This window comes from Eucyclogobius newberryi, unplaced genomic scaffold (assembly GCF_026437365.1).
Source record: "Eucyclogobius newberryi isolate DKJ021-1_F unplaced genomic scaffold, fEucNew1.0.hap1 SCAF_3, whole genome shotgun sequence".
Classification (NCBI taxonomy): domain Eukaryota; kingdom Metazoa; phylum Chordata; class Actinopteri; order Gobiiformes; family Gobiidae; genus Eucyclogobius; species Eucyclogobius newberryi.
In genome coordinates, this window is record NW_027315945.1 from 26,472,157 (window position 1) to 26,613,366 (window position 141,210).

At 43.3% G+C, this 141,210-nt stretch overlaps 5 protein-coding genes and 1 long non-coding RNA gene across 8 annotated transcripts in view; 3 read left to right on the forward strand and 3 right to left on the reverse strand.

Annotated features, from left to right (window-relative positions):
* The window catches only part of LOC140373908 (uncharacterized), a 10,653-nt gene extending 10,115 nt beyond the window's left edge, over window positions 1-538 (reverse strand). Inside the window, exon 1 of the long non-coding RNA XR_011929051.1 lies at window positions 426-538. This is a non-coding gene — a long non-coding RNA (uncharacterized lncRNA). The remainder of the gene's footprint in view (window positions 1-425) is intronic.
* Window positions 539-10,565: 10,027 nt separating this feature from the next.
* LOC140374541 (IgGFc-binding protein-like) lies at window positions 10,566-24,116 on the forward strand. The gene is made up of 7 exons (XM_072461479.1): window positions 10,566-10,671; window positions 11,453-11,548; window positions 12,001-12,135; window positions 21,633-21,656; window positions 22,058-22,656; window positions 22,722-23,289; window positions 24,007-24,116. The coding sequence occupies exons 1-7, from the start codon at window positions 10,566-10,568 to the stop codon at window positions 24,114-24,116; spliced, it is 1,638 nt and encodes a 545-aa protein (XP_072317580.1).
* Window positions 24,117-24,198: 82 nt separating this feature from the next.
* On the forward strand, window positions 24,199-29,630 carry LOC140374542 (IgGFc-binding protein-like). Its single transcript, XM_072461481.1, has 10 exons — window positions 24,199-24,462; window positions 24,597-24,929; window positions 25,123-25,696; window positions 25,766-25,965; window positions 26,037-26,178; window positions 26,250-26,578; window positions 26,654-27,239; window positions 27,501-28,102; window positions 28,393-28,948; window positions 29,026-29,630. Exons 1-10 carry the CDS (start codon window positions 24,199-24,201, stop codon window positions 29,628-29,630), a joined length of 4,191 nt encoding a protein of 1,396 aa, XP_072317582.1.
* A 67-nt stretch (window positions 29,631-29,697) lies between these two features.
* Window positions 29,698-31,877, forward strand: LOC140373883 (alpha-tectorin-like). Its single transcript, XM_072460585.1, has 4 exons — window positions 29,698-30,259; window positions 30,334-30,533; window positions 30,934-31,308; window positions 31,562-31,877. Exons 1-4 carry the CDS (start codon window positions 29,857-29,859, stop codon window positions 31,850-31,852), a joined length of 1,269 nt encoding a protein of 422 aa, XP_072316686.1. The 5' UTR covers window positions 29,698-29,856; the 3' UTR covers window positions 31,853-31,877.
* Window positions 31,878-44,508: 12,631 nt separating this feature from the next.
* On the reverse strand, window positions 44,509-51,482 carry LOC140374442 (FXYD domain-containing ion transport regulator 6-like). Of its 3 annotated transcripts, none has more exons than XM_072461336.1 (10): window positions 51,276-51,478; window positions 49,576-49,629; window positions 49,473-49,499; window positions 47,540-47,563; window positions 47,330-47,347; window positions 46,295-46,369; window positions 44,950-44,983; window positions 44,837-44,874; window positions 44,732-44,767; window positions 44,509-44,653 (listed from the first exon to the last, which is right to left on the reverse strand). In XM_072461336.1, exons 2-9 carry the CDS (start codon window positions 49,622-49,624, stop codon window positions 44,763-44,765), a joined length of 270 nt encoding a protein of 89 aa, XP_072317437.1. In that variant the 5' UTR covers window positions 49,625-49,629; window positions 51,276-51,478; the 3' UTR covers window positions 44,509-44,653; window positions 44,732-44,762. The 3 variants fall into 3 exon arrangements, with proteins under 3 accessions (XP_072317437.1, XP_072317436.1, XP_072317438.1); XM_072461335.1 differs by having other exon boundaries at window positions 44,742-44,767; window positions 51,276-51,477; XM_072461337.1 differs by lacking the exon at window positions 49,473-49,499 and having other exon boundaries at window positions 44,742-44,767; window positions 51,276-51,482.
* Window positions 51,483-69,429: 17,947 nt separating this feature from the next.
* Window positions 69,430-120,502, reverse strand: LOC140374543 (IgGFc-binding protein-like). Its single transcript, XM_072461482.1, has 39 exons — window positions 120,458-120,502; window positions 118,523-119,761; window positions 117,616-117,968; window positions 116,922-117,501; window positions 116,246-116,844; window positions 115,615-116,179; window positions 114,191-114,456; window positions 113,687-114,019; window positions 112,920-113,493; window positions 112,651-112,850; window positions 112,438-112,579; window positions 112,038-112,366; window positions 111,377-111,962; window positions 110,569-111,170; window positions 109,711-110,278; window positions 109,033-109,628; window positions 108,393-108,960; window positions 108,119-108,318; window positions 107,346-107,723; window positions 106,797-107,083; window positions 101,775-101,845; window positions 86,432-86,793; window positions 85,765-86,344; window positions 85,076-85,674; window positions 84,443-85,010; window positions 81,325-81,590; window positions 80,859-81,191; window positions 80,091-80,664; window positions 79,822-80,021; window positions 79,609-79,750; window positions 79,209-79,537; window positions 78,548-79,133; window positions 73,041-73,642; window positions 72,183-72,750; window positions 71,505-72,100; window positions 70,866-71,433; window positions 70,592-70,791; window positions 69,908-70,285; window positions 69,430-69,735 (listed from the first exon to the last, which is right to left on the reverse strand). Exons 2-39 carry the CDS (start codon window positions 119,712-119,714, stop codon window positions 69,445-69,447), a joined length of 16,731 nt encoding a protein of 5,576 aa, XP_072317583.1. The 5' UTR covers window positions 119,715-119,761; window positions 120,458-120,502; the 3' UTR covers window positions 69,430-69,444.
* Window positions 120,503-141,210: the final 20,708 nt, after the last annotated feature.

Below are 141,210 nucleotides of genomic sequence, written 5' to 3' on the forward strand. Positions count from 1 at the left end.
GCAATGGGGGCACAGATAGGTCACTGGCAAGAGGTTTAAGTATGCAGCGCATTAGTCCAAATGTTGTCCATTCAAACTCAGTGCTTTATTTGCTCTGGCTGACAGCACATTTATTATCCTGCTTTGCTTGGCCCTCTCAAGTCTCAACACTTTTAGGGAGGGGCAAAGCTTTAGTTAGACAAGAGCTTCTAATCTACACACAGTTGTAGATGGTTGCGGTTAATAATTGCTCGAGAAGTTTACAGTCTTCTCTTCACCAACAGAACAAAATGTAAAAAATATAGGCATTTATTACATTGGACTATATTTTTCCTTGGCGTCTTACTTTTTTTGGTAGATTAATTTAGGTCTACATTTGTATTGTATTGCCCTGATGCACAGATCTACATAGAAAATGAAAGTGTTTGATAAAAACGGCCACTTACTTGAGATAACGTGTTGTGTTGGAGAGTGGCTGTCAGTGCTGGTATGTCGCTCCACGCCAGATCCTTGTTGTCATGAGTCTGTCAGTCTGTGCAGGTTAACACAGGTGTACTCAGGAGGAACCAGGAACTATAGTGGCTGCCTCTTGGTTGCAGTTTGTAACGTGACACCGCTTATGTTGGTGTTTCAAGCGTGCGCACTGTGCGCTCTTGGAAACATCATACCTGCTCATAATAGACAGGTAAATAGTACACGTTTTATGTAAACCACTTTAGCTGCTCTTGTATCCCATTTGTCAGGCTATTACATATGTGGCATGTCAGGGGTGTTTTAACTTTGGGAGTGTCTACAGAGCCGCGGCACGCGGCCGAAACTGCTAGGCTATTTGACCGCTCCGGGTTAGGGTCAGGGTTAGGGTTAGGGTTAGGGTTACGGTTACGGTTAAAGTTAGCCATGAGGCTATATGGCTCCTGAAACTTCTGGGCTATTTGACCGCGCCGCAGCTCTTTAGCCACGGCCACTTTAACTTTAGCTGTTACTGTTTAAAACCCAATCAGAGGACCAACAACGCCACTTGGGCATTAATGGGCCCAGGACCATATTGAAAACATTAAAAGAAAGGCGCACAGACTCGTTGTTGACAAGAGGCACTTACACATTTTTAATACAGAATATGATTTATTTATGAATACGTTTTTTCTATGATCAATAAGGTTCTTAATAAAAACATTGGTCTCAGTGAAATTACAGTTATCCAGTAGGAGGCTCAATTCTACTGTATTTGCTTAGTCAAATCCAAGTGGCAACTTTTTTTGAACATGCAGTGTATTAAGTATCTGATCCGACCCTCACTGCCCTCACAAAGTCACACATCCAAATGAATCCTTAATCGGTTAATGTAGGGTAAAAAAATCTTGACTAAGAGACCAAAGGGTTACAGCCCTTTAGAGAATTCCTATGACTTAGAAGAAATTTAACCCACTGTTACCACCTCTATGCTGTGGGTTTGTTTCACAGCCTCAACCGTTTGCTCAGTGAATCTACCTTCCCTCTCCATTTTTCACACCACAACTGTTCTGTCAAGGCCAGAGAATCTTTTTTTTAAACGGAGAAGTAGTGTGTTTTCCTCTAAATCTATGGATGGTTATACGCTTGGACCTATCGCTTCACATTCTCCTTATGCAGTGGCCTTGATGAGCTCAGTGTAGAAGTTCAAAATGCATTAATAGTATGCAAACAGTATGTTCTTTTTGAATGTATAAAAATGGTTGTGCATGGAACGATGGTTCTGTAATTGAACTAACAGACTTATGGTATTTTTTTTAACTGCAGTACATAAATATTCAAGCCAATTTAATTAAAGTGAGGAAGGCAGCAGGACCTGACGGCATCAGCCCCAGGCTCCTTAAGTCCTGCGCAGATGAACTGTGTGGAGTTATGGAACATGTCTTCAACATGAGCCTGAAGCTGAGGGTGGTACCACAGGTCTGGAAGACCTCCTGTCTGGTACCTGTGCCTAAGACACCGCGCCCCAAAGACCTCAACAGCTTCAGGCCAGTGGCTCTCACGTCCCACCTGATGAAGACACTGGAGCGGCTGGTCCTGGACCACCTCCGCTCCACCGTGAGCTCAGCCATGGACCCGCTGCAGTTTGCATATCGGTCTGGCATCGGAGTGGAGGACGCCGTCATCTTCCTGATGCACCGCTCTCTCTCTCACCTAGAAAAGCCTGGCAGCTCTGTGAGGATTCTGTTCTTCGATCTCTCCAGTGCCTTCAACACCATCCAGCCGCTGCTCCTGAGGGACAAGCTGGAGACGGCTGGTGTGGAGTATGACCTGGCAGAGTGGATCCTGGACTACCTCACAGACCGACCCCAGTTTGTGAGAGCCCGGAACTGTGTGTCTGACACTCGGACCTGCAGTGTGGGGGCGCCCCAGGGCACTGTCCTCGCGCCCTTTCTCTTCACCCTTTACACTGCAGACTTCAGACATGACACGGACAGCTGTGTCCTGCAGAAGTTCTCTGATGACTCTCCCATCATCTGACTCATCATGGACGACGATGACGCGGAGTATAGAGGACTGGCGCAGGACTTTGTGGACTGGTGTCAGCGGAACCACCTCCTCATCAACGCGGGGAAGACCAAGGAGATGGTGGTGGATTTCCGCAGACGCCACCCCACTGCCCCCTCACCAGTGAACATCCAGGGACGGGACATTGAGAGAGTGGACTCATACAAGTACCTGGGTGTTCATCTGAACCACAAACTGGACTGGACTCATAACACAGACGCACTGTACAGGAAGAGCCAGAGTCGGCTCTACCTCCTGAGGAGACTCAGGTCTTTTGGAGTGACAGGGCCACTCCTGAAGACCTTCTACGACTCTGTGGTGGCATCAGCTCCTGTAGGTGTGGCCTGCTGGAGCAGCAGCATCACAGAGAGGGAGAGGAAGAGGCTGGACAGAGTCATCAAGAAGTCCAGCTCCGTCCTGGGCTGTGCTCTGGACTCGGTGCAGGAGGTGGGGGACAGGAGGGTCCTGGCTAGATTCACATCTATGCTGGACCATGAGTGTCACCCCCTGCAGGACACTCTCTCCGCTCTGGAGAGCAGCTTCAGTGAGAGACTGATCCACCCTCGCTGTGTGAAGGAAAGGTTCCGTAGGTCTTTCCTTCCTGCTGCTGTCAGACTTTATAACAAACACTGTTAGTACTGAACACTCGCAATACTGACCTAACCATGTGCAATTCTGTCATATGTGCAATTGCTGTTGGAATTCATGTGCAATTCATGTGCAATTACTGTGAAATTCATGTGCAATCTATGTGCTGTCGTGACACATATTCATGTGCAATTACTGTCGTGATCACATGCAATGGTATTTATGTATTTATTTATTTATTTGTCTATGGGAGTTTTTTTATTTATTTATAGGAGATCTTCTACTGAAAGTGTTTTTCAGACTTCCTATAAGTGATCTGTTCTTCTGTATCTACCTCTGTATCTACCTGCGTTGCACCAATGAAATTTCCCCATGTGGGACAATAAAGGAATATCTTATCTTATCTTATCTTAATTTATAATGTCAATACAACTGTGCTTGTTTTAGGCAAATGGTCTCCTGCTGCAGCTTTGCTCTGCTCTGAGGAGAGGCAAAGAAAAAATGACATGAGAGGAATGTCTAAGTGTATTAAGATGGACTTCCTTTGGCCGCAGAGTGATATATACTTCTAGATGTGCTGCTGACTGTGTGGAACTGTAATGAGGATGATGACCTCATTGTGCAGTCAGAATCAGATTTCCCTCTGGCAGACGCAGAGACTCTGATGATCCGCCCAGAGCAAACAAACACCTAAGGATAGTCTTCAAGATAACTCTTTATGAGGAAAGGATTTTTAAGCTCATTTCTAGGTAAAGATGGAGCAACCCAAAGCGTCCTTAGATGAAGGAGGAAGATACAAGGGTCTGCGGGCCAAATGAGGCCCTCACACTGGCCCAAATGTTCAAGATAAATTGTGATAAATCCTCTACTATCATAATTGCAACGACAAACATTGTTGTCTGACACAACAGCATTAAGTGTCCTGAACTAAGGTGTGGTGGCAAAGTCAATTGTAGACATTAAAAGTTTTGTTCTGTCTTACAAAAATGCTGAAATCATTATCTAGTAAAACCATTGAAGGAAAGAAAAGGTAAGATAGTACTGAAATATTTCAAGAATTAAATATGGTATATATTTCAATATTGTATTCTCTTGTTTTTGTTTGTGGCATGTTAAAACCTCTCCCTGGTTAGATTGTAATACAATTCACAATAAAAAATTTTCAATTTTATAATTTTTTCAAAATGTAAACACATACAACACGAAAACAAAGAACACAACACAGAGCACAAGTAAACAACATCAAGTAAACAGTAACAAAACATAAAACGGAAGTTATGGCACAACAAATGAGTCCATTTTAATCCAGAGGCTGTTCAAAAGATCATAAATTATGTCCGAATGTATTTTGTTCCGTTCTTCGAATGTCAGCCACAATCTGGGTTTAGTCTGTGATTGTTGGTACTGTTTGAGTCATCAGTTTTTTGTACTGGCCTTCCTTCCTGCTGCCAGGATTATGCTTCAAAGGTATCCATCCACTGTGTCCAGGGCAGGGGTTTTTAGGTCTAAATACATAGTGGGATGGTGGTGTCAAAGACTGTAGCACTTTACCAATCTCAGTCCAATTTCTTTGAACATCAGGATAGTCCCAAAAAACATGGTAATGGTTTGCCTCCTGCATTTGGAATTCCCTTGTGGAATTCCTAGGGACAAGTTTAAAGGTGCCACAACATGCTTTTTTCACGTTTCGTAGTCTATCCTAAGTATATAATTGATAATAATAAGGGTTGTGCAACACCCTTAACATAATAGTTAAGAAATATCACCCAGACCTTGGACCCCCTCACCAACCCGGAAATGCAAACGGCTTGGTTTGATATTCGCCCCCACCCTTGCGAAGATCGATCTGGCTCCCCCGCCCAACCCGTGACGTAGTCTCAGAGCGATCGGATAGAACTTCTCTCCGTTTATTTTTATTTCCCGGTTGCTGCATCAACTGCCACATCAACCTTCACCATTGTGATAATAGTAAAGAGTGCGATATCATTAATGAAGTTTTGGGCCTCTTTGAGCCGTGTTTCGTCGTAAATCGAAGCAGAAAAACTCCAGGCTTGTAGGGAGACACGAGCAGCGCGGAGCCGGGGGGAAGGGGGCGGGAGGCGGCAGGCGGGAGGGGGAGGCGGGTGGAGAGGGGGGAGGGTGAAGGTGAGGGGGGATGATGACGCGTGCCTGTGGTTATGACGTGGTCTTGTAGACACCCCCGTCAGTTTGGAGATTCGAGGAAAGGAGATAGTCTGTAATATAGCTAAACACTGCGGAATCAATCAAGATTGACGGTGTAACACGCTGTAGTATGGACTAGACCCGATTGATTGACACCTGATAAACCTTGACCATCTTTTTTCAGCTTTGTCAGGTAAATTAAATGTAATGGCTGTAATGATCCGCTCCTACTGGTTTACTACTACATTGTCTGAATCTGGGATGCCATTTGTTGTGAATAGATTTAGATTCATTTAGAAAGCATTTTCAGCTTTAAAACTGTGCTTTTTGATATGTTATGCAACGTGTAATACATTCAATTTGAAACAATAGTGTTATGCCACATTATGTTATGACACATTACATTAAAAGTGTAGTTGTCATAAGAAACAATGGGTTATTTTGAATATAGAACAAATGTTCAAACAAAAATAAAAAAGGAAATGGTCAGTGAGAATTCCAAAGAATTAGAATTTGCACTGACCATATAATTTTGCATAACACACAAGTAGTCCAGTCATATGCTGTGAGCATCACCATAGCATCAGATAAACACATGCTCAGCTGCTGCGAGTCTAGAATTGAGGGACAAGTTTCCACTTAGAGCGAAATATGCCTATGCAAACACATCAGATTCAAAAGAATTTGAGAATCTGATGAAAGGCCATCTTGTGGAATCACTGATCTAGTTGTATATTCAGTATTTTTGTTTTCTAAATCTCTCCTAAAGTTAACTTACATTCGGCTATAGCTGAATATTAGTTAGTGAATTAGCTGTGAATTTATTTTTGTTTCTTTGTTGCATATTTGTAACTCGCAATAGAAACATAATATTTTTTGCTATTGTTTTCCTGACAAATTGCTTAATCTTTCTTTTCTTAGCACTGTGATTTAAAACGGCCATTACCACATGCACTGCTGGCTGCTGCTTGTCTGAATTTCTGCTTTTTCAACTATTGCTTTAATGATTTTGTCACAGCTACTATGATAAGGTGATACTAAATTACTTTAAAGTACAATCTGCTTGTTTTGATAGAGTCAATAAAACTGCAGCTTTTGAGCTTAACTAAACCAAATAAAGACAGATATGCATGTGCACCATTATGTTTTGAAGACGCTGCCATGTAAAACCTAATAATACATACCTTATTTATTCTACCACAATAATGACTCATTAATGACTTGGCCAAACTTGCAGAGGTTTCAACGGTGCAGGTGGCATGAGTAATCGCAGGCTCACAGATTTATTGTTCACTTGTTCACCGTAGAGAGCATTGAGCTTATCCCTAACTATTATGATTCATTATTGTGTGTAGATTTGTGAGAAGTCATGGGATAAGGGATGTACTGAGCTGTGTAACTGTCATCACAGCCGTCTTGTGAGTCTCATGCCCAGAGGGAGAGCGCTGCGCCCTAAGGAGAGGTACACAGAGCTGGTTCGGCTGGGTTGGGACGCTTACTCACTAGTTGTTTATTTCCACTGTGCATTCATCATGTGACTTCATCTGAGTGGTTCCTTATAGATCTGGACACAACTAAAAGCATTTTATTCCAGTAAAGTATTATTGTGTTTCTGTCAATACCAGATTTTCTGATGTGCGATACCAGATTTTCACTTTCAGTCAGATTGATCGATACTGGTTCTGATCACACAATTTACTGTCAAAACCATTGCTTTACATGCCCATTTAATAATAGGTCAATTTGGTTAATAAATTATAAATAAGGTATGTCATACCACTGGAGTGGTGCACACTTAGCGAAGCGGTGCTCATATATATGAATCAGTATAAGGAAAAGTTGTATTGAAAATATTACAGAATACCTTTTGAAAGTAATAAGATATTGATTCAGGTTGGTATTGTTGCTGGAAATTAATCCTCTGGTATTAAAACTATAGACACTTTGGTTGCAGTTCTCAGTTCTATAGCTGAGACCAAAGTTCAGCTCGGCAAATTATCATTTTATACATTTAAGGGACAAATGTTTGAAAACCTACTCTTTCACTCCGGTCCAAGCATAAACCAAAAGTCTCTCTATGACATTGTCTGTTTGGAACAATCTCCTTTACCTGTGGTAATGTCAGTCCACTGTAACGTGCTTTGTCTGGAACATATTTGACAAAATCAGAATCACGGATTTATTCCTCCTCAACTTTTTATCAGAATATACAAAGTACAATTCCTCCTGTTTGATTGTCAGTTCGACAAGTTAGAATTAGGCTGTTTAATATTTATTTTAATACATTTGAATAAATACAACTGGAACAACTAACTGTCCTTTTATCTTGAACCTTTTAGTTTGCATAATGGCTGCTGTTTCTCTTTTTGGCACTGCTCTGCCAGCCAAAGAAGCCATTATGAGTAGTGTGGTGCTTCCTGCCCCTGCTCAGTGCGCCGCGCTCAGCTAAAACCCCTGTGCCCTTCCCGTGTGGAGAGCTGTCAGTGTGATACAGGGTTTGTCCTGGACACTGACATTTGTGTACCTCTCTCCCAGTAAGGCCACAAAGGCAATGGTTACCACAGCAACCAGACCTTTTGGGCAGATGAAAGATGCACCAAAAACATTTTTTTTGACCCCTGCCCACAAAAAATACAGTAGCTTTCAGCTATGAATGACCCAGACAAACCAGTATTGTTAGAGTAGTGGCTGTACCAAATGGCCAATGCCTGATCTTGTCAGATCTCAGAAGCAAAGCGGGGATGGTTCTGGTTTGTGCTTGGATGGGAGACCGCAGGAAAGCCAGGTGACACAGGAAGTGGTACTGCACACTGTTATTGTGTCCTTGGGCAAGACACTTCTCCCACTTTGCCTCTATTGTCCAAGTTTTTTGGTCTATGAAAGAGTGTGTTTGTGAGAATGAATGCACGACAATGGATGCAAATTAGCGCATGGCTACAATCCGGCATGTTCATTAACATGCACTGTCCTGACTAAATAATAAGAAGATGCTTTTTGTCACAGACAAAGCCAACACGTGTGTTCACTGTGGTTCCATTGAGGTATCCCTAATATGTAGGCGTTTGGGGCGACAATAGACAGAGTACACATGTCTGATTCACATTATATCCAGTTGAAATTGTTTCTTTATTTTTTGTCTTTTTAACTGAACGTATACACATTTACAATCTACAACACTAATGCAGAGTACATAAAACAGGGTTAGAGAAAAGGAGCACAAACTTTTCTGGTGAATGGTTTGCCACTTGCTTGTGTCCTTGGAGATATTACTGCTTTGCTTTGAAAGTTCCATTGTATGGTATTCAACTTAAATATCCCTGCACCCACAAGCAAATGATGCCACCAGGCCAAGTTACAGGTCAAATCTGAGGGGAATGCATATTTTAGCTATAAGGCCGTAGTTATTTTATTACTTGGTTTACGGATCCGCCGCACTTAGATTATTGATGTATACAATATAAATAAAATTAATTTTTCAATCTTTTTTTATAAAGTACCGCCGACAACACAAAATAGCATTAAATGAAATATAAAAAGCGGCATTTAGTCAAAAGATAAGAGCGCATGAAGCGTGACGGAGCAGCTCCATCCCTGCACCGTCCCGGCGAGAGCGCGCGCGCCCGTTTCCTTGTAATTGAATACTTGTAAACTAGCTAGGTTTAATACATAACAGTTCAATCAATTAATCAATCAATCACATTTTATTTGTAGGGCGCAATTCTTACAAAAATGAAATTGAAAGTGCTTTACAACATAAAAACACATTAAAATAGTAAAAAAACAGATAAAAGTGTTTCAGTCATGTGTACAGCCAAACAAAACATTTAAACACCGCTGGTGAAGGAAGGCTGTTCCAGACCTTTGCCACATAAAACTGGAACACAGATTCCCCGTGTCTGGTCTTGACTCTAGGCACCAGCAGGAGGCCAGTCCTTGAGGTCCTCAGAGTTCAAAGTGGTTCATATGGCAATGTGTCAGGGATGTACTTTGGTCCTAGGCCATGGGGAGCCTTGTACACAAGTAAAGCTGCTTTAAAGTCTATTCTCTGAGCCACAGGGGCCAGTGCAGAGACCTGAGAACAGGACTAATGTGATGGTACTTCCTGGTTCTGGTCAGGACCGAGCAGCAGCGTTCTGGATGTACTGCAGCTGTTTTACAGCTGGTTTGGAGAGGCCAGTGAGCAGCCGTTACAGTAGTCTAATCTACTGGAGACAAACGCATGGCCTGTCAGGTTTGGACACTTTTTTTTAATTTTGGCAATGTTTTTCAGATGGAAAAAGCTATGTTATTGAATTGATGTAGCTGATGAAATCAGGTCTGAGTTCGTTATTACTCTTACATTTTTACTTTATTTACAAATTTTAGAGAGAGAGGCTCGAGGTGATTGCTAACATTTGTTCTATGTTTCTGTGGGCCAAATACAATGATTTCAGAGTTCAGTTGGAGAAAGTTGTTTTGCATCCACTCACTGATCTGTTGAATGCAGTAACAGAGTGAATCGGCTCGTCCATATTCACCTGTCATCAGTGAGACATAGATCTGACGGCAGCATGTACAGATTGAACAGAAGGGGTCCAAGGATTGACCCTTGGGGCACCACACAGGTCAACACCGTATTCAGAGACTAAGTATTTCCTGTGTTAAGGTAGGACTTCAACCAATTTAAGGCCTTACCCCACTAAGTCTTCTAATCTCTGTAGAAGGATGCTGTGATCGACAGTGTCGAATGCAGCACTGAGATCCAGCAAGACTAAAACAGAGACCTTACCAGCATCATTGTTTAGACGTGTCACCTTAATGAGAGCCGTCTCAGTGCTGTGATGCGATCTAGAACCAGACTGGAAGACATAAAAGGAGTCACTTATTGAAGGAACTGAATAAGCTACAAACCTATAAACTATAAGCTATAAACAACTTTTTCAAGGACTTTTCCCAGGAACGGCAAATCTAAAATGGGTCAATAGTTGTTTAGTATCGTGGCATCAAGGCTAATCTTCTTTAGCTGTGGCTTAATAACCGCAGTTTTCAAGGCCATTCGGAATATTCTAGTTTTAAGTGACATCTTGACTATTTTAGTAAGTGGAGCTGACAAATTATTTAGTACAGACAGTTAAAAGTCGAGTGGGCAACATGTCAAGGCAGCAAGTAGAAGAACTCGGAATGACGACTGTCTCTTGGACAGTAAGCCACAGGTGCAAACTGAGTCAGCGGTGTGTTTAACTGGTTGTTGAATTGTTATTTGCACCATGGGATTTATGGTATTCTTAATGTTCTGGACCTTGTCATTAAAGAAAATGGCAAACTCATTGCACTTAGACATGGAAAGGAGTTCCAACAGCACTTTAGCTGGAGGGTTTGTAAATCTGTTTACTATTCGCCTCAGAGGAGACAGGAAGATGGTGCGCTCCACCAGAAATGTGGCAAGTACATCATAATGCACCTTTAAGAAAAAGTGCTGTTGTGGTAATGATGTGAATGTGAATTTTGATTTGCTCTTCAGCTTTTTCCTAGGATCAGAAAATTACATTCACACAGATATAGGAATTTATTTCACAAGTGCTATAGGAGTACTGAGTGTTATTCTCACCACAGACTATGAGCACTTAAATTCTGACACAGGGGATATTGTATTCTACAGAGCATCTTTCTGCAGATTTTGGGGGGAAAATGGACTTGAGGACAAAAGCATTCATGTGTGGAATGATATCTTGGACAACGTTGTCTGAGATGTTTTATTGAGGATCCGTCTTGATGCTTTCACCCAGATGCATGTGGAAGGAAGATAATGGTCCATCTCGACATTGTCATGGCAAAGCAGACCATCCAGCATTTACCAGCAGAGACCTGTGTTCTCAGGGAGGTCTTCAGTCTGTGCTGTGCCGTGCTCGCAGAGGCACATGTCATGCCTGAAAGAGCCTGGAGTCCACACTGTTTAAATATGTCAGACTTGGAAAAAAGTAAATAAAAATGTTATACAATCAAAACAGTAAATTAAACAAATAGGCCTACTACTGTACTTACCTTAAATTGTTTTACACAAAGACACAATGTGGTTATTTTTATAGTACCATATGTTCCCTGTTTTAATTGTCCTGGGGTGACTGACAACCACTAGATGGTGGTAATGCATCACTGGTCAAGCCTAACTTGTGCCCTGTTTAAATGCTCTATGCCTTGACTGACAGATATATTTGTATCTCCACAGACCAGCCCTGTCCTTCAACCACCGCTTATATTCTAAGTTCTGCCCCAGTTCACCTGTGCCTCAGCGTGGATAATAGCACCATTGAGTTTCCTCAAGGTTTTAAAACAACACTGCCTCTGTGAGGCTGGACTGGTTCGCAGCAGCCTGCTTTGCACCAGTCCAATAAAGTGTGGCTGTTTTCACCAAAATGAGTACAGAGCATGAAGTGTATGTGTGTATGTCTATTGAAGTTTTCCAGTTTAATTTTTTTGTTTGAGTAACTTTTGAATTGTATCTTTCGTGCAACAATTGGCTTGTTCGGAAACACATTTTTGTTCAGTCTAAACAAATCAGAAAACTCACTTTTATTTTTTGGAGAAAAAGTGTGTCACAAAAAGCCTAAAGTCACTAAGATATCACTTTTGAAATGTCTCTGAACAAAATTATAGAAGACTCAGGTAAATCATTCTCCATAACACATCTACATAACACTTGTCTAGAATCTACACCTAAACTGACTGTTTGTAGATGAATAGTGTTGAGTGGGGAGTGCCCTTTGCTGATGACAGTCGATTTGAAGTGTTCAGAGCCGGAGCGGGAGACAGTCAGCAGGGCATCAGGAGTGAAAATTGAGCTGTCCTTCATGCCGTACCTCGGGTTAACTGTGTCTTGGCACTGTGCCGCAACAATCAACAACTTGAATGGTGAGAAATCTGATGAGGGATACGAGATGGTCATCTGTCTAATAAAACTGCCTCAATCCTGGACAGATGCTTTGCCCCTGGACACCACTGCAATAAGAGTTGAAAAGATTGGTGTTTCACATCCCCACATGTGCAAAATACTTGTGACAACCTAAACGTAGGAATTCAACGAAATGCTCAAACATAACTGTAGACTAAACTGCAATGAGTGTAACCATCAAATCTTATTGAGCTGATGCAATGTATAGCCCCTCGAGGCAAAGGCTGTTGTGGTTTTGGGCGTTACAGAAATGAATGGAATTGAATTGAATAATCTCACAATACAGCAGACTTCACTTTAAAATAAGATTATTCAAGTGGAAGCTAAAAGTAGTGACCTAAATAATTATGTAAAAAGTATGACTACTATGTGAGGACTGAGAAACAAAACAAAACATTAAACATTGCCAAGATTCTGGAATTTCCAAAGATGCAAAACAAATATTTTTGTTTTAGGCTGCCCCAAATAAATTGTCTGTTTGCTGTAACCCGACCCACCATTTTTCAAGTGGGTAGGTAGGAAGTTAAATTCTTTATGCATTAAAGAATTAAAAAAATTGCATTAAAAAAATCTAATTTGAATATAGAATTTAATGATAATTTGCCTATGAAATCAAGTTAATATTATCATTTATCAAAAGAGATGATACCGTAAATGTACAAAACAAAAAAATGAATAAGTCCAGCCAATAAACGATTTTTGTACAGGACAAATTATTTTATTTTTTGGCTATTTTCATGTCGTAGAATCGTCGACGTCTTGGTCATCATATATAACAAATTCTGCATATTTCAGCCACTGTCAAATCCCGTTTTTTTCTATTCTGCCAGTGACACGCAGTGACCGCCAGGGGTCAGGCTTCAACAGACAATGACTTGAACGTTCTCCGGTCGTGTTAAGTTTCATTTTCATTTCTTTTTCGGCTTCGTAATATTTTTAGCGAGTTCCAGTGATACAAAATTATTCAACACAGCGCTTTTTTGAAAAAACGGTCGGTGAGTCTGCGAAATATAAGAAAAATAAAAGAATTTGGCATAATTTTGACAAAATGCTGATATTTTTTTCTTCAGTCGGCTATAATTTTGACGGCTCGGTCGGGTTACGGCAAACAGACATATTATTTTGCTCTGCCTTATTATGATTTTTTCTGGCCAAAGGCAAATTACCAGGACAGCTATAGAGTATAATGCATGACTCCGTAAAATCCATAATCTTAATAAAACTGAATCGTTTTTATGCTCTATTGTGTACAATTCAGAATCAGAGTCCGAAATTCCCATTGTCAGTGAACAGAATTCACAAACTAGGAACTTGCTTTGGCAATAAGGAGCAACATACAACAATAAATAATAAAAGTAGCAAAATATATCAAAAATGCAAAAAATGAGCAGTGCAATCTATGATTGTTGGTTTGAGTCGAGTATGAAATGTGGTTGCAAGTGTGAAAATAACAAATATTATCACATATAAGTCGCTCCGTAGTATAAGTACTGTATATCAGTATAAATAAGTATAAGTATAAGTTGCACCCAGGCAAAAACTATGAAAAAAGGGTGCGACTTCTAGTCCGGAAAATACGGCATTCTCAGACGATGAATGGGCTGCTGATGTCCCTCCTGCACTTGCCGACAGGTGAGTCTCCAATTTACAGAGAGCCAGACCATAAGTAGAAGGTGGTCGTGGTCCAGAGATGAACTCCTTTACTTTGTGCTGTGGTTGGAACCCCAACTTCTTATCAGGGCTATAGTCTCTGCTTCACCAGTCTGGTGAGTCTATACAAATACACTCAATTATGACTGACTTGAAATTCCATATGCCTTAACTTTATTGGATGATTGCTATAATGTGTTTGATGTTTTATTAAAAATGCCATGGACAAATTTTCACAAGTTCGGAACACACCTAATTTAAATCCACAATTCAGTATATTGACTTGCAAATGCTTTGCCCAAAGGTTTCTGCCCAATAGGCACACTAAATGTTATTTTTCTAATCATAGAACACCAAAGCTATGAGAATCCAAGAGAATCATATTTTTAATGTGACTGCATGGCTCAATCACATGACCTGCAGGACTGGAATTTCCCCATTGTGGGACAAATAAAGGCTTATCGTATCTGAACAAAAAATGAATGTAACTAAATTCTTTCGCTAGGCACCAAGATTGTGGGGAGACCTCAGAAACCCCCCCACCTGCACAGAGAGAGTAGAACCTCTCTGGTGATGGGCAGAGCTATACCAAATATCGATTAATTGATACTGACAGAGGTATTGAAAAGTATTCATATTCATGATCATCGATGCTTGAAATCTCTTTTTTTTATATTTTTGTAGTTCATTGTTCATATTTTATGTTTTCTACACATTTATTTCCTATTATTAAGATGCAGCCACTTGAGGAAGGTGAGGAGCAAAAAGCCTGTTGAGTGTCTGTGGCACAGTGGCAGAGTGGCTAACTAGCACTCTTGCCTCACAGCAAAGTGAGGCAAGTTTTCCGGTTTCTCACTGTCTGTTTGGGTTTCCACCATCAACCCAAAGCAGGAACAATAGATAAAATCCTCCAGCTATGGTCGTTCTGACCAAGTCAGGCACAAAATCTGGAGATTTATTTCTGTACCCAGCTGGCATGACCATAAGCTTTTTTAAAGAGGATTGTTTTAGTATTTTGTTAGGGTAGCTAGGTCTTAAATGAAGAGATTGTGTGGACCTCTTTAACATAGACAGGGAGCTGATTCCATAACACAGCTTGGTAGCTACTCTACGAGACTCTAGGGCCATATGTATGTGTGTGTGTATATATATATATATATATATATATATATATATATATATATATATATATATATATATATATATATATATATATATATATATAGTGTTTTGAAGTTCATTAGTTACGATTCTGGCACATAGTGCTCCGGAGCATTTGGCTCCTCATGATCACACCTCTTATTTAGAATTCCAAGCCCTGCGCTGTCAGCAATTGTGCTGACACCATATGTCAGGAAATTAGATCCTCTACGCCCAAATTAGTGCTTAAACCGGGGGCAAAATACAACCCTAAGTGTGAAGACACCCTAAAACTCCTCATCAGAATCTCCCTCAATCATCCTGTAGTGAAATCCTGCTTGTCAGCTACAAGAACAAGCGCCAGTATGTTAAACTGAACATTTATGAATCAGTTGTTATTGTAAGACACAATCATCACAATTATTAAAACAATTACTTAAAGGGTTTAAATAAAAATAAATAAATCAAGCTACAGTTCAAATTTGTATAATGATTTACCATTCCTTGTTTTATGAAATGTAAAACTTGTTTGAAAATGGATTTGCTCAACAGAGTACATTAGGATTTGAGAATCTTTCTCTAATCAGTTAAAACTGAAAGATTAAACTGATTAACTCAAGGTCCATTATGAAGGAGACAAATGTATGTTGAGTGAGATGCTGATGCTGATTTTGCTGGTAATGCGTGCTGGTCTTGCTCTGCTGGTCTATGCTGTTTTTTTCAGCAGGAACGGAGGAACTGGTTTTTCCAATCGCTCATATTGTGATTTGTCTGAACTTTTGAACTGACAGCTGGATTGTGTTATCGCTTATGGTTGCATCAGTTTACCACTATATGTAGCCCAAAGCACCAAAACGTGATGGCACTGGCAGTAGCTCGCAGCTGCCTCAGGTGAATACTGCCGTTGTGTCTTTGGGCAAGACACTTAACCTAACTCGCCCCCAGTGACTGGTGCCTTGATGGTAGAAAAACGCCATAAAATGTGACCATTTACCATTTATTTGTAAGAAAAATAAGGCACTACACTGCTCTAAAGTTAGAGAGTTAGCTAAAATAATTTCAATAGATAGATATTTTGATATTATACTTATTATGTAGAGAAGTCTATTGTTGAATATCAATGTCTGCCCCACATATTGGCCTCAAAATATCGGTAGCGCTTATTGCCTTCGACTGCTCTGGATTCTAAAATATTGGTATTGGCATCAGCCATAGAAACAGACTATAACAGCCATTCCTTAAAACGGCTTTTATTGTTTTAAAAACAAAACTGAAACAATCGAGACAAAGGGCACGTTCTCTATCACAAAATTGGGGTATAAATGCATCTTTACAATGTTCTGGTACAAAACACAGTGTACTGCAGCAAAAATGTTGTCCCAGCTGCACATGGGCTTGGCTCACTTCGGTTAGAGAACCAGCTCCACTGCTTTTTTTAAAACAAAACTTTCTAATATTCGATGGATTTCTATTGGCAGTTAATCAGTGTAGAATCTTTTTCCAATAATGAATAACCTATTCAAATTTAGTCTGTGGTTACATCATAATAAATTAAAAAAAAAGAAAATTACCTGTATCTCCGAGTTCTCATCCATCTCATCATTCAGGGTGCATTCACTACCAATATTTTGACTGGATCAGGACTAATCAAGGATTAGAAAAATGCCACATCAGCATTAATAAATCAGAATTAAAAAATGTATTTATAAAAAACAGATAAATAAATCTGTTCACCTAGTTAGAGTATCCAAAAAAAATATTACAGCAATCAGTTTACCAAATCTTCCATCCATCCATCTTCTGCCGCTTTATCCGGGGCCGGGTCGCGGGGGCAGCAGTCTGAGCAGGGACTCCCAGACTTCCTTCTCCCCAGACACTTCCTCTAACTCCTCCGGGGGGATCCCGAGGCGTTCCCAGGCCAGCCGAGAGACATAGTCTCTCCAGCGTGTCCTGGGTCTTCCCCGGGGCCTCTTCCCGGTGGGACATGCCTGAAACACCTCCCGAGGGAGGCGCCCAGGAGGCATCCGGAACAGATGCCCGAGCCACCTCAGCTGGCTCCTCTCGACGTGGAGGAGCAGCGGCTCTACTCCGAGCTCCCCCCGTGTGGCCGAGCTCCTCACCTTATCTCTAAGGGAGCGCCCAGCCACCCGGCGGAGGAAACTCATTTCGACCGCTTGTATCCGCGATCTTGTTCTTTCGGTCACTACCCAAAGCTCATGACCATAGGTGAGGGTAGGAACGTAGACCGACCGGTAAATAGAGAGCTTTGCCTTTCGGCTCAGCTCCCTCTTTACCACAACGGTCCGATGCAGCGACTGCATCACTGCAGCCGCTGCACCGATCCGCCTGTCGATCTCACGCTCCATCCTTCCCTCACTCGTGAACAAGACCCCGAGATACTTGAACTCCTCCACTTGGGGCAAGGACACCCCACCCACCTGGAGAGGGCAAGCCACCTTTTTCCGGTCGAGAACCATGGCCTCGGATTTGGAGGTGCTGATTCTCATCCCAGCCGCTTCACACTCGGCTGCAAACCGTCCCAGTGCATGTTGCAGGTCCGGGTTTGATGGAGCCATCAGGACAACATCGTCTGCAAACAGCAGAGATGAGATCCTGTGGTCCCCAAACCGGACACCCTCCGACCCCTGACTGCGCCTAGAAATTCTGTCCATAAAAATTATGAACAGAACCGGTGACACAGGGCAGCCCTGGCGGAGTCCAACATGCACTGGGAACAGGTCTGACTTACTGCCGGCAATGCGAACACAGCTCCTGCTCCGGTCATACAGGGACCGGACAGCCCTGAGCAAAGGGCCCCGGACCCCGTACTCCCGGAGCACCCCCCAAAGGACACCCCGAGGGACACGGTCAAAAGCCTTCTCCAGATCCACAAAGCACATGTGGACTGGTTGGGCAAACTCCCATGAACCCTCGAGCACCCGATGGAGGGTATAGAGCTGGTCCAGTGTTCCACGACCGGGACGAAAACCACTCTGCTCCTCCTGAATCCGAGGTTCGACTATCGGTCGGATTCTCCTCTCCAGTACCTTGGAATAGACCTTACCCGGGAGGCTGAGGAGTGTGATCCCTCTGTAGTTGGAACACACCCTCCGGTCCCCCTTCTTGAACAGAGGGACCACCACCCCGGTCTGCCAGTCCAGAGGCACGGTCCCCGAACGCCACGCGATGTTGCAGAGACGTGTCAACCAAGACAGTCCTACAACATCCAGATACTTTAGGTACTCAGGGCGGATCTCATCCACCCCCGGAGCCCTGCCACCGAGGAGTTTGCGGACAACCTCAGTGACTTCAGCTTGGGTGATGGATGAGCCAGCCTCCGAGTCCCCGGTCTCTACTTCCTCTTCAGAAGACGTGACTGAGGGATTAAGGAGATCCTCAAAGTATTCCTTCCACCGTCCGACGACATCCCCAGTTGAGGTCAGCAGGCCTCCACCCGCACCGTAAACGGTGTTTGTGAGACACTGCTTCCCCTTTCTGAGGCGCCGGACGGTTTGCCAGAATTTCTTTGGTGCCGACCGATAGTCCTCCTCCATGGCCTCCCCGAACTCCTCCCAGGCCCGGGTTTTTGCCTCTGCGACAGCGCGAGCCGCGGCTCGCTTGGCCTGCCGATACCCGTCGATGACCTCCGGAGACCTACAAGCCAGAGTGGCCTGATAGGCCTCCTTCTTTAGTCTGACGGCATCCCTTACTTCCGGTGTCCACCACCGGGTTCGGGGGTTGCCGCCACGACAGGCACCGGAGACCTTGCGACCACAGCTCCGAGCAGCCGCATCAACAATGGAGGCGGAGAACATGGTCCACTCGGACTCAATGTCCCCAACCTCCCCCGGGACATGGGAGAAGCTCTCCCGGAGGTGCGAGTTGAATACCCTACTGACAGAGGGCTCCACTAGACGTTCCCAACAGACCCTCACAATGCGCTTGGGTCTGCCAAGTCTGTCCGGCTTCCTCCTCCGCCAGCGGATCCAACTCACCACCAGGTGGTGATCGGTTGACAACTCTGCCCCTCTCTTCACCCGAGTGTCCAAGACACGCGGCCGGAGGTCTGATGACACGACAACTAAGTCGATCATTGACCTCCGGCCTAGGGTGTCCTGGTGCCACGTGCACTGATGGACACCCTTGTGCTTGAACATGGTGTTCGTTATGGACAATCCGTGGCTAGCACAGAAGTCCAATAACTGAACACCGCTCGGGTTCAGATCGGGGAAGCCGTTCTTCCCGATCACCCCTCTCCAGGTGTCACTGTCATTGCCCACGTGGGCGTTGAAGTCCCCCAGTAGAACAACGGAGTCCCCGGTCGGTGCACTGTCCAGTACCCCTCCCAAGGACTCCAAGAAGGCCGGGTACTCTGCACTGCTGTTCGGCCCGTAGGCCGCCACAACAGTGAGAGACCTGTCCCCCACCCGAAGGCGGAGGGACGCGACCCTCTCGTTCACCGGGGTAAACTCCAACACGTGGCGGCTGAGCTGAGGGGCTATCAGCAAGCCCACACCAGCCCGCCGCCTCTCCCCGCGGGCAACACCAGAGAAGTGGAGCGTCCAGCCCCTCTCGAGGAGATGGGTTCCAGAGCCCAAACTGTGCGTGGAGGTGAGGCCGACTATATCTAGTCGGTATCGCTCAACCTCCCGCACAAGCTCAGGCTCTTTCCCCCCCAGCGAGGTGACATTCCATGTCCCCAGAGTTAGTCTCTGTGTCTGGAGATCTGGTCGCCGAGGCCCCTGCCGTCGACTGCCGCCCAGATCTCTCTGCACCGGCCCCTTATGGATCCTCCTGCGGGTGGTGGGCCCACGGGAGGGCGGCCCCACGTCGCTCTTTCGGGCTGTGCCCGGCCGGGCCCCGTGGGGTAAGACCCGGCCACCAGGCGCTCGCCATGGAGCACCCATCCCAGGCCTGGCTCCAGGATGGGGCCCCGGTGACGCCGATCCGGGCGACGTGAACTGCCTTGATTGTGTCGTCGTCATAAGAGGCTTCTGAACCGATCTTTGTCTGACCCGTCACCTAGGACCTGTTTGCCTTGGGAGACCCTACCAGGGGCATGAAGCCCCCGACAACATAGCTCCCGGGATCATTCGGGCACTCAAACCCCTCCACCACGTTAAGGTGTCGGTTCAAGGAGGAGTTTACCAAATCTTCAAATATTATAAAAGATACTTCGGAAATCATCCAGTTACTACAAAGGAAAAAGGCTGCAACAAAGTTCCCTTATACATTTGTAGATGGCAGCTCTAACTCGTCTGTTCCTTATCAGATTGCTTGTTATTTCAATAACTTTTGGTGTCAAGGTGTCAATTTTGCCAATAGGATTGGTCTAACAACTTGACTACATCAAAAGTTCCTTTCCATCTCTGGATTGCTTTGACCCTCCTGACACTAAAGAAGTATGTGAGATTATTTTACAATTAAAAAAATCATCTCCCAGACATGATGGCATCAGTGCTACAAAGTAGTTCTAGAACTAAAACGCAAAAGCAATGGCAGGATTTACAAGAAAAACATCTAGAAAAAGAACCTTGATAAAAATTGTACAAGAAGGTGGGTAAGGCTGGGATGCTGTTGGTCTTGCTGGTCTTGCTATGCTGGTCTATGCGGATTTTTTCAGCAGGAACGAAGGAACAGGTTTGTCCAACCCGTCTCATAATGTGATTGGCTGCATCTTTTAGTGGCCTTAGCCTATATAAATTGATGCCGATTAAATGTGTCCATTTAGTGTTCATCTGTGCAGGTAAGGTGTCCTCTTTAGTCTGTACTCTACAATTGTTATTAGAGAATTCAAGATTATCAATGTAAACTATTCTCTTCTTTCAGGCATGGGTTCCATGTTGCTGCTTTGTGCTGCACTTCTTTTCTTCAGCTGTAAGTCAGTTTTTATTTCAATCATTTAACATACTGTTAGTAAAATAATTTACTTTTCTTAAGTCTAATGGAAAATCCTACCAAAGTAGGAGTTATCTATTTAAAGAATATTGACTATTGAATAGCAGCTCTTTATTTCTGGCCCTGTGTGTGGCCAAGTCATGGTTTAATGTCAAATCAAATCAAATCAAATCAATTTATTTTTGTAAGGCCCAAAATCACAACAACAGTTGCCTCTGAGGGCCACTTAATGTGTCGTGAAGTATCCGTGTCGTCACCTCCATCAGCTGAGTCCATTGTTGGTGCAGAAGCTGGTGCCTCTGTGAAAGAAACCTAATGTTAAACAGGTGAAGAATTCAAGGGAGCAGCACAAAGAATGGCCATCTAAATAGAAAATAGCTTTTGTTGGGAATAGCATTTACCTTCTGCTGCTATTGAGAGTGATCTATTATAGCGAGTGGGTCACACAGAAGTGTCATCTAAATCCCTCAGGCTCTGGCAGGGCCCTGAATGTTCTTTTCACAGCAAAGGCACATATTGATAATATTTCTGTTATACAATTATATTGTTTGTGCAAATAACTAATGGAGTGCTGCAGTGGAGCAGAGTGAGCAGTACAAATCTATGTAAGTGGTTATCACAAAAGGCAATCCATCCATAATAGACTAGATAGTCTGCATCTGTTCACTGTGGAAGGACATTAGTCATTCACTGTTTAGTACTGTAACCCCAAAGTTATGATTTGATACTTATTATATCATCTTTACATATTTTCTTGTGTTTCTTTCAGGCCCATGTCAGGCTTTGAGGCCAGGTAAGAGATGCGAAGAAAATTTTGATAAAAGGTGGCTATTTTGACTCACACGTTCAGTCCCACAATTCTCTCTTGCCATTTGAATTTTAGGCATAACTCACTCTCATTTTAAATAATGTACATTTACTTTACAATATTTCAAAACAAAAAGTTGTCAATGTTTAATACATTTCAAGTCCAGATATAAAAACAAATTTACAGGTAACTTTCAAGTGAATATGGATGTGTAACAAATGTATGCAAAAATTTGATTGTGGCTAATATCCCTAATAATGTTATTTTTAGTTTATGTCATTATTTGTACATTTTGAGATAGGAAATTAAGTAACAGTACAGTAGATGTTCCCCCAAATAATATGTTGTTTGATTATATACATGAATGTGTATTTTTCCTTGTTTAGCACCTAGATGTCCAGCCAACAGTCAGTATGAGCTCTGTGGCAGCGCTTGCCCTGCCACCTGCTCTGATCCCGACGCCACCTTGAAATGCAAACGCCCCTGTATTGAGACCTGCTCATGCAAGAAGGGTTTTTTGTGGAGTGGAAATAGATGTGTTCCTGCTAAAAAATGTGGCTGCACCTACAACGGGCGTTATGTTCCTGCCGGAGAGTCGTTTTGGGCAGACCAGAACTGTCAGAAGTGGTGCAGATGTGATCCCAAAAGCCAAAAGGTGGATTGCAAAGACAAAGGCTGTAGGAATGGAGAGCAGTGTCAAGTTGTAGATGGCATCAGGAAGTGTGCAGCCATCTCTGTCAAAACATGTCAGGCCACAGGTGACCCCCATTATAAGACCTTTGATGGGAAGAAGTTTGATTTCCAAGGCACGTGTGTTTATCAGCTTACTGCTCTGTGCTCCGAGGATCCTGAGTTAGTGCCATTTGAAGTTTATGTGCAGAATAACAACAGAGGCAATAAAGCTGTTTCCTTAACTAAGTTAGTGGAAGTCAAGGTCTTCTCCATCAGCATTGTGATTACACAAACACATAAAGGACATATCCTGGTGAGTTTACAGCTAGAGATGTAGTAATAGTTTTTCTGAAATACTCACATTGATTTCTTTTTCAGGTAAATAATGAGTTAGTAAACCTCCCAATCAGTCTTCAAGATGGAGATGTGAATGTGTACAAAAGTGGGATGTACGCCGTCGTTCACACAAACTTTGGACTAAAGGTTATCTTCAACTGGCAAAGTGCTGTTTTTGTAACTCTGCCCAGTGTGTACATGGGAGCAGTGTGTGGCCTATGTGGCAACTACAATGATAAACCAGCGGATGATCTCATTCCTAAAAACGGCAACAATCCTGCCAATCCAGCAGACTTTGGTGCAAGCTGGAGAGTGGCAGAGATACCGGGATGTGTTGACCAATGTAAAGGAAATTGTCCGGATTGTGACAAAACTGAGATGGTTCAATATGAGAAAGAAGATTTTTGTGGCATTATCAGAGATCCTACTGGTCCTTTCCGTGACTGCCATGCCAAAGTAGACCCTGCAGGCTATTTTGAAGACTGTGTGTATGACGTCTGCCTGTTTAGAGGAAGAAAAGATGTGCTGTGTCAGTCTATCACAAGCTACACTTCTGCTTGTCAAGCAGTAGGAGCCAAAGTCTACAGCTGGCGCACCGGTCAGTTCTGTGGTAAGTTTGTTTTCTTAATCATGAAATCTAGACTTTTGAACCCCAGAGGGCATATTTTTCGTGCACTTTTCTATCATCATATCCATGCAGAGGCGTAGCTTCCCAACAGGTAATAAAGGCAATAGCTTGGGGCCCCTTGATCACCAAGGGTTAGGCTACAACAGGCTCATTAGTATTTACATTTAATTGACAGGTCTCTCTATTGACTGTAGTTTTATACTAGCCACAATAGGTGGGATGACATCAGTGAGCCAGAGGAACTATACTGATGTTTTTTTAAAGCTCAAAGTTAAAGAGAAGAAGGGGAGGATTCTGACTGGTAAGCCCGTTCAAATGTTTCGCTTGGGGCCCCTAGACTCCTTTGCAAAGTCACTGTATCCATGTCTCTCCATTTATGCTATTGAGGGATCGAGCTATATCACAGGTAGCTCAATTATCCATCTGGAATCTCGCCAAAAGCAGTCAGGAAAAGGTGGAATATCATGAGGAATATTTGAATCTGATCAAGCTGAGAAGTCAAACTGTTGTTAAATTCAGTGAGAGAAAAGGACAGACTTCTTCTCCGTCGTCAAATACACAAAGTGTTTCTGTGCATCCCAAAAATATATATATCGATACATTTGCTAAATACACCAACTTACATCTATCGGCATATTATGTTTGTTTAGTTTTGGTATTTTTGACTTCCATGATCTGTGATTGGTCCGCCACTCAGAGGCCAGCTCAAATCTAACAAGGGCAAGCCCAACCAGATGGATTCTGTAGAGTTTGTAACACTTTTCGAGAGAATTCATCTATCTGGCCAGGTTTGCAGGACCATAGAGTAGAGGAGTAACTTGAAGGAGTAACTTATTCACTCAATCAAACCTGCACTCATAAATAAATTCAAAATGTTGTTTGTTCACAGCTATGAAGTGTCCAGTCCATAGTCACTATGAGGTTTGTGCAGATGCTTGTCCTGCTACCTGTCAGAGCCTGAGCCCTCCAGAGAACTGTAAGGAATTGTGTAAAGAGGACTGCGCCTGTGATGATGGATACATCCTCAGCGGAGACAAATGTGTGGAATCCACAGAGTGCGGTTGTGTCTATGAAGAACGCTACTACACCTTTGGCCAAGTGTTTTACCCCAATGGACAATGTGAGGAAGAATGCAAATGTGGACAAGATGGAGAGGTACATCATTTTTATATGATATTGAAATATTAACATTTAAATACAGTAAAGCCAAGAGAAAAAAATCAATAGAGTACATACCAACCCTGTTTGAAATTTCTATACATGTTTATTTGTTTTTTTCTTTTCCTTAGGTTGAATGTAAGAAGTTCTCTTGTGGTCCGAATGAAAAGTGTGCAATAGAGAATGGCGTCCAGAAGTGTCACCCAGTTGGGAAGGGCGTGTGTCAAGCCTCCGGTGATCCCCACTATACCTCTTTTGACGGGAGGAAATTTGACTTCCAAGGAACCTGCACCTATATCCTGTCCCAGAGCTGCGGTCTGGAGGGAACACACCTCACGTCCTTCTCAGTTCAAGTGTTGAACGAGGAGTGGCCCAGGAACAGGAGGGCATCAGTCACAAAGCTTGTTGCTGTGAAAGTCTATGACACAACATTCATTATGAGAAAGAACATGTTTGGAGTTCTGGTAAGTTCATACATTTCACACAGCAACAAGTTTACAAATATTGAACTTACATTGTTTTCTGTGAATAAATGAATTGTTTTTTATGTGTAATTGCTGTGACTAACAGAAATTCTTACACTGACCTAAAGAATACTACAATGTTCAGACTATTGTATTCTGCTCTTTGTAATTTATTGTTTTTATTGTTTTTTAGGTGAATGGAATTTTAAACAATCTCCCTTTAAATATTATGGACGGTGCAGTCCTGGTCTACCAGGAGGGGACTAATTATGTGATTGAGACCGATTTCGGGCTTCGAGTCAGCTATAACCTCATATACCTTGTTACTGTGACAGTGCCTGGCAATTATCGCGATAAGGTCTGTGGCCTGTGCGGTAACTTCAACGGCAAACCCAAAGATGACTTTAAAATGCCTAATGAAAAACTCACTGACAATGTCAACACCTTTGGAAAATCATGGAAAGTCAACATTCCAAATGTTGTGTGTTCCAATGGCTGTGAAGGAAATGAATGTCCCAACTGTGACGAAGCACGAAAGGCTGTGTTCTCCAGGTCCACCTACTGTGGAATAATAACAGCTCCACAAGGTCCTTTCTCAGAGTGCCACAGTAAACTGGACCCACAGCTGTACTTTGATGACTGTGTCTTTGATGTCTGTGCGTCTAATGGAGAAGGAAAGGTGCTCTGTGACAGTGTAGCGGCCTATGCCTTGAACTGTCAAATCGCAGGAGTGGATGTGAAAAGCTGGAGGTCTCCCTCCTTCTGCCGTAAGTGCTGTCTATTTTCAAAGTGCTGTTAAATAGTTTGTAATAAAACAATGTCTTCATATTTTTCAGCAATGAAGTGCCCAGCCAACAGCCACTATGAAGTGTGCGCAGATTCCTGCTCTGCTGCCTGTCCTGGCCTCACAGAAATAGTGCAGTGTCCCACCGGCTGCACAGAGGGATGTGAATGTGACGCAGGGTTCATGTTCAATGGACAAACATGTGTCAAAGAGGACGAGTGTGGCTGCTATGACCAGGGAACAACGTACAAGGTACTTTCAATAATGAAGTCATTTGAAAACAAGTGTCAATATTGATGCCCGATAATGCTCTTTGCACTTAGCCTGGTGAAGTGGTTTACAATGAAGACTGCACTACAAAGTGTATGTGTAATTCAACTACAGGCCTGGTTTGTGAAAATCACTCATGTCCTCGAGGCACCAAATGCACAGTGAAGAAAGGCATTCAGGGATGCTACAACACAGGCAAGGCCCACTCTGACACAACCGGAGGAACAGATGATACGTGGACTTACAAGTACCTCTCTTTGTCGTAGATCCCTGCAAAGATGCAAACTGTCGTGTTAAAGAAAAGTGTCGTGTTGAAAAGGGTGAAGCTGTGTGCGTCCCAGAGTACACTGGTGTCTGCTGGGCCTGGGGCGACCCACACTATCACACCTTTGATAAGTATAACTTTGACTTCCAAGGCACATGCAGATACGTCATCTCTAAAACATGTGGAGACTTGGACGGTCTAGTGCCCTTCTCAATCACAGAGAGAAATGACAATAGAGGGAACAGAGCTGTTTCCTACGTCCGAGAGGTGGAGGTATCTGTGTATGGATATAGTATCATTGTGCGCAAGAACCAAGTCGGCAAAGTCACTGTAAGATTTCCCTATTAGGCATTATTCAGCAAGCTTCAAATGCATCTTTGAAAACATGAATGTGTGTTTTTACAGGTGGACGGAGATCTTTTAAACCTGCCAGTGCTTTTGGATGAGGAAGACACTGTTGTGTCTCTAGTTCAACAGGGGAATAAAATCAAAATCAAGACAGACTTCGGTCTCACTGTCACTTACGACTGGAACCAGGCACTTGTGATCAGGCTCCCGAGCTCTTACTACAACCATGTCTGTGGCCTGTGCGGCAACTTCAATGGCAACCGCCGCGATGAGCTTCAAAATCCAGCCGGCAAATCTGTGTCCTCTATCGTCGAATGGGCCAAAAGCTGGCAAACCCCTGAGCAAGATAAGGACAGTCCGTGCTGGGACACGTGCGAAGGAAACTGTCCAACTTGTGATGACGACCAACGTAAGCTATATGAGACTGAAGCCTTCTGCGGAGCCCTCACCACCAAAGTCGAAAATGTGTTCCAGAAGTGTCATGATAAAGTGGACCCTGATGCGTTCATGAAAAACTGTGTGTTTGACATGTGTTTGAATAATGGAGACAAGAAGATGCTCTGTCAGGCTCTGGCCTCCTACATCGAGGAATGTCGCGACGAGGGAATCATTATCCAAGGCTGGAGGAAGAAATTTGGCTGTCGTGAGTATTTTTGACTAACATGCTGTTAATTTGATCGATACTGTTGTTAATTTACTACATATTTTAAAATGTTAAAACAAATACAAAATAACACAAAAACACAATAATGTCAATATTATCAAACCAAATGGTAATATTTAACAAACAGCACTCACCCTTGAAATAAATACATCTATCTTTAAAATGTTAGTAATATATTATCATTAATAATTATGATAATAACAATAAAGTTATAATTGTCTTTGTATAACTTTTTTGCAGCAATGAACTGTCAGCGCCACAGCCACTTTGAAGAATGTGCCAGCCCATGCCAGCCGTCCTGCCCCTTCCCAGAACAAAAGGAGATATGCACAGCTGTTTGCGTAGAGACATGCGTGTGCGATGAGGGTTATGTCCTCAGTGCTGGGGTCTGTGTGCCGGAAAAAACCTGTGGCTGCTCATATCAGGGCCGCTACTACAAACCAGGCCAACAGTTTTGGGAGGACCAGGCTTGTAGGCGCCTCTGTGATTGTGACACAACTCTGGGTATGGTGATATGCAAAGACGCGTCCTGCTCTGCCAATGAGCAGTGCACAGTGGTGGATGGGGTCCGTGGCTGCACCCCCACCAGCTATGCTATCTGTAGAGCCTCGGGTGACCCCCATTACCGCTCTTTTGATGGTCGCAAATTTGACTTCCAAGGCACATGTGTGTATCAACTGGTAGCTCTGTGCTCCAGACGACCTGGTCTGGTGCCATTTACAGTGAATGTGCAGAATGAGCACAGAGGCAACAACAAGGCCGTGTCCATCACCAAATCTGTCACCTTCAGAATCTATGGAGCCACTATCACTATCAGCAGAGACATCCCCAACAAAATCTTGGTGAGTGCAGACGTGTCAAATTGGCCTTTAGACTGGAACCAGGCAGAAGCATTTTGAAGAGGACAAAACGGGACACTGTATTAGTTTAAGGGATAAAGAACCAGGACACATACTCTGACATGTGGGAATAAAGGCAGAATTTCATATTATACATTTGCACACAAGTTAGTTAAATTTCAAAATCATTTTTCAATTAAACTGAGACCTAGCTGCATATCAATATAGATTAGGCTGTATAATTATTCAATCTATAAACTCCTTAACATATCCGCTCTTTGTGTTCTCCTCAGCTTAATGGACAGCTCGAGTCTCTGCCTCTGGTGTACAGTGATGATCTGAAGGTGTATCGCTCCGGCAAAAAAGCCGTGGTGGAAACAACTGCTGGCATCACTCTGACCTTTGACTGGCGCTCCACTGTCACTGTGACTCTGCCCAGCAACTACCAGGGCGCCGTGTGCGGTCTGTGTGGCAACTACAATGGAAGACCCCAGGACGATCTGACCATGCGCAATGGCCAGACTGCTGCAAATGGAGAAGAGCTGGGCGAGAGCTGGCTGTTGGCCCTTGTTCCAGGCTGCCAGGGGCCATGGTGCCATGCTTGTACAGACTCCCAGAAAGAAATGTATAGAGCACAGAAATACTGCGGCATTATCGCAGACAAAGACGGGCCTTTTAAAGAGTGCCACAGTGTGGTCGATCCTGCCCCATATCTGGAGGACTGTGTGTTTGATGCCTGTCAGTATAATGGGCACTCTAGCTCAGTATGTGAGGCCATTAGTGCGTATGCCTCTGCCTGTCAGAGCTCTGGAATAACAGTCCTCTCCTGGAGAACAGAAGATTTCTGCCGTAAGTTTATTTCAACTTTCAGCTTTAACAATTCAGTGTTTTATGTTGCTCAAACCTTCTTTGTTCTTGTCCCGTAGCGATGGTGTGCCCCGCTAATAGCCATTACACCCTCTGTGCCACGGGCTGCCCAGAAACCTGTGCCAGCTTAACCTCTGTGACCTGCAAAAGACCCTGTACAGAAGCTTGTGAATGCGATGAGGGCTTCCTGCTGAGTGGGGATGTGTGCGTGCCTGTTAAAGACTGTGGCTGCTCCTATGATGGACACTATTACAAAATAGGAGACATCTTCTATCCAGAGGACAAATGTGTGGAGAAGTGCACATGTGGAGAGAACGGAGCAGTTTCATGTGAAAATGCCAAGTGCCGTCCTGGTGAGACGTGTAGGCTCGTGAACGGTGTGAAAGGCTGCCACCCCGAGGGCCAGGCCAAGTGTGTGGCTTCTGGTGACCCACATTATATTTCCTTTGATGGGCGCAGGTTTGATTTCCAGGGTACCTGCGTTTATGTTCTGGCTAAGGTTTGTGATGATGACAAAGGCCAGCTAACACCATTCACTGTAACCCAGGGGAATGAGAAGTATGGAAATGGAAAAGTTGCTGTGACGAAGTCTGTTACAGTGGCTGTCTATGGTTTTGTCATCTATATTCAACAAAGAATCTCCTGGAATGTCATTGTAAGTTAAACTGTTTCTATTTAATACAGATAAAAAACCAAAAACCATAATGTTTGATTATTTTGTTTAGGTGAATGATGAACTTGTCAAGCTTCCCCTGTTCCTTCATGATGGGCGCATACAAATCACTCAAGAAGGCCGCAACATTATTGTTAGAACTGACTTTGGTTTGACAGTGCTGTATGACACTGTCTATTATGTTGAAGTCATTGTGCCATCCAGTTATGTGGAAAGGATGTGTGGCCTTTGTGGCAACTACAACAAGAACCCCAAAGATGACTTCATGCTCCCAAATGGCAAACCGATCAATAATGTTGATGAGTTTGGAAAGGCCTGGGTCGTGGATCTTCCTGGATTCTTGTGCGGAGGATGTGGTGGTCAGTGCCCAGTCTGTGATGAGGCCAAAGCAGCTTCATTTGGAAAGCCTGAGTCCTGTGGTATCATAAGTGCACCAAATGGGCCTTTTAAAGATTGTCACAGCAAAATTGATCCAGCGACTTACTTTTCTCACTGTGTCTTTGATGTCTGTGCGATGGATGGCAATAAGGATACTCTGTGCAACAGTGTCCTGGCATACGCCCTGGCCTGCCAGAGTGCTGGAGTTCAGATCCAGTCGTGGAGGACAGACTCCTTCTGCCGTAAGAAACACAAACATAAGTACGTAAAAAGGTGCTTTTCTATCCAGTGTTTTAACTACAGACATTTTTTGCAGCTGGTTTGTGCCCAAAGAACAGCCACTATGAGCTGTGTGCTGACACCTGTGGAGTCACCTGTGCTAATCTAATGTACCCAGTCACCTGTTCTAAGGCCTGCTTTGAAGGATGTCAGTGTGACCAGGGCTTGGTTTTTGACGGGGTTCATTGTGTTTCTATGGGCAACTGTGGATGTGAACACAACGGCAGATACCTAACGGTAACATTTATGCTTACTAACATTTATGCTTTCTTCTACTGAAAGTGTTTTTCAGACTTCCTATAAGTGATCTGTTCTTCTGTATCTACCTTTGTATCTACCTGCGTTGCACCAATGAATTTTCCCCATGTGGGACAATAAAGGAATATCTTATCTTATCTTATACATTAGATGAGAGGTGAAACAATGATGCACTCACACTTGTTTACAAAACACATTTTATTTTTTAAATCTTTCCGAATGACAATAGAAATAAATACTAAAGATTCAAAATTCACATTATCCCAGATTTGGAAGATTACACTTTTCAACTCCTTCAAACATCCAAAATGCCTCTTTTGATTTATTATCTAGAAGATCTCTTATTGTTCACCTCTAACTTAAACATATTTGTTTACAGGTTGGTGAAACTGTCGTGGATCCAGAATGTAAGTCCAAATGTGTGTGCAAGGCGTCTGGGACAGTGAAATGTCAAAGATTGTCCTGCGGCAGCGGATTTTGTGAAGTCCGAAATGGTGTCAGAGACTGTCACGTGACACAAGGCCAATGTATCATCAACCAGGATGGCCTTCTCTCCTCCTTTGACGGCATGACTGGACCCATGGGTGCTCTGGGGGCTTTTGAGGTGGCCTCTTTGTGTAATGTCACTGCAGATCTTTGGTTCAGGGTCGTGGTAGATGTACGGAGCTGCAGGAAAAGGACCTTTTCTGTGGAGACAATTTATGTCTTCACCAAAAACACAACCATCGCAGTGAACAGTCTGCATGAAGTTTGGGTGAGAGAACAATATTGTAATTATAACAATGTCTATGGTTAGTATCCCCATTGAACAGTGTGTAAAACTGTAAGGTTAAAATACATTGCATTGTTCAAGCAGCAGCATGTTAAAAAACTAGAGAGGACTACTACAACACCACACATTATTCAAAAATGTTTACCACCCTATGTCAAAATACATTATTTAGATTCAGAAATATTATTATGAATATTTTTTAATGAATTATAATATTTTTCTTTCTTATGTTCAGGTAAATGGCAGAAAAGTGTCTCTTCCTTGGAAAATGGGATTTGAAATATACGTGCACATCTCAGACAGGAGCGTTGTCATCGAGAGGCCGTCAGCTGTTAAGGTCACATACTCCATCTCGCTGGAGGTCACTGTGATTGTGGACGCCAGCTTCTCCTATAGAATGTGTGGGGCCTGTGGTAACTACAATCACAACTCCAAAGATGACATGATGACGTCAGATGGAAAAAGCGCTAAGGATGTGTCTGCGGTCGTGCGTTCTTGGAGTGCGGGCGACTTTTCAAGCTGGTAAGTTTTCAGAAAAAGTACATCAAGTCTAATTATGATCTTACATTTTTGCATCAAATATTACCAAGCTTGCAATCTATTAGGTGCTTATCATTCAAGGACGCCTAAGACTTTTCTGGGTGCTATTTCTATTTGAGCCCTTGTCTGTAGTTCTGTGCGTATGTTTAGCCCCCCTGAGGCCTGAGCTGGGCCTTTGAAGACATGGTCATTTCCCCCATGTCTGCAAATGCAGTAAAAGTGGACAACAAATAGCTTGTTTGTATCTAATGTGTTGCATGTAATTGCCTGCAATGGAATGCAATGTGCGAACTATGATATACATTAGGAACAGAAAGTCTCTGAGGCCTGGCCCTGCACCAATCATGATTCAGAGCTAGTGCAGCCTCTGCAGCTCAGTGAAGGAATTCTGGAGGTGCTGAGCTGAACACGGGGCATGGTTTGCTCATGATAATCTTGGCAACCAAAGTTCAGTTGTTGTGATAGTAGTTATTTCTAATATTAGTTATTTCTCAGTAAGAGAGCAGGTTTCAAACAAAATATTTTGGAAACGAGTTAACTGTTTATGTCTGGAGTTTTGTTATGGCTGAGAGAACATGAATTTAACTCCTTTTTCTTTTCTTTTCTTTTCTTTTCTTTTTCTTTTTTTACAGTGGCCTCTATTGAAGCAAATTATTTGGTTCAAAGGTAAAAAAAAATATGTACCGTGTATTTTAGTGTGTGTGATTATGTCCTGATTCAACCTTGTGACACGTCTTTCTTTAAAGCTGGTTAAAGAGCCATGTTTGAAAAGCATTTACAAGTTGTATATCTTCAAAGCCTGCAATCTTCTTTTATCACCTGAGTTATGGGAATATTATGGACGGGATCTTTTTCTTCTTATTTTGGACGAACAGCTCTATCTTGTGGTGAAAAGCTGTATCACCCACCTCCAACTAATTATATCTGTAGTTGCTAAATCATTTGTATTTTTCTTTTACTGACCAATAAATACATTCATTACATTCCTGTATGTTGTTGTCATTGCTTTACAAAAATGTGAAGATTTTTTTACATGCTTGATGGCCAAGTTTGAAATGTGTCACTTAAATATGGTGAGACCTTAAGAAGTGTTTTAATGAGGCTCAGAGAAATGAGGCTGTGTTTAAGGTACCAGCATTACGTTTTGATTGATAAGGAAAGGCATTTTATATTAAACATCAAACTGACTGGACTCTGGTCTGGAGCAAACTTAGGACGTTGTTGACCGCACTTGAATTACTGCAGTATGAATGAAGAGACCTTCTGTGAACCCAGAAAGCTGCCTCTGCTGGCTGATCTGATACTAAAACCACAATAATACATAAATCATTTAAAGATAGTCAAGTAGTAAAAGTTAGACATTTGAAAGTATGGTGCTCACCCCTTGAAACAGTAAGTTTGACTAAATTGTTGTACCGTGTGGAATTTGCATGTTCGCCCTGTGCTGCCACATAAAACCTAAAACATGCAGTTAATCCTCCAGCTTCATACTCATGACCATAATCCTCACTCAAGATCTGGAAATGGGTCCACTGTGGTTCCCCACTACTTGTGACAGGTTGTTTAAGTCTAGAGACATAAAGCATGAGTCAAATGCAGATGTGAAATTATCTAATAGAGACAACAGTGTATTCTTTAATTTGTAGTAAATCCATTTGGTCTTTGGTCTTTTCTTTGCTACAATTTAATTGGTAAGGTGCAATCACACACAATAATAGTGGGATCATCATAAAGAGGTAGTCTTTGGGATGGTGGCTGATGCTGCCTGGGAGCTACGAGTGAATGAAAATATACAAGCAGCAGACTGTGTGAGTAAGTGACCAGTGTGCTGTGTCAGCAGGAGCAGTTGTGCACTATGACAGAGAGCTCCGGTGCACTGCAAAGGACCAGCTAAAAACAACAGACAGCAAATAACTCAGTCCTCTAGCAATCAAACCGCTACATAATACATTTTATTGGCTCACTATTTAGCTACTATTGTTCATATGAAAACATCAACATACAAACATAAGCAGTATAATGTATAATAATTCACATTTATGGAAAGTGACATTTTCAGCTTCATTGTTCAATTGTTATGGTAATCTAAAAGGCAAACAAAGATTATATAAAATTAACTGTAGATGTTTATGTGATACAGTTATGTAGATATTAGATACATACAAAAACTCACCTCTACTTCATTGTACTGCATTTAGGATGGAAAACAATGTTGAGGATTTACTTGGCTTTATGAAAATTGTATGTTAGTTATAAAAATAAAAAATACCTCTTGGAACACCTGATTCAGCATCAGCCCCTCTTGGTCTTCACATGAAGAATCCAAATTTTAACAGCATTCATAACTAAAACAACATAACTTTCCACAGGCATGTGATTTGTTATTGCCTTTCTCTGTTCTATGGCATAAAGAAACAGAGTCAGTAGAATACAGTGACCATGTCTGTGCAGCAACTAACATGGTGCAGTACAGTCTGTGAAAAGAGAGAAGAGAGAGAACAAATGAGCAGCAGAGCATAATTTGACACTCTTTATAGCCGGCTAACACCACAGTCATTCATTTAGGTATTTGTGCCAGCGCCAAGTTAAAATGAGAACGCAGCTTATCTTAATTGTACTTTTCGATATTTCAATTCTAATAATACATACATACATATGTCAGAGGGTGAGTCCAGTGACGGGAGTGATAAAAATATAATAAAACCAAAGTGATGGACAGCGTTGTACATAAGAAAACATCAGCTGTAAATGTGAGTTTATTTCTCACAGCAGGATACAAGTCCCCTGACCTGACTGTTAAGTATATGGGATACATATGCTTTTCTCGTCTCTGTATGTGCGGTATAATAAACAGTATCTTATGTGTAGGGGCAATGTACAGAGACATTAAGTTAGTAAAAACAGAGATGTTCTGCGCCTACACTTATAATCCCTTGCGAGGGAAATTCATTATTTGTATTTGACCCAACTTTCAATACCACATGGGGCAACCTATTTCTTTCTATTCATCATTATTATTGCAATGTATTTATACAGCGCTTTTCCACCTTCAATTAACTCAAAGCTTTTTCTAGGCAATGTGGTGAAGTGTCTTGGCTAAGGACGCAACAACAGTTCCTTAAAAGTCCCATAACATGCAAAATCGACTTTTCAGAGCTTTTAACCTCCTTACATTGCTATTTGTGCTTCATTTATGTACCCAGAGTGTTTTTTTGATTGATTCCCGCAGTGTTTAGCTATATTACAGACTATCTCCTTTCCTCGAATCTCCAAACTGACGGGGGGTGTCTACAAGACCACGTCATACCCACAGGCACGCGTCATCATCCCCCCTCACCCTCCCCCTCCCCCCTCTCCACCAGCCTCCCCCTCCCGCCTTGCATTTCCGGGTTGGTGAGGGGGTCCAAGGTATGGGTGATTTTTCTAAACTATTATGTTAAGGGTGTTGCACAACCCTTATTATTATCAATCATACACTTAGGATAGACTACGAAATGTGAAAAAAAGCATGTTATGGCACCTTTAAGCACCTCACTGTGGCACCTGGTATTCCAGCGGTCTCGGATTAGCCCTAACCACAGTTAGGGTATTTTATTTTAATTTTTTTTTTCAGATTTGGTCGGCAGGTACGGAGTTTACCCTCATATTTTGGACGAATTATAGCCAAAACGCTGGCACCCTAAGCTTCCAACGGCATATTAATGCTGTTGACAAAGACACTATAGTTACTGTTGACATGCTATGTTTCTGGATTTAATGCACCTAAAGGTTGAAAAGGGGTCACTATCTCCCTGCCCAATGAAGTAGAGGTGCACGGCACTGGGAAGTCCTCTAACACAGTCCTCATTGGAGCTTCTCAAAAAAATCACTTTACCCTCCATCAACCACAAGCTCTATACTACTGAAACCTCTTTAATTTTGCTTTATACTGAATGGGGCACTGAATATTTAATCTTAACTCCTGGTGGATCTCATAGTGGCACCTATGATGAGTTTGCAGTGACAAACAGGAAGGAGCCCAACAAAGTAGAAATCAGTCTGACAGGTGCTCTTGTATTACAGAGTGTTGTGTACCCAGAATTGCAACAAAATACGGCTAGTCCTTCATGTAGCATTCGGGTGGTACACAGTGATAAAAGTTAAATTAACCAACAACGCCACCTGGGCATTAATGGGCCCAGGACCATGTAGAAAAGATTAAAAGGCGCACAGGTAAGGTCATTGATTAGGCAGTGCTAAATAAGTTACATTGTTTATTTAGTTAGCATTTTAACAATATTGTATACGTGTTTAAATTGTAAAAGTAAACAGACAGGAAAGTAATCGGAAAACAGAACACAGAAAACGATGACCAACAGGGCGATTAAAATACTAGTAAATACAAAAGGTATAAGGGCAAGTAAAAGGCCAGTAAAGGAAAAACAAAAAGGGCCAGTGCCGTTGGATATTCATAGTCCCAGACGCACCACGTAAGGCCCCCCACGACGAGCCATTAGATTCCTGCCTGACCCGCCCGGTACCAGCTACACCGAGGGCCCCAGCTGGGGACATGACGACCTCGCAGTCGGCTACACGGAGGACCCCGGTACCGCCAGCCGGACCACACTTTGAATGGGGCGCCATGGAGGGTGGCGACATGCGGCGTGCAGCGTCCAGCATCCAACGGCACTAAAATACATAAATCGCTAGTCTTAAAAACTACATACACAGATTTAGCGGGACATGGAGAGAGATTTACCTGCCCTTCTGAGGCAAACCCTCGCGACCCACCGGAATGCGGAAGTGGCGGACATGGGACGCAAGAGTTGCAGAGTTTTTATAGCGCAGATGTGCGCCATCTGCCGGCGTGACGGGCACACTGCTACATTCAGCCTTTTGAAAGTGCAGTTTCAGAGCACGGCCAACCTCTCTGGTACATAAATTACCTCTATAAAACCAGTTGCCGTTTTCTCAGGTCAATCTTGTACCTTGTGCTTCACCAGATGTAACCACGTCTATGAGCAGCTGCTGCCAGTTAGCAAATCTGGTGCAAACTTCGTCATACCCCCACTGAGCTTCCAGACTGAATTTGACAGTGTCTATATCCAGGCATCACAGAATACTTGCGTCACTACAGATAGATGTTTTTAGTATGAATGAAAGAGATTCAAAGGAAATCACCTACAAATACCCCACACCACTGGTCATTGAAGCTGACCATGCCATCCAAGTCCTCCTGCTCTTCAATGGTGTTACTACAAGCAATAACAATAAGTCCCGACCAGAGAGCAGAAAACGCTGGATTACTGTTGCACAACAGTCAGCAACGCATTTCTGCTGCTTTGGGATTTTCAGGCCACTTCATGGTTCACCTGATCCCCACGTACAGACAGAGGCTGAAACTCTCCAAACCTGTGGTGAGGTTTTCTAAGAAGTGGACCAGTGAGGCAGTGGAGGAGCTACGTGCATGTTTGGACATTACAGACTGGGAGGTTTTCAGAGCTGCCACAGATAGTTTGGATGAGTACATGGACACTTTGACATCATACATTCGATTCTGTGAGGACAGCATTATACCAACACACACCAAAGTCACTTTCAATAATGACAGACCTGGTTCATACCAAAACTAATATAAGGCAGTAAAGGCCGCAGACAGAGAACGCTATAAAGATGCAGGGAGGTATCGAGAGCTAGATCACAGTACAATACGCGTCTGAAGCAGCAGTTCTCCAACCTTAACTCCGCCTTTGTGTAGAGTGGGCTCCGGCTTCTCACCAATTATAAGTCCAGAGCCCCCCATGCTGCAGATAAACGGAAACTGGCTGAGCAACTCAACACCTTCTACTCTAGGTTTGATGTGACCATCTTTCCTCTCCCACAGTGGCCACCTCTGCCAACCCAACCCCGGTACCCCCCACCTCCCCACTACTCCCTCAGTTCACGAACAGAATGAAAACAGACTATTTCGGAAATCCAATCCTGCTTCAAGTCATTCATCATTGTCCCTGTCCATAAGAAGCCCCAGATCACTGGCCTTATTGACTATCGTCTGTATTAATGAACTAATTTGAACGCCTGGTCTTGCCCCACCTCAAGACCTTCACCTCCCCCCTGCTGGACCCCCTGCAGTTCGCCTACAGAGCCAACAGATCTGTGGACGACGGCATCAACCTGGCACTCCACTTCATCTTGTCACATCTGGACTCCCCAGTAACCTATGCCACGATCCTGTTTGTGGACTTCAGCTCTGCATTCAACACCATCCTTCCTGCTCTGCACCAGGACAGCCTTTCCCAGCTCAACGTGCCTGACTCCACCTGCAGGTTGATCACTGACTTCCTGATGGATCGGAGGCAGTGGGTGCGGCTGGGAAAGAATGTCTCAGACACTCGGACTATCAGCACAGGAAATCCACAGGGCTGTGTACTTTCTCCTCTGCTCTTCTCCCTGTACACAAACTGCTGCACCTCCAGCCACGACTCCGTAAAACTGATCAAGTTTGCGGACGACACCACCCTCATCGGGCTCATCCAGGACGGGGATGAGTCTGTCTGCAGGAGGGAGGGGGACCGGCTGGTGTCCTGGTGCAGCGGTAACAACCTGGAGCTCAATGCCCAGAAGACAGTGGAGATGATTGTGGACTTCAGGAAAGTCACAGCCCTCCCTCACTATTAAGACTCCCCCATCACCACCGTAGACTCCCTCCGCTTCCTCGACACCACCATCAGCTCCCTCATCAAGAAAGCCCAGCAGAGGATGCACTTCCTGCGGCAGCTGAGGAAAGCCAATCTGACAGTGGAGATGATGGTGCAGTTCTACACGGCCATCATTGACTCCATCCTCACCTCCTCCATCACCGTGTGGTACGCTGGAGCCACAGCCGGGGAAAAACAGAGACTCCAGCGCATAGTGCGCTCTGCTGAGAAGGTGATCGGCCGCAGACTTCCATCTCTGCAGGACCTGTACGTCTGCAGGACTCTGGGACGGGGGACCAAACAGCTGCATGTTTTTGTTCGGACAATTTTCTCTTTCTCTAAAAGTGAGCTGTGACATATGTGCACAACTCTGTGACTTGCTTGTTGTTTTTAGCCTCTGTTAGCACTTTGAGATTCCATTGGAATGTAAAGTGCATTACAAATAAAATGTATTATTATTATTATCTCAGACAGAAGCGTAGTCATCGAGAGGGCATTGGCTGTTCAGGTCACATACTGCGTCTTAAGGGAGGTCACTGTGATTGTGGACGCCAGCTTCTCCTATAAAATGTGTGGGGCCTGTGGTAACTACAATCACAACTCCAAAGATGACATGACAATGGCAGATGGAAAAATCACTTTGGATGTGTCTGCGGTCGTGGGTTATTGGCGTGCCGGTGATTATTCAAGCTGGTAAGTTTTCAAGAAAAGTACATCGTGTCTTTTGATCTTAAATTTTAAACATTAACTTTTTGGCCCTGGCAAGACTTAATGTGACCCCTGAAATAATTAAGATTAGATAGCCCAGTGATTGGACCATTCAACCTAGTATTCTTATAAAAGCAGGAACCAAACGGAATGAGATTGTGGCTTTTAATTGCATTTAGTCCAATTTAATTAAGAAATGGCAAAGAATCCCCCGTGGTAATTACTGATTAAAAAGCAGGTGAGGCTGACAAGCATGGCCATCAAACTCTACCAAGCTTGCAATCCAATCACTGCTTGTCATCCAAGGACACTTAAGACTCTTCTGGGTGCTATATTAATTTGAGCCCTTGTCTTTAGTTCTGTGCGTACGTTTAGCCCCCCCGAGGCCTGAGCTTGGCCTTTAAAGATTGCCTGCAATGGAATGCAATGTGCAACATATAATATACATTAGGAACAGAAAGTTTTGATTCTAGATTTCTGAAATATGAGTCTGAATCCCCCGATAAAGATAATTTCTTAGTTGCAAAAACTACAACATAGGTTCTGAGCTGAACACGGGGCATGGTTTGCTCATGAGAATCTTGGCAACCAAAGTTCAGTTGTTGTGATAGTAATACTTTATTTAAAACAGTAACGTTGGTACGTCATAAGGCGCTGGTACAGCTGGCAGTCCGGTGTAAACACTCTCTCTTCTTTCTCACACTTATTGTGCTTTATCTCCTATATTTTGTAAATATAGTTAGTATATTTTTTCTATTTTACTGCACGATAGGGACACGCGCTGGAAGAGTTTTTTTAATTCAACTGTTTTTGACTTTTTTCGGCTGGATTTGAGCGTTTTTCGTTGTGTTCGTTGTGTTGTTGTGACGTGAGCTAGCTCCGAGCGAGCCCACCAGGCCCCCCCCCCCCCCCCCCGCGCCCTCCGGCCGCGCTAAAGTACGGCGTGTCGTCGGTACACGTTTATATACACGTTTATATGAAAGAGGAACTTTACGAACGATCGGGACACGCACTGGAATCGCTTTAAATTAACTTGTTTTGACTTTATTCGGCTGGATTGAGTGTTTTCGTCGTGTCGTTGCTATGTGTCTTGGCTCTGAGTCCCCCGGCTCCGGCCCCGCCTCCCGGCCGGCGCCGTACCGCGTTTACACAAAGGAGGAACTCATGAAACTGCGGAGAACAGTCGTCTTACCCGGAGATCGTCACGTTATCCCGGCGGACATCCTAAGGAAAACGCAACGAAGCAGACGGGCTGGACGTAAACTCCGAGAGAAGAGAGGAGAAAACAGGAAGTCGGTTCCCGCCGTAGTCATGGGTAACGTGAGGTCCCTTCAAAATAAAATGACGGAAATAGCGAGCCTCATGCGGTCCCAGAGGATTTATAGGGACAGCAGCGTCTTGATTTTCACAGAGACCTGGTTAACAGCAGAAATGCCAGACTCTATTGTAGGTTTGGACAATTTTCATCTGCTGCGGGCGGACAGAACGAGAGAATGTGGGAAGAAAAGAGGTGGAGGTCTGGCGGTGTATGTGAACACGAGCTGGTCCAAACCTGAACACTGCACAGTGAAGGAGCAGCTATGTAACAAGGATATTGAACTATTGGCTATTGGCATGAGGCCATATTATCTGCCCCGGGAGTTCTCACATGTGATTTTGATCGCAGTCTATGTGGCCCCGTCTGCCAATGCTGAATATGCTTGTGAAGCACTGCTCTCCTGCACTTGTAGGCTGCAAACACAGCATCCACAGGCTCTCTTCCTCATATCTGGTGACTTTAACCACGCTTCTCCCTCTTCTGTTCTACCAACATACACCCAGTATGTTACCTGCCCCACCAGAGAGAATAGAACATTGGACTTGTTTTTTGCCAACACCAAGGAGGCTTATTCCTCTTCCCCCCTCCCTCCCCTGGGCAGCTCGGACCACAACCTTGTACATCTGAGGCCTGTGTATGAACCCATCGTGCGCAGGCAGCCTGTGGTGTCCCGTGAGGTGAGGATGTGGTCTGCTGAGAGCGAGGAGGCTCTGAGGGACCGCTTCAGCACCACTGTCTGGACTGAGCTTTATGACCCACATGGGGAGGACATCAACACCATCACAGAGTGCATCACGGACTACATCAACTTCTGTTTTGAGAACATTGTTCCCTCCCGGACGGTGCGGTGTTTTACAAACAACAAGCCATGGATTAACCGTGAACTGAAGGCTCTGCTGAAGGAGAAGAAGAGAGCCTTCAGGTCAGGGAACAAGGAGGAGCTGAAGACTGTGCAGAAAGAGCTGAGGAGGAAGATCAGGCAGGCTGGGGCCGGCTACAAGAGGAGGATGGAGGAGCAGCTGCAGCAAAAGAACATTCAGGGAGTGTGGAGGAGCCTGAAAACCATCTCGGGCTTCAAAATCCCCCCTGCCCAGACAGAGGGGGATCTACAGTGGGTGAATGATTTAAATGCTCACTTCTTGAGGTTTGATCGGTCACCCGCCCCTCCCCCTGCACAGCTGCATGCTCCCTCTTCCACAGCTGGACAATGCCCTGCATCTGTTCCTCTTCGCTTATCTGCCCTGGACCATCAGCTCCCCACTTCGCCTGGACTCACCCATCCCCCCAGCACACGGTCCCCCTGCCAACCACTGACTGTCACAGCAGCACAGGTGAGGAGTGAGCTGAAGAGGATTAAAGTGAGGAAGGCAGCAGGACCTGACGGCATCAGCCCCAGGCTCCTTAAGTCCTGCGCAGATGAACTGTGTGGAGTTATGGAGCATGTCTTCAACATGAGCCTGAAGCTGAGGGTGGTACCACAGGTCTGGAAGACCTCCTGTCTGGTACCTGTGCCTAAGACACCGCGCCCCAAAGACCTCAACAGCTTCAGGCCAGTGGCTCTCACGCCCCACCTGATGAAGACACTGGAGCGGCTGGTCCTGGACCACCTCCGCTCCACCGTGAGCTCAGCCATGGACCGGCTGCAGTTTGCATATCGGTCTGGCATCGGAGTGGAGGACGCCGTCATCTCCCTGCTGCACCGCTCTCTCTCTCACCTAGAAAAGCCTGGCAGCTCTGTGAGGATTCTGTTCTTCGATCTTTCCAGCGCCTTCAACACCATCCAGCCGCTGCTCCTGAGGGACAAGCTGGAGACGGCTGGTGTGGAGTATGACCTGGCAGAGTGGATCCTGGACTACCTCACGGACCGACCCTAGTTTGTGAGAGCCCGGAACTATGTGTCTGACACTCGGACCTGCAGTGTGGGGGCGCCCCAGGGCGCCCCCACATCTATGCTGGACCATGAGTGTCACCCCCTGCAGGACACTTTGTCTGCTCTGGAGAGCAGCTTCAGTGAGAGACTGATCCACCCTCGCTGTGTGAAGGAAAGGTTCCGTAGGTCTTTCCTTCCTGCTGCTGTCCGACTTTATAACAAAAACTGTTAGTACTGAACACTCGCAATACCGACCTAACCTAATACTGATGTGCAATTCTGTCATATGTGCAATTGCTGTTGGAATTCATGTGCAATTCATGTGCAATTACTGTGAAATTCATGTGCAATCTATGTGCTGTCGTGACACATATTCATGTGCAATTACTGTCGTGATCACATGCAATGGTATTTATGTATTTATGTATTTATTTATTTATTTATTTGTCTATGGGAGTTTTTATTTATTTATAGGAGATCTTCTACTGAAAGTGTTTTTCAGACTTCCTATAAGTGATCTGTTCTTCTGGATCTACCTCTGTATCTACCTGCGTTGCACCAATGAAATTTCCCCATGTGGGACAATAAAGGAATAAAAAGGAAAAAGAAATGAAAAAGTAAGAGAGCAGGTTTCAAACAGTTCCTTTAACAAAATATTTTGGAAACGACAGTTAACCGTTTGTGTCTGGAGTTTTGTTATGGCTGAAAGAACATGGATTTAACTCCTTTTTCTTTTCTTTACAGTGGCCTCTAGTGAAGCTAATTATTTGGTTCGTGTCAAAAATATGCACCATATATTTTTGTGTGTGTGATTATGTCCTGATTCAACCTTGTGACACGTGTTTCTTTAAAGCTGGTTAAAGAGCCATGTTTGAAAAGCATTTACAAGTTTTATGTCTGCAAAGCCTACAATCTTTTATCACCTTAGTTATGGGAATATTATGGACTGGCTCTGTTTCTTCTTATTTTAGACCAACAGCTCTATCTTGTGGTGAAAAGCTGTATCACCCACCTCCAGCTGAACAAAGATGAACTTATTATATTCGCGAAATCATTTTTATTTTTCGGACGAATAAAGGATGTTTTATATTCCTGTTTGTACATTGCTTAACAAATGTTATTTCAAATCCACAAAACCATGTCCTTGGATTTTTTCACATGCTTGATTGCAAAGTTTTGAATTTGTCACTTAAATGTGGTGTTTTAACGAGGCTCAGAGAAATGAGGCTGTGTTTATGTTACCAGCATCTCAATTTCCTACTGCTTGTTCCCGTTCAGGGTTGCGGATGACTGGAACCTATCCCAGTGACTTTGGGCAAAGTGACTTTGGGCTCTGATACTAAAACTACAAATTAAACCAGTGATCTTTGCATTTGTTTCCAATATTATGAGAAAATATTTTACTCTATGATATGGATTTAAATGTATTAGACTGGCCTGAAATCAATTTCATAAATCATTTATTGATAGTCATAGTCAAGTAGTAAAAGTTAGACATTTGAAAGTATGGCGCTCACCCCTTGAAACAGTAAGTTTGACTAAATTGTTGTACCGTGTGGAATTTGCATGTTCGCCCTGTGCTGCCACATAAAACCTAAAACATGCAGTTAATCCTCCAGCTTCATACTCATGACCATAATCCTCACTCAAGATCTGGAAATGGGTCCACTGTGGTTCCCCACTACTTGTGACAGGTTGTTTAAGTCTAGAGACATAAAGCATGAGTCAAATGCAGATGTGAAATTATCTAATAGAGACAACAGTGTATTCTTTAATTTGTAGTAAATCCATTTGGTCTTTGGTCTTATCTTTGCTACAATTTAATTGGTAAGGTGCAATCACACACAATAATAGTGGGATCATCATAAAGAGGTAGTCTTTGGGATGGTGGCTGATGCTGCCTGGGAGCTACGAGTGAATGAAAATATACAAGCAGCAGACTGTGTGAGTAAGTGACCAGTGTGCTGTGTCAGCAGGAGCAGTTGTGCACTATGACAGAGAGCTCCGGTGCACTGCAAAGGACCAGCTAAAAACAACAGACAGCAAATAACTCAGTCCTCTAGCAATCAAACCGCTACATAATACATTTTATTGGCTCACTATTTAGCTACTATTGTTCATATGAAAACATCAACATACAAACATAAGCAGTATAATAATTCACATTTATGGAAAGTGACATTTTCAGCTTCATTGTTCAATTGTTATGGTAATCTAAAAGGCAAACAAAGATTATATCAAATGAACTGTAGATTTTTATGTGATACAGTTATGTAGATATTAGATACATACAAAAACTCACCTCTACTTCATTGTACTGCATTTAAGCTGGAAAACAATGTTGAGGATTTAATTGGCTTTATGAAAATCGTGTGTCAGTTATAAAAGTGAAAATACCTCTTGGAACACCTGATTCAGCATCAGCCCCTCTTGGTCTTCACATGAACAATACAAAATGTTATCAGCATTCATAACTAAAACATCATTTTCAACAATTTCACAAAAGTTACCTGGACTGGTCACCTGTGCAGGTGCATTTCCGGCCTGTTGTAAACACAAGGAAAGGCGTGTGATTTGTTATTGCCTTTACAGCAATTACAATTTACAACAAACTGTATTCCACTCTCAAATGAGAAGTAACTAAGTGCTATGCTGAGGAAAAAATCTGAACATCCTGAACGTCCAGGAAGTCACGAGAAACTTTTAATCCTCTGCTTTCCTGGATTACGCTCAAAATATGATACCACTTTTATTATGAAAAGTAGAGAAAAATCAACCTCAGAGTAATATTGCGGAACATTAACATCCTTCCATGCTTACTAGACATATATCACTAGAGGGCACCAAACAACATCTATTGCAAAAAATAATAATAATAAATAGGTAAACAATGAAACTAAGGCACTCTTCATGTTGTAAAAGTTTTAAAGGCGTTTATTTTTTCTGGGCTAGGACGTCCATTGCAACATCTATTCCAGATCCATCTAATATTGTTTAAAGTTTGCAGGAAACAGAAAAACTAATAACCTTTTCCATTACATTCATAGTTATTTATGTGTCATGACTTATTTTATGGCTGTTGCTGTATAAGACACATAAACCTAAAGTGCATATGATAATTATATTTGAGATTCTAGGTTCCCTTAGTTTCTCAATTTTAGTGAGGCTTATAATTTTACTTCCTGGTTGGACACGAGCAACAGAGGTAATCGTTACCTCGTGACCATGCACTGCTGCCCGGTGATCGAGTGTTTAAGGCGCAGCGCACATATGCCAGTGCAGCAGTGACTCTGACTCCTCCCTTCTCTATTATCCCCAATTCACTCTGAACCTCGCTACTCTATAGAAGCCTTGTACATTGATTATTCACATTTAGAATTCAGCACTATACTTCCTGTGACTGTTTTATTTTTTTACTTTTCTTCACAACTGCCACTTGACTGACGTAAAACTATGATTATCACCCACCAAACAAAGTAATTATTAGAAAAATACTGCACTTTCATGTATTTGGATCTATCATATTTTGTCTTATATTTATTGGTTGTATTTAATCAACTGATGGGATATGCCTCAGGCTTCAAACCATAATATGTATGTGTTGTCAGGTGCAAGGATGAAAAGGCAGAAGGGCAGAAGTTATAAAAGTCAAATTTCTGTGATAAACAGAGCATGATGGTGTTGAGAACTGAGCCACAGCAAGAAGCATCATTTTTCTTTCCCTCAAGACGTCCCAGGAACACAGGGCCGCTTGTTGTGCACCTCTATATGAAACCAGGGCACCATAAAGTCGCTCAATCACAAGGATGTGTGTATAGTAACACCTAAACACGTGCGCATGGAGAAAATACTTACTGACAATAAGAGCAATGCCCAAGACAAAGAGGACCACCGCAAAAAACAGGCCTCCAATCCTCAACGATTCATAGTCTGAAAGGGGAAAAGAAGCAAAAAGAAAGATTAAGTGGTGCTCCTTGAATGGAGCTCGACAGTTCTGCTCAGCTCTCGGGTTTCAGAGGTGAAATTCCATTGACATTTCACCATGGACTAATAATAAATACATTAAATAATTAAATGAGCATTAAAAGACCTTTTGTAGTGCGTGTATTAATTGATGGAGTGAGGTGGATTAACTGACGGATTCTATTGCAATAGATCAGCTCACTTATTTGTACTTTGTTGATGGTTTAATGTGGTTAATGTTTCTTAGACATGTGCAGTATGTGTCTTTAGCATCAGGACTGTAGATGCCTCTGACTGGAAACTATGGCATTGGCCTTTGTCAAGTTTGCATGGTAACTGCTTCCACTGGGTTGACGTATGTACTTTGAATTGGTATTGTGAATGTGTAGTGGTTGGAATGTCATGTCTTGTTTTGGTGAGTCTTTGTGACAATTGTTTGTCCAACAGGAATTTAACTATAAGACAATAAAGGCAGATCTAATCTAATCAAATCTAAAATGCTAAATTGTATTTATTCTTAAACTGTTTAGCCAACATTTAGCCATATTTTATGTTTTTTGGATTAAAAGATATTTGGGCAATGGGCAGAAGTTACTGCCTAGCTATTGGAAAGCCTATGGCTAAAATTGAACAAGACGAAATGTCTTGTTCAATTTTAGTTCAATTTCTTGAACCCAAGACTTCAAGGTGCAGGACTGTTGAACTGTTGAGGGTCATCTGATTGTGATCTATACTCGAAAAAGTATGTTACTTTTAGTGATTAAAATGAGATATATATTGAGCAAGCCAATGCACCCAGCAATACTAATTAGAATGTAAACTATAGTGACGTGAGAGCTCAAAATTAACTTTAATTGGAAAGTTTTACCACAATGAAGTACATTGAACCACACACTTATAAAGAGATCATGTCTGTGCAGTACTTACCATAATTAAATGCACTGTCTGTCAAAAGAGAGAAGAGAAAGAACAAATGAGCAGCAGAGCATTGCCACACTTCACAGCTGGCTGAGGCCAGAGTCATTCATCTAGTCATTAAGCGGTTTAGAGCCGGAGCCTATTTATATGGTAGTTAAAATGTGAACGCAGCTTATCTTAATTACACTTTTCTACATTTCCATTATAATAAAAACGTACCATTGTCCCCGTCAGCAGCAGAAACTGTGGGACAAAAAGAAAAATATTAGTCAGTGCAAAGTCACCAGGTATGGAAGCAAGTGAGCAATTTAGGGCAAATTAGTTTTACGCCACATTCAAAAGCCTTTACATTAGAACAACTCTCTTTAAAAGCTGCACTTTGTAACTTTTCTGGTGGAAAAACTGTCACTTCTCCACAAAGATGTTATTACTTTGTCTGGAATGTCCCACAGTTGAAAGAGTGAAACAGGTGAAAGTTACACAGTGCCCTTTTAAATTCTGTAAGAGTTCCTGTCTTAGTTTAAATGGCAGGAGTGGTGCAATGTAATGAGCAAGTCTATGGCAACAGCAGGTAGAGCACAAATAATAGAGAGTTGTTGCTTGGTGTCAGTAATCACGAATAACCACACAATTGTAATGTTTTTTTTTTCTCATAATAATTGCAATACTAAAATTTGCAAACCGAATTACGATAATAAAAATGTATTATTACTTTGTAAAGCCCAGATGCCTCAGATCATTCGTGTAATTCTGTCTTCACTCATGACCTCAGACAGATTTAAATGTTGACCTCTGAACCCACGGTCACTTTCATCCTGATATTATGCACCAACAGACTATGTGCCAATTTGACACCTTGATCAAATGTTTTTGGTTCACCCATTTCTTAAGGCTCTTTAAAGCTGCACTATGTAACTTTTTACTTAGAGGGTCCGCCACCTGCTTGTCTTCGCGATACTATTGCTTTGACAGTAATGTTCCACAGTATGTCATTAAAAGGCCCACTGTGAACCACAATAACAGTGTCCAAAGGTGGAGTACCATTGGACACTGTTACCTTTGTTACCATTGGACACTGTGACTCATTTCCACCATGAGGGGTCACTGTTCTCCTTTCCTTTGAAGTGTGTGTCCAGGCCCCTCCCTCCACCACATATGGCCCTTCTGAAGCCTCCTCCCTGTGAACTATGACCGGAGCTTGTACTGGTGGTGGTTTGTGCAACATCTAGTGGCAAATATATGATTATAGTCCACTACAAAATAAATAATATATGTAATCATGAGCACAATTATTATGAGGCGTATTAATGTGCTAAATAAAAACTGCAAAAAGTGTATTTAATTCACCCCAATAAAATAAAATAAAATTACACATCCAAGCTGTTCCTCAATTTTATGTGGTACCCCTTTAAACGTATACATCTCCACGGTGACAAGCTGTTGACACTAGGCCAAAGTACTGGATCCTTAGGAGATCCTGGAGACGTGTTTGGTCATAGTAAGAATGCATGGTTATTAAATAAATAAATGCAAGATAGAAAAGTATAATGCCATACAGTGGAACATTCCGGGCAACAACAAGCATTACCCTAACCCTAACCCAATCACCCCCAAAAGTTACACTGTGTACAAGACAGCAACCTTTACTCTATTAGGTTGAATAAATAAAACAACATGTTAACTTGTAACAAAAGAAAAGTCTGCTATTGGACTTGTAAGAGTTCATTCCTAACAGTTGGATGAAGTGATGCCGTTTACAGAAGTCCCCTTTGAGCCGACTGTCAAATGTACAAATGTTCATCTCTTTTCTGAAAGGCCAAACGTGACATGTTTGGCAAATACTGGAAAATGATTCTTCCTTCTCTGATAAAAAAAAAAAAATGCCTGCTTTGAGAATCTGCTTAACATCACTGATGACCCGGCAAGAGCATAAAGATTAACAATTGAACTAAACATATGAATAGTTTTGACAGAGTGAAAATGTCTATACGTCTATATCATATTTTGACACTGTTGGCATGTTCTGCTGGGTGCTGGGGATAAGGAGAGCTGGCAGGCAGCCATTTAGCAGCACACAGGAAATGAAGGATTTTAAACAGGATGTTAAAATAGTCACCACATGGCCATGCAAAGCCGAATGCAGGAGACTTACCAAACACCTCCCTGCCAAACCCCGAGCCTGTTATACAAATAGACTAGTACAACGCTATGCCTAGATTTTGACTTTTCACTAATTAAAAGAAATTGATACCTACCAAAAGCAGGAGCTGCCCAGACGCTTATCATCAACAACACAAGCTCCATTGTACCTGGGAAAAGAGGATTTTTTGTTAAACGGGGGACACAAAGTTAGTGAAGGTTACTGGATTACATTACTTGTCCTTTAAACCTCGAGCTCCAAGATTGTTTTATTCTTAGATCATTTCCAATATCATATTTCTAGTCTTTGTACATTCATACTGCCAACTTATTATGGAAATTCATGTTTTGTTTTGTTTTTGCTGTTGTGATTGGCACAGTTCATTGTAAAGTTGTCTCCAGTCTTCAGTAAATGGAATATGTACATCAAGGTTGGTTTGAATAGTCTACGCATCGCTTCAACTTTTTGTCCCGAGTACCTGTATTAGACAAATACATGTGTTTGCTATAGTAGTACAGTCAATCATTGCTATTACATTTTCTGCCTATTGATGTCCCAAATCCTCCAAAACATTCTTTAAGAGTTCAAATTTACTAAAAAAGTTTTGTTTTTTTTCTTTTATTTAATAAAATACATCAAAAAAAATAATCTTTATTCACGGAAAAATTCAAAGGTTTTCTGAGGATATTTTGGTCTTTCCTTGCCCTTCAAGAAATGCCTGGCGGGAACAAACTGCTTCATTGAACAAGTTGTATATCAAAAGGTATAATCTGTTCTGGCCAGACTGTGTGCAAGATGGGGACATCTATTTCCAGCGCTGCAAAATAGGGGTTGGCAGTAGGGTTCATGTTGAAGAAGATGGTGTTAAGTTACAATGACTGGTCAGTGGGTCTGGATGTTATCTGCCCTCTCATTTGGTCTGCATAAGGAACACAGCTGGTGCAAAGAACTAAACTTTACCAAATGGAGCAGGTTGATGAGGCACAAGGCATAACCAAAAGAGGCTTGTCCCAATAATGTCTGTCAATTCCCTTAATCTCCCGTTTACATCAAAGACAATCGCTCTGTGCCAATACAAACGATCCAAGCTGCTTCAATGTGTTGCATGGGGTACACTGAAGTAGATTTTTGGAAAGTCAAAGCATTCCGTTTGTGCATGGGAAGAAGTGTGTGTGCGTGCGTGTCAAATCTTCACAGAGCAGCTTTAGGATTAGGATACAGGAACAGGACATGATCTAATAATAATAATAATGTTTGTTAGGAGTTTGCAGAAGAGCAGGCATTAACGACCCAGACCTGGACTGAAGCCAATAAAGGCAGATGAGCCTGAGGCAAGGGCAGGGATCTCGGATAAATTATGCCAGAGCTGCATGAAGTTTAATATTACCGTACTCGTGCTAAAATCTGCGCAAACAGATTAGAAAGTGAAGAAATGATGGAAGAAGGTGCAAAGGCTACAATGTTGGCATTGTGGCAACATTTAGCTCAAGTTTGGATGTCGTTTTGTTGACTTTTCCCTGCCGTGGCCGTGGGCATACAGACTGTGCACACTGTGAAGCAATAACACGCAAATGCAAACTCGGTACAACCCATTTGTTTCAACAACTGAACAGAAAAAAAAAGTTTGGCTAAGCTGCGGCCATGCGTAAAAGCGCAGCACAACAACGCGCGTCTATTTTCTACAGACTGTGTGTAAATCGGTTCACAGAGAGTTCATTGTTAGTTTGCACCCTTTTATTTTAAATTATCAGCCGTTTTTTTAAAAGATGTTTGACGAAAGCATGAAGTATGTGTTAGGGGTTGTAAACAACTTACCGTGTGTGCTTCTTCAGATAACAAACCTTTTGCAAAAGTTTCTTTCACTTTGGCAAGATGGTGAAAGTTGCCTCCCCAATAACTAATAAATAACGGTTTTACTGTCCAAAGCACTCTGGGATTCCTCGGGACTGTGCAATAAAGGGAAGTCAGCTGCTTCTTCTTGTAACTTCTTGGTGGACTCTCTTAGGAATGAGGACGGGGGGTGGGGTTGTTCTGAGGTTACTCCAGAAAAATACCATGGTTAGACGTAAACAACCCAGTTATTTTATATTTATATCACTTGATATCAGTGGTGGAAGATGTACTCAATTTTATTAGTCAAAATACAAATACAGGAGCAAAAAAGTAAAAGTGGAGCATCCAAAAAGTAAACCTTTAAAAAATAATATAGATTAAAGATTTTTAAAACTATTAAAGCATCAAATGTCGTGATTTTGATGATGGGGTGAGGTGGAGTAACTAATGGATTCTATTGCAATAGATCAGCTCACCTATTTGTACTTTTTGGATGATTTGATGTGGTTACGTTTCTTAGACATATACAGTACGTATCTTTAGCATCTGGAATCGTACTGGATTTTGTCTAGTTTGCATGGTAACTGCTACCACCGGGTCGACGTTGTATGTACTTTGTATTGGTATTGTGAATGTGTGGTAGGAATGTCAGGTCTTGTTTTGTTTTGGTGCGGATGGTGATTTATTTCTCAAGATTCCCCTTTAAATTAAAACTCAATTGAAATGACCAACAACGCCACCCTTTGATGTAGGGAACTTTGACAGAAGGCAGAGGTTCGTTTTACATTGAAGAGGCAGTAGATTTATCCATTACATTAATTTATTAAATAGGTTATTTTACTTTAACTTATTTGTTACTTCAAAAGACAAGTGCAGTTAAAGGCATTACATTTACAATAAAACAATTTCCACAGTCACTCTTCACACATTGCAGTAAAACAGAAACAAGCAAGACTAGGCAAGACTGCAGTCCAGGGTTCCTGCTCCAGAAGAACTAGAAGAATAAAAGCTGTGAGCGTCCAAATGACCGCACCGCAGAGCAAGAAGAAGATCCCTCAAACCTACACCTGCTAGACATCAGCTCAGGTCAGTAGGCCCAAGGTGCAGCGATGACATTCCCCAGTCATCTTCTAAACTGCCTGACAGGGCTGCTGGCCACCTCATGGCCATTGCGCACAGTAGAGCGCTAAGGGAGGCAAAGGACAAAGCTCTCAGCCATGGAAGAAAATCCTTTTAATACTGAGTAATTGGAAAATGTTTAAATAAAACTCATAATGATACTACCTGGCATATAGAGCAGGGACATCACAAGCAAACACAGCAGGTGGAGTGTGTGGGTCAGAGGAAGTACAACAAGTGACCTCTGGGTTTTATAGGTTTTAGCTTTGGCGCCACCTGCTGGTTAGTCAATTAAAGCCCACCCTGCCAAACAGTGTTCAACAGGAATTTATCATGGAATTTCACTATAGAGCTCATTCACCGACGTCACAAAACCACGTGATCGCATACGTTGCCGCCCCCTTGTCATACGTTGCCGCCCCCTTGTCATACGTTGCCGCCCCCTTTTCCGTCCCTTGTTGCCTTCCTTTGCACTGATGGAGTGCGGAAAGTGATCTCAAACGTAAATTATGGAGCCCCCAGTGCTTTCAGAGTCCACAAACTCCTTGGATGAGAGAGGTCGATATTTAGAAAAGCTGCGATCAATCAACTCAGATCCATATTTTATGCCTATGTAGCAGTGTGCCCATCACGCCGGCAGATGGCGCACATCTGCACTATAAAAACCTATCCAGATAATATAATACATCCATGATAAAAACTCCCTAGCTCTTGCGTCCATAGATCTATTATATTATCTGGATAGGGTACGCCCCCTCTGCCTCTGGCTCCAAATTGAGTAGTGGCCACTCCGCAGAATGCAGCCTTTTGGTCGGACCATTTCAGGAGTTCGGCCTCTAAAATTACCAAACATGCTAAATTGTTTTTAGTCTAAAAATAAAATAGAAGGAATTTCACTCTTCAACTGTTTCTAAAATACATTTTTAACCTCCCGGAGAACGGTGTAACCCTCGTGAACGAGCCTCGGGAGAACATGTGACGGAAACCAAACACAAGCAGAAGAAAGTGACACGACTAGACCAACGATACACGTAAGTTGTGTTTGTATGTCATTCCTCACGTTTCACACATCGTTCCATGTGAAGTGTAAAACAACGATTACACAGTTAACACAAGTTAACACAAACTAACGTTTAGCTACACAAAGATGCATTGGAGCTTGCTGTGATGGCTCATGACTTCTGCAAATAAATAACTTATTATTATTATAGACAAACGGTTAAGCACAGATCAAGGAAAACTAGAGAAAGAAGGGGAAATTTCCAATTCAAAAACTACCAATAATTCAAATATAACCTGCTGAAATGGGTAATATCTTACATATATAAATGTAAACGTATTTAAAAGTGACAGTCATGTCTCACAGGGCTGATAAGACGACATTTGAGGTTTTATTACCAATTTCATAATGAAGTGTGCTGTGTTTAAACAGCAAAGCACACGCTTGTTTTCCATGAATGTCATGGATTTACTTCCATGGAATTTGTGCTGAGATTTAGTAAACATGTCAGTTATGTTCTAACTTCTAAGGTTTAAACTTATGCATAAGTAAATGACTTTTGGTTCTAGCTTTAAACATTAATGTGAAAAGAGGAACTTTTGTGTTACAGAGCGAAATGTAAATCTGTCAATAACATATTCCAGCTTTTCTCTGTTAAATCTACATAATATATCAATGTTCTAATGAGTATCATTCTCATCTTCTCCAGAGTGAAGCAGCCGTCCAGAGCAGAGCTGACCGTCCTGACCAGTGAGTTTGCTCTCTGTCTGTGCTGACCAGAGCTCTACAGGTCACTACAGGTCACTACAGACACAGAGTCATCTCAAGTAAACTCCTGATGACTCCTAAGGTATTATAATATAATATATATATAATATAATGATGTATAATATATTCATATTTTGTATACTCTTTTTAAGTAGTTTCCTGGTTTATTTGTTATGCATCATTCAATTTCATTGTTCAAAGATAATAATAATATATATATATATAATAATATATATAATAATAACTTGCGCCTCGACTAAAAGTAAACAGTGAGTAGAATCAGTTCTTTGAATTTATAAAATATATGTTAGTTTTGTTATGAGCAAAAAAACTAAATGATAATTGTTCTTCAAAAGAGACACTGCTGTGTCACATGTGTCTGTAAAGCAGCTTCAGGACAAACATATGAAGTGTGTGTTATATGACTTTTATAAATCTAAAGCTGTGACATGTTCTGTTTCTCTCTCAGTCAATCGATGGAGCTGAACGGAGGAGTTTACAGAAGTTGTCCTTTTCACCAGAAGACTGCGTAGCCATGGAAACAAACTCTTGTTAAATACTGAGATATTCAGTATTTAACGCAATAATATTTTACCATTATTATTAGTAATATTTTGTCTTATGCTGTTTTTATTTTATCTTTATTTTCCCCTCCATTCCTTATTAAGGTATGAGAGGTTATGTCTATAGGAGTTTTGTTTATAAGAGTTCTTCTATTAAGAGTGTTTTTTAAACTTCCTATAAGTTATCTGTCCTTTTCCTCTGTATCTACTGCGTTGCAACAACAAAATTTCCCCATGTGTGGACAATAAAGGAATATCTTATCTTATACAGTATGTTCTTTTTGACTTATACAGGTTGTTTTATCTTTGTTCATTGTTTTATGTTGCGCTGAATCACCAAAGCAAGTTCCACTGTTTGTGAATTCTGTTCTTTGACAATAGCAATAAACCTTTTCTGATTCTAATAATAATGATGATGAATGAAAGAATGAACAGTGCACAGACTCAAACTCCTTAATAAGGAGACAATCAGGTCTGAGGAATAAAGTCTGGCGGTAATGCAACACTCGGATGCCAACCGCCATAAAACAACAACAACAACAACAACAACAACAACAACATATGGATACCAGTCGCCATAAAACACCATAGAAGAACCCGGTCTGGAGAGACGGGAGATGGCGGAGGAGAGTGGATCGGTGGTCGTAGACGTTCTGGACGGCGTGGAGGAGCGGCCTTTTCTGGCTGCACGTGCCCGGAAACGTGAAAAGTCCCTTAGCTCGTCCGAGGGTTCTGGGAATGAGCAGCAGGATGAGGCTGAAGCTATTGATATCCGGAGTGAGAGCAGAGACTGTAAGGTGATCATAAAGCTTGCACAGGATAGTGCATCCTTTAAGGAGTGGAATTCAGTGGCATTGTCAAAGAGCCTAACTGTAGCTGTGGGAGTGATCAAGAGTGCGAGTGTCCTTAGAGATGGCTCGCTGCTGGTCGTGTGCAAGGACGCGGCTCAGCAACGGAAGGCGATTGGAACTAAACGTCTGGGTGGAAAGGACATTCTTGTGTCTGATGCTGAAAGAAACACGGTCAGAGGAGTTATCGTAGGCGTCCCTACGGCGACGTCTGTGGATGAAGTTAAGGAGAATTTGACTGGAGCTAAGGTGCTGGACGCTAGGCGGTTGAAGGTGACCCGGTCTGGGGTAAGATGTGACAGCTTGTCGGTAATGGTAACACTTGAAGGGAGGTGCCTGCCTAGTAAGGTGTTCATTGGGTTCATGTGCCATGACGTTAGGCCATATGTTCCACCGCCCCTGCGTTGCGCGCTTTGGGCATATTGCAGCGGTCTGTAGAGGGAGGCAAAGATGTGGTAAATGTGCAGGAGATCACGAGTATGGGAAGTGTGACGTGGGAGCAAAACTGAAGTGCTGTAACTGTGGGGAAGAACATAGCTCTGCCGACGGGGGATGCAGGTTTAGCAAAAGAGCTGCTGAGGTGCAGAAAATAAAGGTCTCTCAAGGTATATCCTATGCAGATGCAGTCAAGAAAGTTTCAAGTAACGAGTTTAGAGTAAATACAGAGAGAGGAGCCAGCGCTGCTCCCAGCCAGGGCGAAATGAGAAAGGCCAGCGTGGCTCCCAAGAAGTGTGAAGGTTTCAAGAGTGGAGGTCCCAAGTGTGCAGGTTCCAGAATTAATGAGAATACCCTGGTTGTGGATAGAGAGGATTTTGTACTCTTTATGGTGGATGTTGTAAACTGTGCTGCTCAGACTCAAAGCAGAACTGAAAGGATCAGGATCATTGCTAAAGCTGCAGGGAGATTCCTTGGAACAAAGGAGCTTGATTGGGCAGATATAGAAAACAGGCTAAAGGCGCTAAATGGGAGTCGGAGTGATGGGGGTCTGCTTTTGGGGAGTCAGAGTGATCAGAGTGACGAGATGGGGGTGGGGGTGGTCTCCTGTCCTCGTCCAGTCTCGTAGACGCACGGCTACCAAGCAGCGACATCAGTGGAAATATTAAAGCCTATAGAATGAAGCCTAAAGAATAAAGCTGTACGGTGGAAGCACCGAACGTCAAAGAAGGAGAGGAAGATGAAGAAGAGTCTCCCTGGAATAAAGCCGGTTGGTCTCTGAAACAACAACAACTATTCTAGTCACAAAGACATATCATGACCTCATGGGCTTTGTAACACCAAAGCAATGGAAGGAGTACTTTTACGGACTACGACAGAGTCTGAGGACTACGAAAAGTCTGAGGAATAAAGTCTGGCGGTAATGCAACACTTGGATGCCAACCGCCATAAAACAACAACGACAACAACACATTGTAGCTTTAAAACTCAACTAAAACTGGCTAAAATCAATTTATCATTTGTAGTTATAATCAGATTTACATTTGTTGAACAAGTTCATTCATGTTCATTATTCTTATTAAATACATTAATAAACAAATGTGTTTTGTATTTATTAAAGATTGACATGAAACAAAAACGACACAAAAGGAAAAAGTGAATATAATTAAATACCGCTTAACTCCATTATGTAACAGGATTGATGATTATATTTTATATTCTCATTTGATAAAATATATTATGTAAATTAATAACTGAAAAGTTAATAACAAAATAAATACCCAAACCAAAAACTACAGAAAATGATGAGGACGTTATTACACCTCTAAATGTAATTTATTGTCATTAAACCAGACTTTTTATCTTAACACTTCTTTATAATTCTCTTAAATATCAGAGCTTTACAACATGATACATGTATATTTATAGATGGATATAACAATCCATCATTATACATTACGTAAACAGACTATTTCAAGCTGAAATATTCCAAAAGTCCGCGCTGACTGTTCTAAGTCTATCACGCTACTGTCAGCGTGCTCGCTCCCGACGCCAAAGCCTTATGGCGATGACGTCACAAAAGTGGGAGGTGCTATACCAGTATTCAGGAAGTAATGCGGAACTAAAAAACTTTTTCGTAGCCATGCGCCAATGAGCCATGGATCTATTATAATATCTGGATAGGGTATGGCTAGCCACAGCATGGACGAGGATCCAGAGGTGGCAGTTGGCAAGGGCGAACTGGGGGGCTTTCCTGAGGAAAGCTGATGATGGTTCTAGGGTTCTGCAGGAAGGAGGATTGACTCAGGTGGATGATCTCAATAGTGCAATTGTCTCGCTCATCACGCAGTCAGCGGTAGGCACGATTCCTAAGAGTGGTGGTAGTGGACATAGGAAGCGGGTGCCGTGGTGGACTGAAGCATGTGGTCATGCTGTTAGGGCGATAAATGCGGCGTTTCGCCGGCTAAGGGTTGCCCACACTGAGGGTGCCCTCATTGACTACAAGAGGGCCCGCGCTGTTGTGCGGAAAACTGTGAGAACGGCCAAGAGTGCCTGTTGGAGGCGGTATTGTTCCAAAATTGGGAGAGAAACGCATCTCGGGGATGTTTGGGGGATGATTAAGCGGATGCATGGGGTTGAGCGCCGTCATGGGACCCCGGTCCTAATACTGAATGGTGTTGAAGCAGTCAGCGACGTTGACAAAGCTGAACTGTTGGCCAGCACCTTTGTGTCGGTGCACAGCTCTGACAATCTCTCACCTGCGGAAAGGCACTACAGGGAGAGTACTTTGGCCCAGAATTCTGAGCTGATTGGGCACCAGCCTTCGACTCAAGATGACCTTGACCTTCCGTTTAGTTTGTTTGAGCTAAGGAGAGCACTTTCTAAGGCGAAACAGACAGCCCCGGGTAAAGATGAGGTGTGCTATGACATGCTCTCTCATTTGACTGATGACACGCTTGGGCTAGTCCTGGGTCTTTTCAACCGTGTTTGGGATTCAGGTTGTGTTCCATCTGCGTGGAAACGGTCTACGGTGGTGCCGGTTCTGAAGCCGGGTAGGCCAGCGTCTGACCCTTCAAGTTATAGGCCGATTGCCTTGACGTCGCAGCTCGGGAAAACGATGGAGCGCATGGTTACCGAGCGGTTGGATTACTTCTTGGAGAGTCAGGGTTTGCTTCCCGCGCACCAGAGTGGTTTCCGTAGGGGCAGGAACACCATGGATTCCGTGTTGTGTTTGGAATCTGATATCCAGCTGGCCAGGGCTCAGAAAGAAAAGGTTATTGCGGTGCTCTTTGATGTGGAGAAGGCGTACGATATGGTTTGGAAGGATGGGCTCCTCATTAAGCTGCGGAAGTGTGGTGTGAAGGGTAAGCTGTTTAACTGGGTCCGGAGCTTTCTGTCTGGCCGGCGTATCCAAACCAGAGTAGGCGCTGCTTACTCTGGGGTCTATGGGGTGGAGAATGGGATCCCGCAGGGGAGTGTGTGTAGCCCTATCTTGTTCAATGTTATGATTAAGGACATCTTTGACGACGTGGATGGGTCTGTTGGGAGGAGCCTTTATGCTGACGATGGCGCTCTATGGGTGAGAGGGAGGAATCTCCGGTTTTACGAGGCGAAACTGCAAAGGGCAATACAGCAGGTGGAGCAGTGGACCCTGAAGTGGGGGTTTAAACTGTCTGTACGGAAGTCTCAAGTGATTTGTTTCTTCAATGGGCATAGGGACGTCTCCCTTCGACTGCATGGGCAGGTGCTCGAACAGGTCAGGGAGGTGAGGTTCTTGGGGGTCACCTTTGACGAGAGGCTTAGTTGGCGTCGGCACATTGATGAGGTCAGTGGTAAATGCAAAAGGGTGAATAACTTGCTTCGTTGTCTATCCGGCCAGGACTGGGGGGCCAGCAGAAGGTCGCTCCTGGGTGTTTATCGGGCCGTCATGAGGGCGGCTATTGATTATGGCTGTATAGCCTACATGTCTGCGGCTGAGACTAACTTAAAGAAGCTTGATGTGGAGCAAGCCCAGGCCTTGCGCATCTGCTGTAGGGCTTTTAGGACCTCCCCTGTCTCGGCGCTGCAGGTTGAGTTGGGGGAATTGCCGTTACGGCTCCGGAGGCTAGAACTTCTGTTGGCTTACTGGGTGAATGTGCAAGGTCATACGAGCTCTCACCCGGTGAGGGACTTTCTCAGGGTTGATGGGGGGCAGAGTGAGGCTGGCGGTATGGTTTTCAGCCAGGTAGGAAATGCGAAGGCGCGGCTTGCGGGGGTTGGTGATCTGCGTGTGAGCCCGTCGGTGGCTTTGTCTGCTATGGCTCCGTGGAAGTTTGTCCCGGCTCCTGTTGATGTTGGCTTGCATGGCAAGCTTAGAGGAGTCGCTGGGAGGGCACCGCAGTTTGCCGTTCAGGCGCTCATCGATAAGCACTCAGGTGATGTGTTTGTTTGTACCGACGGGTCTAGGGATCCTGAGAGTGGGCGTACTGGCGCCGCTTATTTTGTGCCTGACCTGGGGCTGGCGGTCAGGAAGAGGTTGACAGATCGCCTTTCTGTTTTCGCGTCGGAACTTATGGCGATACGGTTGCCGTTGGAATGGGCGGAATCTGCTTTGCGGTGTTGCGGCATTGTGGTGGCCTCTGACAGCCTTTCTGCATTGCAAAGCATTAAATCTGGGAGATCGGATTGCAGACAGGATGTGTTGAATGGCATCTTCTGTCTGATGCTCTCCCTGTCCAGGAAGGATGTGGGGGTTTCCTTCATCTGGGTCCCTGCGCATGTGGGGGTGGATGGTAACGAAGTGGCTGATGCATTGGCTGGGCGTTCCCTTCGGCGGCCATCAATTGATGTGGCGGTTGAGTTGGGCAGGTCTGAAGTCAAGCCCGTTGTCAAGAGTCATGTGGTCGGCCTTTGGCAGGAATTTTGGAGCCACTGTGTTGCTGGACGGCATCTCTATCGCATACAGGGTAGTGTGGGTCCTTGCGGGTCTATGGGCGGGAACGCGTGGGAGGAAGGGGCCTTCGCCCGCATGAGGATTGGCCATGCTGGACTCAATTGGTCACTGAGTGGGATGGGCAAACATCCGACCGGTCTGTGTGGTCACTGTCGGGTGCCAGAGACTGTCGAGCATGTGCTGATTTGCTGTGAGGCTTATGATGGGGAAAGGGCCGGGTTGGCCTTGTGGTTTCGGAATGATGGGCGGGAGTTCAATCTGCGGAACGTTCTGGCGATCCAGTCACAGGGTTTGTGTCAGGCTGTGGTTGCTTACTTATGTAGCACAGGGCTGGGTAAACGTTTATAGAGGTGGGGGGTGTTGGAGACTGAGCCGAGGATGAGGAGCAAGAGGATGTTCTAACGCGCTTGGACTTCATGGGCCTAGAAACGCCAAAGTGATGGAAGAAGGACTTCTAAAGGATAAAACGACAAAGACGTCCCATGACCTCATGGGCTTTGTAAAACAACAAAGACGTCCCATGATCTCATGGGCTTTGTACTTCCAAAGCACCGACCGTCAAAGAGGGCGAGGAAGGTGAAGAAGAGTCTCCCTGGAATAAAGCCGGTTGGTCTCTGACACAAAGCAATGGGAGGAGTACTTTTACGGACTACGACAGAGTCTGAGGACTATGAAACGTCTGAGGAATAAAGTCTGGCGGTAATGCAACACTCGGATGCCAACCGCCATAAAACAACAACAACAACAACAACTATTCTGAGGAAGAACAAGCCCTGGACTAAAACTGTGAGGAGACCTTGCTCAACACCCGGTCTGGAGAGACGGGAGATGGCGGAGGAGAGTGGATCGGGGATGGAAGACGCTCTGGACGGCGTGGAGGAGCAGCCTTTTCTGCCTGCACGTGCCCGGAAACGTAAAAAGTCCCTTAGCTCGTCCGAGGGTTCTGGGAATGAGCAGCAGGATGAGGCTGAAGCTATTGATATCCGGGGTGAGAGCAGAGACTGTAAGGTGATCATAAAGCTTGCACAGGATAGTGCATCCTTTAAGGAGTGGAATTCAGTGGCATTGTCAAAGAGCCTAACTGTAGCTGTGGGAGTGATCAAGAGTGCGAGTGTCCTTAGAGATGGCTCGCTGCTGGTCGTGTGCAAGGACGCGGCTCAGCAACGGAAGGCGATTGGAACTAAACGTCTGGGTGGAAAGGACATTCTTGTCTCTGATGCTGAAAGAAACACGGTCAGAGGAGTTATCGTAGGTGTCCCTACGGCGACGTCTGTGGATGAAGTTAAGGAGAATTTGACTGGAGTTACGGTGGTGGACGCTAGGCGTTTGAAGGTGACCCGGTTTGGGGTAAGATGTGACAGCTTGTCGGTAATGGTAACACTTGAAGGGAGGTGCCTGCCTAGTAAGGTGTTCATTGGGTACATGTGCTATAGCGTCAGGCCATATGTTCCGCCGCCCCTGCGTTGCTTTAAGTGCCAGCGCTTTGGGCATATTGCAGCGGTCTGTAGAGGGAAGCAAAGATGTGGTAAATGTGCAGGAGACCACGAGTATGGGAAGTGTGACGTGGGTGCAAAACTGAAGTGCTGTAACTGTGGGGAAGAACATAGCTCTGCCTTCGGGGGATGCAGGTTTAGCAAAAGAGCTGCTGAGGTGCAGAAAATAAAGGTCTCTCAAGGTATATCCTATGCAGATGCAGTCAAGAAAGTTTCAAGTAACGAGTTTAGAGTAAATACAGAGAGGGGAGCCAGCGCTGCTCCCAGCCAGGGCGAAATGAGAAAGGCCAGCGTGGCTCCCAAGAAGTGTGAAGGTTTCAAGAGTGGAGGTCCCAAGTGTGCAGGTTCCAGAATTAATGAGAATACCCTGGTTGTGGATAGAGAGGATTTTGTACTCTTTATGGTGGATGTTGTAAACTGTGCTGCTCAGACTCAAAGCAGAACTGAAAGGATCAGGATCATTGCTAAAGCTGCAGGGAGATTCCTTGGAACAAAGGAGCTTGATTGGGCAGATATAGAAAACAGGCTAAAGGCGCTAAATGGGAGTCGGAGTGATGGGGGTCTGCTTTTGGGGAGTCAGAGTGATCAGAGTGACGAGATGGGGGTGGGGGTGGTCTCCTGTCCTCGCCCAGTCTCGTAGACGCACGGCTACCAAGCAGCGACATCAGTGGACATATTAAAGCCTATAGAATGAAGCCTAAAGAATAAAGCTGTACGGTGGAAGCACCGAACGTCAAAGAAGGAGAGGAAGATGAAGAAGAGTCTCCCTGGAATAAAGCCGGTTGGTCTCTGAAACAACAACAACTATTCTAGTCACAAAGACATATCATGACCTCATGGGCTTTGTAACACCAAAGCAATGGAAGGAGTACTTTTACGGACTACGACAGAGTCTGAGGACTACGAAACGTCTGAGGAATAAAGTCTGGCGGTAATGCAACACTCGGATGCCAACCGCCATAAAACAACAACAACAACAACAACAACTACGAAAAGTCTGAGGAATAAAGTCTGGCGGTAATGCAACACTCGGATGCCAACCGCCATAAAACAACAACAACAACAACATGTCGTTACAACCCCCAGTGGCCACTCCATTGGTACTGCAGCCAAAGAAATCGTGCGTCCAGAAAGGTTTTTTTCCCTAGAGCGCAATGTAAAGAAAAACTGCACCTAGAGCTTTCAGAAAAGTCGGATATAGCGGCAATTCTTACCTATTTATGGGTCGTGAACTTTTTCTAATTTTAAGATTTTCAGTTGTCTTTAAAACGCATTTTAAGCTGTTAGCTTCGGCTACGCTCTAGCCCAGCTCGTGACCGTCTAGACCAATCAGTGCGCGTGTAGGTGACGTAAACAGGCCGAGATGCCATGGGTGAGTCCAAATGCCACGAATAAGCTACAGGCGTAAAACTATGAATCTATGAGTTTAATAACTGAACAAATCATGGAACTAATGACCACCACGGATCCGAGGGCCGTGGATCTACTGCTCAGATGCGATGTCTTGAAATGTTTCTGCCTGGAAAACTAAATCACGTAATAAATGCTATGGAAATGGAATGTTTTACCAGGTATAAACTAATCGATGTTACGTTTCGTGTCCATCAGTGTTGTTATCTGTATTACACAGACAAGAAACCTAAATACGGACTTAATCATGACTTTAGCATGTTTTGCATGTAGATAAACATGTCATCTGAATAAATTTGACATGTTGTAGAATGATTATAAATCCGTAATTTAAGAAATCAATGTTAAATCAAACATTCCATGTACTTAAAGGTACCATAACATGCAAAATCGACTTTTCAGAGCTTTTAACCTTCTTACATTGCTGTTTGATTCCGCAGTGTTTAGCTATATTACAGACTATCTCCTTTCCTCGAATCTCCAAACTGACGGGGGGTGTCTACAAGACCACGTCGTACCCACAGGCACGCGTCATCATCCCCCCTCACCTTCACCCTCCCCCCTCTCCACCCGCCTCCCCCTCCCGCCTGCCGCCTGCCGCCTCCCGCCCCCTTCCCCCCGGCTCCGCGCTGCTCGTGTCTCCCTACAAGCCTGGAGTTTTTCTGCTTCGATTTACGACGAAACACGGCTCAAAGAGGCCCAAAACTTCATTAATGATATCGCACTCTTTACTATTATCACAATGGTGAAGGTTGATGTGGCAGTTGATGCAGCAACCGGGAAATAAAAATAAACGGAGAGAAGTTCTATCCGATACGAAAAACCAGGAAATAAGAGCGCGATGGACATAAGACTTTTATCTATATCTATATATATATAGATATAGATATAGATCTATAGATATATCTGTTCTGCGCACGCTGTAGAATAAACAGTAGTGTTGATCTGAAGTTCTATCGTTTCTCACTCACTGGCGCGGAGCGGCGCATCGCGGAGCTGACAGCTGTGGGGCACACACTACGTCACGGGTGAGCGGGGCACACACGCGCTCTGAGACTACGTCACGGGTTGGGCGGGGGAGCCAGATCGATCTTCGCAAGGGTGGGGGCGAATATCAAACCAAGCCGTTTGCATTTCCGGGTTGGTGAGGGGGTCCAAGGTATGGGTGATGTTTCTTAACTATTATGTTATGGGTGTTGCATAACCCTTATTATTATCAATTATACTCTTAGGATAGACTACGAAACGTGGAAAAAAGCATGTTATGGCACCTTTAATAAGGACCAGAATTCAATCCAATCCAATCCACTTTATTTATATAGCACGATTTATACAACCAGTGGGTTCCAAAGTGCTTCACAGCAAGGTAAAAAGACAGGCAAAAATAGGATAAAAGTAATAAAATAAGATATAAAAACAAAATCAAATCAAACAAACACACTAAAATCAATGGAATAAAAATAAACAAAATAAAATAAATAAAAAGGTGCTGCCCTCCCAACACATATAAAACATACAATCAACACACTACATGGAGTTAAAAGCCAGAGAAAACAGATGGGTTTTAAGAAGCGATTTAAAAAGAGGCAGTGAGGAGGCTTTTCTTATGGGGAGTGGCAGTTTGTTCCACAGTTTTGGAGCTGCCACTGCAAAGGCTCGTTCACCTCTGAGCTTTAGCCTAGCCCGTGGCACTGCCAGGAGTAGCTGGTCAGCTGACCTGAGGGAACGGCTGGGAGTGTAGGGGTGTAGCAGCTCGGAAAGGTAAGGAGGGGCAAGACCATTTAAGGCTTTAAAAGTAAATAAAAGAGTTTTAAAATGAATCCTAAAATGAACGGGCAGCCAGTGGAGTGAAGCTAAAATAGGCGAAATGTGCTCATATTTTCTTGTTCCAGTTAAAAGACGGGCAGCAGCATTTTGGACCAGTTGGAGACGAGCAATGGAGGACCCACTAACCCCCATGTAGAGAGCATTGCAGTAATCCAGCCGAGTGGTGACAAAGGCGTGGATTACGGTTTCAAAATGCTGTCTCTGAAGGACCGGTTTTATTTTTACCAGCTGCCTCAACTGGAAGAAACTTGACTTCACCACAGCTTTTATCTGGCTGTCCAGTTTAAGGTCTGGGTCCACTTTCACCCCCAGATTGCTCATGATGGTTTTTTGACACTGGACTAGAGGACCCAGGTCAACCATGGGGGTCACAGAAGTCCCACCAAAGACCATGACTTCAGTCTTTTTTTCATTAAAATTTAAAAAGTCAGAGACATCCAGGCTTTAATGTCTTTTAGGCACTCTAGCAATGGCATAACACTATAGGAATCAGATTTGTTAAGGGGGACATAGATCTGACTGTCATCTGCATAGCAATGAAAAGAGATGCCATGTTTCCTGAGGATTGAGCCAAGTGGGAGTAGATAGAGAGAATTATTTCCATTGTCAGTGAAAATGTTTCTTAAAACCAGTTGTTTAATATTTCGCTTTATCTCACACTGTGCTCTGCTCTAGTAACTCTCTCTGATTGGTCAGTATGATCACATGGTACGCCAACCGACGCAGACCTACGTCACGTCTGGGCTGCAGTGTCCGAAGAGCTAAAGGCTAACTGGCGACATGCGCCACTGAGCAGCTCTCATTGACTTGAATGGGCGGCCATCCTGGCTTCCGGGGGCTTTGCTTGTGTCCCATGTCTGCCACTTCCGCATTCCGGTTGGTCGTGAGGGTTGTCTCAGAAGGTAAACCTCTTTCTAAATGTCCCGCAAAATTGATGTACTTAAGTACTTTTAAATGGTCACATTTATATAGCGCTTTTCTACCGTCAAGGTACTCAAAGCGCTTCACATCAAGGAACCAGTCACCCATTCACACACACATTCACACCCCAGATATACACAGACACTGGGGGGCGAGTTGGGTTAAGTGTCCTGCCCAAGGACACAACAGCAGTATTCACATGAGGCAGCTGCGATCGCACCGCCAACCTGCGGGCCAGTGGATCTGACTGCTCTGACCGAGCGGGGAGAGCCGCATGTCGCCACCCTCCATGGCGCCCCATTCAAAGTGTGGTCCGGCTGGCGGTACCGGGGTCCTCCGTGTAGCCGGCTGCGAGGTCGTCATGTCCCCAGCCGGTGTAGCTGGAACCGGGCGGGTCGGGCAGGAATGTAATGGCTCGTCGTGGGGGGCCTTACGTGGTGCGTCTGGGACTATGAATATCCAACGGCACTGGCCCTTTCCTTTTACTTGCCTTTCACTCGCCTTTTACTAGTCTTTTAATCGCCCTGTTGCTCACCGTTTTCTGTGTTCTGTTTTCCGTTTACTTTTACAATTGGAACACGTATATTGTTAAACTGCTAACTGTAAATCAGGGGTGTCAAACATTCGGCCCATGGGCCGGATCCGGCCCGCCAAACGTTTTAATCCGTCCCGCCGAACATTTTGAATTAATATTTAAAAAAAATATGTATGTATATATTTTTTCGTTCATAGAACCGTAGTTACTTCCGTAACCTTTGTTAGCGCTAAAACTACACGTCCCACAATGCCGCTGGTGGCCGCCCCTCCCCCACGCGGCTCTTCACTGCAGTGTGTACTGCGGAGGGAGAAGTGCAGAGGGAAGTAAGACGCGCGTTTGCGCACTTTACCGCACTTACGCACCTCAGAGCAGAGGTCTGAGCGATGACAGAGACGTGTGGCTTTATGAAACACGTGGAAGAAAGAAAGAAGACTGTTTTGTGGATGTTAGAGTTGTGCTATAAGTGGAGCTAAAAACAAGAAAACTAACTTCTGTGATGATGCTCTGTGAGGAAAACATCCAAACCTCTACAAACCTGGACAGATCAGGAGCCACAGGTAAAACACAGGTCAGAGTGTAATAAAGTATGAACATGACTGTGTCCACACTAATGTGACTGTGAACACAAACACAATGACCTCATTTGAGTCACTACATGAATCATTTGTCACTAAGATCAACTTAAACTATGAAAATAGCGAGCTCATATTGAGTTTGAGCAGAAACATGTCTGTGATATGAACATTTCACATCAGAAATCACATCAAAAGTCCATGTTCCTGTTCCTGCTGCTGCAACAGTCTCCACAACTATTACTAAGCTGTAAGAAAGAAAATTTATTTCTTACATTTTTTATTGTTTATTTTGTACATAATATTTGGCCCACGATTTGAGAAAAGAGTTTGGTTTGATGGAACACTGTGGCTCATGCACTTATTCTATATTTTCAAGGCCTTAACCTCTTTAAACGCTCCAAGTGTGTTTGTATTTATTTAACTACAGATAACTACAGATTACTTCACAGATGTGGAAATGTTAGTTAGTACATTTAAAAGGTTTTTAAATCTTGAGAAGTTTATTTTGTTATAAAGTCAAATACAATATTTTTCAGTTCCAAATACCTATTTAACAATATTTAACAATAGACTAAATGTTTATCTCTGTAGATCAACCCTGAAGTTGTGATGCACATAAACTGAAGCACAGTGTTGGTGAAATTACACTTGTTTTTCTTAATACATTTTAGTTTATGAGAACAAACGTGTTTGTAATTTCTTCAAAAACAGCGTAGGCTATATAAAGCTATTTATTTCTTATATATTTTTTAATAGTTTTATGTTTTACGTTATGTTCGGCCCGCGACCCAGCCTGAGCATCGAAATTCAGCCCGCGGCCCAAAATGAGTTTGACACCCCTGCTGTAAATAAATGATGTAACTTATTCAGCACTACCTCATCAATGGCCTTACCTGTGCGCCTTTTAATATTTTCTACATGGTCCTGGCCCATTAATGCCCAGGTGGCGTTGTTGGTTAATTTAACTTTTATCACTATATAGTACCACCCGATTGCCACACCTAAATCACAGACTCTTCTAGATTTCTCCAAGCCCACTGGTCCGATGGTTCACAAGTCCCAATTTTGAACAAAGGGTCTACGCCTAAATAAAGACATTCAAGAAAATAAAGGCAGATCTAACCAAATCTAAAATGCTAAATTGTATTTATTCTATTTCCTCTTAGTAAACTGTTACTAAAAACATGTAGCCAGATTTTATGTTTTTTGGATGAAAAGATATTTGGCTAAAATTTAATACATTTCCCTTCTTGAACCAAAAGGGGTTTCAAGGTGCAGGACTGTTGTTGAACTGTTGAGGGTCATCTGATTGTGATCAGTATGTTGCTAAAGGTTTCAACATGAACTCAAAACCTTTAGGTAGAATGGGACCATGGATGTGCAGAAAATAGCCCCATAAACCATATGGATATAAGATATATAAAGATACCGACACATTTTACGAAAGTTCAGAACTTTTACTTTTGTTCTTTATTACTTTCCACCTCTGCTTATTTAAGGTTTGGCACTAATGCTCCTTAACGTGACGTTAAATGTCTTCAAATCTAAGGAAAGTGACAGTGAGGTTGTTGAAAGCAATAGTAGCTTAAACACATTTCTAGGCCATTCTATCACAGCCTCATTTCTCTGAGCCCCGCTAAAACAACTTCTCAAAAAAACAATAAGCAGAACGGAATGTGAGATGCTTTTTATTTGTCAGTTAAAGAAAAATGCTTAAAACGTATACAGCTGTATCTTTGTCCAGTCAGCTGAAGGTGGATGATAGGTCCCATCACCACAAGACGGAGCTGTTAGTCCAAAATAAGCGAGGAGAAACAGGTAATACATTCCCATAACCGAGGGGATAGGAGAAGATTGTAGGCTGTGTAGTTATCCTGCTTATGAGAAAAAACATGTGTCACAAGGCTGGTTATGGACATTATAATAATTATGCAAAATAAATGCTTTTTGTTTGTTTGTTTTTTACCTCTAAACTCGATCATTTCCATCATGTGGAAGAACTAGAGGCCACTGTGAAAATAACAAATAACAAGTTAAATTCACTCAGCCACACAACAAAAAATTCTAAAAGTTGAAATCTCAAATTGATACAGCACCCAGAAGAAACTTAAGTGTCCATTGAGGACAAGCACTGATTGGATTGCAAGCTTGGTAACATTTGATGCAATGTTTGGTCATTAAGTTTAGATCAAAAGTAGACTTGATGTACTTTTTCTGAAAACTTACCAGATTGAAAAGTCGCCTGCACTCCAAGAACGCACGACCGCAGACACATCCTCAGCGCTTTTTCCATCTGACGTCATCATGTCATCTTTGGAGTTGTGATTGTAGTTACCACAGGCCCCACACATTCTATAGGAGAAGCTGGCGTCCACAATCACAGTGACCTCCAGCGAGATGGAGAATTTGATCTGAAGAACCGACGCCTTCTCGATGATAATGATCCCGTCTAAGATGTGCACGTATATGTCACAGCTCACTTTTAGAGGAAGAGACACTTTTCTGCCATTTACCTGAACAAAAGAGAAAAGTTAGAGGAGGAAAACATTTGTTTAATCTAAATTTGACAATCTCTAAATCTCACTAAATGATAATTATTGTGTTACTATTGTTACATTTCAAAGTACCGGTAATACAACTAAAAGATGTTTGATAAAGGAGATCATTCTGATATTGTTCTCTCACCCAAACTTCATGCAGACTGTTCACTACGATGATGGTTTTTCTGGTGAATATATAAATTATGTCCACTGAATAGGTCTCGTTCCTGCAGCTCCGTACGTCTACCACGACCCTGAACCAAAGATCTGCAGTGACATTACACAAAGAGGCCACCTCAAAAGCCCCCAGAGCACCCATGGGTCCAGTCATGCCGTCAAAGGAGGAGAGAAGGCCATCCTGGTTGATGATACATTGGCCTTGTGCCACGTGGCAGTCTCTGACACCATTTCGGACTTCACAAACTTTTCCGCTGTCACAGGACAATCTTTGACATTTCACTGTCCCAGACGCCTTGCACACACATTTGGACTTACATTCTGGATCCACGACAGTTTCACCAACCTGTAAACAAATGTGTTTAAGTTAGAGGTGAACAATAAAACCACCCCAGGAGATGTCGTTTTGTGTCCTTAGGAAAGACACTTCACCCACATTGTTTTGAAGGTGGAAAATAGTTGTTTTGAAAGTTTGAAAAGGGTACAATAATTCCAATATGTAAAAAAGAAAAAAAAACATTTTAAAGCAACAGTAAGATCTAACAGCCTTTGTGTTAGTGTTTTACTGTCCATTCTATATCTGATAGATTGATGAATTAAAATCGGATTAAATCGGATTATCATTAATCTAATGTATAAGCATAAATGTTACCGTTAGGTATCTGCCGTTGTGTTCACATCCACAGTTGCCCATAGAAACACAATGAACCCCGTCAAAAACCAAGCCCTGGTCACACTGACATCCTTCAAAGCAGGCCTTAGAACAGGTGACTGGGTACATTAGATTAGCACAGGTGACTCCACAGGTGTCAGCACACAGCTCATAGTGGCTGTTCTTTGGGCACAAACCAGCTGCAAAAAATGTCTGTAGTTAAAACACTGGATAGAAAAGCACCTTTTTACGTACTTATGTTTGTGTTTCTTACGGCAGAAGGAGTCTGTCCTCCACGACTGGATCTGAACTCCAGCACTCTGGCAGGCCAGGGCGTATGCCAGGACACTGTTGCACAGAGTATCCTTATTGCCATCCATCGCACAGACATCAAAGACACAGTGAGAAAAGTAAGTCGCTGGATCAATTTTGCTGTGACAATCTTTAAAAGGCCCATTTGGTGCACTTATGATACCACAGGACTCAGGCTTTCCAAATGAAGCTGCTTTGGCCTCATCACAGACTGGGCACTGACCACCACATCCTCCGCACAAGAATCCAGGAAGATCCACGACCCAGGCCTTTCCAAACTCATCAACATTATTGATCGGTTTGCCATTTGGGAGCATGAAGTCATCTTTGGGGTTCTTGTTGTAGTTGCCACAAAGGCCACACATCCTTTCCACATAACTGGATGGCACAATGACTTCAACATAATAGACAGTGTCATACAGCACTGTCAAACCAAAGTCAGTTCTAACAATAATGTTGCGGCCTTCTTGAGTGATTTGTATGCGCCCATCATGAAGGAACAGGGGAAGCTTGACAAGTTCATCATTCACCTAAACAAAATAATCACAAACATTATGGTTTTTGTTTTTTATCTGTTTTAAATGGAAACAGTTTAACTTACAATGACTTTCCAGGAGATTCTTTGTTGAATATAGATGACAAAACCATAGACAGCCACTGTAACAGACTTCGTCACAGCAACTTTTCCATTTCCATACTTCTCATTCCCCTGGGTTACAGTGAATGGTGTTAGCTGGCCTTTGTCATCATCACAAACCTTAGCCAGAACATAAACGCAGGTACCCTGGAAATCAAACCTGCGCCCATCAAAGGAAATATAATGTGGGTCACCAGAAGCCACACACTTGGCCTGGCCCTCGGGGTGGCAGCCTTTCACACCGTTCACGAGCCTACACGTCTCACCAGGACGGCACTTGGCATTTTCACATGAAACTGCTCCGTTCTCTCCACATGTGCACTTCTCCACACATTCGTCCTCTGGATAGAAGATGTCTCCTATTTTGTAATAGTGTCCATCATAGGAGCAGCCACAGTCTTTAACAGGCACGCACACATCCCCACTCAGCAGGAAGCCCTCATCGCATTCACAAGCTTCTGTACAGGGTCTTTTGCAGGTCACAGAGGTTAAGCTGGCACAGGTTTCTGGGCAGCCCGTGGCACAGAGGGTGTAATGGCTATTAGCGGGGCACACCATCGCTACGGGACAAGAACAAAGAAGAAAGTTTGAGCAACATATAAAACACTGAACTGTTTTAGCCAAAAATTGAAATAAACTTACGGCAGAAATCTTCTGTTCTCCAGGAGAGGACTGTTATTCCAGAGCTCTGACAGGCAGAGGCATACGCACTAATGGCCTCACATACTGAGCTAGAGTGCCCATTATACTGACAGGCATCAAACACACAGTCCTCCAGATATGGGGCAGGATCGACCACACTGTGGCACTCTTTAAAAGGCCCGTCTTTGTCTGCGATAATGCCGCAGTATTTCTGTGCTCTATACATTTCTTTATGGGAGTCTGTACAAGCATGGCACCATGGCCCCTGGCAGACTGATGAACAGCCTGGAACAAGGGCCAACAGCCAGCTCTCGCCCAGCTCTTCTCCATTTGCAGCAGTCTGGCCATTGCGCATGGTCAGATCGTCCTGGGGTCTTCCATTGTAGTTGCCACACAGACCGCACACGGCGTCCTGGTAGTTGCTGGGCAGAGTCACAGTGACAGTGGAGCGCCAGTCAAAGGTCAGAGTGATGCCAGCAGTTGTTTCCACCACGGCTTTTTTGCCGGAGCGATACACCTTCAGATCATCACTGTACACCAGAGGCAGAGACTCGAGCTGTCCATTAAGCTGAGGAGAACACAAAGAGCGGATATGTTAAGGAGTTTATAGATTGAATAATTATACAGCCTAATCTATATTGATATGCAGCTAGGTCTCAGTTTAATTGAAAAATGATTTTGAAATTTAACTAACTTGTGTGCAAATGTATAATATGAAATTCTGCCTTTATTCCCACATGTCAGAGTATGTGTCCTGGTTCTTTATCCCTTAAACTAATACAGTGTCCCGTTTTGTCCTCTTCAAAATGCTTCTGCCTGGTTCCAGTCTAAAGGCCAATTTGACACGTCTGCACTCACCAAGATTTTGTTGGGGATGTCTCTGCTGATAGTGATAGTGGCTCCATAGATACTGAAGGTGACAGATTTGGTGATGGACACGGCCTTGTTGTTGCCTCTGTGCTCATTCTGCACATTCACTGTAAATGGCACCAGACCAGGTCGTCTGGAGCACAGAGCTACCAGTTGATACACACATGTGCCTTGGAAGTCAAATTTGCGACCATCAAAAGAGCGGTAATGGGGGTCACCCGAGGCTCTACAGATAGCATAGCTGGTGGGGGTGCAGCCACGGACCCCATCCACCACTGTGCACTGCTCATTGGCAGAGCAGGACGCGTCTTTGCATATCACCATACCCAGAGTTGTGTCACAATCACAGAGGCGCCTACAAGCCTGGTCCTCCCAAAACTGTTGGCCTGGTTTGTAGTAGCGGCCCTGATATGAGCAGCCACAGGTTTTTTCCGGCACACAGACCCCAGCACTGAGGACATAACCCTCATCGCACACGCATGTCTCTACGCAAACAGCTGTGCATATCTCCTTTTGTTCTGGGAAGGGGCAGGACGGCTGGCATGGGCTGGCACATTCTTCAAAGTGGCTGTGGCGCTGACAGTTCATTGCTGCAAAAAAGTTATACAAACACAATTATAATTAAAGCCGCGGTAGCGGTGATGATGGCTCTCGCCATCCGCACGACCACCTTCCCGCCGACTCCCTTTTGATCGCGATTTCCCCGATACTGCATTCTCTTAGACTTTATTCTTTAGACTTTATACTTTAAACCCCTTCCTCCCTTTACCCCCGTCACCTAGCAACAGAGACCCGCCTCTAATGCTGATGTTAAGATAAGATAAGATAATCCTTTAATATCCACACAAGGGGAAATTTAGTTGTTACAACGCAGTAGAACAGGAGGAAAGGACAGATTATAGGAAGTTTCAAAACACACTCTTAATAGAACTCTTGAAAAAAACTAAAAACTCTTATTAACAAAAACTCCTCTCCTATCTTAATAGGGAATGGAGGGGGGGAAATAAAATAAAATAAAATAGATAATAAAAATGTAATGACATGTAATGTCTATGTCTATGTGTTGGCCCTGCGACGAGTTGGCCAGTGTCCAGGGTGTACCCCGCCTAAGGCCCGAAGTCACAGGGATAGGCTCCAGTCACCCGCGACCCCGAAAGGGAACAAGCGGTAGAAAATGGATGGATGGCGATAATAAAAATAAAAAATAAAGATAAAAATCAGATAATAATAATAAAATAATGATAATAGAATAAAATAAAAATAAAGTGAAAATAGCTAGCACAAGGCTAGGTAATACTATTAGCAGGTAAGTAAACCGTATATAAAAAACAAAATAGAACACTCTTATTTACAGGTATTGCACATGGTTGATTCAGTATTGCACATGAATATGATGGTATTGCACATGGTTACATCAGTATTGCACATGTTCAGGGCTAGCAGTGTTTGTTATAAAGTCTGAAAGCAGCAGGAAGGAAAGATCTGCGAAACCTTTCCTTCACACAGCGAGGGTGGATCAGTCTCTCACTGAAGCTGCTCTCCAGAGCGGACTGCAGGGGGTGAGACTCATGGTCCAGCATAGATGTGAGTCAGGACCCTTCTGTCCCCCACCTCCTGCACCGAGTCCAGAGCACAGCCCAGGACGGAGCTGGACTTCTTGATGACTTTGTCCAGCTTCCTCCTCTTCCTCTCTGTGATGCTGCTGCTCCAGCAGGCCACACCGCACAGGAGCTGATGCCATCACAGAGTCATAGAAGGTCTTCAGGAGTGGCCCTGTCACTCCAAAAGACCTGAGTCTCCTCAGGAGGTAGAGCCGACTCTGACTCTTCCTGTTACCGCTAATGCTAAGACCACGGCACGAGACGAAATGTTCCATCACAGTTTGGAAGTGGGCGAGCGCTTCGCGCTCAATTTCGTGGTGTTGTTTTGAGCTTGATCAGACCAGGTGTGTTTTACTCGTCAAAGGTCAGAGGTCAAAGGTAGCTCTATCACTGTCCCAAGTCTCATGTGCCTAGGCCAAAGATTAAGCGTTTCATGTTTTTTCTTTTTTGAACTAGTCGGCACTGTTGCGACGGGCGTTCTCGCAAACTCCATTTTATTGGAGTTCGGGCCGAGCCGATCGCGTCTTATGTCCCCATGTGTGACATTCATCAATGTTAAGGGGTCAAAAATGCCCGAGTTGTGGCCAAATTTTACCACGCAAAACAATAATAAGAAACCTGGCATGAACAATGTCTCAATCCATTCCATTCTGGAAGGCTCGAGCCAATAAGAATAAGAAATATAGCCGCAAGCGGCAAAGATTGGCCCTCGCCACGCCGCCGCCACGCCGCAAGAGGAGGGGGCGCTAACACGCCCCAATTGTCCTTTTATTACATCTACTGCTGAATCTGTGACGCTGTCACATCTTCTCCCCTTTGTTTTACCATCAAAAAGCAATTTTATTTTGAATTCTTGGCAAAATGTGCGGCTTTGCCGCACAGACACCGTGACTCTTAGAATAAAAATGTGGATAACTTTTGATGGTCCACCCCTGAAGATGAGTCTCACCAAATTTCAGGTTAAACGGGCTAACGCCCTAAGAGGAGTTTGTGAAAGTCTAAAGTGTAAACATGTTCTGGCGATTTCCCCATTGGAATAACATGGAAGGTTTCGGTCATCGTTACGGCAACGCCATAACAATTATGACATGGGTCTCATTGACTTTTTTGATGGGGATGCCAAAATTGAGTTGTGTGTCAAATTTCATATAATTTCGCAAAACTAAATATTTAACCTCCATATAAAATCTGTAGGGGGCGCTGTGGCTCCAAATTAATTTAGTTCACTTCAAGTAGGTTTAGGGCAAAGAGTTTAACAACTGATTCTAATTTGACGCAATTCGGACTTTAGCTGCGCAAACGGCAGAAATGTTAAATTTGGGAGATTTCTGAAATTCTTGCTACAGTTTGCGGCTTCGCCGCACAGAGACCGTGAGAGGTATCAATGTAATTTGGATAAATTTTGATGTCCCACTCCTCAGTAGCATTTTCACAAAATTTCAGCTTTTTAGGGCCACCGCCCTGGGAGGAGTTCGTAAAAGTACGACGTTTGGAAAAACTCCGAAGTCATGTTTAGCCATTTTTGAAGCAATATGGCCGACATTTGGTTGGGCGGACGGCGTTGCCGTAATAATATTTTTTACTTCTCTTGTCACCATCTACCTCTGCGCCAAATTTCATGATTCTACGATCAGATTTTTTTTGGGTCATTTCCCATCTCTCAATGCATTTTTGGTACATTTGGGGGCGCTGACGCACCATTTTTTTTAATTTTAGAAAAAGGAAATAGCCAGAATGTAGAGAGGCAGGATTTTTAGAGGTGTGCTAATTTTTGTGACTTTTCGTCCATGTTCACTGGGTGAAAAATAGGGGGGTTGGTCCCGAGAAGAAAGAAAGAAAGAAGAAGAAAGAAATATAGCCGCAAGCGGCAATGATCGGCCCTCGCTACCCCGCCGCCACGCCGCAAGAGGAGGGGGGGCTAACGCGCCCAAATTGTCCTTTTATTACGCCTACTGCTGAATCTGTGACGCTGTCACATCTTCTCCCCTTTGTTTTACCATCAAAAAGCAATTTTATTTTGAATTCTTGGCAAAATGTGCGGCTTTTCCGCACAGACACCGTGACTCTATGAATAAAAATGTGGATAACTTTTGATGGTCCTGAAGATGAGTCTCACCAAATTTCAGGTTAATAGGGCTGACGCCCTAAGAGGAGTTTGTGAAAGTCTAAAGTGTAAACATGTTCTGGCGATTTCCCCATTGGAATAACATGGAAGGTTTCGGTCATCGTTACGGCAACGCCATAACAATTATGACATGGGTCTCATTGACTTTTTTGATGGGGATTCTAAAATTGAGTTGTGTGTCAAATTTCATAAAATTTTGCAAAACTAAACATTTAACCTCCATATAAAATCTGTAGGGGGCGCTGTGGCTCCAAATTAATTTATTTCACTTCAAGTAGGTTTAGGGCAAAGAGTTTAACAACTGATTCTAATTTGACGCAATTCAGACTTTATCTGCGCAAACGGCAGAAATGTAAAATTTGGGAGATTTCTGAAATTCTTGCTACAGAGACCGTGACAGGTATCAATGTAATTTGGATAAATTTTGATGTCCCACTCCTCAGTAGCATTTTCACCAAATTTCAGCTTTTTAGGGCCAACGCCCTGGGAGGAGTTCGTAAAAGTACGACGTTTGGAAAAACTCCGAAGTCATGTTTAGCCATTTTTGAAGCAATATGGCCGACATTTGGTTGGGCGGACGGCGTTGCCGTAATAATATTTTTTAAATCTCTTGTCACCATCTACCTCTGCGCCAAATTTCATGATTCTACGATCAGATTTTTTTTGGGTCATTTCCCATCTCTCAATGCATTTTTGGTACATTTGGGGGCGCTAACGCGCCATTTTTTTTTATTTTAGAAAAGGGAAATAGCCAGAATGTAGAGAGGCACGATTTTTAGAGGTGTGCAAATTTTTGGGACTTTTCGTCAATGTTCACTGGGTGAAAAATAGGGGGGTTGGTCCCGAGAAGAAGAAGAAGAAGAAGAAGAAGAAGAAGAAGAAGAAGAAGAAGAAGAAGAAGAAGAAGAAGAAGAAGAAGAAGAATATTCCGATGCGAAAACAATGTTTCCCATTTTTCAAATATCATAATAACATTATTACTGTATTATTACTGTCCCAGTGGGCCAGGGACAGTAATAATACAGTAATAATGTTCAATTTTTGCATTACATGCTTATATGCACGGAACATGCAAGAGATGGGGAACATATTCGTGAGCTACTTAGCGCAAATGCGTGCTTTATATGGGGATGACGACCGCTTCACGGTCGTCATCTCAATGTAAAGTGCTCGTTTAGTGCGCACTTTTGCACGGGCTTCGCCCGTTTACAACGGTAATGTTCCATTTTCCTACTACTAATTAGTATGCACGGGGCGTGCATGAGTGAAGGAGTGCGTTAGTGAGTGTTTGGAAGTGGGCGAGCGCTTCGCGCTCGATTTCGTGCGCACTACGTGCGCACTTTCGCAGCCGTGCTTCGCACGGCCTTACGAGATTAATAGGCCTCTCGCCAGCTTATGGCGCTCGGTCCTAATAAGAAACATGGCAAGAACAAAGACTCGTTCCATTCCATGGAATGGCTCGAGCCAACTATATTGTTATTATTATCATCATTAATGATAATAATATTATCATTAATGATGATAATAATAACAATATACTAACATTTTAAAAATAGATGTATTTATTTCAAGGGTGAGGGCTGTTTGTTAAATATTACCATTTGGTTTTATGATATTGACATTATTGTGTTGTTAATGTGATTTTTCCGGTATCAATACAATTTCAATTGTTTTTGTGTTATTTTGTATTTGTTTTAACATTTTAAAATATGTAGTAAATTAACAACAGTATCGATCAAATTAACAGCATGTTAGTCAAAAATACTCACGACAGCCAAATTTCTTCCTCCAGCCTTGGATAATGATTCCCTCGTCGCGACATTCCTCGATGTAGGAGGCCAGAGCCTGACAGAGCATCTTCTTGTCTCCATTATTCAAACACATGTCAAACACACAGTTTTTCATGAACGCTTCAGGGTCCACTTTATCATGACACTTCTGGAACACATTTTCGACTTTGGTGGTGAGGGCTCCGCAGAAGGCTTCAGTCTCATATAGCTTACGTTGGTCGTCATCACAAGTTGGACAGTTTCCTTCGCACGTGTCCCAGCACGGACTGTCCTTATCTTGCTCAGGGGTTTGCCAGCTTTTGGCCCATTCGACGATAGAGGACACAGATTTGCCGGCTGGATTTTGAAGCTCATCGCGGCGGTTGCCATTGAAGTTGCCGCACAGGCCACAGACATGGTTGTAGTAAGAGCTCGGGAGCCTGATCACAAGTGCCTGGTTCCAGTCGTAAGTGACAGTGAGACCGAAGTCGGTCTTGATTTTGATTTTATTCCCCTGTTGAACTAGAGACACAACAGTGTCTTCCTCATCCAAAAGCACTGGCAGGTTTAAAAGATCTCCGTCCACCTGTAAAAACACACATTCATGTTTTCAATAATGCATTTGAAGCTTGCTGAATAATGCCTAATAGGGAAATCTTACAGTGACTTTGCCGACTTGGTTCTTGCGCACAATGATACTATATCCATACACAGATACCTCCACCTCTCGGACGTAGGAAACAGCTCTGTTCCCTCTATTGTCATTTCTCTCTGTGATTGAGAAGGGCACTAGACCGTCCAAGTCTCCACATGTTTTAGAGATGACGTATCTGCATGTGCCTTGGAAGTCAAAGTTATACTTATCAAAGGTGTGATAGTGTGGGTCGCCCCAGGCCCAGCAGACACCAGTGTACTCTGGGACGCACACAGCTTCACCCTTTTCAACACGACACTTTTCTTTAACACGACAGTTTGCATCTTTGCAGGGATCTACGACAAAGAGAGGTACTTGTAAGTCCACGTATCATCTGTTCCTCCGGTTGTGTCAGAGTGGGCCTTGCCTGTGTTGTAGCATCCCTGAATGCCTTTCTTCACTGTGCAATTGGTGCCTTGAGGACATGAGTGATTTTCACAAACCAGGCCTGTAGTTGAATTACACATACACTTTGTAGTGCAGTCTTCATTGTAAACCACTTCACCAGGCTAAGTGCAAAGAGCATTATTGGGCATCAATATTGACACTTGTTTTCAAATGACTTCATTATTGAAAGTACCTTGTACGTTGTTCCCTGGTCATAGCAGCCACACTCGTCCTCTTTGACACATGTTTGTCCATTGAACATGAACCCTGCGTCACATTCACATCCCTCTGTGCAGCCGGTGGGACACTGCACTATTTCTGTGAGGCCAGGACAGGCAGCAGAGCAGGAATCTGCGCACACTTCATAGTGGCTGTTGGCTGGGCACTTCATTGCTGAAAAATATGAAGACATTGTTTTATTACAAACTATTTAACAGCACTTTGAAAATAGACAGCACTTACGGCAGAAGGAGGGAGACCTCCAGCTTTTCACATCCACTCCTGCGATTTGACAGTTCAAGGCATAGGCCGCTACACTGTCACAGAGCACCTTTCCTTCTCCATTAGACGCACAGACATCAAAGACACAGTCATCAAAGTACAGCTGTGGGTCCAGTTTACTGTGGCACTCTGAGAAAGGACCTTGTGGAGCTGTTATTATTCCACAGTAGGTGGACCTGGAGAACACAGCCTTTCGTGCTTCGTCACAGTTGGGACATTCATTTCCTTCACAGCCATTGGAACACACAACATTTGGAATGTTGACTTTCCATGATTTTCCAAAGGTGTTGACATTGTCAGTGAGTTTTTCATTAGGCATTTTAAAGTCATCTTTGGGTTTGCCGTTGAAGTTACCGCACAGGCCACAGACCTTATCGCGATAATTGCCAGGCACTGTCACAGTAACAAGGTATATGAGGTTATAGCTGACTCGAAGCCCGAAATCTGTCTCAATCACATAATTAGTCCCCTCCTGGTAGACCAGGACTGCACCGTCCATAATATTTAAAGGGAGATTGTTTAAAATTCCATTCACCTAAAAAACAATAAAAAACAATAAATTATAAAGAGCAGAATACTATAGTCTGAACATTGTAGTATTCTTTAGGTCAGTGTAAGAATTTCTGTTAGTCACAGCAATTACACATAAAAAACAATTCATTTATTCACAGAAAACAATGTAAGTTCAATATTTGTAAACTTGTTGCTGTGTGAAATGTATGAACTTACCAGAACTCCAAACATGTTCTTTCTCATAATGAATGTTGTGTCATAGACTTTCACAGCAACAAGCTTTGTGACTGATGCCCTCCTGTTCCTGGGCCACTCCTCGTTCAACACTTGAACTGAGAAGGACGTGAGGTGTGTTCCCTCCAGACCGCAGCTCTGGGACAGGATATAGGTGCAGGTTCCTTGGAAGTCAAATTTCCTCCCGTCAAAAGAGGTATAGTGGGGATCACCGGAGGCTTGACACACGCCCTTCCCAACTGGGTGACACTTCTGGACGCCATTCTCTATTGCACACTTTTCATTCGGACCACAAGAGAACTTCTTACATTCAACCTAAGGAAAAGAAAAAAACAAATAAACATGTATAGAAATTTCAAACAGGGTTGGTATGTACTCTATTGATTTTTTCTCTTGGCTTTACTGTATTTAAATGTTAATATTTCAATATCATATAAAAATGATGTACCTCTCCATCTTGTCCACATTTGCATTCTTCCTCACATTGTCCATTGGGGTAAAACACTTGGCCAAAGGTGTAGTAGCGTTCTTCATAGACACAACCGCACTCTGTGGATTCCACACATTTGTCTCCGCTGAGGATGTATCCATCATCACAGGCGCAGTCCTCTTTACACAATTCCTTACAGTTCTCTGGAGGGCTCAGGCTCTGACAGGTAGCAGGACAAGCATCTGCACAAACCTCATAGTGACTATGGACTGGACACTTCATAGCTGTGAACAAACAAATAAATACATATTAAAGCAAAGCAAGTATGAACTCAATGGTCCTCGGCCCCCATCATGATAATGAGGGATCTACCCACTCCACATATGGCCCTTCTGATGCCATGTTGCCTCCCTGCACACTGCACCAGGAGTCTGTACTGCCTGCTGTGGTGGTAGAGAATCTGCCTGTGGGTCAGTGCAGGTACTTAATACACTGGGTACTAATACAACGTTTAGTCTAGAAAAACATGCTTTAATTGCTGTAACACACCAGGTGCATTGGTACATAAATTGGTCAAGTGTGATGCTATATCCATCCCTTGGGTTTGTCTACATATAATCTTTTAACCTTTCTTTATCAATGACAAACACTTTCATAGGATCTGTGTGGTCACTCAGTTTTATTCATGTGATGTGCTTCTTAACATTTCATCCGCTATTGTTAATTTAATGAGAGCAACAGAATTATGAATATATGCAAAATAAGAATGCTTTTAAGAGGAACACAATTGATATTCCAGAAGTGCCAGAAATGTCAACAGGCAGGAGGTTCTATCGGCCTTTAGTTTTAGAACTCGTTGATGGCAAGGCAAGTTTATTTGTAGAGCACATTTCATACACAAGGCAATTCAAAGTGCTTCACACAGCAGGAAAAATGCATTCAAATCACAAAGAAATGAAAGAAACAGAAATACAATAAAATTAACTAAATTAAAAATTATCAATCCAACTGATTTTCTAAACTAATAAAATCACAAACAAAAGAGAAGAGTGCAAAAAAAAAAATCCTTTCAGTCATATGCGCAGCTAAAGAAAACTGTTTTTAGCTTAGATTTGAACATGTAGAGTCAGAGTAGAAGCCTGTCTCACATCTTCAGGAAGAATGTTCCAGATTTTAGCTGCATAAAACTGAAATACAGATTCCCCATGTTTTGTCCTGACTCTGGGCACCAGCAGGAGGCCGGTCCCTGAGGTCCTCAGAGTCCGAGATGGTTCATATGGCACTAACATATCCAAGATGTACTTTGGTGCTAGGCCATGGAGAGACTTGTACACAAGCAGAGCTGCTTTAAAGTCTATTCTCTGAGCCACAGGAGCCAGTGCAGAGACCTGAGAACAGGACTAATGTGATCATACTTCCTGGTTCTGGTCAGGACCCGAGCAGCAGCGTTCTGGATGTACTGCAGCTGTTTTACAGCTCGTTTGGAGAGGCCAGTGAGCAGGCCGTTACAGTAGTCTAATCTACTGGAGACAAACGCATGGATAAGTCTCTCTAAATCTGGTTTCGACACTATATTTTTGATTTTGGCAATGTTTTTTAGATGGTAAAAAGCTACTGATGTTATTGATTTGACCTGGCTGTCAAAGTTCAAGTCCATTATTACCCCCAGATTTCTAACTTGGTTTGTAGGTTTTAGAGCGAGACTCTGGAGGTGACCGCTAACACTTTCTCTTTGTTTCTGTGGGCCAAAAACGATTATTTCAGTCTTGTCTGAGTTCAGCTGGAGAAAGTTGTATTTCATCCACAAACTGATCTGTTGGATGCAGTGACAGAGTGAATCCACTGGTCCATAGTCACCTGCCGACAGTGAAACATAGATCTGAGTGTCGTCTGCATAATTGTGATAGGACACATTTTCACTGCCTATCAACTGACCTAACGGCAGCATGTAGAGGTTGAACAGAAGGGGACCCAGGACTGACCCTTGGGGCACTCCATAGGTCAGGGTCATTCCATAGGTCAGGGTCATGTGGTCTGAGACACAGCTACCAATTTCAACAAAGTACTTCCTGTCTTCCAGATAGGACCTTAACCAGTTTAGGGCAGTGCCAGTGATGCCCACACGGTCCTCTAGTCTCTGTAAGAAGATCCCATGATCGACAGTGTCAAAAGCAGCACTCAGATCTACCAGAATTAAGACTGAAGCTTTGCCCGTGCTATAGCTTCCTCTGTGGCCCATCCACTCAAATTTAAACTTAAAACTTAACTTTGTCAGCTTTCACACACAGCCCCTCTCCCACCTGCAGCATCTGACTGAAAAACCACGTAGCCACACACGCCACCATAATCAAAGTGTGGTGTGGATTGGCCAGTAGGTGTCACTCCACTCAGTGTAAAGTGTCAAGGGTGCGCAGCAGAAGTTTCCCAACGGTCATGGGGGATGGGAAAAGCAAGCTCCGCCACCTTGCCTTTTTCTTGACCTCAACATAAATGTGATTGTTTTTATTGACAACGATGACTGTGTCATTTCACTGAGACCTATGTTTTGATTAAGAAACTTAAGAAAACGTATTCATAAATAAATCATATTCTGTATTAAAAATGTGTAAGTGCCTCTTGTCAACAACGAGTCTGTGCGCCTTTCTTTTAATGTTTTCAATATGGTCCTGGGCCCATTAATGCCCAGGTGGCGTTGTTGGTCCTCTGATTGGGTTTTAAACAGTAACAGCTAAAGTTAAAACACCCCACATGCCACAAAAGCATATTTTCTAGACTCTTTGTAGTTCTAGTTCCCAGTCAGTGTATCAAGTCTATCTGAGAGTTGAACCTGCTGATCCACAGGCAGATTCTCTACACCATATTAAGCAGTACAGGCTCCTGGCACACTTTATGCATGACTTTAAAAGGGCCACATGTGGTATGAGTGGATTATTCATTATCATAAATGGAGGGACATGGTCACACACCAATAAGAAAACCAGAACAGTAGTCCATAGTGTGGGAGTAGACAATTGCTCAAAAACGATGGTGTTCAAAATTGGAATTAATTGGAGTTATTAGAAGAATATATTCATTATTTTTGACTTCTTTTTTTAAACATTGTACACCTTTGATAATTAAATGAAAACAAACTTACCACAGCACTGACTGGTGCGCCAGCTGTAGACCTCGGCTCCTACTGCTTGACAAGCAGAAGTGTAGGTTGTGATAGACTGACACAGCACATCTTTTCTTCCTCTAAACAGGCAGACGTCATACACACAGTCTTCAAAATAGCCTGCAGGGTCTACTTTGGCATGGCAGTCGCGGAAAGGACCTGTAGGATCTCTGATAATGCCACAAAAATCTTCTTTCTCATATTGAACCATCTCAGTTATGTCACAATCCGGACAATTTCCTTTACATTGGTCAACACATCCCGGTATCTCTGCCACTCTCCAGCTTGCACCAAAGTCTGCTGGATTGGCAGGATTGTTACCGTTTTTAGGAATGAGATCGTCCGCTGGTTTATCATTGTAGTTGCCACATAGGCCACACACTGCTCCCATGTACACACTGGGCAGAGTTACAAAAACAGCACTTTGCCAGTTGAAGATAACCTTTAGTCCAAAGTTTGTGTGAACGACGGCGTACATCCCACTTTTGTACACATTCACATCTCCATCTTGAAGACTGATTGGGAGGTTTACTAACTCATTATTTACCTGTGAAAGAAATCAATGTGAGTATTTCAGAAAAACTATTACTACATCTCTAGCTGTAAACTCACCAGGATACGTCCTTTATGTGTTTGTGTAATCACAATGCTGATGGAGAAGACCTTGACTTCCACTAACTTAGTTAAGGAAACAGCTTTATTGCCTCTGTTGTTATTCTGCACATAAACTTCAAATGGCACTAACTCAGGATCCTCGGAGCACAGAGCAGTAAGCTGATAAACACACGTGCCTTGGAAATCAAACTTCTTCCCATCAAAGGTCTTATAATGGGGGTCACCTGTGGCCTGACATGTTTTGACAGAGATGGCTGCACACTTCCTGATGCCATCTACAACTTGACACTGCTCTCCATTCCTACAGCCTTTGTCTTTGCAATCCACCTTTTGGCTTTTGGGATCACATCTGCACCACTTCTGACAGTTCTGGTCTGCCCAAAACGACTCTCCGGGAGGAACATAACACCCGTTGTAGGTGCAGCCACATTTTTTTGCCTGAACACATCTATTTCCACTCCACAAAAAGCCCTTTCTGCAAGTGCAGCTCTCAATACAGGGGCGTTTGCATTTTGAGGGCGCGTCGGGATCAGAGCAGGTGGCAGGGCAAGCGCTGCCACAGAGCTCATACTGACTGTTGGCTGGACATCTAGGTGCTAAACAAGGAAAAATACACAATAATCAACAATCAGAAATCAAAAATAGTGTGTTCACATCAGGTTTACTTGTTTTTTTAAATTACTTACGGCATTTGGCCATTTTTCTCCATCCACTGACCACAATTCCTGCACTTTGACAAGCATCGCTGTAGGTTTCCAGAGCTTTGCAGAGGAAATATCGCTGACCCTTTCCCATGCAGATGTCATATTTACAGTTTTCAAAGTAGGCTTGTGGGCCAATGACACTATGGCATTTGCTGAATGGGCCATCTATGACCATAGTGATAAGCCCACAGTTTAAGTCTCCCTCCCATATCGTCATTAGCTTGTGTTCACATGTCTCACAATTGCCCACACAGTCATCTCTGCACAAAGCCCCTTGCGTCAGCCCCGGGACCTTCCAGCTGCTGCCGAATGCAACCACGTCTCCTGCCTGGTTGCCTGAAGGTGTGGTGAAGTCATCACTGGAGTTTCCGTTGAAGTTTCCACAAAGGCCACATGTTTTTCCACTGTAAGAGGGAGACAGGGAGAGCACCAGAGAGTGCTCCCAGTCGTACCGCACACTCAGACCAAAGTCAGTGTCAATGACCACAGAACGACCACTCTGAGAAAGGACCAGTTTGTTGCTATTCAGAGTGACAGGCAATGCCCAACGATTGTTATCAATCTAGAAGAGGGAAAGAAAAACAAAGACGTGTAAATTGTTTATAGTAATACATTTCATAATCGTGTTTAATGTTGAAAAATATCTTACCCTGACATAACCTCTCTCAGACCGGGCCACAATAATAGTTGTGTCATACACCTTTACTATGACCAGGCCAACGTATGACACTTTAACGTTGCCTCGGTTTTCATTTTGAGCGAGAACCTCAAACGCTGGAAGATTGTCACTTGGCATACAGTTTTTAGCGATGACATATGTGCAGGTGCCCATGAAGTCATAGCGTCGCCCATCAAATGTCTCGTAATGCGGATCCCCCATTGCCCAGCAGGTGGCAGGTGTTTTGGGCTTGGGCACACACATGGGAGAGCCATCAATCATCTGACACTCGAGATTGTAACCACATTTAACCGTGCTGCAAGTAGGAGATTTCATGGATTTCCCTCCATGAGCTAAAGGAAGAAAAAAATCAAATTTTTCTTGCTTACTGTTTTTTGCTCACCATATTATAAAGCCCACCATCATTAAATGGTCTATTATGGATAATTTCTCATTTATAAAGCACATCGGACTATAAAGCGCATTAAACAAAACAGACGGATAAGTCAGAGTCAGTTGAGCTGTATTAAACGCGTTCAACTCATTCAGATCAACATTATTCAACATCAAAACACACTCTGCTACCGCTAAATGACACGTTAGCATATTCACAACCATTCTCAGACAAGCTCACTTATAAACACGTAAAATCTTTTTCAGTTCATTCCTCATCCACAAATCCCTCAAATTCTTCATCTTCAGATGCCGTACATCCCCCATCCCCGGATCACGTCGGATCCATCTCCGAGTCACGCGGCAGTTCAGTGATGATTTCGGCCTTTGTGAAAGCTTGGACTAATAGTTGAGCCCAGAGTTTAAAGTCTGCGTCGTAAGTGTGTCTCTTACGATAATATAATAGATCCATGGCCAAATAGATCCATGATCCATGGTCTCTCGGCAGGAGCCATCTTGGGGTCCTTAATTTGGGGTCCTGTATTTCGGTGTCCGCGTTGTTCCTGACGTATAATGTAGTTTACATTTTGACAGAGCGCGACCCCAAAAAAGGGAACAAGCGGTAGAAAATGGATGGATGGATGGACAGAGCGCCACGAGCGCCATGTGTAGCGGTAGACTACTGTTCCCAGAATGCTTTGCATCATTCCGGAGTACCGTAAACATACTTCTAGACGTGCATCTGAGTCTTTCGTGTCCCGAGTCTTATTTATACATCGTGTACCACACAAAATCACTGCGCACTTTAAGTGCACCTTAAAGTGCGGAAAATACGGTGCTTACTATTAACTGTGGCACTTCTTTTTCAAAACTTGAAACTTTTCTCTCCCTGAGGAATCATCTACTATGCTAATGTAGCAAAGTGGGCCGGCAAGTTATAATACTGATAATTTATTAATACAATCATAAATGGTTTCACAGTTCGTTGTTTTCATAGTTTAGTCCAGTCATGCACTTTGAGACAAGTTGTCAAGTGAAGAGAGTTCACAGAAAGGCAAGACAGGGTCTTCTCCAGGGCACATGGAACGAGATGGATGTAACACGGCTCAGCTAGCGCTTGGACAGCGAGGCTTTACGCCGCGGTAGCCGGCCGGCACGCCATTTATCGCGGAGGTCGCACACCACACGGGCCCATGGTAGCACCGCGGAACACTGGACTGAGGAGCGATGTGGAGCAACCAGCAACCAGGAAGTGCAGTCAGAGGGCGACTGACGTCACCAGAGGCTAATTTATGGAGCTATGTCTAGATCAATTCACCTATCAGGGGTGTCTAAGCAGTGGCAGGGGCCCGCCTGCAGGCTATCCTGCCACACTAATGTGCCATTACGAGTGGTAGAGCCGTCTTCGTACCCACAGTATCTGCTTCACATATACAACAACGTCACCCTGTTTTTAGAGCAAGGACCAGGGAACCCTCAAACTAATTAGTTAATCCTGTGTCATAAAGGTCACACAGGTAAGTTAGGACTGTAATAATTGGACAGAGACAAAGATGTAAAAAGGGTGTACATTTATCAAGCTGCAGAATAATTTATATAAGTTAGTTCGATAAATTAAAACAGATATTTTCATGTTACCTTTGAGATTACAGTTTGACTCGCATCCAGCGTTGTCACTGCTTCACTGTAACGTGACACTTAAATAGTTCCAGATCATTTAATCACATACTCTAGTCTTAGATGGAAGAAGAAGAAAGAAAGGGGAGGACCGCATGATGTTTCATTCTATGCCCAAAGCGCGTTTGGAGACGCCACCGAGGCCGGCTTCCCGGAAGGACCCCAAACGCTGATGAATGGCATGTTAGGCTCCTGAGTTAAGGACCAGAGCGACTCAACAAGCCGACACCCGAGCCTAGATTACGGACGAGTTAGCTCCCGCTACACAAGAGTGCAGAAAGTACGTATAGATTCAACACACCAAGTGTGAGCTAAACTACCTTGAGGCCACGACGCTTTACACTGAAAATAGCACTAGTTTGTCACTATTCTTTGGCTGCCTAGTCTGCGGCTCTGCGAGCTGCCATCTTTGTTTGACGTCAGAGGTGAGGTCGGGCAACGTAACAGACCCTCCTTTTATAGGGCGCCCTCACCTCCGTCATTACCTGCAGGTGGACAATAGACCGTCCTGCTACACTAACATCACTATGTTTCCTAAAACCTACCATTATATATTTTTGGGTATACTTTGTAATAGAATTGTATTTTCTTCAAAGTTAGTTCATGGAAAATTTCTCCCTGGACAGGGTTCCAATCTATAACAATATTGATTGTATACACTACATTATTCATTTATTTTGAGAAACTTTAGGGTGCATCTGATCCAAACTCTGGTCCGATTGGAAAGGTCGGTTTTGGTCCGATTGAATCAAACTCTGGCGCGATTCGTCTGAATTGTGGAAGATACAATGTCCTCAATCAAACCAAATCCACTTCAGTTTGTATTGTGGATGCAACCACCAATTTGGTGTACAAAAATGGGTTTATGTGTGAGTGAGTTATGTGTAAGCTCCCACTCCTTCCAGGAAAAAATAAATTACCCTGTCTAGTGCATTATCCTGGTGCACCGTATCTCAGCCGACCCGATGCTGTACAGACCAAACAAGGGGCAGATGCTTGAAACTGTGGGGCTGTAACCATCTTCTGTTTGGCTATAGGAAATCTTGGCCCATGAATACTCTGTTCCTTCTGGGCACATCGCCATTAACTTTGATGTACCAAAGCCTGGTTATCAAACCCATTTAGACCCTTGAGTTCATATGCAGAACAGAAGAGATTTGAAGACTTGGATAGCATGGTCAGCTTCAATGGCCTCTGTTGCAGGGTATTTGTAGGTGATTTATTTTGAGTCTCCTTTTTTCATTTTCAAAACTTCTTTCTTTTGGCCATTTTGGACAGTGACCTGAGTACTCTGTGATGTCTGGATATAGACACTGTCAAATTTTGTCTGTGTGACCCACTCACTCTCAATAGCAGCTAGCTAGCTAGGCATATGCTATTCCCAACAAAAGCTATTTTCAATTTAGATGGCCATTCTTTGTGCTGCTCCAACAATGGACTCTGATGGAGGCGACGACACAGATCCATTACGACACATTAAACCATGACTTGGCCACACACAGGGCCAGAAATAAAGAGCTGCCATTCAACAGTCAATACTCTTTGGTGATATTCCCCATTAGATTTAAAACGGTTTGTAAAAATGTGCTAACAGATATATGACATGATTTAAAATGACCAAATTAATCTTAATAAAGATCAACAGAAATCAGAAGAAACACTTTTAAAACAATGAACTTACAGCTCTGGAAAAGCAGTGCAGCACAAAGCAGCAACAGGGAACCCATGGCTGAAAGACAATTTCCAAATGTTACTTAGTATTAATTCAATTTGAATTATCTAATGGTATTTCTTGAGCTCTTCTTACCTGCTAAGATGCACACTATAGAGACATTCAATATGCATCAATTTATACGGATACTGCCACAAAAAGGTGTGACCAATCACAATTTGAGACCTACCCACCACAAACAGGACTTAATGTGAGATAGAACAGTGTGTGCGTGCGTGTGTGTGTGTGTTTACAAAGGAACAAGGACTTTAATAATAAATAACACACCCATTTGAGTCAATTTCATGACACAAAAGATGTTGGGAATCAGAGCTCTATAAATTCTGAATGTACTAATGGGCACAAACTTTTGTATTTAACATATGTATATTCCCATAAGACTTGGTTTGAGAGAAATAAATACTCCCCTCCTTGAACCAACACCTTAAAGTGGTGGAGGGGTTCGAGTGCCCGAATGATCCCAGGAGCTATGTTGTCGGGGGCTTTTCTTAATTTTTTATTTACAGATACAAAACAGTAACAATAGTATATTAGAACAACAACGGCCCCTGCCGGTCTTCGGACTCTGCTCTCTGCATTTTACAGAGATGGCGCTAACGCGCCCTCATTGTGTGTATTAACTAAGAACTAAGACAGCGACACATTGTACATGGCCAATGCTGTGCTTAACCAGTGCAAATTAACACAATTGTCGGTCAAATTTGCGGCTCCGCCACACACAGACCGTGACACTTGAAATAAAAATTTTAATCACTTTTGATGGCCCGCTTGTGTAGATGATTTTCCCTAAATATGAGCTTGATCGGGCAATCGCCCACGGATGAATTTGTTTAAGTGTGAAGCGTAAATGTGAACATTTCAGAGATTGTGCGTTTTTATCCCATTTGTGACGTATATTTGCGGCTCCGCCGCACAGAAACCGTAACACTTGGAATAAAAATTTGAATAACTTTTTTTGCCCCGCTTGTGTAGATTATTTTCCCCAAATTTGAGGAATCGGGCTGTCGCCTTAGGAGGAGTTCGTTAGAGTGTGAAGCGTAAAAATGTGGTAGTTTTACAGATTTTGCGTTTTTTCCATAGGGATAACATGGGATGTTTCAGTCATCGCTACGGGTACGCCGTACAAAATATGACTTTGTCTCCCATACTTTTATGATCGGGATGGCAAATTAGAATTGTGTGCAAAATGTCATGTCATCTGGAAAAACTCTATTGTTTATAGGCCACTCTGAAGGCCAAATTGTCCAAATTCTGGGAAAAGTTTGCAGCACTGCCGCACAGAGATTGTAAAAGTGATCCCAAAAATTTTAATAACTGTAGATGCCCAACTTGTCTAGAGGACGTACACCGATTTTGAGGTCGGTGGGCAAAATGCCCTAGGAGGGGTTTGTTAAAGTGTGAAGCATAAATGTGAACATTTCAGAGATTTTGCATGTTTCCCATTTGTGACAGTATATTTGCGGCTCCGCCGCACAGAGACCGTAACACTTGGAATAAAAATGTTAATAACTATTGATGCCCCGCTATTGTAGATGATTTTACCCAAATATGAGCTTGATCGGGCAATCACCCACGGAGGAGTTCGTTAAAGTGTGAAGCGTAAAAAATTGGTAATTTTAGAGATTTTGCAATTTTTCCATAGAGATAACATGGGAGGCTTCAGTCATCGCTACGGATACGCCGTACAAAATATGACTTTGGCTCTCATACTTTTATGATCGGGATGCCAAATTAGAACTTTGTGCAAAATGTCATGTTATTTGGAAAAACTCTTATTGTTTATAGGCCACTCTAAACACCAAATAGTTCAAATTCTGGGAAAAGTTTGCGGCTTTGCCGCACATACACCGTTTAACAAATCAAAATAATTTGAATAACTTTTGATGCCAAAGTGCTGAAGATGATTCTAATCCAATTTTAGGTTGATCGGGCAAACGCCCTTGGAGGAGTTCGTTAAAGTGTGAAACATAAAAATGTAAAAATTTGGGCATATGTCTGATTAAAATAGAATTTTGGGCAAAGTTTTGAACATTTTTGTAAAACTAATTTATGTCCGTCAATGTTAATTTAAAGGTCACTCTGTAGGGGGCGCTATCAAAGCCATTGACATTTTTTCACCATAAACTGGTCCACACTTGAAAGTTTAACAACTGATTCAAATTTGGTCCTATTCTGACTCGTTTTGTTCAAATGGGAGCAATTTTTAGATTTGCAAAATTACTGACTCAGCGTGTTTTCATTTTCCCACAGGGTAAGTCTAGGGGCATGGCCACAACAATATATATTTTTTGTCCGTACGAGAGGAATGCGTGTCCCGAATTTTGTAGCTCTACGACAAAGTTGACGTCGGGGCATCTCCCATAGGCGCAATGTATTTTGACTTTTGTTGGTGGTGTTTTTTAATGAAAAAAAAATGGCCCAGAAAAAACTGAATTTTTCGCCGATTCTGAATTTCGGACAGAGTTTTGTGAGTTTTTTGAGCATGTTCAGGGGGTCAAATTAGAGCTCAAAGAGCAGAAGAAGAACAAGAAAAAAAATTAAAGCCGGCCTTCCAACTCTGCTCTTGTATTTTACAGAGATGGCGCTAACGCGCCCTCATTGTGTGTGTTATCTAAGAACTAGAAAGAAATTTGCGACTCCGCCACACAGAAACCGTGACACTTGAAATAAAAAAATGTATAACTTTTGATGCCCCGCTTGTGTAGATTTTCCCCAAATATGAGCTTGATCGGGCAATCGCCCTAGGGATGATCAAAGACCAAATCCCACTCCTTTTTTGTGATAACCCCGTTTCTGTGGAGCCTGTTTCCCAAAATTGGTCTTCTTTTAAACCTGTCACTCTAGGGGACATCTCAGCTTTGGTGACCAAGATGAAACCCTCCTCTTGTACATCTGATGCCCTTCCCTGCAGGCTCTTCCTTAAAGTGTTTGATGTTATTGGCCCCTGGGTTACCAAAATGGTAAATCTCTCTCTTTCTATCGGTGTGTTTCCTGGTCCATTTAAACATGCCATAGTAGAGCCATTACTCAAAAAGACAAATTTAGACCCGACAGACCCAAAATGTTTCAGACCTATTTCAAAGCTCCCTTTCATGTCCAAGATCCTAGAGAAGGTGGTCTCTGAACAATTATCAGATTTCCTTGAACAGTCCAACATTCACGACTCTTTTGAATCTGGTTTCCGCAAACGTCATTCAACGGAAACCGCATTGCTAAAAGTGTCCAGTGACATCATGATGTCTGCTGATTCTGGAAAATGCACTGTTCTAGTTTTGCTGGATCTGTCTGCAGCCTTCGACACTGTCGACCATAATGTACTGTTAAACAAATTGAGGGACCTGATTGGACTATCAGGGTCAGTTCTTCATTGGTTTCCCTCATATTTATCCGGTCAGAGCTTTAGTGTCGCTGCAAACCAAATAATGTCTGATTCAGCTGATCTGTTGTGTGGAGTTCCTCAGGGCTCCGTTTTGGGTCCCGTCTTATTTTTGGTTATATAATCCCCCTGGGAATGATCATTAAAGAGTTTAGTGATGTGTCCTATCACCTGTTCGCTGACGATATTCAGCTATATTGCTCTTTTAAACCTTCTGAGATCCAAAAGCTGAACTACTTCAGTCAGTTGTTTAGTGCAAATGCAACAATGGCTCAGTAAAAACTCTCTGCAGCTAAATGCAGACAAAACAGAAACACTGATTATTGCCCCTGATGATGCCATTCCAGGGATAAACCAGTACTTGGGTGTTTTAGGCCAGACTGCTAAACCAAGTCTTAGAAACTTGAGGGTTATCTTTGACAAAGACATGTCTTTAGAGCACCACTCCAAGCTGTTGACGAGGAACTGTTTCTTTCAGTTGAGGGAAATCTCCAAACTCAGGAAAATGGTGTCTCAAAATGATCTGGAACTCATAATTCATGCTTTTGTCTCTTCACGTTTAGACTAGACTATTGTAACAGTTTGTTTTCCTGTCTAAACAAGAAGGAGCTCTCTCGTCTGCAGATGGTCCAGAACTCTGCAGAGAGGATCTTGACCCGCACAAATAGAAGGGCCCACATTTCACCCATTCTCAATGCCCTTCACTGGCTGCCGGTCTCCTACCGGATACAGTTTAAGATTTTAGTCCTGACTTTTAGAGCTTTGCATGGTCAGGTCCCTTTGTACATCAGCGATCTGATTAAACCGTACACTCCCCCTCGCTCACTGAGGTCTTTGGATCAGAAACTGCTGTTGGTTCCTCGCACTCGTTTTCGGACCAGAGGAGACAGATCCTTCCAGGCTGTTGCGCCCAGACTCTGGAATGATCTTTCGCTCTCCCTACGGTCACTGGACTCTGTTGTTGCTTTTAAGGGTCAGCTCAAAACCTTTTTATTTAGTCAAGCCTTTTAAATTGGATTTGCTTTAGGGACTGATTTGACTGTAATTGTTGTATGTGTATTGCTCACTGTAGGTTTTTTTTTTTTTATTGTTTTATTCTGTGTTTTTGTGAAGCACTTTGTGACGTCTGTCTGTGAAAGGTGCTATACTAATACAATTTACTTGCTTACTTACTTTACTTAGAGTCCTGTCATATAGATACTGTCAATTTGTGTTGAGGATTAGGTGCCTTTGTGAGCGGTCTGATAACACACGACTCCAGGAATCATTACTTTCTGACATCATATTCTGACTGTTGTGCCTTTTTAAGCTGGAGTCTGTGAGATTTGTTCAGTTAGACCTGGGAGGGAGAGACGACTCTGTCAGGGAAAGCATTTTGGCTTGCGCACCGCTAAAATAAAGACCAACATTTGAACAAGACAACTTGGTTCTTTTCTGCCTTTTTTCTCTGGCACCGTTTATGTATTTTTTCCGCAACAGTGGCTCGGGCATCGGTTTTGGATGCCTTCTGGGCGCCTCCCTGGGGAGGTGTTTCGGGCATGTCCCACCGGGAAGAGGCCCCTTGGGAGACCCAGGACACGCTGGAGGGACTATGTCTCTCGGCTGGCCTTTGAATGCCCCGGGATCCCCCTGGAGGAGTTGGAGGAAGTGTCTGGGGAGAGTGAAGAGTGGGAGCCCCTGCTTAGACTGCTGCCCCCGCGACCCGACTCCGGATAAGTGGAAGCAAATGGATGGATGTGTAGCAGTATAGGCTGCAGGCAGGTTCTACTACTGATCAGACTTTCTATTGGCTGACGGTGACGTCAACCACTCTTAAAAGCGCTTCCGTCCTTACCTTGCGCCCTCTGACTTCGCGCTCTTACTTCCGGGTTCCCGATGTTTACGCCGCACACGCCACTCTCAGTGCTTGCTGCCATGGGCCCGCGCGCTCTGTGTGCCGCCCGTTATGCCGGCTAACGGGCGTGCTATTGTTTACACTCTGTCCAGTCCTCCGTCGCACTTATCCAGCTGCAGATCTGAGCCATGGAGCTAGGATGCACTGTCGCCGCCTTGCCTTGCCCTCTTGTTGGCTTCTTGCCTTGCAGTAGTGTCTTTCCTGCTTTATGTGACTGTTCTACACCGTTCCAAACTATTTGGGAATGACCTGAGCGTCGGACAATGAACTGTGCGTAAATTATTCCAACTGTAATGTCCAATTAACTTATTGACCATGTACAAATAAACATTTATTTTTGCTAACCTCAAGTCTCTGCCTATCAACGATGAACCTACGTGCCTTATATTTAGCTGGTCCTGGGCCAACTCCCAGGTGGCGTTGTTGGCTTTTATAAAACATGAGATGGTTTAGTCTGGTTTAGCCACTATGGACAGAAGGGCTAAGCTAACGACCCTCGGAATACCACAGATGGATGGATGGATAAATACACAAGAAAAAAGGTTTATAGTTTTGATAGTATCTTAAAATGTTGGTCACACAAAACATTGCTGGGCGGGTGGTGTTATTTCAAACATTCAGCGGTGCACATTGGTGTAACCAAATATTGCAATCTAGTTTATATTGAGTGATGCACAACTGTGATAAGAAATATACTGTTAATAGTTGCACAATACTGACATGTTGAATAATTTGAAAAGCAAAAAGGGTTGAAGGCACTCAAGAGAGCTAGGAATTTTCCTACATTTTCCTAAATCCCTCAAGTGCCTTTTTTATTCTGATCCCAAATCTGAAGGCCATCTGGGTACAATATTTTTGAAAACACTAGTTTTCCAGTAGCTTTTAACATTTTGGGAACATGTTGAATACTTAATCTATGTAAGATTCTCATTCTCATCATCCATTGCATCTGTGCTAATCCTAATTCAAATCAAATGTTTTTGTTACGCTTGTTCAATGGGAGGGTGACAGCAGACCTGACCAACCTAATGCTTAAGCAATCATGCAGCATGGGAAATGTAGTGTCATCCGTCATACAGGGATAACAAACAGAAGGTGCAAACATTTGTTAAGAGGAACAAGTAAATACGGCTCACCCTTATAAAGTTTGCATTAGCTTTGGTGTTCTATGATTAAAAGTGTGCATTAGCATTAGCTTAGGAGTGTCCTCATAAGTCATCCAATAAGGTTAGTGTGGAAAAATATGAGATGACAATTGGTTAACAGTCAATAATAAGTGTATTTGCATCCCTAGACTGATGTAGCAGAGACTGATAAGAAGTTATTTGGGTTTCAATTCCACTCATACATCTTTTCCACTGCTTTTCACACACATCACTTTGGCACAAAAATCTCAGTATACACAATATTATAGAGCATATACAATTTATGTATTTTGGAATTAATGTCATCACATCAAGCACTTAAGTAGCAAGATGCTTACATGACAAATAAAAAATATCAAGTTCAAATTTGCACTAGTGCTGTTTTTGTACTGTACATGTGGTGGGATGGGTGAATGTGTAGTGGTTGAAATGGCATGTCTTGTTTTGTTTCAGTGAGTCTTTGTGACCATTGTTTGTCCAACAGGAATTTCTCTATAAGAAGACAATAAAGGCAGATCTAATCTCATCTAAAATGCAAAATTGTATTTATTCCATTTACTCTTTGTAAACTGTTACTAACAACATTTAGCCATATTTTATGTTTTTTTGGATTAGAAGATATTTTGCTAACGAACGAGACATTTCCCTTCTTGAACCCAAGCGGGCTTCAAGGTGCAGGACTATTGAACTGTTGAGGGTCCTCTGATTGTGATCTATACTCGAAAAAGTATGTTGCTAAAGGTTTCAACATGAACTCAAAACCTTTAGGTTGAATGGCACCATGGATGTGCTAAAAATAGCCCCATAAACCATATAAAAGGTATTTTCAGCCCAGCTCCAAAAAATATTTTTTACTAAAGTTCAGTACTTTTACTTTTGTAACCTGCCTATTTAAGGTTTTGCAATAATGCTGCTTAACGTGATGTTAAATGTCTTCAAATCTAAGGAAAGTGACAGTGAGGATGTTGAAAGCAATAATAGCATAAACTCTGTCCTTTCAAGGCCATTTCTCTGAGCCCCGCTAAAACAACTTCTCAAAAAAAAAAACAATAAGGAGAACGGAATGTGAGATGTTTTTATTTGTCAGTTAAAGAAAAATGCTTAAAACGTATACAGCTGTATCTTTGTCCAGTCAGCTGAAGGTGGATGATAGGTCCCATCACCACAAGACGGAGCTGTTAGTCCAAAATAAGCGAGGAGAAACAGGTAATACATTCCCATAACCGAGGGGATAGGAGAAGATTGTAGGCTGTGTAGTCATCCTGCTTATGAGAAAAAAACATGTGTCACAAGGCTGGTTATGGACATTATAATAAATATGCAAAATAAATGCTTTTTGTTTGTTTGTTTTTACCTCTAAACTCGATCATTTTCTTCATGTGCAAGAACTAGAGGCCACTGTGAAAATAACAAATAACAAGTTAAATTCATTCCACACAACAAAAAATTCTAAAAGTTGAAATCTCAAATTGATACAGCACCCAGCAGAGACTTAAGTGTCCCTGGATAATAATAATGATAAATAATAATACTGAACTTTACAGCCGCTATTCAGTATTCAACAGCTGGTCATCTAGTTGGTGCCCTAAAACAATGTAGTCTTTGTTGACAATTGGAGTGCGCTTTGGGGAAAGCCCAGGCTGATATGCAGGATGGCATCCATCCAATTTCGTAGGGTACATCCCTATTAGTTTGGAATCTGACCGATAGCCTTAGTCGTCTAAAGTGACCAACCAGGGATGAGCCCCAGGCGCAGAGCAGCAGTGTAAGATGCTCCTCTGTGGCTGAACTCTCGCCCGCTCTGTCACAAATGAAGTGTTCAGATTCAAGGCAGATAGAGAGATAGTGTATTTGTCCCTCGTGCAAATAATGCCAAAAGGTCAAATCTCAGAAAAACTATTTCAGGCGTCAGACCAAATGACTTAAGAAAAATAACACTCGCAAATGATGCAAATAAACAAATAAATACGCATATAAAATGTGGACTCCTCCTTGAACCGACACCTTAACGTGGTGGAGGGGTTTGAGCGCCCGACTGATCCCAGGAGCTATGTTTCGGGGGCTTCAAGCCCCTGGTAGGGTCTCCCAAGGCAAACAGGTCCTAGGTGACGGGTCAGACAAAGAGCAGTTCAGAAGCCCATTATGAAGCACAAAAAAACAAGGCCAGTTACATCGCCCGGATTGTTGTCACCATGGCCCCATCCTGGAGCCAGGCCAGGGGTGGGTGCTCAAAGGCGAGCGCCTGGTGGCCAGGTCTTTCCCCACGGGGCCCGGCCGGGCACAGCCTGAAAGAGCGACATGGGGCCGCCCTCCCATGGGCCCACCACCTGCAGGAGGATCCATAAGGGGCCGGTGCAGAGTGATCTGGGCGGCCGTCGACGGCAGCGGTCTCGACGACCAGATCTCCGGACACAGAGACTAACTCTGGGGACATGGAATGTCACCTCGGTGGGGGGGAAAGAGCTTGAGCTTGTGCGGGAGGTTGAGCGGTATTGACTAGATATAGTCGGCCTCACCTCCACGCACAGTTTGGGTTCTGGAACCCATCTCCTTGAGAGGGGCTGGACGCTCCACTTCTCTGGTGTTGCCCGCGGGGAGAGGCGGCGGACTCGTGTGGGCTTGCTTATAGCCCCTCAGCTCAGCCGCCACGTGTTGGAGTTCACCCCGGTGGACGAGAGGGTCGCGTCCCTTCGCCTTCGCGTAGGGAACAGGTCTCTCGCAGTTGTGTCGGCCTACGGGCCAAATAGCAGTGCAGAGTAGCCGGCCTTCTTGGAGTCCTTGGGAGGGGTACTAGACAGTGCACCGACCGGGGACTCCGTTGTTCTACTGGGGGACTTCAACGCCCACGTGGGCAATGACAGTGACACCTGGAGAGGGGTGATCGCGAAGAACGGCTTCCCCGATCTGAACCTGCGCGGTGTTCAGTTATTGGACTTCTGTGCTAGCCACGGATTGTCCATAACGAACACCATGTTCAAGCATAAGGGTGTCCATCAGTGCACGTGGCACCAGGACACCCTAGGCCGGAGGTCAATGATCGACTTTGTTGTCGTGTCATCTGACCTCCGGCCGCGTGTCATGGACACTCGGGTGAAGAGAGGGACAGAGTTGTCAACTGATCACCACCTGGTGGTGATTTGGATCCGCTGGCGGAGGAGGAAGCCAGAGAGACTTGGCAGACCCAAGCGCATTGTGAAGGTCTATTGGGAACGTCTTGCGGAGCCCTGTCAGTAGGGTATTCAACTCCCAGATCCCGGGGGAGGCTGGAGACATTGAGTCCGAGTGATCCATGTTCTCCACCGGCATTGTTGATGCGGCTGCGTGGAGCTGTGGTCGCAAGGTCGCAAACCCCCGAACCCGGTAGTGGACCCCGGAAGTAAGGGATACCGTCAGACTGAAGAAGGAGGCCTATCAGGCCACTCTGGCTTGTAGGTCTCCTAAGGTCAGCGACAGGTATCGGCAGGCCAGGCGGGCCGCAGATTGTACTGTCGCAGAGGCAAAAACCCGTGGCTGGGAGGAGTTTGGGGAGGCCATGGAGGAGGACTATCGGTCGGCCCCAAAGAAATTCTGGCAAACCGTCCGGCGCCTCAGGAGAGGGAAGCAGTGCTTCACCAACATTGTTTACGTGTTGGTGAGGACCTCCTTAATCCCACCGTCGGGACTCCATCACCCAAGCTGAAGTCACTGAGGTTTTTCGCAAACTCCTCAGTGGCAGGGCTCCGGGGGTGGATGAGATCCGCCCTGAGTACCTAAAGTCTCTGGATGTTGTAGGACTGTCTTGGCTGACACGTCTCTGCAACGTCGCGTGGCGGTTGGGGACAGTGCCTCTACACTGGCAGACCAGGGTGGTGGTCCCTCTGTTCAAGAAGGGGGACTGGAGGGTGTTTTCCAACTACAGAGGGATCACACTCCTCAGCCTTCCCGGTAAGGTCTATTCCAGGGTACTGGAGAGGAGAATCCGACCGATAGTCGAACCTCGGATTTAGGAGGCGCAGAGTGGTTTTCGTCCTGGTCGTGGACCACTGGACCAGCTCTATACTCTCCATCGGGTGCTCGAGGGTTCATGGGAGTTTGCCCAACCAGTCCACATGTGCTTTGTGGATCTGGAGAAGGCTTTCGATCGTGTCCCTCGGGGTGTCCTTTGGGGGGTGCTCCGGGAGTATGCGGTCCGGGGCCCTTTGCTCAGGGCTGTCCGGTCCCTGTATGACCGAAGCAGGAGCTGTGTTCGCATTGCCGGCAGTAAGTCAGATCTGTTCCCAGTTCATGTTGGACTCCGCCAGGGCTGCCCTTTGTCACCGGTGCTGTTCATAGTTTTTATGGACAGAATTTCTAGGTGCGGACAAGGGTTGGAGGGTGTCCGCTTTGGGGACCACAGGATCTCCTCTCTGCTGTTTGCAATGTCTTTTGGAGGTCAATTTCCTCCAAATCGCTTTTAGTGAATTAATTAGTGACTATAACATAGATCTTCTAGCTCTAACTGAAATTTGGCTTCAACAAGATGATTATGTCAAACTAAATGAGTCCACCCCACCCATGTTAACTTTTAGACCGCCAGGAGCACAGGCCGAGGTGGTGGTGTGGCAGTGATCTCATATTCAAGCCTACTCACGAGTCCTAAAATTAACAATGCATTTCGCTCATTTGAATGTCTCATGCAAAAAGGAGTTTTGTTCATAGTTATCTACCAACCTCCGAGTTTTCTGACTTTATAAGTAGTTATAGCTGGAGACTTCAATATCCACGTGAACGTGAGTGATAACTTCCTCAGTAATTCCTTCAGCACCCTGTTAGACAGCATTGGTTTTGCTCGAAATGTAAATAAACCGACTCACAGTCATAAGCACACTCTGGATCTTGTCCTAACATATGGAATAGAGATTAGTGACCTCATTGTCTTCCCTCAAAACCCTATATTGTCAGATACTTTCCTAATTACCTTTCAGTTTATTCAAGGAATAAACATATAATGAAAAGGACAATTTCCGAAAAATCTATCTCAAAGTTCTAAGAAATAATAGAGCCAATATTCAGTGACATGTCATGTGATCCTACTGAGAACAGCTTTAGTCTCAGGGTAAGTGACCAATTTGTCGACTTGAATTCCCTGAAGTCTGCACTTGATGTTGCCGCTCCGTTAAAACAGAAGGTCGTTAGATCAAAACGCGCCACCCCATGGTACAATGAAGAACTGCGTTCACATAAACAAAGAGTTAGAAAATTAGAAAGACCATTTCGTCGCTCCCACACAGAAGAATCCCTAAAAGCATGGAAAAGCTGCCTACTGTCCTATAAGCAGGCTTTGCGTAAGGCCCAAACTAGATATCAAATCTATTAGAAGTCAACAAAAGTAACACTAGATTTCTTTTCAGCACTGTAGCCAGGCTAACAAACTAGAGCCCTCAATCCCAGCTACTCTCAGCTGAGATGATAATTATTACATCATAAAATTATTATAAAAAAATATTTTTATGATAAATTAAAAACAATCAGATATAAATTAGATGAAATTACTCTCACTATTAGCCCTGAACAAGCTCAAGCTGTAAAACTAGTATCTCATATAAATCCATCAGTAAATTTAGAAAGGTTCACAGCTGTTGATCAAGCAGATGTAATGGGCTGTCCTACAGGAGCCACCGTACCAGCTGCCGGCACGCGCCGCTTCCGCATGCCAGTGACTCACTTGTTATTTAAGGCGGAGGATGGCGAGTGCAGGTAAGCACGGTTAGACTTTTTGTTTGTTTAGTGCACTGTGTGATTTCCCTCCTCTCTCCCCTGCTGTAGCTGGATGTGACGCTGCCGTGACCGCATCTCCTCGGCGTTAAGAGCCCTAGCTCGTCGGCGTTCGGTTAGCTACTCAAAGCAACCTTAAGTAGGATTTTAATGTCTGACTAACGTTTGTTTTCTTTTATAGAGGTCATTGGCAAGCTGCTGTTTTATTTTTTTTTAGTTTTGTGTCTAATACTGTTTTTATTGTAGTTTTACTTGTCTGTTATTTATTCTCTTTTCTGCTGCAGTGCGTGGTCGCTCGCCCTGTGTGGGGGTTGGTGTTCAGACCGTCTCACTTCGGCCCCATCACTCCCGTATGCCGTGGTATTTTGAGCACATCCTCACTTTTTGCATGTTTTGGTTATCCTTGAAGTTTATTTTGTTTGTGTGTGTGTGAATTGCACGGCGCCGAGTGAGCGCTCTGACTCCTCTCCTATTGTTCCCCCCCATCACGTGCGCCCGTGGCCAGCCCCTGTCTTGTCCAAGTGTGATACAGATAGTGTTTTACAGATAGTGTTTTAAATATTCTTTTAGCCTTTTAGAATAAAGTACCTGTGTATCTGTTGTATACCTCCCATTAAATTGTTAATATTTACATTGTCTCAGCCTTTCCTTTGGCCACCTGCAACATTACCCGCTGGTTTTAAACTATACTTTTAAAGGAACCATTTTCTCCCGGTTACACAGCGATAACGTCAGCCATTATGTCCTCTAAAACCTCAACTTGTATCCTAGACCCGATTCCAAGCAGACTCCTCAAAGACATTCTCCCCCTAATTATAGACTCTATTCTTAATATAATAGAAACATGCAAAAGTCATTAAATCACTTTTGAAAAAGCCTAACCTAGATCCTGACCTATTGGTAAACTACAGACCTATTTCAAATCTTCCCTTTGTCTTTAAAATCCTTGAAAAAGTTGAAGATAAACAGCAGGAAAATAACTTAGTTTTCCAGTCAGGATTCAGAGCCCACCACAGCATTGAAACTAGTTAAAGTCACAAATGATTTGTTATTAGCTGCAGATGATGGACTGGTCTCAATCCTGGTTCTATTGAACCTCAGCGCAGCGTTTGACACCATTGACCACAACATTCTACTGCAGAGGTTAGAATGTGATGTAGGTGTCAGAGGGACAGCCCTCAGCAGGTTTAAATCCTATTTATCTGATAGGTACCAATTTGTTAATGTAAACCAGAGCTCCTCACCTTGCTCTAAAGTCTCAGGGTTCCGTCAGGTGACATTATCAGAAAGCATGGCATTAACTTCCACTGCTATGCAGATGACACACAGCTGTATTTATCAATGAAACCTGATCAGACCGATCAAGTAGACAGACTTAGTGCTTGTGTGAAGGATATAAAAACCTGGATGACACTTAATTATCTGCTTCTTAACCCTGAAAAAGCCTAGGTCATTGTGCTTGGCCCTAAACATCTGCAAGACGCTTTATCTGAGCAGATAGTCACACTGGACCATGGCAGCGTAGCCTACAGTTCTACTGTAAGAAACCTTGGAGTCTTATTTGACCAGGAGCTCTCATTGAAAGCGCATATAAATCAAGCCTTCAAAACATCCTATTTCCATTTGCGCAATATAGCCAAAATCAGAAGAATCATGCTTGAAAGCGATGCTGAATTTAAAATCGTACTCCTGACTTACAAAGCCATAAATGACATGGCCCCATCCTACCTCAAAGATGCTATAGTGCAATATCATCCAAACAGAGCTCTTCGCTCTCAAAATGCTGGACTTCTGGTGGTCCCAAGAGTCTCTAAAAGCACAGTAGGAGGTAGAGCGTTTTGCCACCAAGCTCCTGTGTTATGGAATCAGCTCCCTATCCATGTTAAAGAGGCCAACACAGTCTCTTCATCTGTTACCATCCGCCTATTTTGCCCCTGTGCACAATGGTTGGACATATTCAAATGGCATTGCTTATTAAAATAGGATCTTACAGCCCACATGCAAGTGTGATGCATCATTAGAAATCTTAGGCCTTCTAGTTTCTACAGATGTGCATATGAACACTGTCAGGGCTTTAGAATTTACACTACAGAACCCCAAACATACAAAATACATCCTTTTTTTAGTCTCGCCTGAATATTGTCAATTTGTAATGGTCCTGAGCATGACATACTTCATTGTGTGCTTATGCTGTTCACTGCACATGCTGTTTATCTTGTTGACAACAACTGTGTAAAGTTTCAGATCTCTAGGAACAGGCATTTTGGTGCTGTTGACCTTTTTGTATCAAAAAGTATATTCGGAACGGAAATGGAAGTTATCCAAATAGGTGCCAACTATTTTACTACAATTTTAGCTCCTCTATGATCATAAAAAATACATTTTGATGTTTGATAGACCACAAATACCTATTATAACTGCTAAAAACATGTATGTGAAAATGTGTAAATATGAGTTTACCCATGAATTTCCCATATAGAGGTGAAAAAAAACAAAAATATATAATTTATATATTTATATATATATATATATATTTTTTAAATTGGTATAATAATAGGTATATCTATCAAAATGTGCGTCCAAAAAGCTAACAAAATCAGAAAACGTGGTGCGTAATATCTTACGCTTTACGCATGAGCCTAGAGAAGATTCTGTCTGGGGAAGTCCTAAAACCCACCCTCCGTTCGAAAGCTTGGCTCATTGGCTGGAATAATATGTCAATAAAAAGTGTCTACGTCACTGTTTTCTTAACACTTAAGAAAGCGGAATCAACAATGACCCTGCGCGTTTGAAGCGCGGCGATGGTGGCGCATATGTTTCTCTGAAGGCTGTAAAAACCAAACCCGTGGCCAAAAAAAATTGTGTATGGTCTCATTCTGTAGCTAACAATGAGGAAAACATGCATACCAAACACCATGTAGGAAATTGATCCGGTCTTTTGTTATGCACAGAGAAATGCGCCGGACGAGCTTTAGTTGAGAATGTTTTCACAGAAGAAACGCTGTTTACTGGACTATTTCTCCAAATAGGATTACTTCAGGTAAAATACAAGTAGATATTGCTTATCTGTGGACTCTTACGGACAGAATGAGTACTGCTACAGATCAATGGAACGCAGTTGAGTCCGTCATAAACAGCAAAACAGGTAAGAAAGGGGTTATGAAAAGTTGAGAGACTTTATCACAAAATATTATTGGAGCATATTATTCAATTATATATATATATATATATATATATATACATAATATATGATGGCTCTCGCCACCCGTAAGACCGCTTTCCCGCTGTGATGTAAAAATGTACTGTCTTTGCCTGATGCCATAAAACTAAGGTCAACATATGTGTAACATCCGGGTCACACTTATTATGGCTCTGCATGCAGACATCCCTGGGAACACAGACTGACAGCTGCAGATCCAAGGATGTCTCGCATGCGGTAGAACATTGAGTGTGCTTTTTCTGTAATATGTTTAGACTGGTTTTGTGCATACGTGGCACCTGCTATGCCTTAATAAGCTGAACTCAATGTTTGCTCTGGTCAGAGCAGGGAGGGACAGACAAGAACTGTCAGGGAGAGCATTTTGGCTGTGCACGGCTGAAATAAAGAACAACTTTTGAACGAGACAACTTGGTTATATTTCGCCTCATTTTCTCTGCCATTTGTTACAGTATAGTTTTTCCACAACACTGCGCAACCGTGTTTTGATCGCGATTGCCCCGACACTGCATTCTCTTAGACTTTATTCTGTAGACTTTATTATTTAAACCCCTTCCTCCCTGTATCTCCGTCACCTAGCAACAGAGATCCGCCGCTAATGCTGATGCTAACGCTAATGCTAAGACCACGGCACGAGAGGAAATGTTCCATCAAAATAAAAGAGTAAGAGGAAGTGAAGGCATTCATTGCGCCCCTGCTGGCCAATTATGAAAATACACAATATCTGCAATGCAATTTTTTCATGGCGTTTCGGGGAGAATATAATCCATGAGTTTCAAACAAATCAGACAATGTTGAGTTTTTCACACAATGGGTAGGGGGCGCTATAGAGTAAATTTGTTACATGGGTATTAATTATTTCCAATCAGACCATAAAAACGCATTAGTGAGTGAAATATGAGCTCCGTAAATCAATTAGTATAGTATTTTCTGGCCGAGAAGGAGGGTGTAAGGACAGGGGACCCTGGGACATTGCCAAGTCCCTATGAACAATGTTCAATCCGTCTTTCACTGTCGCCCTCCGAGGCAACTACTGTTGTAATTTTGGGCTTTACAAAAATAAATTGAATTGAAATTGAATTGGATGACAAGCACTGATTGGATTGCAAGCTTGGTAATATTTGATGCAATGTTTGGTCATTAAGTTTAGATCAAAAGTAGACTTGATGTACTTTTTCTGAAAACTTACCAGCTTGAAAAGTCGTCCGCACGCCAAGAACGCACGACCGCAGACACATCCTCAGCGCTTTTTCCATCTGACGTCATCATGTCATCTTTGGAGTTGTGATTGTAGTTACCACAGGCCCCACACATTCTATAGGAGAAGCTGGCGTCCACAATCACAGTGACCTCCAGCGAGATGGAGAATTTGATCTGAAGAACCGACGCCTTCTCGATGATAATGATCCCGTCTAAGATGTGCACGTATATGTCACAGCTCACTTTTAGAGGAAGAGACACTTTTCTGCCATTTACCTGAACAAAAGAGAAAAGTTAGAGGAGGAAAAAAGATTGAAATATAAGATATCCAAAAAAATGTAATCTAAATTTGATGTAAGTTTTGATGTAACAATTTCCAAGTCTAACCAGATGATAATTATTTTGTACTGTTACCATTGTTACATTTCAAAGCACCGGTAATACAACTAAACATTTTTGGGTTTTACAAACTGTACAAGTATATGAAGATCCTACAAGGCTTTGGAAATTGTGATAATTCTGAATATTGTTCTCTCACCCAAACTTCATGCAGACTGTTCACTGCGATGGTGTTTTTTTTGGTGAAGACATAAATTGTGTCCACAGAAAAGGTCCTTTTCCTGCAGCTCCGTACGTCTACCACGACCCTGAACCAAAGATCTGCAGTGACATTACACAAAGAGGCCACTTCAAAAGCCCCCAGAGCACCCATGGGTCCAGTCATGCCGTCAAAGGAGGAGAGAAGGCCATCCTGGTTGATGATACATTGGCCTTGTGTCACGTGGCAGTCTCTGACACCATTTCGGACTTCACAAACTTTTCCGCTGTCACAGGACAATCTTTGACATTTCACTGTCCCAGACGCCTTGCACACACATTTGGACTTACATTCTGGATCCACGACAGTTTCACCAACCTGTAAACAAATGTGTTTAAGTTTGAGGTGAACCATAAAACATCTGCAAGGTAGTAAAGCCATCCCAGGAGATGTCGTTTTGTGTCCTTAGGAAAGACACTTCACCCACATTGGCCATTGCAATGTACCTTGAAGGTGGAAAATTGTTGTTTTGAAAGTTTGAAAAGGGTACAATAATTCCAATATGTAAAAAAGAAAAAAAACATTTTAAAGCAACAGTAAAATCTAACAAAGAAACTAAATCTTGCAGTCTGATCTTCCTAAAAAGGGATAAGGAGATATTTTAAAGCCTTTGTGTTAGTGTTTTACTGTCCATTCTATATCTGATAGATTGATGAATTAAAATCGGATTAAATCGGATTATCATTAATCTAATGTATAAGCATAAATGTTACCGTTAGGTATCTGCCGTTGTGTTCACATCCACAGTTGCCCATAGAAACACAATGAACCCCGTCAAAAACCAAGCCCTGGTCACACTGACATCCTTCAAAGCAGGCCTTAGAACAGGTGACTGGGTACATTAGATTAGCACAGGTGACTCCACAGGTGTCAGCACACAGCTCATAGTGGCTGTTCTTTGGGCACAAACCAGCTGCAAAAAATGTCTGTAGTTAAAACACTGGATAGAAAAGCACCTTTTTACGTACTTATGTTTGTGTTTCTTACGGCAGAAGGAGTCTGTCCTCCACGACTGGATCTGAACTCCAGCACTCTGGCAGGCCAGGGCGTATGCCAGGACACTGTTGCACAGAGTATCCTTATTGCCATCCATCGCACAGACATCAAAGACACAGTGAGAAAAGTAAGTCGCTGGATCAATTTTGCTGTGACAATCTTTAAAAGGCCCATTTGGTGCACTTATGATACCACAGGACTCAGGCTTTCCAAATGAAGCTGCTTTGGCCTCATCACAGACTGGGCACTGACCACCACATCCTCCGCACAAGAATCCAGGAAGATCCACGACCCAAGCCTTTCCAAACTCATCAACATTATTGATCGGTTTGCCATTTGGGAGCATGAAGTCATCTTTGGGGTTCTTGTTGTAGTTGCCACAAAGGCCACACATCCTTTCCACATAACTGGATGGCACAATGACTTCAACATAATAGACAGTGTCATACAGCACTGTCAAACCAAAGTCAGTTCTAACAATAATGTTGCGGCCTTCTTGAGTGATTTGTATGCGCCCATCATGAAGGAACAGGGGAAGCTTGACAAGTTCATCATTCACCTAAACAAAATAATCACAAACATTATGGTTTTTGGTTTTTTATCTGTATTAAATAGAAACAGTTTAACTTACAATGACTTTCCAGGAGATTCTTTGTTGAATATAGATGACAAAACCATAGACAGCCACTGTAACAGACTTCGTCACAGCAACTTTTCCATTTCCATACTTCTCATTCCCCTGGGTTACAGTGAATGGTGTTAGCTGGCCTTTGTCATCATCACAAACCTTAGCCAGAACATAAACGCAGGTACCCTGGAAATCAAACCTGCGCCCATCAAAGGAAATATAATGTGGGTCACCAGAAGCCACACACTTGGCCTGGCCCTCGGGGTGGCAGCCTTTCACACCGTTCACGAGCCTACACGTCTCACCAGGACGGCACTTGGCATTTTCACATAAAACTGCTCCGTTCTCTCCACATGTGCACTTCTCCACACATTCGTCCTCTGGATAGAAGATGTCTCCTATTTTGTAATAGTGTCCATCATAGGAGCAGCCACAGTCTTTAACAGGCACGCACACATCCCCACTCAGCAGGAAGCCCTCATCGCATTCACAAGCTTCTGTACAGGGTCTTTTGCAGGTCACAGAGGTTAAGCTGGCACAGGTTTCTGGGCAGCCCATGGCACAGAGGGTGTAATGGCTATTAGCGGGGCACACCATCGCTACGGGACAAGAACAAAGAAGAAAGTTTGAGCAACATATAAAACACTGAACTGTTTTAGCCAAAAATTTAAATAAACTTACGGCAGAAATCTTCTGTTCTCCAGGAGAGGACTGTTATTCCAGAGCTCTGACAGGCAGAGGCATACGCACTAATGGCCTCACATACTGAGCTAGAGTGCCCATTATACTGACAGGCATCAAACACACAGTCCTCCAGATATGGGGCAGGATCGACCACACTGTGGCACTCTTTAAAAGGCCCGTCTTTGTCTGCGATAATGCCGCAGTATTTCTGTGCTCTATACATTTCTTTCTGGGAGTCTGTACAAGCATGGCACCATGGCCCCTGGCAGACTGATGAACAGCCTGGAACAAGGGCCAACAGCCAGCTCTCGCCCAGCTCTTCTCCATTTGCAGCAGTCTGGCCATTGCGCATGGTCAGATCGTCCTGGGGTCTTCCATTGTAGTTGCCACACAGACCGCACACGGCGTCCTGGTAGTTGCTGGGCAGAGTCACAGTGACAGTGGAGCGCCAGTCAAAGGTCAGAGTGATGCCAGCAGTTGTTTCCACCACGGCTTTTTTGCCGGAGCGATACACCTTCAGATCATCACTGTACACCAGAGGCAGAGACTCGAGCTGTCCATTAAGCTGAGGAGAACACAAAGAGCGGATATGTTAAGGAGTTTATAGATTGAATAATTATACAGCCTAATCTATATTGATATGCAGCTAGGTCTCAGTTTAATTGAAAAATGATTTTGAAATTTAACTAACTTGTGTGCAAATGTATAATATGAAATTCTGCCTTTATTCCCACATGTCAGAGTATGTGTCCTGGTTCTTTATCCCTTAAACTAATACAGTGTCCCGTTTTGTCCTCTTCAAAATGCTTCTGCCTGGTTCCAGTCTAAAGGCCAATTTGACACGTCTGCACTCACCAAGATTTTGTTGGGGATGTCTCTGCTGATAGTGATAGTGGCTCCATAGATTCTGAAGGTGACAGATTTGGTGATGGACACGGCCTTGTTGTTGCCTCTGTGCTCATTCTGCACATTCACTGTAAATGGCACCAGACCAGGTCGTCTGGAGCACAGAGCTACCAGTTGATACACACATGTGCCTTGGAAGTCAAATTTGCGACCATCAAAAGAGCGGTAATGGGGGTCACCCGAGGCTCTACAGATAGCATAGCTGGTGGGGGTGCAGCCACGGACCCCATCCACCACTGTGCACTGCTCATTGGCAGAGCAGGACGCGTCTTTGCATATCACCATACCCAGAGTTGTGTCACAATCACAGAGGCGCCTACAAGCCTGGTCCTCCCAAAACTGTTGGCCTGGTTTGTAGTAGCGGCCCTGATATGAGCAGCCACAGGTTTTTTCCGGCACACAGACCCCAGCACTGAGGACATAACCCTCATCGCACACGCATGTCTCTACGCAAACAGCTGTGCATATCTCCTTTTGTTCTGGGAAGGGGCAGGACGGCTGGCATGGGCTGGCACATTCTTCAAAGTGGCTGTGGCGCTGACAGTTCATTGCTGCAAAAAAGTTTATTGTTATTATTATAATTATTAATAATGATAAATTACTAACATTTTAAAGAAATATTTATTTATTTCAAGGGTGAGTGATGTTTGTTAAATATTACCATTTGGTTTTATGATATGTGTTAAAATGTTAAATTATGTACCACAATAACAACAGTATCGATCAAATTAACAGCATGTTAGTCAAAAATACTCACGACAGCCAAATTTCTTCCTCCAGCCTTGGATAATGATTCCCTCGTCGCGACATTCCTCGATGTAGGAGGCCAGAGCCTGACAGAGCATCTTCTTGTCTCCATTATTCAAACACATGTCAAACACACAGTTTTTCATGAACGCTTCAGGGTCCACTTTATCATGACACTTCTGGAACACATTTTCGACTTTGGTGGTGAGGGCTCCGCAGAAGGCTTCAGTCTCATATAGCTTACGTTGGTCGTCATCACAAGTTGGACAGTTTCCTTCGCACGTGTCCCAGCACGGACTGTCCTTATCTTGCTCAGGGGTTTGCCAGCTTTTGGCCCATTCGACGATAGAGGACACAGATTTGCCGGCTGGATTTTGAAGCTCATCGCGGCGGTTGCCATTGAAGTTGCCGCACAGGCCACAGACATGGTTGTAGTAAGAGCTCGGGAGCCTGATCACAAGTGCCTGGTTCCAGTCGTAAGTGACAGTGAGACTGAAGTCTGTCTTGATTTTGATTTTATTCCCCTGTTGAACTAGAGACACAACAGTGTCTTCCTCATCCAAAAGCACTGGCAGGTTTAAAAGATCTCCGTCCACCTGTAAAAACACACATTCATGTTTTCAAAGATGCATTTGAAGCTTGCTGAATAATGCCTAATAGGGAAATCTTACAGTGACTTTGCCGACTTGGTTCTTGCGCACAATGATACTATATCCATACACAGATACCTCCACCTCTCGGACGTAGGAAACAGCTCTGTTCCCTCTATTGTCATTTCTCTCTGTGATTGAGAAGGGCACTAGACCGTCCAAGTCTCCACATGTTTTAGAGATGACGTATCTGCATGTGCCTTGGAAGTCAAAGTTATACTTATCAAAGGTGTGATAGTGTGGGTCGCCCCAGGCCCAGCAGACACCAGTGTACTCTGGGACGCACACAGCTTCACCCTTTTCAACACGACACTTTTCTTTAACACGACAGTTTGCATCTTTGCAGGGATCTACGACAAAGAGAGGTACTTGTAAGTCCACGTATCATCTGTTCCTCCGGTTGTGTCAGAGTGGGCCTTGCCTGTGTTGTAGCATCCCTGAATGCCTTTCTTCACTGTGCAATTGGTGCCTTGAGGACATGAGTGATTTTCACAAACCAGGCCTGTAGTTGAATTACACATACACTTTGTAGTGCAGTCTTCATTGTAAACCACTTCACCAGGCTAAGTGCAAAGAGCATTATCGGGCATCAATATTGACACTTGTTTTCAAATGACTTCATTATTGAAAGTACCTTGTACGTTGTTCCCTGGTCATAGCAGCCACACTCGTCCTCTTTGACACATGTTTGTCCATTGAACATGAACCCTGCGTCACATTCACATCCCTCTGTGCAGCCGGTGGGACACTGCACTATTTCTGTGAGGCCAGGACAGGCAGCAGAGCAGGAATCTGCGCACACTTCATAGTGGCTGTTGGCTGGGCACTTCATTGCTGAAAAATATGAAGACATTGTTTTATTACAAACTATTTAACAGCACTTTGAAAATAGACAGCACTTACGGCAGAAGGAGGGAGACCTCCAGCTTTTCACATCCACTCCTGCGATTTGACAGTTCAAGGCATAGGCCGCTACACTGTCACAGAGCACCTTTCCTTCTCCATTAGACGCACAGACATCAAAGACACAGTCATCAAAGTACAGCTGTGGGTCCAGTTTACTGTGGCACTCTGAGAAAGGACCTTGTGGAGCTGTTATTATTCCACAGTAGGTGGACCTGGAGAACACAGCCTTTCGTGCTTCGTCACAGTTGGGACATTCATTTCCTTCACAGCCATTGGAACACACAACATTTGGAATGTTGACTTTCCATGATTTTCCAAAGGTGTTGACATTGTCAGTGAGTTTTTCATTAGGCATTTTAAAGTCATCTTTGGGTTTGCCGTTGAAGTTACCGCACAGGCCACAGACCTTATCGCGATAATTGCCAGGCACTGTCACAGTAACAAGGTATATGAGGTTATAGCTGACTCGAAGCCCGAAATCTGTCTCAATCACATAATTAGTCCCCTCCTGGTAGACCAGGACTGCACCGTCCATAATATTTAAAGGGAGATTGTTTAAAATTCCATTCACCTAAAAAGCAATAAAAACAATAAATTACAAAGAGCAGAATACAATAGTCTGAACATTGTAGTATTCTTTAGGTCAGTGTAAGAATTTCTGTTAGTCACAGCAATTACACATAAAAAACAATTCATTTATTCACAGAAAACAATTTAAGTTCAATATTTGTACACTTGTTGCTGTGTGAAATGTATGAACTTACCAGAACTCCAAACATGTTCTTTCTCATAATGAATGTTGTGTCATAGACTTTCACAGCAACAAGCTTTGTGACTGATGCCCTCCTGTTCCTGGGCCACTCCTCGTTCAACACTTGAACTGAGAAGGACGTGAGGTGTGTTCCCTCCAGACCGCAGCTCTGGGACAGGATATAGGTGCAGGTTCCTTGGAAGTCAAATTTCCTCCCGTCAAAAGAGGTATAGTGGGGATCACCGGAGGCTTGACACACGCCCTTCCCAACTGGGTGACACTTCTGGACGCCATTCTCTATTGCACACTTTTCATTCGGACCACAAGAGAACTTCTTACATTCAACCTAAGGAAAAGAAAAAACAAATTTGATTAGGGCCAAAATCAACAGTTTTAAAATATATAAAAATTTAAAACCGGGTTAAGTTCTTAGAAGTGTTTGTACTTTATTGATTTTTTGTCTTGGCTTTACTGTATTTAAATGTTAATATTTCAATATCATATAAAAATGATGTACCTCTCCATCTTGTCCACATTTGCATTCTTCCTCACATTGTCCATTGGGGTAAAACACTTGGCCAAAAGTGTAGTAGCGTTCTTCATAGACACAACCGCACTCTGTGTATTCCACACATTTGTCTCCGCTGAGGATGTATCCATCATCACAGGCGCAGTCCTCTTTACACAATTCCTTACAGTTCTCTGGAGGGCTCAGGCTCTGACAGGTAGCAGGACAAGCAACTGCACAAACCTCATAGTGACTATGGACTGGACACTTCATAGCTGTGAACAAAGAAAAAAATAAATATTAAAGCAAAGCAAGTATGAACTCAATGGTCCTCGGCCCCCATCATGATAATGAGGGATCTACCCACTCCACATATGGCCCTTCTGATGCCATGTTGCCTCCCTGCACACTGCACCAGGAGTCTGTACTGCCTGCTGTGGTGGTAGAGAATCTGCCTGTGGGTCAGTGCAGGTACTTAATACACTAGACTAATACAACATTTAGTCTAGAAAAACATGCTTTAACTGCTGTAACACACCAGGTGCATTGGTACATAAATTGGTCAAGTGTGATGCTATATCCATCCCTTGGGTTTGTCTACGTATAATCTTTTTTGTGAAAGTTTCTGTAAACTACACACAACCTTTCTCAATCAATGACAAACCCTTTCATAGGATCTGTGTGGTCACTCAGTTTTATTCAAGCAATGTGCTTCTTAACATTTTATTGAAAAATCACTATAGTTAATTTAATGAGAGCATTATTATCATTATATTATTATTAACAGAATTATGCATGTATGCAAAATAAGAATGCTTTTAAGAGGAACACAATTGATTTTCCAGAAGTGCCAGAAATGTCAACAGGCAGGAGGTTCTATCGGGCCTTTATATAGCTAGTTATAGCTTCCTCTGTGGCCCATCCACTCAAATTTAAACTTAAAACTTAACTTTGTCAGCTTTCACACACAGCCCCTCTCCCACCTGCAGCATCTGACTGAAAAACCACGTAGCCACAAACGCCACCATAATCATAGCATCATTTTTATTTTCTAGACTCTTTGTAGTTCTAGTTCCCCGTCAGTGTATCAAGTGTATCTGAGAGTTGAACCTGCTGATCCACAGGCAGATTCTCTACACCACATTAAGCAGTAAAGGCTCCTGGCACACTTTACAGAGAGGCTGCATGACTTAAAAAGGGCCACATGTGGTATGAGTGGATTATTCATTATCATAAATGGAGGGACATGGTCACACACGAATAAGAAAACCAGAACAGTAGTCCAAAGTGTGGGAGTAGAAACTTGCTCAAAAACAATGTCCTCTGGTGTTCAAAAGTGGAATTAATTAGAGTTATTAGAAAAATAGATTCATTATTTTTGACTTCTTTTTTTAAACATATACACCTTTAATAATTAAATGAAAAAAACTTACCACAGAACTGACTGGTGCGCCAGCTGTAGACTTTGGCTCCTACTGCTTGACAAGCAGAAGTGTAGGTTGTGATAGACTGACACAGCACATGTTTTCCTTTAAACAGGCAGACGTCATACACACAGTCTTCAAAATAGCCTGCAGGGTCTACTTTGGCATGGCAGTCACGGAAAGGACCTGTAGGATCTCTGATAATGCCACAAAAATCTTCTTTCTCATATTGAACCATCTCAGTTATGTCACAATCCGGACAATTTCCTTTACATTGGTCAACACATCCCGGTATCTCTGCCACTCTCCAGCTTGCACCAAAGTCTGCTGGATTGGCAGGATTGTTACAGTTTTTAGGAATGAGATCATCTGCTGGTTTATCATTGTAGTTGCCACATAGGCCACACACTGCTCCCATGTACACACTGGGCAGAGTTACAAAAACAGCACTTTGCCAGTTGAAGATAACCTTTAGTCCAAAGTTTGTGTGAACGACGGCGTACATCCCACTTTTGTACACATTCACATCTCCATCTTGAAGACTGATTGGGAGGTTTACTAACTCATTATTTACCTGTGAAAGAAATCAATGTAAGTATTTCAGAAAAAACTATTACTACATCTCTAGCTGTAAACTCACCAGGATACGTCCTTTATGTGTTTGTGTAATCACAATGCTGATGGAGAAGACCTTGACTTCCACTAACTTAGTGTAGGAAACAGCTTTATTGCCTCTGTTGTTATTCTGCACATAAACTTCAAATGGCACTAACTCAGGATCCTCGGAGCACAGAGCAGTAAGCTGATAAACACACGTGCCTTGGAAATCAAACTTCTTCCCATCAAAGGTCTTATAATGGGGGTCACCTGTGGCCTGACATGTTTTGACAGAGATGGCTGCACACTTCCTGATGCCATCTACAACTTGACACTGCTCTCCATTCCTACAGCCTTTGTCTTTGCAATCCACCTTTTGGCTTGTGGGATCACATATGCACCACTTCTGACAGTTCTGGTCTGCCCAAAACGACTCTCCCGGAGGAACATAACGCCCGTTGTAGGTGCAGCCACATTTTTTAGCCTGAACACATCTATTTCCACTCCACAAAAAGCCCTTTCTGCAAGTGCAGCTCTCAATACAGGGGCGTTTGCATTTTGAGGGCGCGTCGGGATCAGAGCAGGTGGCAGGGCAAGCGCTGCCACAGAGCTCATACTGACTGTTGGCTGGACATCTAGATGCTAAACAAGGAAAAATACACAATAATAAAATTATTCAGAAACACATATCAGGTTTACTTGTTTTTTAAATTACTCACGGCATTTGGCCATTTTTCTCCATCCACTGACCACAATTCCTGCACTTTGACAAGCATCGCTGTAGGTTTCCAGAGCTTTGCAGAGGAAATATCGCTGACCCTTTCCCATGCAGATGTCATATTTACAGTTTTCAAAGTAGGCTTGTGGGCCAATGACACTATGGCATTTGCTGAATGGGCCATCTATGACCATAGTGATAAGCCCACAGTTTAAGTCTCCCTCCCATATCGTCATTAGCTTGTGTTCACATGTCTCACAATTGCCCACACAGTCATCTCTGCACAAAGCCCCTTGCGTCAGCCCCGGGACCTTCCAGCTGCTGCCGAATGCAACCACGTCTCCTGCCTGGTTGCCTGAAGGTGTGGTGAAGTCATCTCTGGAGTTTCCGTTGAAGTTTCCACAAAGGCCACATGTTTTTCCACTGTAAGAGGGAGACAGGGAGAGCACCAGAGAGTGCTCCCAGTCGTACCGCACACTCAGACCAAAGTCAGTGTCAATGACCACAGAACGACCACTCTGAGAAAGGACCAGTTTGTTGCTATTCAGAGTGACAGGCAATGCCCAACGATTGTTATCAATCTAGAAGAGGGAAGGAAAATAAAGAAGAAAAGAAAAAGAAAAGAAAAACATGTCTATTGTTTATAGTAATACATTTCATAATTGTGTTTAATGTTGAAAAATGCAATATCTTACCCTGACATAACCTCTCTCAGACCGGGCCACAATAATAGTTGTGTCATACACCTTTACTATGACCAGGCCAACGTATGACACTTTAACGTTGCCTCGGTTTTCATTTTGAGCGAGAACCTCAAACGCTGGAAGATTGTCACTTGGCATACAGTTTTTAGCGATGACATATGTGCAGGTGCCCATGAAGTCATAGCGTCGCCCATCAAATGTCTTGTAATGCGGATCCCCCATTGCCCAGCAGGTGGCAGGTGTTTTGGGCTTGGTCACACACATGGGATCGCCATCATTCATCTTACACTCTGTATTGTAACCACAATTAACTGTGCTACAAGAAGGAGATCCCCCTCCAGGACCTAAAGGAAGAAAACAATATTATTTTTTTTTGACCACTTAACTGTGGAAAGTCTTTTTCAAAACTTGAAACTTGTCTCCCCCTGAGAAATCATACACAGTCCCTATGTTTCCTAAAACCTACCCTAATACATTTTTAGGTATACTTTGTGATAGAATCATATTTTCTTGAAAATTAGATCATTGAAAATGTCTGCCTGGACAGGCTTCCAATCTATAACAATATTGATTATATACACCGTAGTATTAATTAATTTTAATATTGGAAACTTTAGGGTGCATCTGATCCAAACTCTGGTCCGATTGGAAAGGTCGGTTTTGGTTCGATTGAATCAAACTCTGGCACGATTCGTCTGAATTGTGAAAGATACAATGTCCTCAATCAAACCAAATCCACTTCAGTTTGTATTGTGGATGCAACCTTAAATTTGGTGTACAATAAGGGGTTTATGTGTGAGTGAGTTATGTATAAACTTCAACTGCCAAGAGAGAATGGTGGGACTGAATGTGTGAGTCAAAATAGTCCCGTTTAAAAAAATGAGAAAAAATAAATTACCTGGTCTAATGCATTGTCCTGGTGCACCGTATCCGTTCATCTCAGCCAACCCGATGCTGTACAGACCAAACAAGGGGCCGGTGCTTGAAACTGTGAGGCTGGAACCATCTTCTTTTAGGCTATAGGACATCTTGGCCCATGAATACTCTGTTCCTTCAACTCTTCTCCACTGTACATCTCTGGGCACCACTCCATTAACTTTGATGTCTACCATTTCATTTGTTTTTGCCACTATCAAAGCCTGATTATCAAACCCATTTAGACCCTTGAGTTCATATGCAGAACAGAAGAGATTTGAGGGCAATACGTTTGTCAGAAATGGGTCGAAGTATTTTCTCCTGCCCATGGTAACACCATTGAAGAGCAGGAGGACTTGGATGGCATGGTCAGCTTCAATGGCCAGTGTTGCAGGCGATGTGTAGGTGATTTCCTTTGAGTCTCCTTTTTTCATTTCCAAAACTTCTTTCTGTTGGTCATTTTGGACAGTGACCTGAGTACTCTGTGATGCCTGGATATAGACACTGTCAAATCTTGTCTGGAAGCTCAGTGGGGGTATAATGAAGTTCGCACCCCATTTGCTAACTGGCAGCAGCTGCTCATAGACGTGGTTACATTTGGAGAAGCGCATGGTACAAGTGTGACCTGAGAAAACGGCAACTGGTTTTGTGGAGGTAATTTGTGTACCAGAGAGGTCGTCCGTGCTCTGAAACTGCACACTTTCAAAAGGTTGAAGATCTAGTTGTAACTGGCGGCCTCTATTGTACACACGGCCCCCAAATCTAAGAACACCTGTCAGACTGATTTCTACACTGTTGGCCTCCTTCCCGTTCGTCACAACAAACTCCTTATAGGTTCCACGAGGAGAACCAGCAGGAGTAAAGAGGAAATATTCAGTGCCCCATTCAGTAGACGGCAAAATTAAAGAGGTATCAGTAGTATAGAGCTTGTTGTTGAGGGAGGATACAGTGACTTGTGCAGAAGCTTTAATGTGAACAGTATTGGGGGACTTCCCAGTGCCGCTCAGTTCTACTTTATTGGGCAGGGAGATGGTGACGCCCTTTCCAGCCTTCAGGTCCTCATCTTTCTGAAAATGTAAAGAGGGCACTGTGACAGTAACTTTAATGTCGGTGTCAACAGCAGTGATATGCAATTGGAAGCTCGGGGTGTCATAGGTTGGAAGATAATTCTGCATAAAAGAGAGGGCAAACTCTTTCCCTGCCCACAGCGCCTGGCATGGGCCTGAAAGAAACAAAAAGCAACTGTAATCCCGACATATGTTGAAAAAGAAAATATTACATAACATCATGTGCTAAATAGTGAACAGATGCAGAGATGCCAGTCTATTATGGTTCGATTGCCTTTTGTGATAACCACTTAGATATATTTGTACAGCTCACTCTGCTCCACTGCAGCACTCCATTAGTTATTAGCACAAACAATATTATTGCATAACGGAAATATTCGTTCAGGGCCCAGCCTGAGGGATTTAGATGACACTTCTGTGTGACCCACTCGCTATAATAGATCACTCTCAATAGCAGCAGAAGGTAAATGCTATTCCCAACAAAAGCTATTTTCTATTTAGATGGCCATTCTTTGTGCTGCTCCCTTGAATTCTTCACCTGTTTAACAATAGGTTTCTTTCACAGAGGCACCAGCTTCTGCACCAACAATGGACTCAGCTGATGGAGGTGACGACACGGATACTTTACGACACATTAAACCATGACTTGGCCACACACAGGGCCAGAAATAAAGAGCTGCCAACAGTCAACAGTCAATACTATATGGTGATATTCCCCATTAGATTTAAAACTGTTTGCTAACTAAAAAAATGCTAACATGACATATGACATTTGGCTATGACATGATATGAAATAACCAAATTAACATGAATAAAGATCAACAGAAACACCTTTAAAACAATGAACTTACAGCTCTGGAAAAGCAGTGCAGCACAAAGCAGCAACAGGGAACCCATGGCTGAAAGACAATTTCCAAATGTTACTTAGTATTAATTCAATTTGTAAATATCTAATTGTATTTCTTGAGCTTTTCTTACCTGCTAAAATGCACACTATAGAGACATTCAATATGCATCAATTTATATAGGATATTGCCACAAAAAGGTGTGACCAATCACAATATGAGTTGGTTGAGCCAACCCACCACAAATGAGGGTGAATGTGAGATAGAACAGTGTGTGTGTGTGTGTGTGTGCGTGCGTGCGTGCGTTTACAAAGGAATAAGGACTTTAATAATTGATAACACACCCATTTGAGTCAATCTCATGTCACAAACGATGTTGGGAATCAGAGCTCTATAAATTCTGAATGTTCTAATGGGCACAAAATATGAAGCTGTATTTATATTCCCATAAGACTTAGATTGAGATAAATAAATACACAAGAAAAAAGGTCAATTTGAACATTTATAGTTTTGATAACATCTTAATATTTAGGTCACACAAAACATTGCTGGGCGGGTGGTGTTATTTCCAACATTCAGCGGTGCTATGCACATTGGTGTAACCAAATACTGTAATCTATTTTATATTGGGTGAGGCAAAACTGCGATAAAAATATGCTGTTAAAGTTGCACAATACTGACATGTTGATTAATTTGAAAAGCAAAAAGGGATTAGGGATTTTCCTACATTTTCCTAAATCTCTCAAGTGCCTTTTTCAGCTTTTCAATTATTCTGATCCCAAATCTGAAGAGTACAATATATTTGAAAACACTAGTTTTCCAATTGCTATTAACATTTTGTGAACATGTTGAAAACTTTATCTATGAATGATTCTCATTCTCATCATGCATTGCACCTGTGCTAATCCTAATTAATTAATCCTAATTCAAATAAAATGTTTTTGGTAAGCTTGTTCAATGGGAGGGTGACAGCAGACCTGATCAACCTAATCATGCGGCATTGAAAATGCAGTGGCATCCGTCATACAAGGATAACAAACAGAAGGTGCAAAAAGTTAAGAAGAACAAGAAAATACAGCTCACTCTGATAAAGTTTGCATTAGCTTTGGTGTTATAATTAAAATTGTGCTTTTGGATTCTCTAATGTGTCCGCATAAATCATCCAATAAGGTTAGGGATCATCTCAAAATATCGAAAAATATCACGTCTTTTCAGCTTCAACCCATTTTGAGTTGAAGCTGAAAAGACGTGATATTTTTCGTCTTGGGGTGGGGGGGTGGGGTGGGGGGATTGAGTAAACAAACATGTGCGACAGGTGACATTATTTCATAACTTCTACTGATAAACATACCAAAGGATTCAGGGACTAAAGGTGAGCAGGGTCTATCAAGCTACTATCGTTTTATCAATGCGGTAACATTTTATGTGAAGCCAGTCTTTCGTCTTTTGAGGGGGGGAGGGGGTCCAGAGAGAGAGGAAAAAAATTACGTCTTTTCAGCTTCAACCCATTTTGAGAAGATCCCTTAGTGGGGAAAAAATATGAGGTGACAATTGGTTAACAGTCAATAATAAGTGTATTTGCATTGACTTGATGACCAGACTGATGTAGCAGAGACTGATAAGAAGTTATTTGGGTTTCAATTTCACACCGAAGCACACAGGGAAGGATTCCATCTCTGGACCACGACCACATTTTACTTATGGTCTGGCTCTTTGTAAATTGGAGACTCACCTGCCGGCAAGTGCAGGAGGGACATCTGCAGCCCATTCATCGTCTGAGAGGACGAAAAAGACATGGTCTGCTTTATGTGTCGTGGCTACGATAGGGATATTATGTTTAGATGGAGGTCTTCCACATTAATTCCAATTTATGGGTTAAATTAATAGTTATTTACTGTATTAGTTTCCAACAACGCCACCCTGGATTGGTGCCAGGGACACATACACAGGTCAAGACAAGCGCAGATTGTTTGATTGAGTGAAGCAGGAGACTCAGATATGTGGCTGACCGTGGATAAACCAGTTACATGTCTACCCGGAGACATTTTGAGTTATTCACATATTCTGAAAGTGTGAATCAAAGCTATCCAATGATGTCTCACTCATCCACATCTGATCATATTTGAGTAAGTTCTGGTCATTTGAATGTATACAACTCTCAAAACCTTTCACTGAGAAAACGGCTTCTAAAAATTCTCACCTGAGTGAGCCCAGAGTCACAGGGGGGCTCATTTGCATCTCATTGAGATAAGCCCTCCCCCCTGTCACACTGACAGCACCTTCCCCCTACAGCTGTCACTAAAGACTCAAGAGGAGTGTTGTTGTTGTTGATGTGAACTGGACTTGAATCAGAATTAGAAGTTACTATATTGAAATGGAAATACTTTGATGCTATTCAGGGCCTTTTATAATCCTAGAATCAGAATCAGAATAGGGTTTATTGCCATTTGTCGATAAACAGAATTCACAGGTGAATCAGTGCAACACAAACAGCAAAACATTGAACACTGAGCACTAAACGGCATGATATGTACATAATGAAATCTAAAGGTATAAAGTTATGTAGTGCAATAGGAAGTCGTGATATGTACATCATAAAAATGTATTAATTAATGAGATAATAGATATGATGTGTACACCATCAGAGATCACAGCCACATCCTCTTCTGTGCTGTGACTCTCGGCGCTGGGCATGTGATGTCTTTTGCCTCGTCAGCACAGAAAGGTCTGATTTTTTCATGCAGGGCTGCCTGTCAATGTCCAGTCCAGGTGGGACCAGGACATGGATTGTCAACCGGAGGCAGAACAGCTGAATTGCGTAGTAGGTGAAAGACCACAGGTTCTGCTTCACAGTTACTTTTTGCAAGCACCACACCTGGTCTCTTTGCATCAAAGCTGTAAGCAAATAACAGGACATTTAAGAAATGGCAAACTATTAAACATAAAACACTCATTAACATTTTTTTTTTCAACCCAATGTGAGAGTTTCAATATAAATACCTGAAGTGCTGATAACTCTTGATCTTTGGAAGCCTTCTGAAGAAGGGACTCAGATGCTTCTGCCAGTCAAAGTTCTTGACAATCACCCGTTCCAACAAGCTGTGGGATATTGAGATCTGATGACAATGTAAAAAAAAATGAGAACAGAAGAAACATATCTTAAGCAGAGAGCAGCACTGAAGTATTGCCAGGCTAATGTTTACACATTACAGTAGTCAAATAATATAAACTAACCTCAGCAATGTCTTCCAAAGTGTCAACCCTGGTCTTCATGTATGCTCGCTTGATAAGTCCAAAGCCGCAATCAGGGGAGAAAGCGCGTCGCCTCCACGCTGAGAGCACGTGCCGCCTCCGCGCTGAGAGCGCGCGCCGCCTCCGTGCTGACCGGCTGCAGAGGGTTTGATGGAAAGTGTATCTGTAGAAGACAGAGGGAGAGAGGGAAGGATGAAGACAATGTGACATTTGATAAGATATTCCTTTGTTGTCCACACATGGAGAAATTTCATTGTTGCAACGCAGGAAGATACAGAGGAAAAGGACAGATAATTTATAGGAAGCTTAAAAAACACTCTTAATAGAAGAACTCTAATAAACAAAATCTCCTATAGACAGAACCTCTCATTCCTCAATAAGGAATGGAGGGGAAAAATAAAGATAAAATAAAAACAGCTAGCGTAAGACAAAATAATACTAATAATAACGGTAAAATAAACACTATTTACATCAGTTATATGCACCTGAATGTGACATTATTGCGTGTAATAAAGACATTTATGTCTATTCATACTGTATAATTGCTATTCTGCATTTGCACTTTATTGTACATTTAATAAAGTGAAGTTAAGTAAATGATGTGTAATAAAAAGTACCTGCTGTGCAAAGTCGAAGCTGTAATGCAATGGACTTCTGCATATTTTTTGATAAACTCCAGCTGTGAGCACCTCTTCTGAAAAGTGAAACAAAGAAGTTTGGAACGAGCTAAACCGGCTAACGCGGGCTACAGTAAAAAACTGTAAAAAAACAATGAAGATACAGACATTACACTGTCCCAAAACAGCTAGTTTCAAGAGAGTATGTGATAGTAATTATTCAGTAGTAGTCACATTAAATTCAAGCCCGTATTTGTTATGCTGAAGCCAGGAAAAAAGAACACGGCCCGACCACGGTGAAGTTAGTTTCACGTTGGACGTTGGATATTCGCCTCCGCAACTAGAGCGGGAGCTTCCTCTGAGTGTGCCTGCAGTAGCTCGACGCAGGGAGCTGCGCACTGAAGTGCCGCTTGGTACGCCAGTTAGGGACAATCGCTAAAGTACCGTTTGTTATCTTAAAAAATATAAACATATTTATATAAAAAAAAAAAAAAAAAACGTTGAGCATGAATCCAAGTTTCTAATCCTAGATGTCATAGTCCTTTTGGGCTAAAAAATTAACCCTTTGTAGATTTTTAAAGAAAATTTTTAGTCAAAAAAGAAGGATTATTTTCATTAGCTCCTAAATCAGCGAACCTAGATAGTAAACGCTAAGTGATTATAGTAGTTTGAGTCTCCAGGTACAACGCACACCTTTTACTTTTTCAAATTAACCCTTTGTAGATTTTTAAGGAATATTTTTCGTCAAAAAACAAGGATTCTTTTCAATAGCTCCTAAGTTAGCAAACCTAGATAGTAAATGCCAAGTGATTATAGTAGTTGTGGTCTCCAGGTATCACGCACACCTTTTACTTTTTCAATTTTACCCTTTGTAGATTTTTAAGGAATATTTTTCGTCAAAAAAAAAGGATTCTTTTCAATAGCTCCTAAGTCAGCTGACCTTGAAAGTCAACCCCAAGTTATTATAGTAGTTTGAGTCTCCAGGTATCACGCACACCTTTTACTTTTTCAAATTGACCCTTTGTAGATTTTTAAGGAATATTTTTTGTCAAAAATCAAGGATTCTTTTCAATAGCTCCTAAGTAAGCTGACCTAGAAATTCAAACCCAAGTGATTATAGTAGTTGTGGTCTCCAGGTATAACGCACACCTTTTACTTTTTCAATTTTACCCTTTGTAGATTTTTAAGGAATATTTTTCTTTAAAAAAAAAAGGATTCTTTTCAATAGCTCCTAAGTCAGCTGACCTAGAAAGTCAAACCCAAGTTATTATAGTAGATTGAGTCTCCAGGTAACACGCAAACCTTTTACTTTTACAATTTAACCCTTTTTGAATTTTAAGGAATATTTTTCGCCTAAAATCAAGGATTATTTTAGCAGTTAGCAAACACCGTAGAGTTGCTGAACTGACTGATAAACGGTCAAGGAAACGGCCTGTGCTACTGGACCCTGGACCACAGAATGTCAGCAGAGCTTTGAGGCCTTAAAAGCCAAGCTCACCACGGCCCCGGTACTTTGCCTACACTGACTTCTCCCTCCCATTCATTCTGGAGGTTGGTGCAAGTCATGCTGGATTGGGGGCAGTGCTCTCCCAGGACCAGGAAGGGAAGGTGCGACCTCTTGCGTACGCCAGTCGAGGCCTGCGCCCGACTGAGCGCAACATGTCCAACTACAGCTCCATGAAGCTAGAGTTGTTGGCCCTTAAGTGGGCCCTGACTGAGAAATTCAGGGAGTAACTGCTAGGACACAAATGCGTGATCTATATGGACAACAATCCCCTGAGTCATCCCTTCTCAGACACACTGGGAGCTGTTGAGCAGCGCTGGGCCGCCCAGTTGGCCTCTTTATCGTTCAGGTAAGTGTAACCAAAATGCTGACACTTTGTCTCGCCAGCCTGGCACTTCCTTACAGGAAGTGGCACCGGGAACTTGGGGCACATGTCTGCCTGGGCAGTTAAAACAAGCCCTACAAGGAATGGTTACACAGGCAACACAGTCCCTTGTGACTCTTCTACCGCAAGTTGCCCCTGCTGACCTGCGCGAGCTTCAGCAGTCTGACCCCGCCATACAGGAGATCCTGACCTTTTGGCAACAAAATCGACAGCCCACTCGTGAAGAGCGACGAGCCCTCTCTTCGACTGCCCTCTTAGTGCTGGCCCAGTGGGACCGCCTAGTAGAGTTAGAGGGGCTGCTGTATCGGCAGGTGTTTCGTCCTGACGGTGGTGGGGCTGTGTATCAACTCCTTCTGCCTAAAGCCTTGGTCCAGAATGTCCTCACCCAGGTCCATCAGGAGCATGGACACCAAGGAATAGAGAGGACTCTGGCCTTGCTGTGTTCCCGGTGCTATTGGCCAGGTATGTCACGGGAGGTAGCCCAATGGTGCCAGGCTTGCGAGAGATGTCAGCATGCAAAGGACAACCAATCGGTTCCTCACGCCTTTATGGGCCACTTACTGGCTTCACAGCCAAACGAGATCCTTGCTATCGACTTTACCCTGTTAGAGCAGACCTCCACTGGTCTGGAAAACGTGCTGTTCATGACTGACGTTTTTAGCAAATACACACTTGTAGTTCCAACCCGCAACAAGCACGCTTCCACTGTGGCGCAAGTCCTGGTCACAGAGTGGTTCGCAAAGTTTGGTGTGCCGGCACGCATACACTCGGACCAGGGACAAAACTTTGAGAGCACTCTCATCCAGCAGTTGTGTAAGCTGTATGAGATTACAAAGTCTCGGATATTGAACTATTGGCTATTGGCATGAGGCCATATTATCTGCCCCGGGAGTTCTCGCATGTGATTTTGATCGTAGTCTATGTGGCCCCGTCTGCCAATGCTGAATATGATTGTGAAGCACTGCTCTCCTGCACTTGTAGGCTGCAAACACAGCACCCACAGGCTCTCTTCCTCATCTCTGGTGACTTTAACCACGCTTCTCCCTCTTCTGTTCTACCAACATACACCCAGTATGTCACCTGCCCCACCAGAAACAATAGAACATTGGACTTGTTTTTTGCCAACACCAAAGAGGCTTATTCTTCTTCCCCCCTCCCTCCCCTGGGCAGCTCGGACAGCAACCTTGTACATCTGAGGCCTGTGTATGAACCCATCATGCGCAGGCAGCCTGTGGTGTCCCGTGTGGTGAGGATGTGGTCTGCTGAGAGCGAGGAGGCTCTGAGGGACTGCTTCAGCACCACTGTGACTGAGCTTTACGGCCATGGGGAGGACATCAACACCATCAGAGAGTGCATCACGGACTACAGCAACTTCTGTTTTGAGAACATTGTTCCCTCCCGGACGGTGCAGTGTTTTCCAAACAACAAGCCATGGATTACCCGTGAACTGAAGACTCTGCTAAAGGAGAAGACGAGAGCCTTCAGTTCAGGGAACAAGGAGGAGCTGAGGACTGTGCAGAAAAGCTGAGGAGGAAGATCAGGCAGGCTGAAGCCGGCTACAAGAGGAGGATGGAGGAGCAGCTGCAGCAGAAGAACATTCAGGGAGTGTGGAGAAGCCTGAAAACCATCTCGGGCTTCAAAATCCCCCCTGCCCAGACAGAGGGGGATCTACAGTGGGTGAATGATTTAAATGCTCACTTCTTGAGATTTGATTGGTCACCCGCCCCTCCCCCTGCACAGCTGCATGCTCCCTCTTCCACAGCTGGAATATGCCCTGCATCCGTTCCTCTTCATTTCTCCGCCCCGGACCATCAGCTCCCCACTTCGCCTGGACTCACCCATCCTCCCAGCACACAGTCCCCCTGCCAACCACTGACTGTCACAGCAGCACAGGTGAGGAGTGAGCTGAAGAGGATTAAAGTGAGGAAGGCAGCAGGACCTGACGGCATCACCTTAAGTCCTGCGCAGATGAACTGTGTGGAGTTATGGAGCATGTCTTCAACATGAGCCTGAAGCTGAGGGTGGTAACACAGGTCTGGAAGACCTCCAGTCTGGTACCTATGCCCATGACACCGCGCACCAAAGACCTCAACAGCTTCAGGCCGGTGGCTCTCACGTCCCATCTGATGAAGACATTGGAGCGGCTGGTCCTGGACCACCTCCGCTCCACCGTGAGCTCAGTCATGGACCTGCTGCAGTTTGCATACCGGCCTGGCATTGGAGTGGAGGGCGCCATCATCTCCCTGCTGCACCCCTCTCTCTCTCACCTGGAAAAGCCTGGCAGCTCTATGAGGATCCTGTTCTTCGATCTTTCCAGCCCCTTCAACACCATCAGCTCCTGAGGGACAAGCTGGAGCCTGCTGGTGTGGAGTATGACCTGGCAGAGTGGATCCTGGACTACCTCACGGACCAACCCCAGTTTGTGAGAGCACGGGTGTGTCTGACACTCAGACCTGCAGTGTGGGGGCGCCCCAGGGCACTGTCCTCGCGCCCTTTCTCTTCACCCTTTACACTGCAGACTTCAGACACGACACTGCAGAAGTTCTCTGATGACTCTGCCATCATCGGACTCATCACGGACAACGATGATGCAGAGTACAGAGGACTGGCGCAGGACTTTGTGGACTGGTGTCAGCGGAACCACCTCCTCATCAACGCGGGGAAGACCAAGGAGATGGTGGTGGATTTCCGCAGACGCCACCCCACTGCCCCCTTACCAGTGAACATCCAGGGAAGGAACATTGAGAGAGTGGACTCATACAAGTACCTGGGTGTTCATCTGAACCACAAACTGGACAGGACTCATAACACAGAAAGAGCCAGAGTCGGCTCTACCTCCTGAGGAGACTCAGGTCTTTTGGAGTGACAGGGCCACTCGTGAAGACCTTCTATGACTCTGTGGTGGCATCAGCCCTCCTGTACGGTGTGGCCTGCTGGAGCAGCAGCATCGCAAAGAGGGAGAGGAGGAGGCTGGACAAAGTCATCAAGAAGTCCAGCTCCGTCCTGGGCTGTGCTCTGGACTCGGTGCAGGAGGTGGGGGACAGAAGGGTCCTGGCTGGATTCACATCTATGCTTGACCATGAGTGCCACCCCCTGCAGTCCGCTCTGGAGAGCAGCTTCAGTGAGACTGATCCACCGTCGCTGTGTGAAGGAAAGATTTCGCAGGTCTTTCCTTCCTGCTGCTATCAGACTTTATAACAAACACTGTTAGTCCTGAACACTCGCAATACTGACTTAACAATGTGCAATTCCGTCATATGTGCAATATGTGCCGTCGTGACACATATTCATGTGCAATTACTGTCGTGATCACATGCAATGGTATTTCTGTATTTATTTATATCTTCATTATTTTTCCCCTCCATCCCTTGTTGGGTAATGGGAGTTTTTTGTTTATAAGAGATCTTCTACTGAAAGTGTTTTTCAAACTTCCTATAAGTGATCTGTTCTTTTCTTTTGTATCTACCTCTGTATCTACCTGCGTTGCAGCAATGAAATTTCCCCATATGGGACAATAAAGGAATATCTTATCTTGTCTTATCCTACTCCGTACCACCCAGCAGGAAATGGGCAGTATGAGCGGTTCAATCGAACGCGTCACAATATGTTGCGTGCTCTTCCTGCATCCCGTAAGAGGGACTGGAGTCCACTGGTGAGTCTCCATTCTTCCTGATGTTTGGGCAAGAACCACATCTGCCTATTGATTTCTTGTTGGGTAGGGTGCAAGACCCCGTGGGGGGGGGGAAGTGTGCATGAGTGGGTGTTACGACCACCTGGCTCAACGGCAGCCAAACAAAGAGGAGAGTCCACACAGCACTCACAATAATTAATAATATATTTTTATTATAAATAATCAGGCCCTGACAAAAGAAACTAATGTATCTGTGTAGATGGCAACTAACTAAGTGTAGTGTGATATGTATCGTTGCAATGAAAATGTGCAAAAATAAACAGAAATAAAACTGTCCTGCCACACAGTACATTAACCAGTCTTGGGGCGCGGCGAGAGAGAGAGAGACTGCTCCCACCAGCCTCCCTTATATCCAGGCTGGCTCCACTCAAGCCAAACGATCCTAAGGTGTGTTAGGAGGGACCTGCAGTGGAGAGAATCACCTGGCAACCAGGAGAGGGTGCTGACTCCCACTACCCAGGGAGCTGACACCCCTACAGAATCCCTAGGTTCGTAACAGTGGGTGAAAAGAGCACCAGACGCGTCTTCAGGTGGCTTTCAACGGGGCAAGAGAAAGATTGCGTCTGGCGGCCTCACGCAGAAAGGCAAATCATGACCAACGGGTCAGAGATGTGCCATTTAAGGAAGGCCAGCTGGTGCTACTTCGCGATTACAGTGCTAGGGGTTGTCGGAAGACCCAAGACCTGTGGGGTCCTCAACCTATGTTGTCCTGCAAGCCCCAAGGGAAGATGGTGTGGTGTACACGGTGGCTCCTGTGGATCGACAAACCGAGGTAAAAAGGGTCCACCGATCCCTGTTGAAGACCCTGCTTTGCAGTGACTCCCCTGCCACTGTCCCTGGTGTGAATCCTCCGGATGCACCTGTAGCACCAATCGTAGAAGATGAACAGTCATTTGAGGATGATTTGTTTTTACAGCCGCCGGTGCGGCAGCCAACAGTTGTGCCCCAAAACTCCTCCCACGTCCCATTACACGTGCCGAATGCTCAAGAACCATTAGTTGCTCTCCCCACCTATTGAAAGGAATCCTTGATTTTTGACGAAAAATATTCCTTAAAACTCTACAAAGGGTTAAATTGAAAAAGTAAAAGGTGTGCGTTATACCTGGACACTCAATCTACTATAATAACTAGGGATTGACTTTCTAGGTTACCCGATTTAGGAGCTATTGAAAAGAATCCTTGATTTTTGACGAAAAATATTCCTTAAAAATCTATAAAGGGTTTTAAATTGAAAAAGTAAAAGGTGTGCGTGATACCTGGAGACCACAACTACTACAATCACTTAGCTTTTACTATCTAGGTTTGCTAACTTAGGAGCTATTGAAAAGAATCCTTGTTTTTTGACGAAAAATATTCCTTAAAAATCAACAAAGGGCCAATTTGAAAAAGTAAAAGGTGTGCGTGATACCTGGAGACTGAAACTACTATAATGACTTGGGGTTGACTTTCTAGGTCAGCTGACTTAGGAGCTATTGAAGAGAATCCTTGATTTTTGACGAAAAATATTACCTTAATAATCTATAAAGGGTTATTGAAAAAGTAAAAGGTGTGCGTGATACCTGGAGACTGAAACTACTATAATGACTTGGGGTTGACTTTCTAAGTCAGCTGACTTAGAAGCTATTGAAAAGAATCCTTGTTTTTTGACAAAAAATATTCTTAAAAAATCTACAAAGGGTTAATTTGAAAAAGTAAAAGGTGTGCGTTATACCTGGAGACCACAACTACTATAATCACTTAGCTTTTACTATCTAGGTTTGCTGACTTAGGAGCTATTGAAAAGAATACTTGTTTTTTGACGAAAATTATTCCTTAAAAATCAACAAAGGGTCAATTTGAAAAAGTAAAAGGTGTGCGTGATACCTGGAGACTCAAACTACTATAATAACTTGGGGTTGACTTTCTAGGTCAGCTGACTTAGGAGCTATTGAAAAGAATCCTTGTTTTTTGACAAAAAATATTCTATAAAAATCTACAAATTAATTTGAAAAAGTAAAAGGCGTGCGTGATACCTGGAGACCACAACTACTATAATCACTTGGCGTTTGCTATCTAGGCTAGCTGATTTAGGAGCTATTGAAAATAATCCTTGTTTTTTGACGAAAAACATTCTTTAAAAATCTACAAAGGGTTAATTTTTCAGCCCAAAAGGACTATTGCATCTAATATTAGCAACTTGGATTCATGCTCAATATTGTTTTTTTTTTAAATATAAATACGTTTGATATTTTTTAAGATAACACATTTTTAAACAAACAGTACTTTAGAGTCGGTCCCTAACTGGCGCACCAAGCGGCACTTCAGCGCGCAGCTCCCTGCGTCGAGCTACTGCAGGCGGGGCACACTCAGAGGAAGCTCCCGCTCTAGTTGCGGAGGCAAATGTCCAACGTCCAACGTGAAACTAATTTCACCGCGGTCACGGCCCGGTGCTAGTTTGGACTGCAGCGAGCTAAAGCGGCTAACGCGGGCTACAGTAAAAAAACAGTAAAAAATACGATGATACAGACATTATACCATCCCAAAACAGCTAGTTTCAAGAGACTACGTGATGTTAATTGTTCAGAAAGTGGTCACATTAAATTCAAGCCCGTATTTATAGCGTAGAGTGCACTGAAGCAGCATGTTAGCTTAGCATTGCTCCGTGTCTGCTCCGGTGGCCAAGGCAAAAGGGACGAGGCTAAAGTGACATCACGAAACCATCTTAAAACACAGTGATAAAGCAATACTTTAGAGTAAAAGTACCTCAGTTCCGTTGCAATGTAGTCCAGGGAATCATACGCTCTGGAGAATGTATAATGTCTCTTGAGAGGAGTCCATGAGAGGAGTACACGGAGGACACGTAGCTGTAGCCATATGGTTCGCAGCTGATTGGTGGAAAAAGATCAACAGTACGCTGTTGAAAAAAGGGTATTTTTAACAGCTTAATGTGTACTTTTAAGGTAATGAATACTGTTATCTGAAGCACGGAGGGGCTCCTTTATAACTTCAACTTCACATAATGCAAAAAAACGAAAATCACAAATTTGGGGAAAAAAACCTAAAACACTGTTTATCTCAGTTTCACCGAGGCCGACATGTACCGGCATTTACGCTGCTCCGTCACATTTGTGTTTTTACTATTAAAATTCGGTAGACCACTTTCTCACTCACACATTCACACCTTTAAAACAGTAGACACCTTTACACACAATTCACAGAAATAACAAGAGTAAAATTAAAGCCGCAAGCGGCATCCAACGGCCCTCGCGGGCCGCCGGCCTTCCGACTCTGCTCTCTGCATTTTACAGAGATGGCGCTAACGCAATTATCTAAGAACTAAGACAGCGACACATTGGACATGTGGACAACCAGTGCAAATGAACACAAATGTCGGTCAAATATGCAGCTCCAGCGCACAGAGACCGTGACACTTGGAATAAAAATATGGATAACTTTTGATGCTCCGCTTGTGTAGATTATTTTTCCCAAATATGAGCTTGATCGAGCTATTGCCCACAGAGGAGTTCATTAAAGTGTGAAGCATAAATGTGAACATTTCAAGGATTTGGAGTTTTTCCCATTTGTGACAGTATATTTGCAGCTCCACGGCACAGAGACCGTAGCACTTAAAATCAAAATATGGATAACTTTTGATGCCCCATTTGTGTAGATGATTTCCCCAAATATGAGCTTGATCGGGCAATCGGCCTAGGAGGAGTTGGTGAAAGTGTGAAGCGTGAAAATGTGGTCATTTTAGAGATTTCGCTGTTTTCCCATTTGTGACATATATTTGCGGGTCCGCCACACAGAGACCGTAGCACTTAGAATGAAAATATGGATAACTTTTGATGCCCCGCTTGTGTAGATGATTTTCCCCAAATATGAGTTTGATCGGACAATCGCCCACGGAGGAGTTCGTTTAAGTGTGAAGCGTAAATGTGAAGCGTAAATGTGAACAATTCAAGGATTTGGCGTTTTTCCCATTTGTGACAGTATATTTGCAGCTCCACGGCACAGAGACCGTAGCACTTAAAATCAAAATATGGATAACTTTTGATGCCCCGTTTGTGTAGATGATTTCCCCAAATATGAACTTGATCGAGCTATCGCCCTAGGAGGAGTTTGTTTAAGTGTGAAGCGTAAAAATGTGGTCATTTTAGAGATTTCGCTGTTTTCCCATTTGTGACATATATTTGCGGGTCCGCCACACAGAGACCGTAGCACTTAGAATGAAAATATGGATAACTTTTGATGCCCCGCTTGTGTAGATGATTTTCCCCAAATATGAGTTTGATCGGACAATCGCCCACGGAGGAGTTCGTTTAAGTGTGAAGCGTAAATGTGAAGCGTAAATGTGAACAATTCAAGGATTTGGCGTTTTTCCCATTTGTGACAGTATATTTGCTGCTCCACCGCACAGAGACCGTAGCACTTAGAATCAAAAGATGGATAACATTTGATGCCCCGCTTGTGTAGAGGATTTTCCCCAAATATGAACTTGATCGGGTAATCGCCCTAGGAGGAGTTCGTTAAAGTGTGAAGCGTAAAAATGTGGTGATTTGAGGGATTTTGCAATTTTCCCATAAGGATAACATGGGATGTTTGTGTCATCGCTACGGTTACGCAGTACAAAATATGTCTTTGGCTCTCATACTTTTATGATCAGGATGTCAAATTTGAATTTTGTGCAAAATGTCATTTTATTTGGAAAAACTCTATTGTTTATAGGCCACTCTGACGGCCAACTAGTCAGAATTCTGGGAAACGTTTGCGGCTCCGTCGCACAGAGACCGTAAAAGTTATCCTTAGAATTTTGATAAGTTTAGATGCCCCACTTGTCTAGAGGACGTACACCAATTTTGAGATCGGTGGGCAAAACGCACTAGGAGGAGTTTGTTAAAGTGTAAAACATAAAAAAGTGGTAATTTGAGAGATTTTGCGGTTTTCCCATAGGGAAAACATGGGAGGTTTCTGTCATCGCTACGACTACGCCGTAAAAATGAAAGCATTTGTCTGATTGGCTTTTTTGATCGGGACGGCAAAATAGAATTTTGGGTAAAGTTTAGAACATTTTGGTAAAACAAATTTTTGACCTTCAATGTTAATTTAAAGGTCACTCTGTAGGGGGCGCTATCGCGCCCATTTCAATTTTGTCTTCATAAACTGGTCAAAACTAGAAAGTTTAACAACTGATTCAAATTTGGTCCTAATCGGACTCGTTTTGATCAAATGGGAGCAATTTTTAGATTTGCAATATCCCAAAATAAGTGGTCCAACTTTGCGGCTGCGCCGCACACAGACCATAAAAGTTGTACCAAAAATTTGGATAACTTTAGATGCCCCACTTGTCCAGAGGACGTACGCCGATTTTGAAGTCGGTGGGCAAAACGCCCTAGGAGGAGTTCGTCAAAGTTTGACGTGAACAAAATGGCTAACACAGCGTGTTTTCATTTTCAAAGGAAGATGGCGGGCATAGGGTAAGTCTGGGGGCGTGGCCACAGTAATATTTTGTTTTTGTCCTCACGAGAGGAATGCGTGTCCCGAATTTCGTAGCTCTACGACAAAGTTGACCTCGGGGCGTCTCCCATAGGCGCAATGTATTTTGACTTTTGTCGGTGGCGCTGTCGCGCAATTTTTTAACGAAAAAAAAAATGGCCCTGAAAAAATCAAATTTTTCGCCGATTCTGAATTTTGGGCAAAGTTTGGTGAGTTTTTGAGCATGTTCAGGGGGTCAAATTAGATCTCAAAAAGCAGAAGAACAAGAAAAATAATACAAAATTTAGCCGCAAGCGGCAATGATCGGCCCTCGCCACGCCACCGCCACACCCCCGCCACGCCGCAAGAGGAGGGGGCGCTAACGCGCCCCAATTGTCCTTTTATTACGCCTACTGCTGAATCTGTGACGCTGTCACATCTTCTCCCCTTTGTTTTACCATCAAAAAGCTATTTTATTTTGAATTCTTGGCAAAATGTGCAGCTTTGCCGCACAGACACCGTGACTCTTTGAATGAAAATGTGGATAACTTTTGATGGTCCTGAAGATGAGTCTCACCAAATTTCAGGTTAATAGGGCTGACGCCCTGAGGGGGAGGAGTTTGTGAAAGTCTAAAGTGTAAACATGTTCTGGCGATTTCCCCATTGGAATAACATGAAAGGTTTCGGTCATCGTTACGGCAACGCCATAACAATTATGACATGGGTCTCATTGACTTTTTTGATGGGGATGCTAAAATTGAATTGTGTGTCAAATTTCATATAATTTCGCAAAACTAAACATTTAATCTCCATATAAAATCTGTAGGGGGCGCTGTGGCGCCAAATGAATTTATTTCACTTCAAGTAGGTTTAGGGCAAAGAGTTTAACAACTGATTCTAATTTGACGCAATTCGGACTTTATCTGCGCAAACGGCAGAAATTTTAAATATGGGAGATTTCTGAAATTCTAGCTACAGTTTGCGGCTTCGCCGCACAGAGACCGTGAGAGGTATCAATGTAATTTGGATAACTTTTGATGTCCCACTCCTCAGTAGCATTTTCACCAAATTTCAGCTTTTTAGGGCCAACGCCCTGGGAGGAGTTCGTAAAAGTACGACGTTTGGAAAAACTCCGAAGTCATGTTTAGCCATTTTTGAAGCAATATGGCCGACATTTGGTTGGGCGGACGGCGTTGCCGTAATAATATTTTTTACTTCTCTTGTCACCATCTACCTCTGCGCCAAATTTCATGATTCTACGATCAGATTTTTTTTGGGTCATTTCCCATCTCTCAATGCATTTTTGGTACATTTGGGGGCGCTGACGCGCCAATTTTTTTATTTTAGAAAAGGGAAATAGCCAGAATGTAGAGAGGCACGATTTTTAGAGGTGTGAACATTTTTGTGACTTTTCGTCAATGTTCACTGGGTGAAAAATAGGGGGGTTGGTCCCGAGAAGAAGAAGAAGAAGAAGAAGAAGAAGAAGAAGAAGAAGAAGAAGAAGAAGAAGAAGAAGAAGAAGAAGAAGAAGAAGAAGAAGAAGAAGAAGAAAGAATAATATTCCGATGCGAAAACAATGTTTCCCATTTTTCAAATGGCATAAACTATACATTTTCGGAAAGCGCTCGCGCTTTCCTACCTCATGGTGTGGGTCCCTGGTCACAAACGGGTACTTTCGTTAATTTTGAGTGGGCTCCGCCCACTTTGTGGTTTTGGCCCTCTATACAGTAATAATGTTCAATTTTTGCATTACATGCTTATATGCACGGAACATGCAAGAGATGGGGAACGTATTCGTGAGCTACTTAGCGCAAATGAGTGCTTTATATGGGGATGACGACCGCTTCGCGGTCGTCATCTCAATGTAAAGTGCTCGTTTAGTGCGCACTTTTGCACGGGCTTCGCCCGTTTACAACGGTAATGTTCCATTTTCCTACTACTAATTAGTATGCACGGGGCGTGCATGAGTGAAGGAGTGCGTTAGTGAATGTTTGGAAGTGGGCGAGCGCTTCGCGCTCGATTTCGTGCGCACTACGTGCGCACTTTCGCAGCCGTGCTTCGCACGGCCTTACGAGATTAATAGGCCTCTCGCCAGCTTGTGGCGCTCGGGCCTAATTAAAGCCGCAAGCGGCATCCAACGGCCCTCGCGGGCCGCCGGCCTTCCGACTCTGCGCTTTCGACTTGATAAAGATGGCGCCCTTATTGTGTGTTGAATAAAAAAAGAACTTGACAGACGGTGACACATTGGACATGGCCAATCCAGTGCAAATCAACACAAGTGTCAGTCAAATTTGCTGCGCCGCCGCACAGAGAACGTAGCACTTGGAATAAAAATATGGATAACTTTTGATGCCGCGCTTGTGTAGATGATTTTTCCCAAAGTAAAGCTTGATCGAGCTATTGCCCACGGAGGAGTTTGTTAAAGTGTGAAGCGTAAATGTGAACATTTCAAGGATTTGGCGTTTTTCCCATTTGTGACAGTATATTTGCAGCTCCACGGCACAGAGACCGTACCACTTAAAATCAAAATATGACTAACTTTTGATGCCCCGTTTGTGTAGATGATTTTCCCCAAATATGAGCTTGATCGGGCAATCGGCCTAGGAGGAGTTTGTTAAAGTGTGAAGCGTAAAAATGTGGTCATTTTAGAGATTTCGCTGTTTTCCTATTTCTGACATATATTTGCGGGTCCGCCACACAGAGACCGTAGCACTTAGAATCAAAATATGGGTAAGTTTTGATGCCCCGCTTGTGTAGATGATATTCTCCAAATATGAACTTGATCGGGCTATCGCCCTAGGAGGAGTTTGTTAAAGTGTGAAGCGTAAAAATGTGGTGATTTGAGCGATTCTACGATTTTCCCATAAGGATAACATGGGATGTTTCTGTCAACGCTACGGTTACGCCGTACAAAATATGACTTTGGCTCTCATAATTTTATGATCAGGATGGCAAATTAGAATTTTGTTCAAAATATCATGTCATTTGGAAAAACTCTATTGTTTATAGGCCACTCTGGAGGCCAAATAGTCAGAATTCTGGGAAACGTTTGCGGCTCCGTCGCACAGAGACCGTAAAAGTTATCCTTAAAATTTGGATAACTTTAGATGCCCCACATGTCTAGAGGACGTACACCGATTTTGAGGTTGGTGGGCAAAACGCACTAGGAGGACTTCGTTAAAGTGTAAAACATAAAAATGTGGTAATTTGAGAGATTTTGTGGTTTTCCCATAGGGATAACATGGGAGGTTTCTGTCATCGCTACGACTACGCCGTAAAAAATTAGGCATTTTTGTGATTGGCTTTTGTGATCGGGACGGCAAAATAGAATTTTGGGTAAAGTTTAGACAATTTTGGTAAAAATAATTTTTGACCTTCAATGTTAATTTAAAGGTCACTCTGTAGGGGGCGCTATCGCGGCCATTTCAATTTTGTCAGCTTAAACTGGTCCAAACTAGAAAGTTTAACAACTGATTCAAATTTGGTCCTAATCGGACTGGTTTTGATCAAATGGGAGCAATTTTTAGATCTGCAATGTTCCAAAATAAGTTGTCCAACTTTGCGGCTGCGCCGCACACAGACCGTAAAAGGTATCTCAAAAAATTGGATAACTTTAGATGCCCCACTTGTCCAGAGGACGTCCGCCGATTTTGAAGTCGGTGGGCAAAACGCCCTAAGAGGAGTTCGTCAAAGTTTGACGTGAACAAAATGGCTAACTCAGCTTGTTTTCATTTTCAAAGGAAGATGGCGGCCATAGGGTAAGTCTGGGGGCGTGGCCACAATAATATTTTTTTTTTGTCCTCACGAGAGGAATGCGTGTCCCGAATTTCGTAGCTTTACGCCAAAGTTGACCTCGGGGCGTCTCCCATAGGCGCAATGTATTTTGACTTTTGTCGGTGGCGCTGTCGCGCCATTTTTTGACGAAAAAAAAAATGGCCCAGAAAAAACAAAATGTTTCGCCGATTCTGAATTTTGGGCAAAGTTTGGTGAGTTTTTGAGCATGTTCAGGGGGTCAAATTAGAGATCAAAGCGCTGAAGAAGAACAAGAAAAATTAAAGCCGCAAGCGGCATCCAACGGCCCTCGCGGGCCGCCGGCCTTCCGACTCTGCGCTTTTGACTTGATAAAGATGGCGCCCTTATTGTGTGTTGAATAAAAAAAGAACTTGACAGACGGCGACACATTGGACATGGCCAATCCAGTGCAAATGAACACAAGTGTCAGTCAAATTTGCTGCGCCGCCGCACAGAGACCGTAGCACTTGGAATAAAAATATGGATAACTTTTGATGCCGCGCTTGTGTAGATGATTTTTCCCAAAGTAAAGCTTGATCGAGCTATTGCCCACGGAGGAGTTTGTTAAAGTGTGAAGCGTAAATGTGAACATTTCAAGGATTTGGCGTTTTTCCCATTTGTGACAGTATATTTGCAGCTCCACGGCACAGAGACCGTACCACTTAAAATCAAAATATGGATAACTTTTGATGCCCCGTTTGTGTAGATGATTTTCCCCAAATATGAGCTTGATCGGGCAATCGGCCTAGGAGGAGTTCGTTAAAGTGTGAAGCGTAAAAATGTGGTGATTTTAGAGATTTCGCTGTTTTCCCATTTCTGACATATATTTGCGGGTCCGCCACACAGAGACCGTAGCACTTAGAATCAAAATATGGGTAAGTTTTGATGCCCCGCTTGTGTAGATGATATTCTCCAAATATAAACTTGATCGGACAATCGCCCTAGGAGGAGTTTGTTAAAGTGTGAAGCGTAAAAATGTGGTGATTTGAGCGATTCTACGATTTTCCCATAAGGATAACATGGGATGTTTCTGTCAACGCTACGGTTACGCCGTACAAAATATGACTTTGGCTCTCATACTTGTATGATCAGGATGGCAAATTAGAATTTCGTTCAAAATATCATGTCATTTGGAAAAACTCTATTGTTTATAGGCCACTCTGAAGGCCAAATAGTCAGAATTCTGGGAAACGTTTGCGGCTCCGTCGCACAAAGACCGTAAAAGTTATCCTTAAAATTTGGATAACTTTAGATACACCACTTGTCTAGAGGACGTACACCGATTTTGAGGTTGGTGGGCAAAACGCACTAGGAGGACTTCGTTAAAGTGTAAAACATAAAAATGTGGTAATTTGAGAGATTTTGTGGTTTTCCCATAGGGATAACATGGGAGGTTTCTGTCATCGCTACGACTACGGCGTAAAAATTTAGGCATTTTTGTGATTGGCTTTTGTGATCGGGACGGCAAAATAGAATTTTGGGTAAAGTTTAGACAATTTTGGTAAAACTAATTTTTGACCTTCAATGTTAATTTAAAGGTCACTCTGTAGGGGGCGCTATCACTGCCATTTCAATTTTGTCAGCCTAAACTGGTCCAAACTAGAAAGTTTAACAACTGATTCAAATTTGGTCCTAATCGGACTGGTTTTGATCAAATGGGAGCAATTTTTAGACCTGCAATATTCCAAAATAAGTTGTCCAACTTTGCGGCTGCGCCGCACACAGACCGTAAAAGGTATCTCAAAAAATTGAATAACTTTAGATGCCCCACTTGTCCAGAGGACGTACGCCGATTTTGAAGTCGGTGGGCAAAACGCCCTAGGAGGAGTTCGTCAAAGTTTGACGTAAACAAAATGGCTAACTCAGCTTGTTTTCATTTTCAAAGGAAGATGGCGGCCATAGGGTAAGTTTGGGGGCGTGGCCACAATGATTTTTTTTGTTTATCCTCACGAGAGGAATGCGTGTCCCGAATTTCGTAGCTTTACGCCAAAGTTGACCTCGGGGCGTCTCCCATAGGCGCAATGTATTTTGACTTTTGTCGGTGGCGCTGTCGCGCCATTTTTT

Coding starts and splice junctions, on each gene's coding strand:
- LOC140374541 (XM_072461479.1), top strand. CDS start 10,566: ATGGAAAGGAGTTCCAACAGCACTTTAGCTGGAGGGTTTGTAAATCTG. Junction 10,672..11,452: donor CTCCACCAGAAATGTGGCAA/GTACATCATAAT, acceptor GTATCTCCACAG/ACCAGCCCTGTCCTTCAACC. Junction 12,136..21,632: donor AACAATCAACAACTTGAATG/GTGAGAAATCTG, acceptor TGTTTCTTTCAG/GCCCATGTCAGGCTTTGAGG.
- LOC140374543 (XM_072461482.1), bottom strand. CDS start 119,714: ATGCAGAATTATCTTCCAACCTATGACACCCCGAGCTTCCAATTGCAT. Junction 108,961..109,032: donor GAATCTCCTGGAAAGTCATT/GTAAGTTAAACT, acceptor TATTTTGTTTAG/GTGAATGATGAACTTGTCAA. Junction 70,792..70,865: donor GAGGACAGACTCCTTCTGCC/GTAAGAAACACA, acceptor CATTTTTTGCAG/CTGGTTTGTGCCCAAAGAAC.
- LOC140374442 (XM_072461336.1), bottom strand. CDS start 49,624: ATGGAGCTTGTGTTGTTGATGATAAGCGTCTGGGCAGCTCCTGCTTTT. Junction 44,984..46,294: donor GGGCATTGCTCTTATTGTCA/GTAAGTATTTTC, acceptor TGTTTACAACAG/GCCGGAAATGCACCTGCACA. Junction 44,875..44,949: donor TGCACAGGTGACCAGTCCAG/GTAACTTTTGTG, acceptor GTTCATGTGAAG/ACCAAGAGGGGCTGATGCTG.
- LOC140374542 (XM_072461481.1), top strand. CDS start 24,199: ATGAAGTGTCCAGTCCATAGTCACTATGAGGTTTGTGCAGATGCTTGT. Junction 24,930..25,122: donor AGAACATGTTTGGAGTTCTG/GTAAGTTCATAC, acceptor ATTGTTTTTTAG/GTGAATGGAATTTTAAACAA. Junction 28,949..29,025: donor GAGAACAGAAGATTTCTGCC/GTAAGTTTATTT, acceptor CTTGTCCCGTAG/CGATGGTGTGCCCCGCTAAT.
- LOC140373883 (XM_072460585.1), top strand. CDS start 29,857: ATGTGTGGCCTTTGTGGCAACTACAACAAGAACCCCAAAGATGACTTC. Junction 30,260..30,333: donor GAGGACAGACTCCTTCTGCC/GTAAGAAACACA, acceptor CATTTTTTGCAG/CTGGTTTGTGCCCAAAGAAC. Junction 30,534..30,933: donor ACAACGGCAGATACCTAACG/GTAACATTTATG, acceptor ATTTGTTTACAG/GTTGGTGAAACTGTCGTGGA.